At 40.2% G+C, this 144,179-nt stretch overlaps 1 protein-coding gene and 1 pseudogene across 4 annotated transcripts; both read right to left on the minus strand.

The window, feature by feature from the left end:
* Positions 1 to 2,668: 2,668 nt before the first annotated feature.
* Positions 2,669 to 59,848, minus strand: MTDH (metadherin). Of its 3 annotated transcripts, XM_027561479.1 has the most exons (13): positions 59,096 to 59,848; positions 43,796 to 43,897; positions 30,197 to 30,281; positions 29,315 to 29,491; positions 27,835 to 27,900; positions 26,075 to 26,311; positions 23,513 to 23,602; positions 21,457 to 21,555; positions 15,185 to 15,309; positions 12,072 to 12,179; positions 9,754 to 9,894; positions 7,747 to 7,903; positions 2,669 to 7,051 (listed from the first exon to the last, which is right to left on the minus strand). In XM_027561479.1, exons 1-13 carry the CDS (start codon positions 59,477 to 59,479, stop codon positions 6,981 to 6,983), a joined length of 1,842 nt encoding a protein of 613 aa, XP_027417280.1. In that variant the 5' UTR covers positions 59,480 to 59,848; the 3' UTR covers positions 2,669 to 6,980. The 3 variants fall into 3 exon arrangements, with proteins under 3 accessions (XP_027417280.1, XP_027417281.1, XP_027417282.1); XM_027561480.1 differs by lacking the exon at positions 23,513 to 23,602; XM_027561481.1 differs by lacking the exons at positions 21,457 to 21,555; positions 23,513 to 23,602.
* A 1,889-nt stretch (positions 59,849 to 61,737) lies between these two features.
* On the minus strand, positions 61,738 to 64,220 carry LOC113904395 (annotated as a pseudogene). The gene has a single exon (XR_003514502.1). The product of XR_003514502.1 is annotated as a 40S ribosomal protein S14 pseudogene (transcript).
* Between the last annotated feature and the right edge of the window lie 79,959 nt (positions 64,221 to 144,179).

Here is a 144,179-nt window from a genome sequence, read left to right on the forward strand (position 1 = left end):
AGCATTTTGAAAGTTTAAAAAAAATTGTATGCAGTTGAATATGTGTATCTTCTATTTCATAGCTTTTAGGTTTCCAATTCTTTGTTAAGAACATCTTTGCATATAAAGTGATACATGTTAATTCTCCTAATGAAACTGGAAAAAAATTTCCTTTATAAGAAAAAGAAAAAAGAGTATCACCTCCACTCCTGAGTTGTACATGTAGTTTCCTATACTGTGGTTTAAGATTAAAAAAATTTTTTTTTCGGTCTTAAATCCAACTGGGGTTTATTTTCATATATAAGGCACGATGTGATCCGGCTTTCTTTTCTTTGTTGTGCTGTGGCACCTATTAAAGAAATCAACCTTTTACCACTGAAACTAAACACCACCTAAACTGTAAACAAAATTACCATGAATGTATTTCCGGATTCCCCATGCTGTTCTTCCAACCTATCCTCTTACTGACAACTTATTAAATTGCATTGGTGTAGTGCTCAATAAATGTTGAACATTCGTATGTTTGGAGTTCCTCACATTGCCAAAGTTCATTCTGCAGTATCCCTTGCTGCTTGGCACACACAGATGGGAGTGTGCCTTTGCCCAAGGCTGTAAGAGGAGGGAGGGAGAGAGGGCCTGGGCAGAGCCAGTTGTGGACACCCGTGGCGTGGCCTCCAGCGGTGCAGACGCAGCCCCTGTGGAGTCAGGAGTCAGTCCTGAGCATCCGCAGAGGAGCTGGTGGGTGGGCAGTTTTTGCTGAGCAGCCCTTGAAAGAGGCCAGGCGCTATTCCTGGTGGCAAGGGAATCTACATCTCTCGTGCTTCCAGATTCTTTTTCAGCATGAACTAGCCAGAGGAGACTGGGTTTTACGGCTGAGAACCCTGATAGATGCAAGGCATTTTAAAGTTTATTCTCATAACTGGTACTCATGAGCAGGTTCCCCTGGCCCTCTCCTGTAGCCACCCACTACTTTTTCTCACTTCATTTTTTTCACATTATTTGTTTTTATAGTCTTTGCAGTTGCAGTCTAACTGGAATTGAATTTAACATATATTTGGGAAATACTGATATTTTTGCTTTCCAAATAAAGGACAGTTTTTCATCTGTTAGATTGTTATTCTGACCTTCAAAAAGACTAGTTTTCATTTGGCCTTGTATCTTTTTTGAAACATTTAGTTCTAGGTATGGTAGTTATGGAAACTCCCTGGCAGTCCAGTGGTTAGGACTTGGTCCTTTCACTGCCAGAGCCTGAGTATGTCCAGAGAACTAATGTCCTGCAAGCGCAGGGTGAAGCCAAAAAATAAATAAAAGGGCAGTCTAGTTAAGACTCCTGGCTTCAAATGGTTCGACCCCTGGTCAGGAAGCTAAGTTCCCATGTGCCTTATGGCCAAAAACAAAACATAAAACAGAAGCAACATCTCTAACAAATTCAATAAAAACTTAAAACTTAAAAAAGTGGACAAAAAATTGTCCACATTTAAATATTTGGTTAACTTTAGTGGTGATGTAGTTTGTTTGTTTTCCATTTCCTTTTGTAGGTACTTACTCTAGTATATTCTGTTTTTGTGTTATCAGCCACTTTAGTGTATCCTCTTTCTGGTGCTCATAAGCTTTTTATTACAACCTCTTGGGTTTTCTAGGTATGCAATCAGGAAAAAATGGTTTCTTTCTTCTTTGATGTTGTACCAATTTAAAATTTTTCTTAACTGCTAACACGTAAGACAATGTTGACTAGCAAGTAACCCTGCCTTGGTTTGACTTTAATGAATCTGACATTTCTCCTACTTTAAGTTTTTAAAATCTAATTTTGGAATAGTTGTTGGATTGAATACTTCAGCTTAGTGTCATGATCATGAACTTTTTCTGCTTTGTGATTAAATGGTTAGATTTCCTGCTATTGGATCTGTTTAATTCCTTTGAAAATGTTCTGGATTTTGACTGCTGATAACAAGATGCCTCCGTTTCTGGCACTGGATGCCCCTTTCCTAGTTTCAGTGCTAAGGCAGGTTTCCACCATTGTTCCTTATCGTGGTCACTTCAGTTTTGATGAGAAGTGGGAATAGCTCCAACTATTCCCAGCAATATATTTTAAAATCATGGAAGACGGTTTAGAAAAGAAATTATTCATAATTCTAGTGTCTTAAGGAGCTCAGAGCTCCGGTTGATCTGCCACGAAGCCCTGTGGTGTCTCAGAAAGTCTGTAGCCCCGGCACACTTCACAAGATGCCCTTGCCCTAAGCAGGACGCACACGGCTCTTCTGAGCCTGGGGGAGCAGCTTCTAGCAAAGAGCCTCGCTATCCTTCCTTGTGGAAAGGCTGCCACGCGAAGTGTGCATCGCACAGCTCCGAGGGCACTCTTCGCGCACGGTGACTCACTGTGTACCTGTGCGCATTCATCCCAACAATTTCCCACCAGATGTCGGTGGGACGACTTTAGGAAGCAGCACCAGTGAGGCTGTCCAGACAGCCTTCCGAGACCTGGTGACGGGTGTTACCTGGGACCCCTAGTCAGTTCTGGCACCGATAAGGACCTTGCCAACCCTGGCTATCTGAGAGCAGCTGTTTCATCCACACCTCCGAAGCCCCCTCCAACACCCCCCACGCCCGCCGCTTGATCCTGTTACCAAAGATCGCGCTCACCCCCAACACCCCCTACTGGTAACGTTCTATTTCTTAAGCAGAATGGTGGTTTCAGAGGTGTTCATTTTATTATGCTTTATAATTTATGTACATGTTACATATATTCATTTTGAAGGCTTTGATACAATAAATAAAAAAGGAAAGCACACATACAAATAAGAATGCCATTATCATGGGGATGACCTTGAATCTGCTTAAATTTTTCTTCAGATGAGCCTGTTCATGAACCTCAGTATTGTTAATTATTAGGTAGGTAGCAAACATTTTACAAGCACCTCATATACCTGTCTTGATGCTAGGATTAGAAATCTTTTATTATTTTGAATAGTAATAATGTCTTTTAACTTTTAAAAGATTATACACCAGGGTAACTTCCCTGCAAATTGTTATAATCTATACTTGCAGTGAATGTGTGATAGCAGGCTATTAAGTTTCTTTAAGCCTCTAGGTCTTTAGAATTTAAAGCATCGAGTGGCAGAAATTTCTTTCAGAATCTATTACATATGTTAGCATCCAAGAGATTTTAAATTTCTGCTCAATGGGAAAAGCTAACCTGCCCTTGAAAGTGATGCTTGGCTGCATAATATACATGATATATGCCAACCCTGTGCCAGAAGACGGCGAGCTGTTCCTGATAGCGTGCTCTCCTGCTTCCTCAGTCACGAAACCTGAATGTTAATTTGGCCCGTGACAGCCCAGGATAGAGACTTAGTATTTCCCATGCCCCTTTGAAGCTAGTAGGATCAAGTGATTGCGTGGATAAGCCTGTGTGGTGTGAATAACCTGCTAAGAGCTCTTCAAGGAAGGGGGCAGAAATGCTGAGAGGGGGTTTCTAACTGGTGCGGCTGTCTGCAGGCGTGACACGGATGCTGCAGGCTGAGAACGTGGAAGAGCAACACAGGAGGATGGACCCGGGCGCCTGGTCCCGCCGAGGGTCAGAGCAGCTCTGGACTGCTTTCTCAGACGGACATGAAAGAGAAATAAACTTCTAAAACAATGATGCCAATTTGGGTCTCAAAGGGTTGACGCGAGTGATACACTGCCCCTGGTGAGTTACGTCTACTGCTAAGACGATGGGGGCTGTTTCCCACAGACAACGCTGTGTCACAAACGGGGAGAGCGCAAGAGATGCTTCACTCTCAACACTTCTGCCTTTTCCAGTGCTTAAAACCTCCAAGTGCACCTATGGCTTCAGAGCATCAAGAACATTTGAAACACATAGAACCTAGAGTTTAGAAACATTAACAACATCAAAAAGTCACTGCCTCTTAGACTAGCTTAGGATGCGCAGTCAGTCCCCTCCCATAAGAGAATTGTAACGAGCAATTTAAACAAAACAAAAATGGCTTGTTTTATTTACAGTACTCAATGCATTTTACAAATAACATATTTGCATTCCCTAAGTCTGTTGGAAGGTAATTCCAGTTTGTGCAATGAGTTTATAGGAAAGTCTTAAGACATCTATTAGACATCTCAAGCCTAAATTCTAAAATTTGAAAGACATTTCACACTATATTAAGAGGATTGTTTTTAAGAAAAACTAAACTCTGTAGTTAAATATTGCCCTTCAGTATCTTTAACCCAAGTACAAACTGGATTAGTCTCTGAAATAATACCAACAGATTCAGATGACTTATTCCCACTCCCCATCCAATAAAATGCATGCGCAAAGGAAACACGGTCAATTACACTAGTGACATTTTATTTCAATACTTGTCTTTTGGACTCTCTCAACTGTTGTTTTGCTCAATGTAGGGTACAGAGAGGTAGGATTCCAGTCTGGGGAAGTCCTAACCCATTATTCCCTGCTCCAGGACAGGAAGGATTTTCACTAAGTATGGGGAGACAGGTCAGGATGAAGGCGTTTTATTTAAATAGTTTCTCTAGGAGGCTTTGTTTATTAATCAGAACAAGGATCCCCTTCAGGCCTGATAAAAGTTTTAAAGGGGTCACTTATGTCCCTACTAGTGGCTGGGGGAACGTCTAATCCAAGCCTCCAAAGGACGACAATTCTCCTCTTCCCCTCCTCCCTGGATTTTAATGTCTTTTGAGTTGATGCTGGAAAACAATCCCTCTGGTTCAGATGCCAGAAACTGCTTTCATGTCATAAACATTTATGGAACAAGTGGAGAGTGATGAACAATGAATGATGTTTTAACTGTGCAACAGCCTGCACCTCATGCATGTGTAAGAGAATGAACTGATAGTCATTTTAACACTCATAGCTGCCATCTCTTGAAATATAAAAGCCATGCCCTAGTTCTTGAGCCAGAGAGAAGGGATGGGTATTTATTTCCATCTCGGATCCACCCCAATTTAGAAGGGCACTTCTCTGTCTCTGCACCCATCTCCCCTCAAAAGAAGGTGTTTGTAACACCTGGCGTTGGTGGTTCAATGAGAGATACTAAGATGGAGAAATAAGAAGTCCGACATTCGACACAGCCAACACAATTCTAAGATAAAGAAATGGTGAGGTAGAGTTGAGAGAGTTCAATTTTTTGAGCATACATCTTTTGGCACATTCTAAAATTACACAGACTTCCTATTGAATTCTCCTTTGCTGATGCCTTTACAAAGTGCTGCAACGCAGGAATCCTTGGATCTCTTTAGGAAGCAGCTATATAAAGCTAATACAGTCATTTCAAGAAATTCACTCCTGGCACTTTAGCTTATTTATCCCGATACTGAAGCAAATAAAACCAGTGCTATCCATTTGTTGAATTTATTTAAACAAATCAATTTAGAAATATCAGAGAATTAAACAAAACTTCTGACATGTAAACATACTGCCGTGTTCCTGAAACAGATGTTAACACCTGATAAAAGTTAATAATCGCTTGTTAGGAAAGCTGTCCATTAATAAGGCCAGTCTTCAGCAAAACTGAAACCATTCTGTTTCTTTAGCTTTCCGGTGTGACAATGCAATACTATCAAACCACAATCAAATAGAAGAGACAGAACTGGATGGATAGATCAGTACCATTGGTTACAGCTGTTAAACAGTTTCATTCTGGCGCCACAGAAAAACAATTAAGCCAATCACATCAAGTAAGTCATGGCTTTTTTTCTTTATCACAATTCACTAAGTGATGTTAATTATGGTCCTTGTCAAACACGTTTGGTAAAGGCTATTTACAGTGTACATGGCTGAGCATGCACTATTTATAGTTACAAAGATACCTGCCAGTTTATTACAATAGAATTACACAGTGCCTGAAAACGGTGAAACGTCTCACACATCATTTCAATCAATACAGTTTCAAGCAGGAAACGTTCCTTATTTGATCACGATTGCAATAATTACATGAAAATTCTTATAAAAACACGAATCCCCTTCAAGAAATTGATGCATATTCTACGCACTACAGGTTAAGGCAGTAAAAAAATGTATTCCTGATAACTGGAGGTCTTGACAATGTCAATTAAAGCTGTCTGACTCTAGTTTTTCATTCTCCATCATGTACTCAAAGTTCTGTCTGTATAACTAGTTTGTGAAAGATTTCACTTGTAAAGTCAAAAAAGTATTAGTAACGAAGAAGAATTGATGCTGGAAAAAGTAATTGCTAGGGAAAGGAAAAAAATGTAAGTTGGATTTTGCCTGAAAGTTTTCAAATCATACACAAGAGCATTATTTGTGAGCTGGAACCTTAAAAGTATAAAACAAATACATAGAGTTTACCTTTCTTAACTTAAAATATACTGTACTTTGAACAATTCAAGTAAAGTAAGACTATCAAAAAATAACTTCATAAGCCATACAAGTGTCAACTGCGTTTTGAATGTTTTAAGAACATTTTAAGAATTGTAAACTAAACCATGACAGTTTAGTTAAATAATAAATGACTTTTTATTTGCACTTGTGATTTCTTTAATACAAATTGCTACCAACAAATATGTAAAGATATGGCAGATTATGCATTTGATCAAAGCACTTTGATTTAAGCATAAAACAGATTCAAATGGTTTCAGTTCCGTGCATAAGATCCAAGAAGCTGCCTCCTAGTTTGCAGGCAGCCTTCTCTCTAATCAGAATCCTTTATTCCTTAGCTGCAGATGAGACAGGGCACGGCTGTTGTAAACAGGGCACTGCTGTACAGCCAGGATGATAACCCTAAGATCGCTCTCATCAGAGTGACCTTCCCAGCGTCTTCCAGCACTGCAGCGTGTTCTGCTGACCTCTTAATTTCATAAATTAACTTTCCTTTGATTCCATTTTTACGGTGGTTGTGTTCACAGTTTTGTTTTAAAAACTGGTTTAAATTTATATAAAACTCTGTACATGTTCACAAATTATTGCATAAACAGCATAATCTTCAAGACAGTGTTTGCAAACACATGTCCAATTCAGGAAGAAAAAAAATTCACGTTTCCCGTCTGGCTTTCTTCTTCTTTTTTATTTGTTTGGGAGATTCCCAACTAGTTTCAGACTTGGCTAAAAGGAAAAAAAAAAAAAAAGAAAGGGAGAGCGAAAGAGACGTCAGGAGGATGGTAAATACTGTTCTGTTTCAAAAATACAAAAGCAATGTCGATAAAAACATGCTTTGAAATCCACTGCTAATGCCTCAAATTTTACGTTCTCATTTTCAAGTTCTAGTTACAGGTTTTTAGGTTATTCTCCGGCTGCCCTCCTCTCTTTTCCTCAATTTCAATGTATTATGTGGTTTAACCACACGGATGATAGTTCATCATTTTGACCTAAAAACCCACCACTTATAAGACTCAATCTAAGTAGCAAGAGTGAAAGCGGGCAAAGTGGACACTAAAGGCAGCTGAAGGGAGAAGAAGGGCGGGGAGGGGGCACGGCTTCAAGAACTTGTGCACAGAAAAAGGGAGGCACCCGGAGAGTAGGGGCAGGTACCAAGGGCTCCCTTGTGTATGTCCTTAGCCACCTACTCTGGCCTGAGTGACTTTAGCTCCCTGGTCCTCACAACTGAGCTCTGCAAGGTGCCCAGGAATCTAGGCTTTGCAGAGGAGGAAAGGGCTGCTCCAGTAGTCCTTTCATGGGGTCGCAAAGAGTGACAGGACTGAGTGACTGAACTGAACTCAGTAATCCTTTAGACTTCCAAGACAGTGACACCTATAAACAGTACAGAGAACACCAAAAGAACCAACATGAGGATTACTTACTCTGTGAAGGAGGCACGCTATTTTGCTTAGTATTTGACTTGGATTTATCTGTTTCTTGTAGCATCGGTGGCACTTGGGAAGAGCTTTTGTCAGAATCATTTTTTGATAAAATAACAGATGGCTCGGTAGAAATAGCAGGTGGAAGAGTCTTGATAGGCTATTTTGAAATAAAATTATCTTAGGTTTTCATTAAAAAAATCAAATGTCATAGTAATAACAAGAGGCTGCTCAGCTGAAATACAAAGAATGAATCATTTACAGCAGAACCACTACAACTCATGCCTGCCCTCTAGTGACATATAAGCAAATAAATCTTTAACTACAATATCCACAAATACAGGTTGAGATAAAAATGATTAAATGTGTAAAATTACAAGATGTCTACTGAATCTCAAAGAGGAGTGAATAATTCAGTTTTCATTAACTTTTACATTTGTCTTTTTCATTACAAATAACAGGATTTTTTCATGTGCTGGTATTCAATGGTTCTGTCCATTTTCCCACAAACTCTCACCTCCTCAAAAGCTTTTCTTGTAAAGTCAAAAATAGCAACTTTCTGAACTACCAGTAGTGACATCTCCTTTTCTCCTTCTCATGAGGTAGGGATATCTCAAGTAGCAGCAGCAGCAACAGCTTCAGTTTTCTCCCCAAGGAAAAAGATGGCCTCAGATAAAGCAGACTAGCTACTAGTCCTAATCTATTAAAGCAACTAGTAAAACTCAGGTTCAAATCTTCAGAGTTAGTGAGAGTCTGGTAGTGAAATTATAAATGCTCAGGGCCAAACTTGAGTCTCGCCTCTCCTCTCCAACCTGGGAGCAGAGCGGTCAACTAACTGATGTGCCAGAATGAGGCCGAACTGTTAATGAATGTTTAGGGCAGGTAAAGGACAGAAACTGTGGTATGTGGAGTGAGGCTGGAACAGATGAGTCAGAGATCATCTCATCCTTAAGCCGTATCTGTGACGATGATTCTGAGTACAGAAACAAGGGTAAGTCACACTTCTCTTGCCCCTTGTTCTTCTAGGCTCCATGAATTCAAAAAAGCAAAACAAGGAAGGAAACAGAAAGATGTGCGTGCCTAGGTAACTACCAGGACTCCTTTCTATTTCAGGTATCTGAAGCTGCATTTATGTCGCTTGGTTCAGTTTTATTAATGTTCCCTGTATTTATTACAAAGTTTTAGTACTCATTTTAAATCTCTTCCTACTCTCCATCCTCTCACTTCTCTATATTAAATCACAGAAGGACTCAAATACCCTTTACAAGGTGACTTCTGAAAATGACTTATCAAAATGTCACATGACCCTCTGCGGTCTTAATATTAAAGCTGTTTCATTAAATATGTAAGTGCCACCATAAAGGCAGGGATATTTTTTTCTGCTTTGTTCTCTGCTGTATCTCCAGAACTTTAAATACTGTGGGAGATTCTCAATACACATTTTGAATGAGAACCATGCACAATTTCATAGTTATTAATATTTCATGTATTTCTAAATGATACAACTTGCCAAATTAGAAATCAGACTTTAAAGCGCTATGGGCTTTGTGTCACTGGTCTAGGCCTTTTATAAAATGGTCCCTTCTGACATATCAAAATTTTCCACAGATGGCACACATTTTAAGATACTGCCACTACATTTAAAAAGATGCTACATTCTAGAGACTGGACCACAGTCATAATACATTATGTGCAAGCTTTTGGGAAAGTGCAACTACTCACATTTTCTGTAAGCCATCTATCTGTCCCTTGGATGCCTATATATTTAATAAGAAAAAGAAACCGTCTAGTGGCTTTCTCTAGTTTTGCTTCTGACAGCGGTAGGACTTGGGCCAACTTATTCAACTTCTCTACCCTCATTCATATGATGGGTTGTACCTCTTCTTTTCAGGTTGCTATGAGGGCAATTTGGTGTATTAAAAATGTTTAGCACGGTGTTTTAATAAAATATTAGTATTAATACAATTCTCCAGTCATCAGAATTTTATTTCTTGGATATCAAAAAGTTACCTGGCTATTTTTGATTAGTGCATCAGCTGGATCACTAGTGCTTATGGTCTTCAAAGAAAAAGCTTTTTCCTGTTTTGGACGGACTTTAGAGGTATTCACTGGAAGCTCTTCTCTAATCTCTTTTTCTAATTCTTCCGTGTCCTACAGAGAAAAGCAGTGCATTTATAAATCATTTCATGAATTAAAATATACTTGGTTTATAGTACCAATGTCCAGAAGATACTTCTCAGGAAGATAATTTTATTTCAGAAACTGCCCAATAGCTTAAAAGAGCATAAAAAAGTCATTATTATTAAAAGATTTTAAAAATCTCTGGTATGTTCATCATTCTTGTTTTCTTCAGGGATTTAAATCTTCTGTAAACTAAAAAGCAACACACTCACAACCTCGAATGGGAATCATTTAATTTACTAAATCAAACAAAAAACTAGTACTTTTTCCTTTTAGAAAAATTACATGGTGAATTAGTTGATATTTTAAGACTTTAGAAATAGCATTTCACTTAATGATTTCTTCAAGGCATGAAGAAGTCATTAAGTGAAATGCTATTGGAAAATCCCATGGATGGAGGAGCCTGGTGGGCTGCAGACCATGGGTTCACTAAGAGCCGGATATGACTGAGTGACTTCACTTTCATGCATTGGAGAAGGAAATGGCAACCCACTCCAGTGTTCTTGCCTGGAGAATCCCAGGGACGGGGGAGCCTGGTGGGCTGCCATCTATGGGGTAGCACAGAGTTGGACATGACAAGTGACTTAGCAGCAGCGGTAGCATAAGGCACGAAATATATATATATAAATGCATTTTCTAGATAAATTAAGCTTTCACAGTAGAAAGCTTAGGCATGTCATAAAATATCAAGGACAAATTTTTGATTTCCTCAAACTGTAGTTTTCTCAACTTTAAAATAAAATTTGTGTAGATAAATTCTAAAGTTCTTTCCAAGTTTAAACATTTTCATTCTTAGCCCTTTATAGACTTCTAAAAATACATTACATGCTTAGGTATGTGAAAGAAGTTATGAATAAGACTATATTAAATATGACATCATTGTAAATGGTAAGAAAGAAAAAAAATCCAAAATGTAATCACTTATGCATAGGCTAGAACTTCACAGATCTCATTTAATTCTCAAAAGCAACCTATGCAGTTAAGTAACTTGTGCAAAATACACCTAACAAAAAACTAGTAAATGGCAGAACAGAGAGATGAATACAAATTGACTTACTCTCTTATTCACTGTATATAAGTGAATTAAATACACTTAAATATATTTAAGTGATTATATACTTATTCACTGTATTTAAAAACACAGGACTTCCCTGGTGGTACAGTGGATAAGAATCCATCTGCCAATAAAGGGGACACGGGTTCAAATCCCTGGTCCGGGAGGTTTCCACATGCCAGGGAGCAACTAAGCCCATGTGCCAAACAACTACTGAGCCTGTGCGCCCAGAGCACGTGCTCTACAAGAAGCCACCAGTGAGAAGCTGGCACCACGACGAAGAGCAGCCCCCAGCTGCCCCAATCAGTTTGTGCGAAGCAACCAAGACCCAGTGCAATAATAAGAAAAAAAGAACACCAGCAAAGGAATTTTCACAATTTAATTAAGTAGGAAAATTACTATGTAGCCTGTTCTCTAAATATTTTGGCTACCTCTTACATTTAAAGGAATGAATACAATTAGCCACAAAGTTACAGATGAGAAACAAGATTTCCATAAGCTGCAATGTAATAGTGATAATGCTTTCAAAAACAAAGCCATGCATTTTTCTAGTAATCTAGTACACCTGAAATTAACCTGTTTTCATCTATATTAAAATCTAGAAATACTTTCCCAGATAGGAAAAGACCAAAGTTTCTGTTAAAAGCCAAAAATATCAGGAAAGGATACCAAGTGCAACAGCCAGCAAACTCAGAGTCAAGTGCAAGATACCCCTCGTTATGCACATGGCTTTCATAACTGTATTAAAGTTCTAACCTGCTAAATTCCACTGCTTAAAGAATTTCTGTTAAGTGTGAAATACCATAATATCTGTTTCATTTCACCATATAAACCCAAGTGCACTAATTTAGAATTTTAGTCAATTGCTTTTGGTTTATATCTTTGCTATGATTTTCTTTAGAGCAACAATCTTTTTATTACAGTATGATATATAAAATCTTTAAAACATTCTATGACTTTTCAAACACTAAGTAAATCTGATGTCTCACATCCTGTCTTTATATCTCCGCATTTTCCTAGCATCTACAAATGATCCTTTCATAAGTCAGTAGTAGGTGCTTAAGGAACGATATCTGTTGTTTTGATACTTTACCTGTGCAAGAGCGTTATCTTCACCTTGCTTCTTCTTTTTCTTTTTTTTCTTTTTAGATTTTCCGGTTGGAAGAGCTCCCTCTCCCTTTTCTTTATCATCATCTGAAACCTGATGTTAAAAGCAAAAGTACTGAAATGAATCAATGAAGTTTTCTTTATTCAGAATTTAGGAAATAATTTATTAGGTTTAGTCTTTTTCTCCCAAATTCTACATATTAGTAATAATAAAACTGAACTTAAATCACACACAAAGTAACAAAACTCTTCACTCTTCTATTTGTTTATGATAAACCCCTTTTTCTTACATCTTTCAATACTCACTACATGATAATTAGAGCTGTGCAAACCTTGGTTTTTAAAAGTTCATTTCATAGGTCATTCATTTTATTTAAACACAGAGCTATCTGCATTAAAATTGAATTTGACCCTGTTAAGACAACCACAAGGTACAGAGGAAGAGAAAGTATCTGTAAATTATATATCCAACAAAGGACCTGTATCCAGATTATATAAAGAACACTCAAAATTCAGTAATAAACAATCCAGTTGGAAAACGTGCAAAAGATATAAACAGGTATTTCATAAAGAGACTAGGAATGTTCTGCATCTTTAAAAATTTTTTATTGATATTTATTTTGGGGGCCATGCTGGGTCTTCACTGCTGTGTGGGCTTTTCTCTAGTTGCGGCGGGTGGGGGCTTCTCTCAAGTTACGGTATGTGGGTTTCAGTAGTTGTAGTTCTCGGGCTCTCTTGTTTTGTAGAATATGGGATCCTCCCAGACCAGGGATGCAACCCCTGTCTCCTGCATTGGCAGGTGGATTCCTCACCACTGAGCCACCAGGGAAGCCCTAGAAATGTTCTGAATCTTGACTGTATTAGTGTCAAGGTCCTGGTTGTGATATTGTCTTATTAGAGTTCTACAAGATGTTATCATTGGGGGCCCTTGGGTAAAGGGTACAGGTGTTTTTTCTCTGTATTATTTCTTGTAGGTACATGTGACTCTAAAATTACCTCAAAAGGCTTAATTAAAAAAACAAAACACAATGCGAGAAGGAATGTCATTAAAAATAATACTGTGCATGACAAAAATAGCACATTAGAATCTTGGTTAAGAGACATTCAGTCCAAGTGGTTACTAGCTGTGGAGAAACTTCCACAGAAGTTTTTACCACAGGCTCATAATGATGAAAATATCATATGAAAAGATGCATCCTTTGAAGGATATTCAGGTCATAAGGACTCTGGTCAGTCTGCTTTTCAGCCAATTTATAATCCAGCCATAAGAGAAATGTGTTTCCGTATGGTATGACACTATTTTTGTTCATGGGAAAAAGGCTGAAATTAACATCTTTTAACTCATGAAAAAATGGACATTCTGGGCTTCCCTGGTGGTCCACTGGTTAAGAATCCACTTTATAATGCAGGGGACGTGGGTTTGATCCTTGGTCTGGGAAGATCCCACATGGCGCTGAACAGCTAAGCCCGTGTGCCACTTTTCTAAGGCAAATCTACAAAACACGCCGCATCTAACACATCCCAAACTGAACCAACCACCTTTCCCCTCAGTTAACTAGCTTCTGTTTTCTCTGTTGGGAACACCACTTTCACCATCCCAGGTACCTAAGTGTTCTTCAAGTCATTTTTGATGATTCTCCAATCAATTCTAACCCCCATGTTCTGTTGATTTTGCTTCAATTAATTGTTTTCAAACCTCTCCCTTACTCTGTATACCATTGTACAGGTCTACTAAAACAATGTTTAGACTGGTGTTCTCATATGCCTCCATTCCTTTATCTACAGGCATTACCAAAGCAGCAAAAAAACCCCCCAAACCAAAACAACACCACCTTACAAAAACAAACAAAAAAATCCCCCAAAACAAAACAAACCACTTTAAGATTCTCCCATTATTTATAGGACAAAATCCAAGGTTTTTTGCATAGTATTCAAGGGTTTGTGGAATCTTCCCTCTGCTTTTCTCTCCAGTCTCATTTCTGACCCCTCTTTGCTATACATTATGCTCTTACCTCTGGGATGCCTTTGCTAAAACTCCAAAGTGCTTTCAGAATACCTAATATATTATAACATTACCATTATCTTCTAGAGTGCTGGTCTCCTTCCTCTCCTCCCTGCCTGGAGTGTAGGCTCCTTGAAGGCAGTAATTATATTTTGTTTCTCTACTAGCACAATATCTGACCCATGGCAGATGCAATTAATCTTTGTTGAATAATAATGGCCCTATTATCTTCTCTTTGACTTTTTTTTTTAATAGAAAAACTAACTAGCAGAAAAGTTCAAACAGTAGCTTAGTGTCTCTTGTAAATACCACTTCCATTCTTTTTCAGAGTTATCAACTTAGTTTATTATCTCCTGCCCTGATTTATGTAATCAAAATAGTACAAAATAGGCTCCAAAATCATTCTTCTCAATTTTCTGCAATATCCAGCCTAGTTTTTCTAACCTCAGCGATGAACAGGTTATCCCCGGTTTGAAAGCTGTCCTAGGTTCTCATCCTAGGTTCTCATTACTTAACGAATTCCATAAAACTGTGGCAATGTACATCATTCGTTTCATCTATTTACTAAATACCAAACATGTTGCTAGAGCTACAAAAACAGGAACTTCACAGTCCCTTTCCTTAAGGAATGAAGCCTAGAAGGGGAAGGCTGACATATAAACCACTGATCCTACCACCAGTCGATTCCACACGTGTATTGTTCCTCCCCATCAAACATGTTACTTTCCTTGGTCCCTTTCTCATAATGTTCTCAGTCTTATCTTGCTATGAAGCTTTCCTTAATTTTTTACTGAGAACCAATCTGCTTTTATCTAAACACACCAAGAGTTGGTAGGCTGATATAATAATTCTGGTAAGAGGACAGGAATTGTGCGTTTGTTTTCTTATCAGTATATAATAGTGCTTTCCACACAGAATCCTCAATAATCTGTGGAAAGAAGAAACAGTAATAGAGAGAAGGCATGCGACCCTAAGATGATTGAAGCTAGTACGATTAGAATGCCTCTCTGAAGCAATTCGACCCCTGGATACATTAATAATTCCAATACAGCCGGATGCACAGAGAAATAAACATATCCACCGATCCTTTTACTCACTTTTTGATCATCAGGAATTGGTTCCTGGGACTTCAGAAGTGAGGCTCTTTCTTCATCTACCCAGTTCCCCCACTCTTCTGCTGGCGCATTCCAATCAGAACTGGGATCAGCAGAAGACAGACCATCTAAAATTTAACAGTGTGAATCAGGTTATCTGTCATTTCTGCCAAAAACCAAATGCAAAACCCCAACTTCTTTATGTTGAACTAAGCTGTAATTTTAAACTATTACTCTTCTTCCTCCCAATCACATTTTAAGAGTTAGGAAAAACCCCAGTAACACTAGATGCAATGACTAAGAAACTCCAGAAAACGTGTTAATTAACCATTTATTCCATTCTTCCTACTTCCTTTTTTATCAAAGGAACTTTGTCTCCTGAATTTGCTTTCTTTTCATTGTGTATGTCTAACTATAAGAAGGACTTGGTCATTTTTTTTGTTTTCTGATTCTTCCCCCCAGGGTACAAAATGAGTCTTTAACAGAAGTGCCAAAATCACACTCTTCCCCTCCTTATGAACTATTTCAAGATTAGGTTCTTCTTCAAGTTCACCAAATCATGCAGAATATTTAACCTCTTCCTTTTCTCCTCTTTTTAAAAATACTTAACTTGTACCTTACAGTTTTTTCAGATTATTCAATGCTACTTACATCTTTCCAAATATGTGAGTCATTTTTAGGGCTTCTATCACCCTATTCTCAAGAACAATTTTTTTTTTTTTTTTTAAAGAAAAAAAATTTAACCTAGACTTTCATACACATCCATGTATACACCCATGACTACTTAAACTGTCAAGGTAACAGAAGTTAGGCTTTATTTGTAAATGGTTAGCAAGTCATCCTAACATTGTTCTTTACTAGGGAAAAAAACCAAAACAAAACCCTGACTTTTGCCCAATTAATGCCAAATGCTACTTTCCCCAAATATTAAATTCGTATATACTTCAGTCTGTTTCTGGAATTTCTGTTCCATTCATCTATTCCTGGGATAGTGGCATACACAATGTAATTCTGTATGCATTTTAACATCTAGAAAAAAAAATCTGCCTGTATTTCTCTTATTTTCTTCACTATTCTTATTTTTCCACATGAATTCTATTATTTTTGTTTAGAGGGGAAGTACTATGATACATCTTCATGAAGACTTTTGAAAAGTCTGTGTTTCACAAAAATATGTAATGATCTGGGAAAATGCTCATAGAAAAAAAAAAGGCAGACAAAACTGTCTGTGCTTCATGATCCCAAATTTATATGAGGAAGAGATTAAGGAATACATTAATAATAGGTACATCTTAACAATGGAGTTACAGGAATTTCATCTTATTAAGTATAAGAACTTGAGATAGACAGGTAACAGAGATACAAAAATGAGTATGACAAGAGGCCTTCCCACACGGAGCTCACAGTCAGTCTACTCAGGGATGAAGTACAACAGACAGGTTAAGTAGAGTGACAGATTCTGTTATGAGAAGCGCAGAAAGGGAGAAGAGGGACTAACCAGTGGAGGATGGGGAGAGACTGAAAACGTAAGAATTTACGGTCCAGTACAGGAAAAGCATGGACAAGTGATTACTAGTGTGAAATGTATTACAAAAAAGGAAGTTCCTTTCTATGTTTCTATATTTACTACTACAAGCAGGTATCCAGAGCCAGTATCACATAGTAACAGCATAGAGGCTAAGACTTTAAGGTGTCTTAAGAGTCAAACAGACCTATATTTGAATATTGCTCTACTACTTAATAACTATGTAATTTGAGTCACATTTCTTAATCTTAACGGGCTATGTACCAACTTCATAGAATTGTTGAAAGGATTATATAAGATACGTGTAAAGCAATTCATGGAGAAGGCAATGGCACCCCACTCCAGAACTCTTGCCTGGAAAATCCCATGGACAGGAGAGCCTGGTAGGCTGCAGTCCATGGGGTCGAGAACAGTCGGACACGACTATGCGACTTCACTTTCACTTTTCACTTTCATGCATTGGAGAAGGAAATGGGCAACCCACTCCAGTGTTCTTGCCTGGAGAATCCCAGGGACGGGGGAGCCTGGTGGGCTGCCGTCTATGGGGTCGCACAGAGTCGGACACGACTGAAGCGACTTAGCAGTAGCAAAGCAGTTCAGGACAATGCAGTAAGTGCTTAATAAATGGTATCCACTTCTTTTATACATTATTGATGACTTTAACAATAGAAAGCCAGTTTAAAAGTTATCAGGCATATACAATTAATTTATTTCTCACAATCCTATAAATCTCCCAGTAAGATACACTTGGTTATGTCTTAATGTAGAAGTCATTTTTATAAGTAAAAATGGATCTAGTAGATGTCTGGAACCAACTGCTCACCTTACACCAAGCATTTATTAACAATATTTTTAGGAGATTTCAATGTCAAAGTTGTCAATGATTTTGCTTAACCCTCACAAATAAGAAACCTACATTTGGAAAACTGGTATTCATAAACCAAGTCTCTTAAGGCCTCTTATCAGGAAAAAACCCTTTGTCAAGAAAAGGAAAAAAAAAAAAGTTTAAGCAAATGGGGCTTCCTTGGTGGCTCAGTGATAAAGAATCCACCTGCCAACACAGGAGATGGGTTCAATCTTTGGGTCAGGAAGACCCCCTGGAGAAGGAAATGGCAATCCACTCCAGTATTCTTGCTTGGGAAATCCCACGGACAGAGGGGCCTGGAGGGTCCATGGGGTTCCAAGAGTCAGACGCAACTTAGCAACTAAACAAGAAAAACATAAACTCTTAATAAATACGGTAGTGGTGCAGGGGTGGTGAGGGATAAAAATCTAATTAATAAAGTACTTGGTAAAATTATTATTTTTTAAAGGTTTAGACAACCATAAAGCTTGAGGAATAACTGTAGCCCATGCTTCAACTTCTATCAGAACATTAACAGAAACATAAATTTCTACTTGCTTTATTAAAGCTTGATGGTGATTTTTCCATGTTTATTGATTTCAGGTTGGTATACTTATCTATTTTTTGCGGCTACGTTGTGAGTCGAGGCGTGTGGGATCTTAGTTCCCCAACCAAGTACTGAACCTGTGCCCCCTGCAGTGGAAACTACTGGACCACCTTTTAAATTAACTGGAGATCAGATGAAACTGCTTCCTACCCCTGCCCCATTTGTAGGATTTTAGTTCCCAGATCAGGGACCGAACCTGGGCTCTAGGCAGTAAAAGCACAGAATCCTAACCCAAACAAAACTACTTTAAAACAACAGGTCAATCACTTAAGCCTAAAAATTGTCACCAGGTGACTTCTCAATGCATAATTCTTAACAGTTCATGGGCCTAATGTAATAAACTTCTTAGACAGTTTCCTTGAAATTGTGTAGTATAGTTTCATTCACAGCATAGTTCTCTCCAATTATAATTTCTCACTTCTTAAAATTCTTCCATTAGTTTGCTAAAGTGTTTCCAAAGAACTGTATTAGCTGTCTTTTCAAAATGGTAGGAAATATTTCTCCATTTAATCTGCTTGTGAAACAATGTTTTAGGTTTAAGCATATCACAGCTGTTCTCCTTTCTATTTCAGTAATAACGTGGCTGTCAGTTGTTTCTGGTCAAAACGTAATTCAGCATTAACTCTAATAAAACAAAACAATTATGTCAGAAAGACATTCTCCAGTGTTTGTATTAGATAATACAAATTAACCTCACTGAGTCGACTATGCTCCTAAAAGACAATCAATAGTACCACAACACTTACTGAATATTTACCATGTATCAGGCAGTGTTCTAAGAGCTTTAAGTCTGTGAGGGAAGAAATATTATTTACAGATGATGAAACTGAAACACAGAAAAACAAGGTAGCTAAGATTCAAACTCAGGTAGTCTGTTCTCAAAGCTCACGCTCTTAACCTCTTCACCATGGGGCCATTAATTCTTTCTCATGTGTCAACAAACGCAAAATTCTATTCAAAATCTGACTTTTTATAGGGGTTATGATATTGTTCCTTTATGATCAAGATAATTGACAGATTAACAGCTGCCTTTAAAAGACATTATCTTCCGTACTTTAGCATCTTAATTTTATTTTTTAAATTATTTCGGCTGCAAGGCAGGAACTTAGTTTCCTGACCAGGGATCGAACCTGTGCCCCATGCAGTGGGACTGTGGAGTCTTAACCACTGGATCACCATGGAAGTCCCAGCATCTTAACTTTATATTCAAGTGCTTCAATAAATTCAGTGCCTTTCTGCCAGATAATGATATCTATGCCTCAAACCAGAGGGTCAATATATTACTCAAATCACACTGTTAAATAATATATATACTTTGTGGGATCCGTAATCTCAAATACTTCATGAATTCTATAAATTTAGAAGGAATGACTAAATTCACTGAGTACCAAAATTAGTGACATTAAAGAAGGTAGCACAAAAAATAATTCAGAGAAAATGCAGTTAAAGAGGAACTGAGGACTTAAAAGACTGCCAATACAGCATAACGAACAAAGAAAGTGTTCTTAACACTTATTACTTTAAGAATAGAGTCCCATGGATATGTTTATTTTTAAGGATAAAATAGTAGAGCTATTGTGTCCAAGCAGTGAAGCCTAGAGCCCTGCTTGCTCAGTTTTTCTCAGCTTTAACCACAGCTTTAATCTAACAGCTGCCCACGACACCTCAGTGCTATTTTCTTACAATCACTACCCATCAGTCCTATAATCATTCCTCAAGTCTATTTTGCACATAGCTGTTCATTCTTCCCAAAGCACAGGTAAGGCTTTTTTCCCCTCTAAAAATTGCTTTCACATCCTTATAATACTTTGTATTTATCTGATACTTTATAATTTTCAAAGAACTTTCACGTTCATGCAATATCTCATTAAAACCTCGTAACACTCTATGGAAATAGATATGAGAGACTATTTGCTCTATTTTACAGGTCAGTTAATTTAGATTCCAAGATAAGTGACAAAATTCAACACATATGAGTTACTACTTTTTAAAGTCAGGATTAGAACTAGGATCTACCTTCTAAACTAGTATTCTGACCCTTACCTCCCTTACCGTCAGCAGGCGGTAAACAATCTGCCTACAAATGCAGGAGACCTGCGTTTGATCCCTGGGTGGGGAAGATTTCCTGGAGGAGGAAACAGGAGCCCACTCCAGTATTCTTGCCTGGAGAGTTCTAAGGACAGAAGAGCTGGCAGGCGACAGTCCATGGGGGTCACAAAGAGTCAGGTTAGACACGACTGAGCGACTAACACTCAAGGCTTTTCACAGTATGGTCCTTCGTAATTTACCTTTCCAACCTCATCTCCCTCAACCTCTAAGAATTATGCTTCAACTAATCTAACAGGGACCAGTCTAAGACTAATTTTCAGACTATGTTTCAAACCTACCTTCGTGATTACTATCATCACCAAGGCTGTACATGTAGTGGTTACGAGCATAAACTCTGAAGCCAGACTACCAGTTTGATACCTGCTCCTCCAACTTAACTGTGTGGCTGGGGAAAATCAGATAACTTTTCTTTGTTTCAGTTTCTTTATCTGGAAAGTGTGGGGGGGAAATAATACCTACAATAGAACTGTACTAAACAAACTAATAATAGACATAAGACTCAAACTGCTTAGATCAGTGTCCGGCACAGGCAGGTGTTTGCCGTTATTGTCAGCATTGCTGCTGAACCTCTGTGTAACGCACTGCCCTAAGCACTGAAAGAAAGAAAGGCAAGCAGAGTTCCTGTCTTCAGAGGGTTTTCAATTCTAAGACGTGAGGTTGTGGGGGAAAAAATGTTTTTTTAAAATGAAGATGGTATGAGCTTTCTGAACATAAAAATCATATTCTTTTCCCCTTTCTCTTTTTTGTGACTCTTGCCTTTAACTTTCTTATGCTTCTATTGGAAATGAGACGAAGAAAATGGTTTTCTACCAACATAAAAACCTGCATACCTCACAAATTCAAAGCCATTCTTACATATTCTATTCACTCTAGTATATTAAAACTAGGGAAACAAATAGAACATTTATTTAAAACAAACAATTTTAAAAACTATAAAAACTACAGTGCAACTGTAAGAAAACTTCATGTTTAAATATTGCCTCAATCATGAAAACTGAATTTAGTTTTCTTTTTTTTAAATTCTACAGGTATTTAATAATCGGTTTGTAGTATACATTTGGTATTAAGTTATACTGCTATGACCTAAAAGGTGAAAAATTAGATTTAAAATTAAAACATAAACATGAATTCAGGGTGCTAGAAAGAAAATTCTGAAAACAAAACAAAAGTAAACTAATAAAAGGACATACTTAACCCAGACCATTCATCATCGATATAGGGTTGATTACGGCTAACATCCCACTGATAATCAGAAGTGGTAGACTGAGAAACTGGCTCAGCGGTAGACCCTTAAATGAAAACGAATGCAATAAAATTAAAAATGGAAATTTCTAATGATGTTTCATAACAATAGTTCTATACTTTGCACACGAAGATTTAATTATTTTTCATTTCTCCTAAAAGGAAAAATTCAGACATTAGAAAAAGAGTTAAGATAAAGTAGAATTGAGGGTAATTTTAGATTAAGCATGATAATCACTAGATTGAATTCACTGACCAGAAATCTATTTTTTCCCTAGTACCGATCCATTAGATTTTATCTTTTATAATATATACTTCAAATTGGCTATCTCCAAATTTCAAGTCAAAAAAATTTTATTTTTCTTAATGAAAAGTAATAAAGCATTAAAAAAAAATCCTAGATGTTTCAGAATATCCCTATATCCTTAGAACTGTGAAGGAGAGAACTAGAAAATGTCTGAGTTCGCTAGAACTTTCTAAGGAAAAAGACAAAAGAAATAGATGATATTTAGACAAGTGAGGCAGAAAGAAGCCAAAGAGAATTTAGAGAGTTGTGCCGGCGGTTTGGAGACCAAGTTAAGTTCAAGCGCACTTACAGAGAAGAGAAAATTATCTCCTAAATTTTTTGTCTTCATTTCTCTGGGAGGTGGGGAACAGGTGTGGTGAGTGGGAGTCACACTGCCCGTAAGCAGTGTGATGAAAGCTGTGGTCAGACTACTGTCCAGGACTTCCACAAAATTCTGCTTACAGTTTTCAGGGCATACACATTCGAAGATGTTTGGCTCTACTGACATAAGCTCATTTTAGCATGGAAATGTAAAGCAGTGCTTCTCCATCAGGGATTCATATACCCTGGACCTTCTGCATCAGAATTTGCATGTGTTTTGGAGTCCTTCTTAGGTGACTCTGATACTCACTTTGGATTCAGAGCCACTGATATAAAGAAAGGGTTAAGAATATGTTTGTATAAGACACTTAGCCATAATCACTTCCTTTCATAAAAGTCTTCACAGATTTTCAGTTGGTTGTAGATTAGCTTACCACTAACATGCTTGACATAAACTCAAAATGGTTACACATTTTAAAAATAAACAACAACCAGAACAACCCTATAAAATTCATATATAATTAGCACATTAGTTGCTTAGAAAGACTATAGTAACACTGTTGCTATTTCTTTAGCAGCTTTCTCTGAATATATGGAGAGAACAGCATCCCTGTTGTACAAAGTCACCAAATGAAGGAAGAAATTAACTTGTACCTCTGGAACTACAGTGGTACCTCTGGAACTACAATGTAGCCTGTAAGACTGGGGGTTGGTAAATCACAACTCATAAGCCAAATCTAGCCACCCCCCTTTTGGTAGGTGCCCAGGAGCCAAGAACAGTTTTTATATTTTTAAATGGTTGAAAGAAAGAGAACAAAATTTCACCCAGATACACTCATCTGGTTTATGCATTGCCTCTGGCTGCTTCCCTGCTACAAAGGCAGAACGGCCCACATAGCCTAAAATATTTATTATTGGGCCCTTTACAGAAAAAGTTTGCTGACCTCTCTTCTAGACTAGTGATTCCAGACGCTGTGGAACTACATGATCAGCACACTGGGACCATGAATTATTATTGATAAATGGCATATCTATGTAAGTAATGCTGGATTGATGGTAGTTTGGTTAGTAATAATGGAATAAACTAGTAACAGAAGTGTCATGACTTTGAAGGAAGGCCTTCTATTAATATTTGCACTCGTCTGCATGAGTGCCAACATGCTTTCAGTTATGTTAGGCCACAGAATCTTCCTATCTACACAATAAAAGGAACTAAGCCACCAGCAGTAAGAGTTTAGGTCTTCTGCTCTCCGTTTCAAGGCCTTTGCTACTTTATGTTGTTTATCTATAATTTATTTGGCTAGTAGTACTTGACTCTGATTATTTTTTCAAAGAACAAGTGCTAAAATTAAACAGAAAATTTTTTGTTAACTAAATGAAAGACTGTTTTCACATACCAGAAACAGCAGAGTTAAGTGTGAGAGATGCAAAAGAAGCAGAATTCTGTTCAGAGGTATTCATTCCCCTATCCACACTAGACCAAGCAGCTGTTAAAATAAAGAACGTCACTTGGAACCTTCAATTTGCAATGAAACTTGAAAGACACGTAAAGATTTAAAACTATGATAATAATATTTAAAGATACCCTGAGAGATCAGAACCACCTAGTACAGTAATAGTGGCTGTTCATTGAATGTCTGTTATGTACTGGGCTCTTGACACCAAATACCTCTAATCCTTAGGGCAACGCTGCTAGGCAAAGTTTCAGAGCAGTTAAGTGACTTGCTGACAGAAAACACCTGAGCCAGCCTGGAACCAGAGCCAACTTTCCAAGTCCATGTTTTCTCTACTATGGCAACACAGCTGATTGTGCGCCACAATGAAGCTACTACTAGCCTGGATCAGGCACTGAAACTTGGTACTTGACTCTCATTCTAGCCAATCCTTTAAACTACTTAAATATGAGGTTCACAAAGGTTCAATAACTAGTCTAATCTCCATAAAAGCTAGTATGTGGAAAAATAGGGATTCGTACCAAATTACTAGGAACATGCTCATTCCACTATACAATGATATCTTCTCAACATTTTTAAAGCAATTTCCTACTTACATATGAGTATTTTTAGGAACATATACATCTATGAGGGCAGTCACATCTGCCTCTTCTCAGAAACTAACTGCAACCCTCATTTAATACAGTTCCTTTCAATTTCAATAAAGGTCCTAAATCCATCTAGGCAGGAACTCTAATCTGATGCTTAATTTTTATCTACAGCAACATTATGCAAGTACTACCATCTAATTTATGTCCTAATTATGATAACACTATATAGCTTTTACAAGTAAATTACAAATATCTCAAAAGGTCATAGTTCTAAAGATTACTTGATTAAACATGACCATTTCTTTTATTAAGTGTGAAAGGATGCTTTATACCATAGAAAGTTATTCTTTTATCACTGCTGGAATGAGGCTAGGAATTTAGGGACTGTCTTTTACAAAACAAATTTTGATATTTCTACACAATTTTTGGACACTGCAGGGGGAGAGAGAACAAACTTAAGAACAATATTAGCAAATGATCTGAGGTTTGTTTCTTGGGGATGTTGCTCAACTTGAGTTTTTCTAAGCTTGGAAGTGATGGGAAAAGCAAATAACATAGGAAGAAATAGTTTTTTCTACTTAAACACTAAAAATTCTGTAATTATCAATCCCCCAAACTAAAATAAACCTGCAATGAGCATAACAGAAAAGATATGTTTAATGCACAAGGAATTACAAATTAAAGCACAAAAAACAAGAGGCTATTACACAAATGGGCAAAGAACATGAATAAACAATTTATGAAAGAAATAGAAATGATCAAGAAAGTTGCGAAAAATATTCATCCCCATTAGTGGTTTAAAAAAGTTAATCAAAATAATTTATGTATTTTTTTCTTATTAAATTAGAAAAGATTAAAAAAAAAGAATAGTCAACCTTGGTAATATACATATGATAAATGACACTCATACTGATGCTGACAGTATAAATTAGAACTTTCCTAGAAAATACTTTGACAACATGTCGTAGAGCATTGCAAACATTCATATTTCCTTTAATCCAATCACTTTCAAGAATCTCTCCTAAAGAAGTAACCCCCAACAAATATATTCACTACAACATCATTTATATTTCTTTTAAAAAAAGGAAAGTTATTTCTCTGATAATGTAGGAACAGTGATTGTCTATGCTATGCTTACACAATATATTATAGGATCATTAAATGAAATACAGAAAGTAAAGAAAATGTTTGAGGTACAATATTAAGTGAGGGAGGAGGAAAACAAAAATGCACACATGATTTGGATTATGGGGGAAAAAAAGAAAATACTGAACTTGTACACAGGAAAAAAAAAGAAGACCATAAGGAAAGGCCGTCACTGGGTGATATGATTTAAGAGTAGGTTTTTCCTTCTCTTTTTTGCAGTTTTTCATATTAAATATGCATCCGTTTTCTATCACACACACAACCTGAAATTAAGTTGCTTTTAACTTGAAGGCTCTAAACAGAAATAAGGCTCTAATAGTCTTTATCTTTAGAATCTAGGGGAAAAATTAATTAGCAACAGCCATTTTGTAGACTGTAAAACAGTATATAAAATTGATGCTAGAAACTGTACCTCCATTTATTACTTTTATTTAAACTCAATAGTAGTACTGTTGAAATTAATCTAGAAGTCTGCTCACACATTACACTTATTATAAGACTAAAAATACACAATTATACTAGTTAGCTACACTGATAATCAAACGTGATAAAAGCACATGAAAGCATTAAGAGTAAATAATGAATGCTATTATTCACTTATTTAATTCCCAGTTTGCTCCATGTGAAGGATCTGAGATGAGTTAATCATTTTCTTTCTGTACAGCTTGACTAATTTTTCTACCAATGGATCTGTTTTTCATTCTTGGAAAATTTTAAATGTACCAGATAAGCATTTTAAACTAGCTTAAAATTTTCTAACAGCTCTTACCAATGCCAGAAAATATTGATCGGTCATTCCAACTCCTTCCCCAGTCTTTTCCATTTGCATTAGCATCTCCAGTGTCTTGACCCCAAGCAGATGGCTCGGTTTTCCTCTTGCCTGCAGGAGCAGGTGAAACAGAGTTCCACTTCTCCTCACCTGCACTGATCTGTGAGGAGAGTTTCATAGACTTTTCATTCCAGCCTCCTCCATTTATAGTGAGGTTTTCATTCAATCCTGGAGAAACTTAAAGAAGAGAAAACAAAGATTAAAAATGGATACATGACTCCTTGTTAAAACTGGAGTATTTTCAAATTTCCATAATCGCTTGGCTTACATCTATCACTCATTTTCCCCCTACTGTCCTCTAAACAGATCAAGCTTTAAAGATAAAATGGAAGGATGTGAAAAGTAACATGACCACCATCGATGACTTTTAAAAAATACAAGTAGGTTTGAACTTATATATATATATATATATATATTCACACAGTAATAATGTTTTCAAAAGCAGACTGACCTGCTCAAAAGTACAAGAGAGCAAACAGGAAAACAAATATTCTGGTATACTCAGAATACTCACCCACTAAAAACACAAAGGCTTCCCCTTAGTTACATGCTCTTTCCTTAAATGTTTATCCATATATATTATGTCTAAGGCAGTGATTCTAAAACCTGGCTACACATAAAATCAAATGAAAAATTTCTTAGATGTAGACACTGGAGTTTGAATTTCAGTAAGCTCTGGGAGTTGGTGATGGACAGGGAAGCCTGGCATGCTGCAGTCCATGGGGTCACAAAGAGTCGGATACTACTCAGTGACTGAACTGAAGACATTAGAACCTCAGCCCAAATCAATCAAAATCAAAATTACGAGGGGTAGAGCCCAGGCATCAGTATGTTTGTGTGTACACATTTACATGCAGGTATCCATACATATGTGTAAAGCATGTATCTGTGTATACACACACACACACATAAATATACATAGGTGTGTGTATATAAGTACATGTTTCTTTTTATATACATGTGTGGCTTTCTAAGGTTCCTAGATGGCTGTAACGTGTAGCCAGGATTGAGTATGAAGGAAGCTGAAAGTGTTAAGAACAAGTCTGAAATAAGAAGTTGCTTCTTCATTTCTGAATTTTTGTTTTACTACAAACACTTCAGTTTTTAGGTAACAGATACCACTCTCTACTTAATTCAATCTTTATCATAAATCAATAAATAAAATATATTTTCCTTTTGTGAAGTACTGTATAATTTTAGAGCACAGTCCATTTATTATGAAAGATTTGATACTGTTCAGGAAGCAGTTTAGAAGATTAAAGGTATTAAGGTTTCTTATTTAATACACAGAATAAAAGTCTTTTATCCCATATATGCCTATATAAAACCCAAGTCCATGGGAAAAAAGAAATCTTTTTCTCTATTGGATTAAACAATGTAATTGTTTAATTCTCTATTGGATTAAACAAGTAAGAATCAAAATTGCATATAAACTATTACTAAAAAAATGTTTTTTCATACAAGGGAGAGGGATGAACAATGAGAATAAAGCAATGTACCGTTAGAAGTGGAAGTGACTTTTCTGTTTATCTATTTTCCAAAATCTCTGAACTATGATTATGTTACTTTAGTAATTAAAATCATTTCTAAGACTTTTTTTTTCCTTTCAGTGTCATTCATGTGAGGAAAGAGACAGATATATATGTTTCTATTAATACTCTGATGGGCCTTCAATTTAAGTTACATGTAATTTCTCTCACCCTGAAGTGTAGAATCTCCTTTTCCAGACTTAAAGTTGCTAACTTGAACATTTAGATGAGAATCACCTGGTTGAAATAAAAATAAAATTTGTTTAATACTAAATAGGTTATTATGCACATTAAAATTAGGAGTAACATACAAATTAATTTTTTACTAATTATTTATAATAAATTGTTCCTTGAAGTACTAAAGTCTTATACTGGAAAAGAGTTTTACTCACAACATATTTCACATGTTCTTAGGAATTGAGTTCTCTAGTTACCATATTCTTAGTCAACTAAAATGCCAATAAAGGACCTGGAAAATTGCCCAAGTAGATATAGAGTCTCCTGTTCTACAATGGTTATCAAGATTCTTTAAAGGAGGAATTGGAGAACTGGGCTCTGTAATTGGATTCAACTTTGCCACCTCTCAACAATACCAGCTAGCTGCCTTTTCAACAATCCTGGAAGCAAACACATCAACTTAAGAACAATTTTGCCAATATCTGGACCAGGATTTAGGAAATATGGCAAGAGGTGAGACCACACGTTATAACAAAGACACTACTGATATTTCTCTGACACTAAAAAGCATAATGATCATAATGTATCAAGAAATCAGCATGACACAGGACTGCGCTAGCAAGGAAGGCATGCAGCAAACAGTGAAAAAGGGCGAGCAACACAAATACCACAGCAGGGCCATCAGGCGACAGTGGAACGGGCAAGCAGAGATCAGTGCTGTGCCGCAGCCATAAATTCCACCAATCCATGCAGCAAAAAAACAAAAGCTATCAAGGCCAAGACACAGGTCTGAATACAAGGGGGAAGTGCTGGCGATTAATGAAAAGGTAAAGGCAGGAAAGCCACTGCTTTGAAGCAAGATGAACAGCATCACTGCAGACTGATGTCCCCAGGGTAAAAATGACAGCAATGGAAGAATTACCAAGAGGCCATCAGTATCGGATAGTTTGAACATTTGAAAACTTGGGAAAAGCATTAGCTCAAAAATGTTTGCAGTTCCAGTCTAGCTTTATCAAACATCTACAGCATTCTCAAAGAGTCGGAGTGATAAGAAGTTCAGATAGAACCCACACTATCCAGAACATGCTTGTTTCATCTTGGAATGGAAGCACCAACATGCAGAATGGTGACAAGTCATTTCATTAAATGAATGTCCACTATAAAAAATGGAGATGTTAAGAGAGCTAGGTCAAGGCAATTACCTTGAGAAAAAAGCAGCAATCATTTTCTCATGTGACTCAAGGCAGAAAGGCAACTTTAATTTAATAGGTCATTCATTAGGCAGTATGTAACAAGTGACACTGCTGGTACCAGGTAAACCAATATGTGGTCCACAATGCTCTCACGAAGAAGGGTATATCAGCACAATGAGGTAAGCGGTTCAAAATAGCCAGATTTTGATATAATGATATTTTGTACATCTGATTAAAAGAAATTGGATTTGATGTATCACTCTTACGTTCCACTAATATACCTTTATTCTTCTTGGAACCAACAGGAAATGATGCAGTTGTAACTTGCTCGGTGGTAACTGTGATGGTATTTTCTATCCCAGGGATAGTTGAATCCAATGAACCAGAATCAGACTGCACCTTATCACGTTTACGCTGCTGTCGTTTCTCTCTGTGACTAATTTTAGTTTCCCAGGCTCCTGACATAGCCCCAGAAAAAAAAGTGTTATTCAGTAGGGGGAAGACAAAAAGGTTGCGATTTTGGGGGGGAAATAGGGTGGGGCACCTGAAATATGATAAATTTAGATATTAAACTAAAAACCAAGAGTGCTGATTATATTCATTTATCCTATGAATTTATTCTAATTGTGCTGTTTCAGGCAGCTAATTGCCATTATTTATTCTGGTAATTTTGATCTGTCATCTATGGTTTAGAAAAAAATTGATGTAAGTTATCTTGTATCTTTTTTTATCTTGCTGGGTAGAACTAGTAGGGGAGTGTTATATATACTATGGGTTTATTAGGTGAGGACAATAAATGGCTTACTTAAAAATTTTGTACAGAGTCTTCTAGGGATGGTATATTTAAGAACAATGGGAAAAAACCAAGCCACACTTCTAGGAAACAAAGACAAAATGAATGGTTTTTAAATTGCTCAAGATATTGAGCTAGACCTTAAATTTCAAGGCAGTTCCCTTTAAGGATAGAACTATTAGATCCTTAAATAATTTAGGGGAAAAAGTGTCTCCTAATAATGTCACTGATGTGTACATTAAAATCTCAAGTTATTAAACAGAAGAGCTAAATACTAGATTAAGCAAAACAAATGCGGCTTTTATATAATGCACCTTGGTTAAAAAATAAAAACTTTTTTTTTCTACAGTCCTTTCACTTGCTCAAGTACCTTCATCAACTTCCTTTCCATCATGGCGTGAACTGTTTTGCACTGCTTTAGCATCTGACTTTGATTTCTTCTTATTTTTCTTTGACTGAAAATAAAATAGAATGTTACTTAATATTTCATTATGTTTTCGAAAAGGTAGAAGTCAGTAAAATACATAATGAAATGTATGATGCTGACAACTAAAAAAACTTAATGTTTGATTAAAAAACTTAACATATTACATGGCAATAATAGTATGAGGTTATCATTTATTTAGTCGTTACTATATGCTAAGTACTTTACACTTAATTCTTTATTCCTTAAAAAAAAAAAAAATCACTGAAGACAGTATTATTCCCATTTTAGAGATGAGAAAACAAAGATTTAGAGATGTTCAATATTAAATAGGCTGCTCTGGGTCACATGAAGTTAACGGATTAGGAAATAGGTCTATCCGGCTCCAAAGTCTGTGGTCTTAGACATCATGTTATCCTACCCTAAATCATAAATAAGGCACTATGCCATGGTGTTCTCAGCACAATAAAACAAAAGGCTACTGCGAGTGGTCAGAAAGAAAATGATGTCCTGATTATTGGTTTTTTGATTTCGAAAAACAGATTACTGGCATATTCTATGTATAACAAATTAATGAGTCAATTGCACAAAGCAGCTAATATTTTGTCAGTTCCAAAGCAGTGTTAAAATATCTAAGATTTGAATATGGTACATGTACAGTAATTCATTCAAGAAAAAACACCTACACGCATGCAAGATACGGACATTTTTAGAATGGCCTTCCAATTCCCTTCTGCTAATATTTTCTCCTTTCAAAAGCTTGCTAAAAATTTCACAAAGTCATGATAAGTGTTTTCAGAAGAGAACTACTATTCATAAAACACAGATTTTATTTATAGTTGTTAATTTATACTTGTTTATTTACTGAGATTGGCTATGTATGTGCTATTGTACACTATCAAGTTTACAATGAAAAAGAACAGGGTAAGGAGTAAATGACAGTTTGAGTAAGCAATAAATGACAGCTAATCGCTTTTCTTATTAAGAAACTACTGACAAATAATTTCAAGTGACATCAGAATATATAAAAAACGATTACAATTTTTTCTTATATTCTCCACAGTTGATGTGCATGTTTCTTTACATGTTCCCATTATCATGAACATGTTTTAATGTACTGCTTTATTACATCTATCAAACCAGGCTCATATCCACTTAAAAGAAAAAAATTTGAGACACCATCTTTTCAAGTGCACAACTCAGTGGTTTCTGGTATCTTCGAAGTTGCACAACTATCACTGCTATCTAACTCCAGAACCTTTTCACTGTCCCCCAAAAGAAACCTGGCATCCATTAACACTCACTCCCCACTATCTTTCCCCCTCTGGTCCACTGACCCACCACTGATGTACTTTCTGTCTCTCACATTCACTCTTAAGCAACGATTAAGCACATGAAGCATCTATCAATTACAATCTAGAGCAAAGGTCAGCAACAGTTTTCTTTTTGCTCTGGCTGCGTGGCCTGTGGGATCTTAGTTCTCCAGCCAGGAACTGAACCTGTGCCCTCAGCAGTAAAAGTGCAGAGTCTTAATCACTGGACTGACAGGGAATTTCCAGCAAACATTTTCTATAAAGGATCACACCCTAAATATTTCAGGCCTTGCAGCCCGAATAGATATGTATGTAGCAACGAAATAATCCTGCTGCTGTAGCATGAAAAGCAGTCACATACCACACAGAATGAAATGGGTGTGGCCATGTTCTAGTAAGTTCTATTTATAAAAATTAGGCATATCTGGCTGAATTTGTTGGCAGGGGGGTTGGGGGGTGGGGGTGGGGTGTGTGGTCCAGAGTTTGCTACCTCTTGGTCTAGCAGAATACTGTCCAACAGAAGTATAATACAAACCACAAACATGATTTAAAAATTTCAGCATATATTAAAAAATATATAACATTAATTTTTGTATTTCACCCAACACACTATCCAAAACACTATCATTTCAAAATGTAATCAATATTAAAAACTATTAAGATGGGCTTCCCTGGTGGTTTAGCAGAATAGAATCCACCTGCCAATGTAACAGATACAGGTTAGATCCCCAGGTTGGGAAGATCCCCTGGAGAAGGAATGGCAACCCATTCTTGCCTGGGGAATCTCACCATGGGATTACAAAAGAGTCAGACATGACTTAGCAACTGACAACAAAATTAGTAAGATAGTATGAAAATAAAGAATGTTGAATAGCCATATGTGGCAAATGACTACCATATTGGACAGTGTATATCTACAAAAACTAGGGTAAGTACCCCAACCTATGGATAAAGAAACTGAGGCCATAAAGAGATTACATAAATTGCCTAAGATATAGGGTTATTAAGTTTTGAGACTAAAATCCAGTTCTGACTCCAGAGTCTGCCCTCACAAATCTTTCCTTTCTGCCTCTCTACATTTAATGCCAAATATAAATTCAATCAAGTATTAGTTATGTGATTTGAGGCTGAATCACTCTAAACCCCTTTCCTCAATGGTCATATGGGACAAAATCTACTAACTTCACGTAAGGTTCTTTTAAGGATTAAATAGGATGTGAAAGCAGACTGTTAACTACAAAGCACTATACATAAACTTTGATCTTCCCAACCCAGGGGTCGAACCCAGGTCTCCCGCACTGTAGGTGTTCTTTACCAGCTGAGCCACGAGGGAAGCCCTAACAGAGGGAAGTTATACAAAAAGAAAAGAAATTGTATTCACATTGAAATATATTATGATTTGTTATTAAAACAAGGTCTGCAGAAAAGCAAGGAAAATTATCTTGACTTAGGCTTTCATCTTGTTCGACTTCACTATTACCTTTAAAACTAACCTCATTTTAAAAGTAACCTCTCACTCAGATGAGACTTCAGTTCAATTCAGTTCAGCCGCTCAGTCGTGTCCGACTCTTTGCGACCCCATGAACTGCAGTACGCCAGGCCTCCCTGTCCATCACCAACTCCCGGAGTTCACCCAAACCCATGTCCATCGAGTTGGTGATGCCATCCAGCCATCTCATCCTCTGTCGTCCCCTTCTCCTCCTCCCCCCAATCCCTCCCAGCATCAGAGTCTTTTCCAATGAGTCACAGCATCAGAGTCTTTTCCTGATGAGTCAACTCTTTGCATGAGGTGGCCAAAGTACTGGAGTTTCAGCTTTAGCATCAGTCCTTCCAAAGAACACCCAGGACTGATCTTTAGAATGGACTGGTTGGACCTCCTTGCAGACCAAGGGACTCTCAAGAGTCTTCTCCAACACCACAGTTCAAAAGCACCAATTCTTCGGCGCTCAGCTTTCTTCACAGTCCAACTCTCACATCCATACACGACCACTGGAAAAACACAGCCTTGACTAGATGGACCTTTGTTAGCACTTAGTAACATATAAAATGCTTTAGAGTCACAGGTTCACACACTAATTGACTCAGCCATCCTAGTGAGGTGAATCTTTTACTTCTGATCAGCTCCACTACAGCTAACAGTTGAAGGAAAACTGAGAACTTAAGTTCTGCCTGTTACCCATAGTTCCCCCTCCCCCAACACTGTTGTAAGCTTCACCATCAAGCTGGGTGAATTATTAAAGTAGCTTCTCTTGAATGGTATTCACGCAAATCAAGATTTATTAAATACCTACCATGTGTCAGACATTGTTTCAGGAGCTCAATATATATAGCTAAATAAAACTTTCTACTAGTGGAAACTGTACTATAATAAACTAATATGAAAAAGAGACATGTAAATGAGACATTAGGAGAAATTCTTCAAGGGCTTCCCTGCCATTGCTCACTTCCCAACATTATTTATACCAGTCCAATTAATTTATATTCCCATTACAAAATTCATACTGTTTTCTACCATCTATAAAGTCTACCTTCCTTATATGACATATAAGGCCTTCCACAAATTAATCTCTACTTTATACTCTTTTATTCACATACATGTAATGATTTGGTTCCAACAGGACTGTCATCTCTAATACTCCTCTCTTTGCCCAAACTCTACTGACCATGAATTTTCTCTCAAAATAAAGTACAGTAGCCTGGGTGCTTTAGGATGACTTTCTTTGTACCCTTTACCATGTATCCTCCCCCACTGATGGCCAAATCCTAAAATGATGTTCACTATTTTTTCTTAACTCGGCTCAAGTTCCACCTCATCTGCTTTATCCCTGACACTTTCCTGTCCCCTAATTAATTAGTAACTTTTAACATCCCGAATAAAGGTGCGAATGACTAGCCATATATAAAAGATGTAGTAAAGCTTAATTAAAAAAAAAAAAAAAAAAGCAGTCTAAATAGAAAGCCTAATATTTTCTTCCTTCATCCCAGTGGATACTTTTGGAGAGCACAGTCTTTAAAAGCACATGCTAAAGCAGTTCTTAGACGATGCATAATCTGCTCTCAAATTCACAGAACTTAAATATGAGCTGGGAATCAAATAAAACACACAGACATACTTCCATTACTAAGCTCATCTTTCAATCTTAACATAGACATTCCTAATATTAGACAATACCCAAATAAATGCTACTGTTTATCAGAGGGGCAAAAGGTACACCCTGACAGTAAAAGCAAATCTACTTAAATGGCTAACTGCTCTCTTAACAGATATTGCTATTTTAAAGAACTGAAAAGTATAAACAAAGGCAGAACAGTGCCCAGTTAATGCTAAAAAGATTAACTTAGGGAGTATAATCTAATATTTGTATTGCATCAAAACTATCATAAGAATACTGAACAAATTTTAGGTGAAATGATATTTTATTTTGCAATTAGCTATTAACACACAAGGTTAAGTAGCCAGGTTCTGAATGTAACCCTTAATTCAGTTTATTCTCTAACTTGGAAACTGGTTCTTAACATTTGGGGAAACTGACTTAATATTTACAACTCTATAATTATCTAAAGTCTCTGCTGGCAACGTTAGGAGTGATAAAGTAAATACAGCACACACAAAAAAGGAACTCTGAGTATTTTCTAAAGGCTAGAAATGGATACTAGAGTGTTTTCGTCTGCTGACTAATGGCTGGTACATGAGGTTTTTCATTAACTCATGGCAATAACTTTTCTCTGAGATTTTTGTTCTGCTTCCATTGTATCAAAATTTCTTTTTTGCAATGGTGACAGTGGTTTTAAAACTGTACTTGGTACAATACCATTTACAGGTGGAATCTAGAAAGATGGCAGAGATGAACTTATTGGCAGAACAGAAACAGTCACAGACGTAGGGAAGAAACATGGTTACCAAGGTGGGGGAGTGGGACTGACATACATGCACTACTATCAACCAATGAGAACCTGCTGTGCAGTGCAGAGAACCCTACTCCACTATTCGTGGTGACCTAAGGGGAAGGAAATTAAGAGTGGATGCATGTATACATATAACTGATTCACTCTGCTATACAGCAGAAACTAACACAACATTGTAAAGCAACTATACTTCAATAAAAATTAATTTTAAAAAATCAGGAAGAAAAAAAGTACTTGATGGGATTTCCCTGGTGGTCCAGTGGTTAAGGTTAAGACTCCGTGCTTCCACTGCAGGGGGTGCACATTTAATCCTTGGTCAGGGAACTAAGATCCTGCACGCCACGAGGTGAAGCCAAAAATAAAGTTAAAAAAAAAAAAAAAAAAAAAGAAATGTACTTGACAAAATTAAAAGTTGTTAGTGAAATTTATTTTGAAAGTTTTAGCAAATGCCACTTGAAAAGTATGAAAACGACTGCTTCAGGATCAATTTCATCTACTTTCTACCTAAACAAATATGGCAAGTCCTTAATTTTATATTGCTCAACATTTTGGCACTATTTTCCTCACTTGTCTCAAACATACAGGCGAGCTGCGCCTGGTTAAACAGCAAAAGATGAAATGAAAGGCCCAAAAGGCATATGAATTCCATTCCTCTACTCTATCTAAACTAGCAGTTCTTAATTTAACTTAGCAACTTGATGACACAAAATCAAGATGAGATTATGAAAAATGTCACAAATCTTTTTAAAAGTAGAGGCTTGCAACTGACTTCCCCCATTTTGGGGAGTGGGTGTGATTTAAACTAGACTCAGGATCACCCTACTCACTACTATCCTGATACATTTTTTTGAATGGAAGAGTAGAGTTGCAGGTGTTGGGAATTGCACACAACGTGTACTTTAACTCTTCTCATCCTGGTTATTTTCTTCCACAGCATTTATACCTGCTCGTTTCTAGTTGTTTTCCCCACCAAACTTCATGAGAACAGTGATTCTTTTATCAACACTTTCATCCTGTTTTACCAACCATTATATTGCTAGAGCCTACAATGCTGTATTTTGTACACAGAAGTGTTCCATTTATGTTCGGTTTATTAATGAAAGGGCCTAAAACTAGACTGAATTACATATAGCCCTATTTACCCAACTTTCACTGCCCCCTCAAATAAAATCTGAGCTATTTGTATACTTGATTCACCAACCAAGCCATTAAATTATTTAAATATATTTGGTGTTAGCTCATAAGTTATGGTACATTGCATGAGCCGCATGGTTATCAACTTATAATCTTAAAAATTTATAAGAAACCTTTCTTAAGAGCTTCTTTTATGGAGCCCTTAGCTCTTTCCCAAATATGGTTCTCACATTTCCAATTCTTTCTTGTTGTTCAATCTTTCAGTTGTCCAACTCTTTGTAAAGCCATGGACTGCAGCACACCAGACTTCCCTGTCCTTCACTATATCTTGGAGTTTGCTTAAACTCATGTCCATTGAATAAGTGATGCTATCCACCCATCTAGTCCTCTGTCGCCCCTTTCTCCTCCTGACACTTCCATCTTCCCCAGCATCAGAATCTTTTCCAATGACTTGACTCTTTGCATCAGGTGGCCAAAGTTTTGGAGCTTCAGCATCAGTCCTTCCAGTGAATATTCAGGACTGATTTCCTTTAGGATTGACTGGTTTGATCTTCCTGCAGTCCAAGAGACTCTCAGGAGTGTTCTCCAGCACCACAGTCTGAAAGCATCAATTCTTCAGCAACCAGCCTTTTTATTGTGCAGCTCTCACATCCGTACATGACTACTGGAAAAACCACAGCTTTGATTATACAGACCTTTGTTGGCAAAGTAATGTTTCTGTTTTTTAATATGTTGTCTTGGTTTGTTGTTGCTTTTCTTCGAAGGAGCAAGCGGCTTTTAATTTCATGGCTGCAGTAACTGTCTGCAGTGATCTTGGAGCCCAAGAAAATAAAATCTGTCAGTTTCCATTGTTTCCCCATCTATTTGCCATGAAGTGATGGGACCAGATGCCATCTTAGTTTTCTGAATGTTGAGTTTTAAGCCAGCTTTTTCACTCTCCGGTTTCACCTTTATTAAGAGGCTCTTTAGGGTGGTGTCATCTGCATATCTGACGTTACTGCTATTTCTCCTGGCAATCTTGATTCCAGCTTGTGATTCATCCTGCACAATAGCCTAAACTAATTCCACTTGGGTGATCCATTCTTGCTTCAATCTAAGCACTTTAAAAAATAAGTTCACTGTTTCACCTTTGAACCACCTACCACTTCCTGCCAGATAGCACTACAGCATCATGGAAAAACAATGTGCTAAGGCAGTACTCCTGGTTCTAGTCTCAGTTCCACTATTTGTTAGGCATTCAGACTGAAAAGTGTAAAGACAGAAATGAGGGTTCTTTTGGTTAACCTTAAAAAAGGCCTTGAAAATTAATTCCTTGGGTGGAACCCAAATCACAAAGCTATAGACTGTGGTACAAGGGAGCCTGGAAGGTCAAACAGTCCAAGACCTAGAGAATCAGATGATATTAAAGCACTCCAGATAACGAGACATTTTAATGAACCCAAAAGACTATATTAAGAGTTTAAAACAGGGGTTCAGGGAAAAAAAAAAAAGAGATCAGACAGGCTTTGTAAACTATAAGACCTCTTTTGCACTCACTCAACTTTGCAAAAGCAGCAACAGACAATATATAAGTAAGTAAGTCTGTCTGTGTTCCCATAAAACTTTCAACAATAGACAGAGAACCTGATATAACCAGTTGGTCTTGGTTTGACAATCCCTGGTTTGAAACTACAGTTTCTAAGATGCATTATGGAAGATAAAACAAATATATGTAAGTTCCCTGGGCATGCAGGTTTTTCTCTATTTTGCTAAGAGCTGTTACAGTTTATGCTTGTATAAAATCTATGCTGCCTCAGAATAATTTTGTCTTTGGTCTTCTAAACACTACTCTTCACACGTCTTGGTCATAGGATAATCTTTTATACTCTTAAAATGTGTTGAGAATATTGAAGAGCCTTTGTGTGGGTTGTATCCATTGATATCTACCATTATAAAGTTAAGAATTAGTTTAGATATGAATTAACTTATTTCAAAGTATAATAAACTATATATTGTATAAATGTACCTATATAAACAAATTATTTTCCAAAACAAACATTTTAGTGAGAAGACTGTCATGTTTTACATTGTGCAAATATCTTTTGCATCTGGCTCCATTTAAAAAAAAACACCTGGATTTGCATATTATGTTTTGGCGTTAATTTACTTTCATACGTTGTTTGATTGAAGCATATAAAAATATAGCTACGTACATGCAGATATGTTAACTGGAAGTAGTTTTTTAGTAGTTTTCCAGATAATAGTGTTACTTTTTTTTTGCATTAAAAAAATATATTTGTAAAGCAATTTGTAAAGCCTGGTTAAATAGCAAAGTACTGGTTAAATGAAGTGTAACTGCTTTACAATGTTGTGTAATTGTGATATTCTTGATAGTACATTGAAGATTAGTAGTTGCAAGGGGAGGACAGGGAAAACAGGGAGCAACTGCTGAACAGGCACACGTTTTCTTCTTGGGAAGAGGAAAATGTTTAAAGATTAGATTGTGGTCACAGCTGTACAACTATGTAAATACACTAAAACTGTACACATGAAAGAGCTAAGTTATATCACAGAATAAAGCTGTTTAACAAAAAAGAATGAAAACCAATGTGTCTGGAGCTTAGAGAAGATAAGTAGGAAAAGACTTGAGCTACAGTGCCTTTGATTATGTTCAAGATTGTACAACAAGAACAATGAGAAGTCACGAAGGAGTTTAGATAGAAGAAGGAAAAAATATTACACCAAAACTTGTCAAATGTAGTTTCTTAAAAACTGTTGCAATGTTGAAGTTGAAACTTCGTCAATGAGCTTTCTATACTACATTAAAACCCACTGATCTTGTACCTTAAATGAATCTTTTATACTTGTCTAATTTTAGAACATGCAGTCATTGAGCATTTGGAAAATACTGATTTGCTGAGTTATACTAAGCAGAGCATATACATCTCTCAAAAGGTTAAAAAGCATTCCATTATACACAATATCTTAAAAAAAAATGTTAACATCACCACTGACCTCATCATAAATTCATTAAGTACTGGGATGTTGTCAAGCTCATGGCAGTAGACATTTTCCAAATTTCTAATTTTTACTTGGAAACAAAGCACTTTTCAACAATACTATCAGTTGTTTTCCTTGAAGTGTCCTGACCATTTTTGAGAAAATTCTACAAATACCGAAGTCTAAACAACCATGGCCTGTTTACTTCTTGTTCTCTCAGGTAAAAATGGAGTACCAAGGACAACCACTGTTTTTCAGCACACAGCATACTTTATGCATACTTTCCATTTCATTATACAGAATAATGAAAAGGCATGTATTCAGAGGTCAAGATTTAATAAAATTATCATTTTTATAGATTCATCAAGGATACTTTTAAAGTGGAACAAGCGTTTTTTTCACACTGTAAGTAGACTACTGTAAAGAATTCAACCACTATTAGTTTGGTGTCACTGACTTTATTTGTACTACAGAGTCAACAGTTTTGCTCACTGTTGCTTTTGGACCATTAATGCAAGAATTAGAGTAAAAAAGACAATGTCTCCATTATTAGGAAAACAGTTTTGTCTTCTGGGACCCAAAAAAGGTCCTTGGAACCTCTGCCCAGGGGTCCATGGACCACACTTTGAGAACTGCTATTTTAGAGAAATTGAGACCATTCCTTGTGATCCTGGGAAATTTATTAAACTCTTTTCAATTAGCTGTATTAAAAAAAAAAGATAATACCCTCCTCCCCAGAGTTGTACGTTAGGATTAAGAGATGTGGAAATACTTTGTACATTGTGTACATCACAAAATGTAAGAAGCTGTTAATACTTATAATGAATATTTCAGTAGGACAATCACTGACTTCGTCCTCAACAACCTGATGGTGACTAAATGTTATATACATTTTTGCGTTTGTTGTTTTTCTCACTAACCACCTTTATATTTCTATCTTAATTCAGACCTTTACAATCATGGATGCAATGCTGATTTGTTCATTATAAATATTGCTGAACATATCTAAGTTTTTATAACACCCCACCCCACCCTGACCTGTCAAACTTGACTGGCCTTTCCCTTGAGTATGTCTAAATATATTCTTTCATTTCAAATGAACAATGACTGTGTTCACTTGTTTCTCTCCTCTGCCAAAACTGGCCCCCACTTCTACTTACTGAAATACCATCCCCACCCGCAATTAAGTCAATCTTTTCTGGCTACCCAAATAGGATAATCCTTCTTCTCTGAATACCTGGCACTCAAGGCCTTACAACTGATAGCTTCTCTTCCGTTTGCCTTTCCTTAACAAGGCTGTAATCTCTCTGAGGGTAAGTACATCTTCTATTTTTCTTTACTCCCTTTCAGCATCTAGTAGCACAATACATTCAGCCCGGCTAACGGACCAATGTATATTCTATTAGAGACCAGCATCAATGAAACACTGACCTTTAAGCACTTTTGGGTCAAGCACGGACCCAAATGAAAACCTGGTGGCTTAACTTGCTTTATATACTCAAGATCTATAGCTCGTCTTACCTGCTTTTTAGACAAAGTTTTATCTATAAGGCTTACTCAATTGATGGACTTCCCTGGTGGCTCAGTGGTAAAGAATACACCTGCCAATGCAGGAGATGCAGGTGTGAACCCTGGGTCAGGAAGATCCCCCGAAGAAGAAAACGTCAACCCACTCCAGCATTCTTGGCTGGGAAGTGCCATGGACAGAGAGCCTAGCAGGCTGCAGTCCATGGGTTCACGACGTGACTCAGTGACTAAGTAACAACAACAAACAAGTGACAAGACAAGGTATTCAGTATCACTGCACAGAGTCCAACTGCTTTATGGGCAAATTGTGTTTCTCAAATTGACTAAGGTGTCAGTCTGAGACAAAAACAAATATATAATAATATATATTAAGGTACATAATAGATCTAAAATGTTTATTTATAAAAACAGACAATAAGAAACCTGAAAAAAACCCACATATTTAAAACACATAAAAGCACGCAGCACAAAAAATTAACTGAAAAGAGAGCTGGACTGAACCAAGTTAAAAAGGATAAATTTAAGATGCAAGATGGAAAAAAGAAATACCAGCCATGGGTTGTAACATTTATTATTAAGCAAAAAGTCAAATCAAACAGGCAACTAACCGAAGGCAGAAGCCTTGCACTGAGAAGGCAACAGTGGCTAAAAGGAGGTGATTCTGCCAAGTGATCACAAAGTGCATGGGCTTTGGCATCAGAATGAGCTGGGTTCAATTCCTAGTTCAGAAACTATTAATATACATGAAATTAAGAGAAGTCACAAAATCCCTCTATACTTCAGAGCCCTTATCTGTAAATGGGGCTAATACTATTTGACTGGAGGAGTTTTTGAAAAGGATTAGAAATAATACAAAGCAGTAAAAAGCACAGACTTTGGAGTCAAGATGGATCTGGGTTAGAAGTGACTATACTTGTAACAGCTTAGGTAACTTAAGCCTCAGGTTTCTTATTTTCAAGATAGGTATAATACCACCTCCTTAGTGTTCTTATAAGGATAATTAAAGTAACATGTATAAATATTCTAGAAAGTCTTAAAAGTACACTCAGCGAGCGCTCAGTAAGTTGTTCCCACTATATGAGTAAATACATTTACCTCATCTTGCACAGTGCCTGTCACATTATAGATACTTAACAAATGTCAACTATTACAATTATTTTCTAACATAAGATATTTCAGAATGATTTTAATCATCCTGTGGTTTTACATCCATATACATACAATCTATATATGATTAATCAGAGACAAATGGTAGCTGATAAATTATTCCAACTACACATTTTTCAGGATAATTCAGGGAGTAGAAGCAGGAGTTAAGTGTAAAATGCTCACTAGTAGAGAGAAAGCCCAGGAATAAGGAAACATTAGATGCAAGAAGTATAAACCTATATTAAACATATAGATTATTCACACTGTAAATTCACAATTCCTAAACTGTATGCTTATTTGTTAATACAAGTAATTTTCTATTTATTTTACTGCCAAAGGACAAGTCAGGCATATATTTAATTCTTTCCCACAACCATCCTTCATTTTAAGCTGTCCTACCTGCAGTTATCTTGGCCCTAGACCAATTTCACTGGATTACAGGGGCAGAACTGATCTCACCAGTTCTTCAGTGTTACTTTGAAATTACAAGCATTAAGAAACTGTATCGACCATTTCACACCAAGATTCTATGGGGCAGGAGCTGCAGTACCTTGGTTTCTAGACACTACTTACCTACCTGTGGCTGCTTTTTTGTTTGCTTTCCCCTGAAAAGGAGTTATGTATGCACAGGGTTAAAAAAAAAAAAAAAGGGTGTGCATGTGTGTGCAGTTTTTTTTTTTAATTTTCAAGAAGTTTGGTAGTAATAAGGGAGTGCCTAGAGGAGACAGCATCTTCTAATATGGGAGCCCTGATATTATAAGAAATGAGCAAAAGCTGGCACACAAGTTCATCTCTTTTGTTGTTGGGTCACTGGTTGTGCAAAACTGGTATGCAGTTTTTAATATACCAAAAGGAATTAAGTAAGAAGTCTCTTGCCCACAGCAGGAGGTACCACTGTTAAGTTTCTTATACATTTTGCCTACTTACAAGCTAAATTAAGTCAAATAAAAATGGGTCAGTTCTAACACTGGCAACTAGAAAATGAATAAAATCCCAGGGATGTATCATTATGGGGTATACACCGTCTTATTTGAAAATTTAACAGTGCACACCCAAATCTTTTAATAATGACCTGAGTATAGAACATTTTCCTGGTTAAACAAAGTCAAATTATATCTAGTAAACAGATGATTATGCTGCTATCACAAAAGAAATCTACTTCAACACTACAATAGGACAATCTGTCAAGCTTTTTAGGTCAGATGTGCACTATTAGCAAAGGTAACACAATTTTGTTTTCCTGTAAGAAATATGTAACATATCTGGAACCTTATTCATATAAAAGATGTTCAAGTCGTGAATAAGTTGTCTTTGGCAGAATGCTTAATAACGGCACAGCAATGTTTAGAAACACATAGTGATACATCCTTCCTTAAAAACACACAACTTACTTAAACCTTCACCATTTATCCATCCACTATGGTAAGCTCACATTTTTAGTTTTCCTTAAATGGGGGGGTGGTATATATGTAACATTTTGTATGTCACTCTCTTTATTAAGAGTCTTGCATATAATTTCATAGGCTCCCAAACTTACCTTTTCATTTTTCTTGTCTGTCTCTATTGGCTGCTTTGCTGTTACACTTCGAGGAGTTCGGACAACTTCTTCCTCAGCCACTTCAATGGTCCGTCCATTTGGCTGCAGAGCAACAAAAATGGATTCTGTTATCAAATTGCCTGGCAGATCAAACCAAAGATTTATACTCAGGAAATAGAATCAATGATCAAATTCTTCCCCCAACCCAAATTAAAAAGACTTTTGTACAGCTGTGTCATCTAAGGCTTGTCAGACTACCATTTCTAGGAACTTGTAGTGTAAAAAGGAATGAACTTATAAGCAAAATTTGTACCACAAACTTATATTCTGATTTCACCTAGGCATCAGTACCTCCAACAAAAAATAATGGAATGGAAGCAAGAACTAAATTGTACTTGCATTCTGACCACCAACTGGCTGTGTACTCAGAGTATTTCATTATCTTTGAGTATTATTTCTACATCTGTACAAATGATAGGCCTGATCTATTCAAAAGTCCATGAACGTTTCTGGTACAGGGCCAAACAGAAAATATTTTCGGCTTTATGAGCCGTGTAAGTCTCTGTTACAACACAAAACTCCGCTAGCACAAAAACAGCCAGAGATGACACATAAACAAATGAGTGTGCCTGTGTGCCGAAGAATTTTACATAGGTGGAGGGCCATATTGGTCCATGGGCCATAGTTCATTGGTCTTTGTATTAGATAATCTCTAATGTCCCCCGTAATCCTACAATCCTATTCTAGGATTTAGAAGCTTTACTAACCCAATGCCACAATTTAAAAAGGCTATCTCAGCTTTCCCAACATCTCTAAAACCAAATGATAGCACTCAGAGATTTTCATGAGTAGAATGAAGTCTGTGAACACCAATCCTAGGTTTTAATCAGAATCACTCATTTTTTTTTTTTTTAAATTAAGCATTTCTGAGCCCCATCGCCAGAAATATACTTAGATTCAGGGCTCTAAAGAAAAGGACCAGGAATCTGTATTCTCTCTTCTTTCTAGATCTTATTACTTCTTTTCACTTGCCCATTCTCATATTCAACACAGTAAGTTAATAATCAATATACTAGTTTTAATTGCTTTATTCCCAGTTCTTGCAGAACAAACTTTCATCAATTACTTATTATAGCAGAGCTATAGTCAAGAAAACAATATGAACGTGCAAAAGTCCTCTAATTTGACATTACCTACATTTGTGCTAAATTATCAGGGATATGCAGTTGGAAAAAGCAGACAAGATTTACAGCAGAAAAATCAAAACAAAAGCTGTCTTTTACTTGATTAAATTCCTAGTTAATCCAAATTTAATCTGCTGAGTTTTGAGCAACTTGTTAAAGGCAGACGGCTAATGCTGAAACCAGGTGTCCTTACTCTTGGTTTGGCTTTCTTTCTTCTGTGCCGCTCTGCTCCTTTAATGCTATCCTTCTCATTTCTGTTTATGTATACTGGGGGGCAGGGATGAGGTGGGGTGGACGAGACAGTGCACAAAGAATGGTCAGAAACCCTAGAAAGGGACTTGGACTTATAGCCATATCCACATCAGGAATACAACACTTTTATTTAATTCTATCAATACTTTCCAGTATCACCACCTTACCTGTCAATTCTCACATGCCATTTATTTCAGACCATCCTCTATCTAGCCAAACTTATTTTTTCAGGTTTTCTGGGGTCATCTTCACCTTTCTATGTAAGCTGTACTCCACCTGAACAGTCTCATAGCTTCAAGTCCACACAGTTCCCCATCTCTTTACTTGGCAGCTCACAAGCCTCATATATGTGAAACTTCATTTAACTAATCCTTTCAGGAAACTATCATAGTCACTTATAAATACTTCCATTTTACTCATGTAAACGACTAAACTGAGTCATTTTATATACTGGGCCTCCTTGGTGACGCAGTGGTAAAGAACCCACCTGCCAATGCAGGAGACAGGTTCAATCCCTGGGTTGGGAAGATCCCCTGAAGAAGGAAATAGCAATCCACTCCAGTATTCTTGCCTGGGAAATCCCATGGACAGAGGAGCCTGGCAGGCAACAAGTCCCTGGGGTTGCAAAAAGAGCTGGACACAACTTAGGGACTAAGCAATAACAATTTATATACTAACTGTAAAAAGGTGAAATTAAGTGGTTAAAAACTATTAAAAAACCACCAAAAAGTTGAAGGAAATTCCTTTGAGACAACTGCAAACATGTTGACAGAGCCGCCCAAATCAAAGATGAAACCATCTCTCCTTTTGAACAGTCAGAAGTCCTCAATCAGTCATCAGGAACACTCAGTTTCCATTTCATAGGCTTCCAACGATCAGCAAGCCAAAGGTGGTCCCACGCTCCAATCCCTGCTGATTTTCCTTCCTTCTCTGCAACATCGACTTGTGTAGCGGCTAGAACTGCAGCTGTTCCCTTGGTCTATGCGGATTTCCCAATTTTCCACTATCTCTTGGGCTTTATATAGGTCTCATAATTATTGGGACTCCATAAGTCATCAACAACTTCCTGCAAATGCCTGATATCATGAAACACTGATAAAAAGCTTCCGACGCTAAAGAAAAAGTCAACAGGAGGAAGAAAGGATACACTATTGTGGTTGTGCCTCTCCTACCCACCACCAATAGCACTAATCTGGTCTTGTATTCTGCTACCACTGGTCAAGAAGGCCTTGTCCTGGAAAAGCACTGTTGTCGTTCAGCTGCCCAGTTGTGTTTGTGACCCCATGGACTGCAGCACGCCAGGCCTCTCTGTCCCTCACCATCTCCCAAAGTTTGCCCAAGTTTATGTCCAATGTTATCAGTGATGCCATCCAGCCATCTCATTCTCTGACGCCTTCTTCTGCCATGAATCTTGGCTAGCATCAGGGACTTTTCCAATGAATTAGCTATTCACATCAGATGACCAAAATACTGGAATTTCAAATTCAGCATCAGTCCTTCCAATGAGTATTCAGGGTTGATTTCCCATAAGATTGACTGGTTTGATCTTCCTGCTGTCCAAAGGACTCTCAGGAGTCTCTGCCAGCACCACAGGACATCAATTCTTTGGCGCTCTGTCTTCTTTATGGTCCAGCTGTCACAACTGTACGTGACCACTGGGAAGACTATAGCCTTGACTATATTGACCTTTGTCAGCAGAGTAATGTCTCTGCTTTTCAACACACTGTCTAGGTTTGCCATAGCTTTCCTGCCAAGAAGCAAACATCTTCTGATTTCATGGCTGCAGTCACCATCCGCAGTGATTTTAGAGCCCAAGGAAAGGAAATCTGTCACTACTTCCACCTTTCCCCCTTCTATTTGCCATGAAGTAATGCGGTCAAATGCCATGACCTTAGTTTTAATAAACAGTTTTAAGCCGGTTCTTTCACTCACCTCATTCACCCTCATCAAGAGGCTCTTTAGTTCCTCTTTGCTTTCTGCCATTAGAGTGGTATCATCTGCATATATGAGGTTGTTGATGTGTCTCCCGCCTGTCTTGATTCCAGCGTGTAACTCATTCAGCCTGGCATTTCTCATGATGTGCTCAGCGTATAGGTTAAACTAACAGGGTGACAGCAGACAGCTGGGTGGTACTCCTTTCTCAATCTTGACCAATCAGTTGTTCCATACAGGGTTCTAACCATTGCTTCTTGACCCACATACAGGTTTCTCAGGAGACAAGTAAGATGGTCTGGTATTCCCGTCTCTTTAAGAGCTTTTCACAGTTTATTATGATCCACACAGTCAAAGGCTTTGGTGTAGTCAATGTTTTTCTGAAAGAGGTAGATGTTTTTCTGGAATTCCCTTGTTTTCTCTATGATCCAGCAAATGTTGGCAACCAGATCTCTGGTTTGTCTTCCTTTTCTAAACCGAGCTTGGACATCTGGAGGTTCTTGGATGGCATAATGCTGAGCCTAGTATGCAAGCTTTTAAGCATGACCTGACTAGTTTGGGAGATGAGTGTAATTGTCTGATAGCTAGCACATTCTTTAGCACTACTCTTCTTTGAAATTGGGATGAGGATTGACCTTTTCTTGTCCTGCAGCCACTACTGGGTCTTCCAGATTTGTTGACATATTGAAGGCAACACCTTGATGGCATCATCCTCTAGGGTTCTACTGGAATTCTGTCACATCCACTAGCTTTATTAACAGCAGTGCTTAACGCCCACTTGACTTAGCTCTCCAGAATGTCTGGCTCTGGGTGGCTGACCACACCATCACAGTAATCCAGAAAAGCATTAACCACATTTAAATTAGTAAATCCCTAAATGGAAGCATGAAGGCTTCCCTAGTGGCTCAGTGATAAAGAATCCACCTGCCAATGCAGAAGACAGGTTTGATCCTGGGTCAGGAAGATTCCCTGGAGAAGGAAATGGCAATCCACTCCAGTCTTCTTGCCTGGGAAATTCCATGGACAGAGGATCCTGGTGGGCTACAGTCCATGGGGTCACAAAAGAGATGGACACGACTTAGCGACTCAACAACAACAACAAATAAAAATGTATTATGTAGATTTGCTCACATGAAAAGAACTAATCACAAACTAACACTTCAAATCCAATATTACTTCCACACTCAGTTTTACATGAAAGTATTTTCTCTGGTCATGGAGCCTTAATATATGCAATGTCACTTCTATAGATTAGAATTACATGAGCTTCTCTCTATGCCCCAGTTTAAAATTCTCTGGAAAATTCTGAGGTGTTTCCCTCTAGGGCCAGTCAAAGTTAATTTTATATATAACATGCAACCTATACTTTAAATTAGACCACTCCAAAATATCCTTCAAATTTGGTGAAAATCAACCAGTAACAGAAAAATAAAATTTCTTATGTGGATAAACTTGTAGACAATGCCATGTCAACCTTAATATTAATACATTTCCTCAACTCCCAGCCCAGATCTTTCTTAAAAATACATTCGCAAAACAACGTGTGTGTGTGTGTGTGTGTGTGTGTCTGTGTCTTGGGAGGGTGATAATGCAGAAAGAAAACACCCAGCTGACAATCATGAAAATAAAAGGGAGGAGGGGGCCACACAGCAGGGGAGAAGGGTCTTATTTAATAACTATGATTTCAAGGAAATAAAGTTCTTTATGTTAGTTTCCAATTTATTAATTTCATACAATTCTTTACACACTAAGTACTTTTTAGTACAAGGCACTGGGCTAGGGGCCTCAGGGACACGGACATATGAAAGAAATCTGCCCTCTGGGAGTCTTAAAGTTCAGAATAAGAAGGTGTGCTTAATAACAGACTTCTACTCCATTTGAGTGACCTTTATGTATTTGTTAAATTTCAAATTCTAAATTTCTAAAATTCTAATTCTAAATTTCAAAAGAACCTATAGCTGGGACTTCCCTGGTGGTTCAATGGTTAAGAATCTGTCTTGTAATGCAGGGGACTTGGTTTCAATCCCTGGTCAGGAAACTAAGCTCCAATGTGCCACTAAACAACTGAGTCCTTGTGCTGTAACTAGAGAGCATGTGTGCCACAACTACAGTCCATGCTCAGCAACAAAAGATTCCACATGACCCAACAAAGATCTGATGCAGCTATATACATAAATATTTTTTAAAAAGAATCTAAAGCGACAGTAAGCATATATAAGGTTTAACATTTTACACTCCTATTTTTACTTAATTATGTAAATTTTTATTTTTAGTCACAAAATGTAAAACCCATGACTTCAAATTTCTTGGAAACTTCTTAGTCTACTAACTACCAAAAAAAGTGAAATATGAAAAGTCTATGGGGTTTGGAGTGGACAACCTGGGATTAAGGTCCAACTTCTATATATAATCACCGTGATTTTAAACATTTTCCTTAACTTACTCCTCAACTTCATCATCTGTAAATATGAAGAAAATATGTAATTTGTCTTGTATAGGCTTCTTGTTAAAGTAAATGAGAGAACATGTGAAAACATACTTTACATGTTCAAGAAACAGTTTCTTTCCTTCAATATCCTTTCCTCTCCAAAGCTATGAAGGCCCATATCCTCACCCTATGTTCCAGCATTCAAGTCTTTTTTCGTATTAACAAGCTCAAAATGAATGTTAAGTCCTGGTGGTCAAGAGCCTTAAAAAACTGTACATGTATCCAATGGGCCCAATGCTGCAGACACAAATTCTTTTGGGAAGTTAACAGAATACAAATGATGAATAAATATAGCCTCTCATAGGCTAGAAATAGTCCAGGCTTGCTCGAGAGACATGTCGTACTATCTTTTTTCTTAAAAAGCTGCTTACAGTCTGTATTCTAAAAAAGATTACACAATATTTACTCGTGTTCATTCACTCAGTATCCGTTAAATGACCCCAGTAGAGTAATAAGCAGGGCTCTTAAAGCCTTGAAACAAGACAAGTGTGGCACAATCCCTGTCCTCACAAAGCTTAGACCCCAGCAAAGGAAGACAGGTATAGCTCAGAAAAAACTGCCCTGGCTCCCCACCTCCCCATCCCTGGCCTCTAAAAGGAGAACAGTATGTGTTTTGAAAGCAAGCTGAGATCACGGTTGAATCCCCAAGGTCTATCACCCTGGACAAGTTACTACTTCGCTGCAGTCTCAATTTGCTTAGCAAGAAATTATACTTTGCATACTGGGAAGCACAAGTCTACACAGTATGTCCATGATTAAAAAAAAAGCAAGACATCATGGAAATTCCACAGATAACATCTTTAGCTGACAGATCTAGAAACTTCCAAGTATTTGCCATGTCCCATCACTTCATGGCAAATAGATGGGGAAACAATGGAAACAGTGACAGACATTATTTTGGGGGGCTCCAAAATCACTGCAGATGGTGACTGCAGCCATGAAATTTAAAGACGTTTGCTCCTTGGAAGAAAAGCTATGACAAACCTAGACAGCATATTAAAAAGCAGAGACATTACTTTGCCGACAAAGTCTGTATAGTCAAAGCTATGGTTTTTCTAGTAGTCATGTATGGATGTGAGAGTTGGACCATAAAGAAGGCCGAGGGTAGAAGAATCAATACTTTTGAACTGTGGTGTTGGAGAAGACTCTCGAGAGTCCCCTGGGCTGCAAGGAGATCAAACCAATCAATTCTAAAGGAAATAAATCCTGAATATTCATTGGAAGGACTGAGGCTGAAGCTAAAGCTCCAATTCTTTGGCCACCTGATGTGAAGAACTGACTCCTTGGAAAAGACCCTGATGCTGGCAAAGATTGAAGGCGGGAGAAGGGACGACAGAGGATGAGATGGCTGGATGGCATCACCGACTCAATGGACATGGGTTTGAGCAAATTCCGGGAGATGGTGATAGACAGGGAAGCCTGGCCTGCTGCAGTCCATGGGGTTGCAAAGAGTTGGACACGACTGAGCGACTGAACAACATTTGCCATGTGCCAATCACATGCATTATCTCATTCAGTGGACAAGACTTAGTCTTGGTCAGTTTCTTAGTTTTAGTTAGGAAGAGTGCTGATACATATTTAAGGTAGAACAATTTCTTGTCATTTATTTAAAAACACAAACTGTGTGCTTCTTTCTGTCAAATGCTGTGCACTATCAATTACATAAGCTAAACATTACAGTACACAGCTTCACTCACAGTAATTTATCAACTTGCTTTTAAATTCAACCTCAATTTTTAACTCTTAAAAGCTAGGAGAATAATCTTATAAATATGACCTAAAAATCAAATTTGCAAAAATCTTGCTATATATCCTGAGGTATTTCCTTTAGGATAAAGATACTTGCACAGGCTTCCCAGGTGTTGCAGACGTTAAGAATGTGCCTACCAATGCAGGAAACGCAAGAGATGTGGTTCTGTCCCTGGGTCAGGAAGATCCCCTGGAAGAGAACTGCAACCACTTCACTATTCTTGCTTGGAGAATCCCATGGACAGAGGAGCCTGGCAGGCTACAGTCCATGGGGCTGCAGAGTTGAATACAGGAGCACACAAAGATCCTTGTGCCTTCTGAACAGCTAGACAAAACTAAACCCTCTTCAGGGATTCTAAAACATCTCTTTGTTAACTCTGAAAGAGCAAGGATGTTCAGGACTACTGTTATAGATGATACTCAATACCAATCAAACGGCCAAGTTATGCTAAAGATAATTTTTGAAACACTAAATACAGCATTGGTTTTTAAGGTTTTATATCAGATGGATACTGATATAAGGATTACAGGTGATACAGTCAGTGGACACATATCCACGTAGTTCTTTCTCAAATGGATCTGAGAAAGTAGTTTTGAGATGATTTGAGAGTAGTTTCTCTCCAAACTACTAGTATAGTTGGAGAGAAAACAGAGCAAAAAACTAGTCAGGAAATCTCTGGCAAGCCAGGGGTTAGGACTCCATGTTTTCACTGCCAAGGGCCCAGGTTCAATCCCTGGTTGGGCAACTAAGATCCCACAAGCTGCATGGTGTGACCAAAAAAACTAAACCAAACAAATACAAATTAACTACCAACCCCGCTCCACCCAAACAACAAAAAAACTGGTCAAGCAACACCAACTCCTCACATAGATCTCTTGATTTTATTTGAATACTACTCCTAATAATTTTAAAATGCTTTCAAGACTTTCACAACCTTGAAAAGTAGTACATTACCCAATAATGCTGAAGTGCAACAAAAACAAGAGCTCAGAGAGTTTACTGCTGCTCTTGGTATCTGAGATGAACACAACTGTTAAAGGTCTTTCCTGTCAGAACTATTAAAGGTCTTCTCTGCGGTGCCTCTGGCAGAAGAAAATGACAGGATGAAAAAGTCCTGTCATATGACCAAACAAATGAAGCCAAAACTCTGGAGCTGCTGTAAAGGTCATTATAATTTTCAGCAAAAACTTCTGGTTTTTAAAAGTAAAATTTAAAAGCAATAAAGTTATAACTCACCGAGAAAATTAGATTTGTTCTCTGAATGCAGTGTAATATCCTGGAACATGCTATCAAAACCAGAGTGGTATAATGGAAATAACAGTGAGTTCTAAAGCTAGAAATCAGGATATTGTTTTGCCTTTGAAATGCCTTTGCTCTATGACCTTGAGTAAGTCGATCTCTCTGAATCTCAAGATTCTTTTTTTTTTTTTGGTAAAATCAGGGATTTTTTTACTATCACTCAAGATAGTAAAACTCAAGTTTTACTATCACTCAAGATTTTTAAATTAAATGAGTATTCAAGGCTTAAAACATTAGCAACTTAAAGGGAAAAAGAAAATCCTCTAGATGACATGTCACTTTAGTAATACCTGAGATAATATGGGAAAACCACTACCTATGAATAAAAGACATAATCCTACTGAGAGTATCTTAAAAGACAAATTTATTTATCTCAATAACAGATTAGACCATCCAGCTAAACAGTAAGATATCATTTTAGATCATTCAGGATTTAATTTAACAAATAGCTACCAAAGGCTCTAATACGCCAGTCACTGTTTGCCATCAGATAGCATCGCTTATAATCTAGACGAGAGAAAAGAAAACCCGGAGCAAAAGTAAATGGAGAAGTTAATAAACAATTTACAAACTATAATAAAGGAAACACATACAAAAGACTGAGACAGAACACCGAAGGGGGTGACTATTTCAAACAGGGTGGTTAGGAAAGTATTTTCTAGGAGGGTGAGTTTCAAAGTTAGATCTAAAGGCTGATTAGAACAGTGGGTCAAGTTTGCAGCATTGGGTTGTGAAAGAGCCTGAGGAAGTGCAAAGGATTACTGTAAGTGAAGGTAGCAAATGAGAGGAAGCTGAGTCAAGTTTGTTTAGAAAGAAAAGCAGCTGCTGAGCCGTACAGGAAAAAAGTTTAGATTTTAAATGCAAAAATTACTAAAATATTGGTTTTAGACAAGATGGCGATTTGCTTTTAAAAAGCCTCGTTACTAGGGTGTTGAGAAATGACTGGAGGCAGCCGACAGAAGCTACTGCTGTGCGAGTGAGTTACGGTGGAAACAGAATGAGAGTAGCTGGACTAAATATATATTTTGGAGATAAAAATGATGGCACTTGCTGAAGGATCAGATATGAGGTGAACAAGATGAAGATATAAGGAAAAGGGAAGAATCAAGAATGATTCTTAGATTTTTGGCCTGAATAACTGAAGGAAAGGCAGAGTCATTTACCATTTACAGAAATGGGGACAACTGGGAGAAGGCAGGGTATTATGAGTGCTGTGCTGGAGATGTTAGAAGTTTTTGAGATAAACATCAGGTTTCCTACTGAAGAAATCAAGTATGCATCTAGACATGAGGTTCTGGAGGTAGGAGGAACAGTCCAGTCATTGCTGTTGTTTTAGTCCGTCAGTCACATCCAACTCTTTTGTGACTCCATGGTTTGTAGCCCACCAGGCTCCTCTGTCCATGGGGTTTTCCAGGCAAGAACACTGGAGCAGGTTGCCAACTTCTTCTCCAGGGGATCTTCTCGACCCAGGGATTGAACATTCATCTCCTGCATGGGTAGTCAGATTCTTCACCAGTGAGTCACACCAGGGAAACCCATTAGTTCAGTTATAGATACAAACAAACAACTGATTGCCATTATTTGGAGATTTCATATCCACAAATTCGCCTACTAGCTAAAAGTTATTTCTAACTCCCAAATCAATACTTGTCATTCTTAGACATGCATAGAGTTATGAAAAAATTTGAGTCATCCCACAAGCACATTCCCAGGCAATGCTCTGTTTTAGCTCTCAATATAAGTATATGAAAGAGAAACTAACTCCATCTGGGGAGCTAGAGACAAGCTTTATAGCAGAGGTAGCAATGTAGCTGGGCCATTTAAGGATAGGTAGAAATTGGCAGAGATACAGAAAAAGGGGGCCTTTTAGAAGAAATCATATGAACAGAAGAAGGTAATATGAATAGAGAGACACTGATATCTAGCTAATGGTAATGTCTTATGGGTAATGTGCTGATGAGCTCAGTTGTGGCTGACTCTTATGACCCCATGGACTGTAGCCCGCCAGGTTCCTTTGTCCATGGAATTTTTCAGGCAAGAATACTGGAGTGGGTTGCCATTTCCTTCTCCACGTATGAGAGATAAAATCTAAGATGGGATTAGATTATGAAAAGGTTTGAGAGCCATGCCACTGAATTTCATTCAACAAGTGTTGGGGAATTACTGAAAGGATGTGAACTCGAAAGTCACATGATTAGAGTTGGGTTTCCTAGGTGGTGCTAGTGGTGAAGAATTCACCTGCCAGTGCAAGAGACATAAGTGATGCAGGTTTGACCCCTGGGTGGGAAAGAATCCCTGGAGAAGGGAATGGCTGCGCACTCCAGTCTTCATGCTTGTGGAATTCCATGGACTGAGGAGTCTGGTAGGCTACAGTCCACAAGATCGCCAAGAGTCAGACATGACTGAGTGACTAACACTTGAAAAGATTTAACTGGCATGAGTGGGTAGAAAGAATTGGCAACAAAGGGACTGGAAGCAGGAAAACCAGTTAGGATGCTGTTAGGATCGCCTAAGCAAAAGGTAATAAAGTCCGAAAGTAGGGCAGTGGCAGTGAAACTGGAAAAGAAGTAACTACTACAAAAGACACAGCTTACTATTAGAATGATTTGCTGGCTGTAGACAGATGGACCTTACAAAATTTATACCAGATGAGGCAAACACAGCCATTTTTCACTGTAAAAATAAAAAGGTGGCTCACATGGATGTCTTCTAGGCATAAAAAATAGAAGCAAGCTGCATACATACATTGGCGGGACATTTTACTGTATTAACATTCAATAACTACTTATCAAGTGCCAACCACTACGCGAGGTTATACAGTAGCAAACAAAACCCTATTTATTGAGCTTATAGATATTAACAATGGTACTATGGAAAATCTTTATGAAAAATGAATTTTCTTTGATGATGATCTTGGTTACCTGCTTCCAGCTGAAACACAAAGCAGTAACTGCTAAAGACCAGCTATTTGAGATGTTGTTCAGTTGCCAAGTCGTGTCCAAAAACCTTTGGGACCCCATGGACTGTAGCCCACCAGGCTCCTCTGTCCATGGTATTTCCCAGGCAAGAATACTGGAGTGGGTTGCTGTTTACATCCATCTAAATCACTATACAGGTTAAGTCAAGAAAAAAATATTTACTGAGTGTCTACTTAATACTCATGATGAACGAGGTGTCAAGAAAAACATATGTAAGAAAACAGTGATAAGTCCAGTGAAAAGTGTCACCCCCTTCACTTTTAACAGGGGAATGAACACAAACACCTATGGCAAGGTATTAGGGGATAAAAAGCAAACCAATACAAGAATTAAAAAAAAAAAAGCTTATGAAGAGATTTTAAAAAGCTAAATGACATCTACTCTATTCATAAAAACAGGCAACTAGAAACAAACTGAAAATTTGAGTTGTGAAATCTGGAATGAAATAAGAGAAAACTTAAAAAGGACAAAAATAAATTCAGAATGTCCTTTCAAAAAAACTGTAGTTGACATTCCTGAATCCACTTGAATCAGAATTAAGTATATCCAAAATGTTCATCAGAATGATGTAGTAATAAAAGATCGATTATAAGATTAACATGACTGCACCTAGAAATCTCTTATACTTTGAATCTTATGGCACTACTGCAGTCAACGATTTTCAAGTAGGCAAGGGAGCTTATTAAAAAAGCAGATTCCCTGGACCTAGCTCCACAGACTGAATTTACATCTGTAGTTGGGCTCAGGAATCTACACAATTTCACAAGCATTCCAAGTAACTACTGCAAGTAGTCAGGGTGGACAGTCTGAGGAGTGCTGCAGTGTTTTACCCCAAGTAAGACCTTCCATTTATAAACAAGATAAGCTAATGGAAGCAAGGCTAAATGCCTCACTCAAGTTCAGAGTTCCAGTTCCTGCCAGGCCAACCGAGTTAAGTCTTCTACCCTCAAGCCTTTGCTATTTCTTCAGCCTTTCCCAATGTCCATTTCCTCCCCATTTCAAAGTCAAATTCCATGAAAGGTTTTTCCTGGCTACCTGGGCACTCACTAAGGTTGCATTGTTAAGTTTCTGATATCTTTTTTCCACAACTGGAAAAGAAGTTCCTTGGGGAACACTGAGCTTTTGCTTTTGTATCCCTTTCACTGTAAGACACAAGAATATGGTGTTCCTTTTTTACTGCCTTCAATTTGCAAGCAGTATCCTGCTTTTCCCCAAACAGAAACTTAGCAAAGTGCTGAAGCATATGAATACTAACCAACTAATAACTAACTAAATGGAAGCTTGGATTTCTTAACTCTATAAAGCAGTGTTTTTCTGTGGGTCACCCCGCAAATCAAATGTGAAACTAATTTAATAAGTCACAAATATCATTAAAGAAAAATAGACTAGGGGGGGGGTATTGTAAAATGTTTTCTCTAGGTTGTGGTCAAAACTTTTGAAAGCAGTTTTGTAAATGTTGATAAACTTCTCCAACACATCTTTACTGTTAGGTAGGCAAACATATTTGCTTTTGCAATTACCACTCAACCACCCTGTCAGCCTTCCCATTCTCTGTTCTCCAAAGTTAATACTGATTTATTTATTCATTCCCCCTAGCACAGATACTGTTTGAGGAGTATTTTCCACCACACAAGTTCCACAGGAGCCTGTCCGTGCTCCTTCTTCAGACGGGTCATCTAAGTGTTGTGATGCGCTTCGAATGGGCACCTGTCTGTTGACCTAAGTCTGTCTGAAATTTGAGAGGCGCAAACAGGGCTTGGAAATTTTCACAACCTGTTTCATCCACACTGGTCCTAGGCTTATGAATGAATGTGAGTTTTTTCAAGATCACCTTCTTTTTTACCTTGGAGCCAGGTTTCCACCATAGCATTACTTTCTGGTAAACCTTGATACTCTTCACAAATTTAAATATAATTACATAGCTTCCAAATCAATTCTATTTTCCCTTCTCCTAACCTAAGGCAGTAGTCATACTAACAAAGTTGTATCCGTTTCTAGTTCTTGTACATATCTTGCATCCTGTTAACCAGCAGGTCTAATCTAGACCTAATAATGCAGTAATTGTGACTTGTCACAACTCTAATACAGAGTCATCTTTTGTACTGTTACCAACCATACTCTCATAACTTTAGCTTGAATTCAAATCTGACTTCCTCCATAACTTTGCTAAATTCCTCCAAATCCCTTCAACTCTCTAAACCTCATTTACACTGTTCACACCTCTACAGCACATGTCAGTCCACAAGATATTAAAATTACTTTTGAATCTGTCTCCTATATTAGTTTCCACGACTAACTTTCACGTACATACAGCTCACTGTCCAGCGAAAACCAGAGGGCATTTCTCATAGAACCTTATTGTGCTGAAAAGGTGAGGCGCTAAAACCAGTGGCTACAAAAATAGGTTAGGAGTTGTTTCCAATTTTGCACACCCTCCATACTCCGGTCAACTATACGCTATTTTTAAAGAAGTAAAATAAAACCCTGAAAGTTCTAATGGGAGAACCATGGGGGACATGGCAGTCAAGGCTGCAGAAATAAAAGGCGAAGGCACGATAAGACGGTCGTGATGCTCTGCCTTTCCACACGTGGTCCGGTAAATGGGCGCCTGATCCCTCTTCTCAGCCCGGCACCATTCTGCTCTGTCATCCTTTCTACCCTATTTCAAAACCTCCCACACCGTTCCGCTGAAGTTGCCTTGGCGCCCTCTCAGAGGGCCGTGTACCCCAAAGTACATTAGAAGACAGACTCCGTCTTGCCGGGCTCCTGTTCCGGCCTCCAGGGGCCACATGCACCAGAAGCAGAGTGGGCAACCATTTCCCTTCTAGAGCCCTAACTAAAATGGAAGCGCGTCCAGACCTGGGAACCTTTAATGCTCGAGTAAGCCCCAGAGTTTTTAGGTCACCGTTATCGCCTCCCCTGCCTCCCACCTCGGCGGGACCTGAGCACGCAGGCTCTGGGCTTCCAGGAGCAGTCTCGCCACAACTTCCCAACGCCACCCTAAGGTCCCGTCGGCCTCCGCACACACAGGCAGCCTAACCCAAGTAGGCCTCGGGGTGGGGGGTGGTGTGTGTGCAGCGGCTTGGCATGTCATTCCGGCGGTCAAGGGTCCCCAAATTGTCTCGACCTCCGGGCGGCTTTTACTTAAACGTACCCCTCAAACAGTCTAACTTCCTTCCTCCAAACCGATCTGCCCCACCAGGTCCTATACTTCCTGAGTTTCCACCATTCCCCAAGAAACGTGTCCACCGATCGCCGCCTCCGCCTGGGAGGCTGCATCCCGGCTCTGGACTATGCTCCCTCGGTCCCCTATGCCGAATTCCCGGCGGGGGCGGCTGGGGTTTGGCCTCCCGATCGCTCGACTGGGGTAAGGGGCTCCCCACCCACCGACCACCCCGCCGCTCCTCCCCTACTCACTTTGGGCTTCTCCGGCAATTTCTTCCGGTTCTTCTTCTTTTGCTCCTCGCTCCTGAGATTCTTCAGCACGCCTTGGTCGTCAGCGGCCGGGGCCGGCGCGGCCGCCGCCGCCTCCTCCCGCTTGCGGGGCGGGTTCCTCCGCTTCTTGCGGGCGCCGGCGCAAGCCGCGGCCCAGCCGTAGCCGAGCAGGAAGAGCAGCAGCAGCCCGAGCGCGCCCGTGCCCACTAGGATCACCCAGCCCGGGTACCGCTTCGGCTCCAGCCCCAGGTCGAGGCCCAGCTCGGTGCGCAAAAAGCCCAGGCCGACCGAGAGCATTTCCTGCAGCCGGGCCGAGCCGTCCTCGGCCTCCTGGGCCAGTTCGTCCAGCCAGCTCCGTGTAGCCATCTTCCCTCCCCGTCAGGGGGAGCCGGGGGACTCACAGGATGACGCCGGGCCGCTGAGACGCCGTGGAACAGTCGAGGGAAGCGAGGACGCGCCGGGGCCCGACCGTCTCAGGCCGAGCGCATTGCGGCCGCCTCTCGCGCCGGAGCCGGGGACCGGCCGCTGCCGCTGCCAAGAGGACGAGGGGGTGCTCCCCCGGCTCCCCCCTCGTCAGAGCCTCACTCCGCCGCCGCCAGAAGGAGGGGGACGGCGGGAGGGAGTGTCTCCAGTGGCGGCCGCTAAGCGGCGTCTCCGCGCCAGTGCCGGGCCCCCGCCGTCCTCCCTCGGCGGAACAATGGCGGCTCCGGCCGCGATCCACGCAGCGGGAGGCGACGGGGGGGGGCGGAGCGGGGCCGCGGGTCACGTGGGCGCCGGTGGGCGGGGCGTGAGTGTCACGTGGGCGCAGCGAGGCCGGGCGGGGCGGAAGCCGTTGGAGGGAGTACGCGGCTGAGGCGGTCGGCTGGGACGTTTTTCGGCGTTTGCCGGAGGCAAGCCGAGCACTGGGGACCGGTGATCTGGGCGGGAGGTTGGGAGGGGTTCACTGGAGGAAGCCTCTGCGGAATGGCTGTTGGCCAGGAGCTAGGAGACGTGGCGCTTTGAATGGGTTCAGGGGAGGGGCTCTTGAGGAAGCCTGGGGGCTGCCGCGGGCCGGGGAGGTGGGGGAGCGTGGCTTGCAAGAGGGTGAAGAGCTAGGATGTTGGACTCTGAAGAAAGCTGAGCGCCGAAGAATTGATGCTTTTGAACTGTGGTGTTGGAGAAGACTCTTGATTCAGAGTCCCTTGGACTGCAAGGAGAGCCAACCAGTCCATCCTAAAGGAGATCAGTCCTGAATATTCATTGGAAGGACTGATGCTGAAGCTGAAACTCCAATACTTCAGCCACCTGATGCGAAGAGTTGACTCATATGAAAAGACCCTGATGCTGGGAAAGATTGAAGGCGGGAGGAGAAGGGGACGACGGAGGATGAGATGGTTGGATGGCATCACCGACTCAATAGACATGAGTTTGAGTAAACTCCGGGAGTTGGTGATGGACAGGGAGGCTTGGCGTGCTGCAGTCCATGGGGTTACAAAAAGTCTGATAAGACTGAGTGACTGAACTGACTGAGGAACCAGGTCACGGGGTGTAGGTCCAAGTCGCCCTAGTAGCTGTCTGCTTTTCTCCGTTCTTTTTCTGGGAGTAGTGTTGGGGTGGAAGCGGCTTCTACTCACTGGATCACGGATCCAGCTAGACGCTTCCAGAGTTGGGCTCAGTTGAGTCCGAAGCCGGGCACTCTTCTTTCGGGGCCTAGGTTTCGTTCATAAGTTAGGTTTGTCTCAACTTCCAAGTTGTGTGTCTACAGTTTGCCTGCCTGACCAAGGGCGCTTTCTCGTGGTTTTCGCTCTTGGCTTTCGTTCCTGTCATTCGCCAGAACTCAAAAAAGTTGGAAGGCACGTGGGCAGTATTATTTTCCTATTGCAGTTTAACAAGAAGTAATGTGAGGCATATTGGATTGTGTTTTACATGTAGATGAAGTAGTTCCTTCGTTGCGTTCTATTTTAAGCTTTTGTGAAAGATCACAGAGAATTTCCAAAAATTCTTTTTTGTATGCTGCGTTGACCATATCTGGGTAACATTAGGAAGAAGTGAATTTTCAGATCTTAAAAATACAAAGATGATATTCACGGCTGCCTTAGGGTTTTGACGTTGTATTTCCCTATGAGAAAACTTGATGTGTTATCGTTAAATGATAATTAGCATTTTTAGCAAGTGTCTTAAGTGAACTAAATGCAGGCTTTCTCAAAGATTAGAAAGGGGAGTAATAAGTACCGAATGCCAGAAATGTATTTAGGAGTATTTTGACCTACTTTGCAACTGTGTTGTAACGCATATTGTGATTAATGAGTGAAAGGGAGTTTGGTAAATAATAAACTGTTACTCTAGCCAAGCTTTATACAGACTTATTATTAAAGACTGTAGTTAAAGACAGTGTAAATTACAAGGCCAAAAACTTGGAAGATGTATTTGGAACTACTTTATCTCTAAAAGGTTCCAAATTGCATTTATATTTATGAAAGTAGGTTTACAATTTTACATTTATGCTTTGGTTCCAGAGACATGAGGGTATCTTTCCTAAGAACCCCATTCTAGGTGAACACGTGAGGGCTTATGAATTAAGCTATTATACAATAATAGTAGCTGGATATCCCTGTTCTTTGGCAGTCTGGCAAATACTGATTATGTAAAATCCCATCACCTTTTTTTTTTTTTTTTCCGTGTGATTCTCCTTTGACCTTAAAAAGAAAATGTTTACTGTATATGGTAATACAGATATAATCATTTTTCACATATAGCTTTGTGTCATCTTTTAAAGTATTTTAATTTAAGAACAAAAATGGATTCATACACTAATTACTGTTTTGCATTTAATGACAAACGCAAGGTGACATTTTAGTGACATATTTAATGACATCAGCATTCATGTCACTTGATAGAACCCAGCTGATAAAACTCACCAGGAACATACTAGTAGCCCTACAATGTTAGGTTTATTAACTTGCTGCAGAATGAAATTTAGGTAAAATTTAAATGAAGCAATGCTTTGAAAGAGTCAAAGCAAAGCAAGCGGTGTCTAAAAGAGATAATATCAAGCCTGGCCTGGAATATCCTAATTCCTTGAAAATGGTAAAGTTAAAAGAAATGTTAGATGTCATTGCTGAAACCTCTCTTCTTGAAACAACTGGGTTGGGAATGAAGACTCCTAATTCGGAGTCAAAATGACCCATACAATGGAATACCACTCAGAAATAAATACATGAAGCAGCATAGGTGAATCTCAACATAAATATACGGAGTGAAAGAAGCCAGGCAAAAAACAGTATGTAATGTATGATTTCATTTATATAAAACTAGAAAATGCAAACTGATCTATAGTGACAGCAAATCAGTGGTGATTTGGGGAGGCGAGTGAGCAAGGAGTGGTGGCTGGGAGTGATTACAAAGGGGCACTAGGAAACGTTGGGGAGTGATGGATATGTTATCTTTATTATTCTCGTTTTATGGGCATATGGGTTTTATGGGTTTATATATGTCAAAACTTACCAAATGTGTACTTTAGATATTGTAGTTTATGTTAAATATACCTCAATAAAACAGTTAACAGTTTTTTGAAAAGTGACCCACGTGGAAGGAACAGCTGCATACAGGAGTGGCGTGCTCCATGTTCACTGATAGTATTTTTAACAAAGTTTTTACCAATCTATAATTTTAAGGTTTCTCAGCGGTATATACTTGATGTTAATTTTTTTTAACAGGTTTGCACAATAAATACTTATTCTATGATCTGGCTCTACTATATAGTTTATTTAACATAGTTTATTATTGGATAGGTTATTTACAAGTTTTTTTGTTGCTGTTCTTGTTTTTTGCCATTAAATGCAATTCTGTCATGAATACGCTTGTAACTAAATAGCTTTGTGAATACCCATAAGAACTTCATGAGGATAGAATCCTGGCACGGTCATTGCCTGAGCCATAGCCCACAGCATGTAACACTTATAGTTTGAGAGGCTTTGTTTTTGTTTTTACATCAAGGCAATTTATTAACAAAACAACAATTTGAGGAGTCCTGTTCACAGATGGTTGCCATGGAGACCCCTCTTCCTGCGGGTGCTGTCAGAGGGGATGGGGGTAACATTCTCAATCAGCCCAATCTTCATCCCTTAGCGGGCTAGGGCTCTGAGCGCTGACTGGGCTCCTGGTCCAGGAGTCTTGGTCCTATTTCCTCCTGTGACCCAGAGTTTGATGTGGAGGGCAGTGATGCCCAGCTCCTTGCATCTCTGGGCTACATCCTAGGCAGCCAACATGGCAGCGTATGGAGAGGACTCATCTCAGCCTTCACCTTACATGGCAGATGGTTTCCTTGCCTGAAAGATCGGTGACACGGACAAAAGTGTCGATGAACGATGCAAAGGTGTGGCACACACCAAATACATTTTCTTCTTCAGCCACCCGAGGGCCAAGGCTGATGGCCTGTTCTTCCTTTTCTTTCCCCCTGCAAGGTGCCATTTCTGCACATCTCCAGACTCATCACTGGAAAGAGCTTAGTTTGGAAATTTTAAGAGACCTGAAGAAGTTCTACCTAAAACCTCTCATTTCATATAAGAGAAGGATGCTTCAGAGGGCTAAGGGTTGTACCACAGAATCAGAGTGGCTGAGTTTGTAGTAGAACCCAGTCTTAACTGTTCTTGACCCCTTGGTTTCTCCTCTTTTTTCCATATACCCAGTGATTAATTCTTGGGATTAGTTTGTTTGTGTTTGTTTGCTCAGACTACCAAAACAAAATTCCATAAACTAGGTAGCTTAGACAAGATTTCTCACAGTTCTGGAGACTGGAAGTCCAAGATTAGGGGACTGGTTTTCTTCCTGGCTTCCAGATGGCCACTTCCTTGCTGTGTCCTCACATGGTGGAGAGATAGCCAGTGAACTCTCTGATGTCTTATAAAGATACTAATCCTGTCAGATTAGGGCCCCACCCTTATGACTTCATTTAACCTTAATTGCTTCCCTAAAGACCTTATCTCCAAGTAACAGTCATGTTGGGGTTAGGGCTCCAACATGTGAATTTGGAGTGGGGACAAACTTTCACATTTCAGTAAAGCTTCCCAGGTCCCACAGTTGGTAAAGAATCCACTTGCCAATGCAGGAGATGCCAGAGACTCAGGTTTGATTCCTGGGTCCAGAAGATCCCCTGGAGGAGGAAATGGCAACCCACTCTAGTATTCTTGCCTGGAAAATTCCATAGACAAGCCTGGCGGGCTACAGCCCATGGGATCACAAGGAGTTGGACACATACACACATTATGTGTAGGTTACAAACGAATATATAGTGTTTTTATCTCTTAAATTAGGTTATGGGTACAAGAGTGCTCCTTATCTCAACTTTTTGTATACCTGAGATACTTTGTAATTTAACTGACAAAAATGACAAAAGCTATAGTTTGCACGGGAGCTAGGCAAAATAATGGAGGCTCCTGTGGCTATACTGTTGTGGGGGTATGTATCTTACGGTGGGGAATGGTACACTGGCCCATGTCTATGGGTATCCCTTTAGGCCTTTTAACCCCTTTTGCTCTGATTTCATGCTCAGCATGCCACAGCCATTTTGTAATGAGGCATCTTTATTGTAAGATGAGCTGACTTAAGTAATCTGATCCTCTTTGAAGTTATATTTACTAGTGTAAATCATACATTCTCAGTGGAGCAATATTGTTCCCACAGGGGATTTCTCAGTGTTGGCTTTGGGGGCTTAAAAAATGTTTTTTAGTGTACAAAGTACAGATCAATACACTACATGCACAGATATACACTATATATGTGGTATTAAAACTAAATAGGAACGTATCTAAAAAGGCCCTTACAGGAGTGATAATGAAAAAATGATTGAAAAATACTGGTGCAAAGGAAGAAATTGGCACTCTGTCTCATCAGTTAGATGTCTGTGGTTTTAGTTAATCAGTTTCCCTGGATCATTAATTCAGTTTTTTTTTTTTTTTTAAATATTTATTTGGCTGTGCTGGGTCTTAATTGCTGCTCAGGCTTTTCCCTAGTTTTGGGGAGGGAGGGCTACTCTCCAGCTGCAGCGCGCAGGCTTCTCTTTGTGGTGGCTTCACTTGTTGGGGCACAGGCTCTGGGCTTGCAGGCCTCAGTAGTTGCTGCTCCCAGGCTCTAGAGCACAGCCTCGATAGTTGGGGCCCACGGGCTCAGTTATTCCATGGCGTGTGGGATCTTCCCATACTAGGGATTGAACCCCGTGTCTCCTCCATTGGCAGGGGGACTCTTCACCACTGAGCTCCCAGGGAAGTCCCTGTTCAATCATTTCTTCACTGGACGTTTACTGAATTCCAGCTCTTTGGTTTGAATGCATGCTATCTGTCCTCAAAAATCTCAGAGCCTAGTGAGGCCAATGGACCCTTTCTTAAATGGCTTTAATGCAGGAGAGTATCACTACAGCAAACTGATTTGAGCATGAAGATTGTACTGGATGCTGTGATGTACCTCCCAGGTCCTGCTTCGTTAATGAAAGAATTTTCCCCCAACTCTGGGAATGTTGCCAGTGAATTTGAGGTTCTTCATTGAGAATTCGAAGATGAAGACGAAAGGTTAAGAAAGTAAAGTGAAAGTTTATTTAAGTAAGGTTTCTTGCCAGCTGGCCCCTGCCCTCATTTCTCTGCTCATACCTAGCCACCTGCCTACTCTAACAGGAGTATTACCAAGGGCCATCTCTTAGGTGTCAGATTTTGGGGAAATGACTGAGGAAAACTTCCTCAGCAAAGGTCATGTCCCCATTCAGGGGCAACCTACATCCAGTGACTCATCAGCCTGGGGCTGCACAGTCCTGGCCTTGTCCCACCCTGGGTCAGTTTTGAAAGACCATCCCAGCCCCACAGTACTCCTTGAGCTTGGCTGAGGATTGTTGGTACTGTATCTCAGCCCACTTCTCGACCTCCTCAGTCCTGTTTCCTTCTCCTTCCCCTGGTATTGGTTCCAAGAGCGCTTCCTTATATGCTCATCTAAAAGTCTACTTCACGGGGAACTCAGTCTGTAACAGTCTGATGAGGATTTACAAAGTGATATCACCAAAAAGGGAAAGGTTATTTCTGCATTTGAAGCAGTGGAACATTTTCAAATACTATATATTTAGGTTCAGTCTAGGAGGATGAATGGGATGTTGCTACGAAGAGAAGAGAGTGGAGAGGAGTTTCCAAGCATGAGGACCAGCAAAAGGGAAGGCTTTGGGACATGAGAGAGCATGGGAAGCTTGGCTTATGGTAAGCACTATTCTGTAACTAGTGATAGAGTCCTTAAGATTTTGTGGAGGGATTTGAAGAAGGAATTCTTAACGACTCTTAGGTGTCTCACTTCCAATTGGATAGATGGTGGTGCCATTCATTGAAATGGGGAATATTGGAAAAGAGCTACGTTTGGCAACTCGAGATTAGTAGCTTTGTTTTATACACATTGATTTTGAGAGTACAAATTATCCAGATAAGTTATCAAATAGGTAGGTACACATGGATGTGGACTCCAGGGGAGAGATGAGAGCAGGGGATACCCCTTAGTTTCCTTGCTCTGTTCACACTCATTTCTTAATCACTGATGCTTTCTACTCTTACAAACCCTTTGCACTGTGCATGAAATTCATTGGTTGCTTTTCCTAGTTAATTTCCACTTATTCTTCCTATCTCAAGTGAAACATCATTTTCTCCTAGACGCTGTGCCCAGCACTTGACCAGGTCACTCCTCATGTTGTGTATATTTATGGCACCATGAAATTTCATAGTACCCGTTGAAATTATTTCACACTTATTCATGTGACATTTGCAGAAGACTCAAAAAGTTTTGAGAACATCAGATCAGATCAGTCGCTCAGTCGTGTCCGACTCTTTGTGACCCCATGAATCGCAGCACGCCAGGCCTCCCTGTCCATCACCAATTCCCGGAGTTCACTGAGACTCACGTCCATCGAGTCAGCGATGCCATCCAGCCATCTCATCCTCTGTCGTCCCCTTCTCCTCCTGCCCCCAATCCCTCCCAGCATCAGAGTCTTTTCCAATGAGTCAACTCTTCGCATGAGGTGGCCAAAGTACTGGTTTCAGCTTTAGCATCATTCCTTCCAAAGAAATCCCACAAACAGTACCATTTTGGACTGCAAGGGACAAAGAGAGTAGTGAAGAAGGTATGGAACTTCCAAAACTTTACCGGCAAGAGGCAGGCTGAGAAAATTACTCAGTTGCAAACTGCACTACTTTTCTTGAGAAAAGGAGACTCGGAGCATAAAATTAAGAGTCCAGAGGGTGGAGTTAAGACTTACGGAGAATTATTCTAGACTTTGAAAACTAATCCAGGAACTTTCAACTTTCCTGAGCTGTATTTCAGGATTGCTATGGACAACTGATGCCTTTGTATCTCTAATTTCCCCCCAGTTTGAATGGGAATGTCTGTACCTATTTTCCTTTGCTGTAGCACCATTGTATGGTGGATGTCTAAGGAGAAGAAAACTTGTGTTTAGTTTCACAGTTCCCTCAAATTGAAAGAGATTGTGCTGCAGGAGATATCATGAACAAAACTACACCTAAGGAGCTTCATCTGTACCTGGACCTGATTTAGATGATGAAATCCTGGATCTGAGCAGATGCTCTAATGGGATAAATATACTGAGGGCCTTACAAGAGGGTGAATGTGTTTTGCATGTAGAAGTGATGTGAGTCACTGGGGACCAGAGGGTGGACTCTGGTTGGCATTTTCCAAGATGTCCCCAGTGATTTCTGCCTTCTGGTATTTATGACTTTGTGTAATCTCATCCCCTTAAGTAATTTCCTTCTGAAAACCAATAAGCTACCTTAACATTGAGAGAATGTCATTTCTGTGATTCAGTTACAAAAGATTCTGATTTCCATCTGGCAAGCCGACCTTCTCCCTTCATGACTCTGATGAAGCAGGTTGCCGTGTTGAAGAGGCACAAGTGGCAAGGAACTGAGGGCAACAGCCCATTGCAAACTGTGGCCCTCAGTCCAACAACCAAAAAGGACCTGAGTCCTGCCAACAACCATGTAAGTGAGCTCGTAAGCAAGTCTTTCCTCAAGTGATCCTTCTGAGGAGACCCCAGCCCTGGCTTATGCCTTGGTTGCAGCCTTGAAAAGACTTTAGAGGATCTGGAAACTTGAGCTAGTGCATGGGTTTTAAGTTGCCAAGTTTGTGGTAATTTGTTACACAACAGTAGAACTAATATATCTACGATAGTGTCAAAGTTGGAAAAGATGGGCAAAAGTCAGTGTTTGCAGAGCTATGGGGGAACAGACATTCTCGTACAGTGTTGATGAGAGTAAATAGGCACACAGCTTTCCGAAGGCAGTTTGGCAACATAGACATTTTAAAAATCCAAAGCTCAAAAGGCAAATGATTTTTTGATTCAGCAGAATCCATTGCTAAGAAATTGTCCACAAGAAATAATCAGACCAATATACAAAAGTGGAATCACATAGTCATTACATTGTAGTTTACAATCTCAAAAAATTGGAAGCAACCAAAGGAAGCGATTGTTTGAATGTGTTGTGACATATATAAGGATAGGAATATTATGCAGCCATTAAAGAATATGACCTATATCTATGTATATCAATTATTCACTGACATGGGAAGCCTACCTCTTAAGTGAAAACATCAGGTTACAGAAAAACATGGGTATCACATCATTACAATTTTAGAGTATGTGTATGTGTATACATGGATTGAGAGGCATCTGGAAAGACAATCCCTCTATCTGTACAGCAGTGTACAGCAGTAGGATTTTTTTGGAGGTTTTTTGTAAAAAAAACTTTTTTCTTTATACTCTTCTAAATTGTTTGAATATTTTCTGTGAATATATGTGCTTAGTCACTCAGTTATGTCTGACTCTTTGTAACCCCATGGACTGTCACCTGCCAGGCTCCTCTGTCCATGGGATTCTCCAGGCAAGAATACTGGAGTGGGTTGCCATTTCCTCCTCCAGGGTATCTTCCTGACCCAGGGATCAAACCTGTGTCTCCTGCTTTGGCAGGTGGATTCTTTACCTGTGCACGACCTGAGAAGCCCAAATCTGAAGCAGTGGGAACTATTTTGTATGGTACACATTTGGGCTTCACCCATGGCAAGGTTATAGTAGGAATCTGCCCAGAGAGCCCAACTTCTGTCTTCTGAAATATTCTTTCCTTCCTTCTTCCTAAAAGGTTTTATTCATCTTTCAAAAATTGGAAAAAACTTATTATTGACCAATAGAAAAATTTCTCACAAGAGGATAATCATTTTCATGTATATATATATAAAATTTAGTATAAATTTAAAATGCCTCCCTGGGAAATGCTTCCTAAGAGTTATAATATTTACTTAAGTATTCTGTTTCATTTAGGCCTATTTTGCTGCATAATGCCACCACTAAACTTTAAGATATGCTGATTCATGTCATAACCAGTGGCTTCGAAGGTTTCTGTTAAGTTTTCAAAGGTATTTTTGAACTTGTGAAAACTTTATTACTAAAAGGAAAAACTTCTTTAAAATGTGGTGAGTCACCTCTGCTGGATGAGAGAAAAAAAAAATTCCTCAAACCTCATTTGAGACCTAATGTTTGTAAAAATGAGTAGCTATTTTGGTGGCTGAGCAGAAAGGAAAGACACAGGTGTCTGTTCTGGCAAAGACCAAAATCTTTATGTAAATTAGTAACCTCGGATACTCAAAAACTGACCAAAGAATTGATACTATAGTAGTTCTTGCCTGGAGCATCTCAGGGACGGGGGAGCCTGGTGGGCTGCCATCTATGGGGTCGCACAGAGTTGGACACGACTGAAGTGACTTAGCAGCAACCTCAGATACTCAAAAACTGACCAAAGCATTGATACTGTAACTGGAAAGGTAAACTTGGCAGTTAGTAAGCTATATCTAATAAATCCTAAGTTTGACGAATCACTTGGACTCAATGAGTTTTTGTTTGTTTGTTGTTTTGTTTTTGCTCAGGGTATGGTGCAAGTTTTGTCTGTGCTATGACTCTTATTCCTGATGAGTTATTTTGTGAGCGCATGTAGAGAATTTTACTTCCCTGAAGCTGAAGCCTGGTAGTTAGAGAATAGGGCCTGTTTGGTGAGAATGAGAGTAACAGCTTAGTCAGCTTGGGCTGCCTTGTAACAGAGGACCAGCGGCTGGATGGCCTAAACAACAGAAATTAATTTTCTCATATATCTTGTGATTGAAAGTGTAAGATTAATGTGCCCTCAAGGCTGTTTCTGTGGAGGCCTCTCTCCTTGGCTGCAGACAGCTGCCTTCTTGCTGTGTCTTCACATGGTCTTTTGTCTGCGTGTGTGTGGGGAGAGAGAAATCTCTGGTGTCTCTTCCTCTTCTTTGTCCTGTTTGTTTTTTGGCTGTACTGCACAGCTTGCAGGATCTTAGTTCCCCAACCAGAGATCAAACCCAGGGCTCCCAGCAGTGAGAACATTGAGGCCTAAACACTGTTCCGCCAGGGAATTCCTTCTTCTTCTCAGAAGGACCTTAGTTCTGTCTGATCAGGACTCCACCCTTATAGCTTCACTTAACCCCAGTTATCTCCTTAAAGGCAGTGTCTCCAAATGCAGTCACACTGGGGGTTAGGGTTCCACTGTAGGAATTTTAGAGGGGACACAGTTCAGTCCATGACACAGGATAAGATCTGGGATTGTTCTTTGGAGTCTTTAAAGGCAAAAATACCATAAAATTGATTCGCTGGTATCTCTTACTAGAACATAAGCACCATGGGGCTGACTTGTGTACTGTGGCACCCCTGGCACTTACTGCACTAGGCACTATTAATACAAACGTTTGTTTAACTAATGAATTAACAAACGTGGTGACTCAACAGGAAGATGGGGTGGAGGCTGTTGGCAGTGATCTGGGATGTGAGGTACCCAGTGCCTAAATCCAGTGGTGGTAGAAATGAGATGAAGTGTGACATGTGACAGAATGTGAGATAAAGGGGAGAGAAGAATCATGGATGATTGACTTTCTGTTTTTGAGTGACATGGTGATCATGATTCCATTAGTGGCAAAAGAGAAGTTGAGAGAGATTAATTTATTACCATGAATCCTCACTTATTACCATGAATCTGCCACTCCTTGGACGTGGGGTAGCTCCTCTTGGCCGCTTTCCCTGGCCTCGGGCGTGGGGTAGCTCCTCTCGGCGGCTCCTGCGCGGCGCAGCCTGGCGCTCTTGGTCGCCGCCCCTGACCTCGGGCGAGGGGTAGCTCCTCTCCGCCACGCTTCTGCGCGGTCTGTCGCATCCGCAGCACTACAAACTTAAAAGATTGTTAGATATAGATTTAGAGTAATTTGTTTATATCTGCTAAGAGGATTTAGCAACAGGAAATCATTTATCTTGAATGACTGGAATGCTTTTTTCTAGTTTGTGCCCTAACTGTTCCAAAAAGAATCAAGTTCAGTATTCAGGTACACTTTCTCTTAACAGACAATGTTACTATTCTATACAAGTAGACAGCACTGTGTGTAACCTTGAGAATAGGGTTTGTTTTACCCAAACTTGAATTTTTATAATTAGCTGATAAAATGATCATTCTGAGCTATTGCCTGATTTTAACACCCACCCATTATAGCAAAGTTGCCGTGTCTCTCTGTACAGAAATGTGTGTATTTCTTTGAGTATTTTATTGTTCCTTGATGGAAGTGCTCTGCAACAGCTAGAGAAAATGAAATAGCAATTAGCAAGTAAAAGCATAATGTTAAACAAGTAAAATTGTAAAGTGTTTCAGTTAGGGTACAGAATAAGCTGCTGTTAACAAAGACAGGTGTTTAAACAATATAGAATCATATAGAATTTAATAGTCTAATTAATTTCTCATATAATATTGTTACGTAGGCTCCTTCTATCCTGCAATTCAACCTGTGGCCCTAAAATATTAGCCTCATCTGTGTGGTCCTACGGAGAAGGCAATGGCACCCCACTCCAGTACTCTTGCCTGGAAAGTCCCATGGGCGGAGGAGCCTGGTAGGCTGCAGTCCATGGGGTCGCTAAGAGTCGGACACGACTGAGCGACTTCACTTTCACTTTTCACTTTCATGCATTGGAGAAGGAAATGGCAACCCACTCCAGTGTTCTTGCCTGGAGAATCCCAGGGACCAGGGAGCCTGCTGGGCTGCTGCCTCTGGGGTCTCACAGAGTCGGACACGACTGAAGTGACTTAGCAGTAGCAGTAGCATGGTCCTAGATGGCATGTTGCCACGTCTAACTTCTAGGCACTAAGAAGGGAGAAGAAGGAGTAGGATGAAAAGACACATGTTCTGGGTCTTCCCTGATAGCCCAGTGGCTAAAACTCCATAGTTCCAGTGCAGTTGGGGTTCAACCTCTGGCCAAGGAACTGGATTCCACATGCCGTGAGTGACCTGTATTGGCTATCTCCTGAAGCGCCAGAGTCACAATGGCTTGAGATGTTTGATATCAGACCAGGACTAAGTAGCTGTATGCTTGGGCTTCCGTGAGGAATCCTCCAAGTCTTACAGGACACATTTCATTTAGTAGTCTAGGACAGCCCGTAGGGACCTCTGACAGCTGTGAGATGCCATAACTTCCTTCTGGCTTCTGTGGCATGAGTTTTTTTTTTTTTTTTTTTTCCACTGAAGGCATTCCTTTAGGTTAAGCCATAGCAGTGAAGATATTGTCTGTGAATATGTTTTCTGGGAGGGGAAGGGAGTGGGATATTGTATCACTGATTTAATCCTTTAGCTCATAACCAGTTATAACTGACCTGTTTATTCCATTACCTGGTTGGCACTCAGAGGGTAAGAGAAGCTTGAATAAGTATTTTGGCAACAATACAGTCTGAATGACCATTGGTTGTTATGAGGGTGATAAGCTAAATTATGCAGAGTATATCATGCAAATGCTGGGCTGGATGAATCACAAGCTGAAATAAAGATTGCTGGGAGGAATACCAACAACAGCCTCAGATATGCTGATGATACCACTCTAATGGTAGAAAGCAAAGAGGAACTAAAGAGCCTTTTGATGAGGGTGAAAAAGGAAAGTGAAAAAACAGGCTTAAAACTTCAGCATTCTAAAAACTAAGATCATGGCATCTGATGGTCCTGTCACTTCGTGGCAAATGGAAAGGGAAAAAGTGGAAGCAGTGACAGATTTTATTTTATTGGGCTCCAAAATCACTGTAGGCGGTGACTTGTTCAGTCGCTCAGTTGTGTCCAACTCTCTGACACCCCATGAACTGCAGCATTCCAGGCCTCCCTGTCCATCACCAACTCCCAGAGCTCGCTCAAACTCATGTCTATTGAGTCGGTGATGCCATCCACCATCTCACCCTCTGTCGTCCCCTTCTCCTCCTGCCTTCAATCTTTCCCAGCATCTAGGTCTTTTCAGATGAGTCAGTTCTTCGTATCAGGTGGCCAAAGTATTGGAGCTTCAGCTTCAGTATCAGTCCTTCCAGTGAATATTCAAGACTTATTTCCTTTAGGATGAACTGATTGACTCTCCTTGCAGTCCAAGGGACTCTCAAGAGTCTTGGGCTTCAAGGAGATCAAACCAGTCAGTCCTAAAAGAAATCAACCCTGAATATTCATTGAAAGGACTGATGCTGAAGCTGAAGCTCCAGTATTTTGGCCGCCTGATGTGAAGAGCCGACTCATTGGAAAAGACCCTGATGCTGGGAAAGATGGAAGGCAAAGGAGAAGAGGGTGGCAGAGGATGAGATTGTTGGATAGTATCACTGACTCAGTGGACATAAATTTGAGCAAACTCCAGGAGATAGTGGCAGACAGACGAGCCTGGCGTGCTGCAGTCCATGGGGTCGCATAGAGCTGGACACGACTTAGTAACTGAACAATAGCAACAAAGCTAAGGAGGGCAGGGTCTGGGAACTGCGTTGTATAAAGACGACTACTGGTGACTGTGCCTCAGAAAAGTAGGCATGACACACAAGTTTTATCCAGTGGGACATTCTCCAGGGCTTATCCCGCTCTGACCTCTTTTAGGCTTAGAAGGTCTGGGCTGGAAACACCATACATTATGATGCTAGAGGTTTACTATATTAAATATTTTTCCTCCAAGGATTCATTCAGCTAGCTTCTTTTAGCTACTTATGTCACTGCATTTTTGACACCATAATCTTTAAAAAGATATATTTCAATAATTATGAATTTGGGTAAAACTTTTATAGTGGGTATGGCCAAGATCAAGCTTTGGATGAGCTTAGTATGTCTCTATGACAGACCTATATCTTGTGAATAGTATAGAACTTTAATGATATGTCTCTTTACCCAAACTAAATAAGTAAAAAACTACATTTATTTATGTGCAAATATTTTTATAAACCTTCATGGATTAAAGGTAGTTCCTTTAATAATGTAAGATAAGCTGTCAATCAATAGAAAGTTCACTGGACTTAAATCCAGAATTCCTCCATTGTTGTCACGGGTCTTGCCAAAATGATTTTGTTGTGTTTTTAGTGGGCGAGATACCTAGTTAATAGTTTATAATGAGAAATGCACCTTCAGAACATTCATATCTATTGACAAAGAGGTGAATCAGAGTATTTGCTGCCAAGTCACTTCAGTCGTGTCCGACTCTGTGCGACCCCATGGACTGCAGCCTACCAGGCTTCTCCATCCTTGGGATTCTCCAGGCAAGAACACTGGAGTGGGTTGCCATTTCCTTCTCCAATGCATGAAAGTGGAAAGTGAAAGTGAAGTCACTCAGTCGTGTCTGACTCTTAGCGACCCCATGGACTGCAGCCTACCAGGCTCCTCCATCCATAGGATTTTCCAGGCAACAGTACTGGAGAGGGGTGCCATTGCCTTCTCCCTCAGGGTATTTGGGAATAGGTATAATATTATTTCTGATGTAATTTCTCATGATCTTAATTCATTTTTTATAACAGAGGTTTAGATAAGATAACCTTTAAGGTTCCTTTCAATTAAAAAAATTCCTATTGTATAGGCTACATCATATATCTACATCTCCTTTCTTCTCTGGAAAGGAGAAGCCTCACATAGAACTTACAAAGTAGATGGTTCAGTGCCAGGCACTGTGATAAGCACTTAATGTGAATTATTTAATCCTTGCAATTGATGAAGTAGGTATTCTTATTATCATCCCCTTTTTATCACCAGATTAAGATGATAAACAGGCTTTTCATAACTTTCTTACTATCCCACAGCCAGTGAGTGGCTGAGTCGAGATTTTGAACACAGGCCTGTGGGACTCCAGGGCTTGGAAACTGACGTCTGTGCCTCTTTGCTATCATACAGTTGCAGTCTTAGAATGTTTAAAGCATATAAATAATCTGACCAAGAACGATAAGTAGACTGACCAAAAGTTTTTATTTTTTAACAATTAAGTATCAGCAATATTTCTCGGGATATTTTCTGTTCACACATTATCATAAGCTTATAAGGTCTGAAAACAGGGTAAACTGACATCTGAAGCAATGGCAAGACAAATCCAGGTTAAACGACCTTCCTCCAAATCTGATGAACAGAAATAGTGAGAAAAAAGGCAACAATTTACGAATGAAAGGCATCCAAATGAAGGAGAACAATTTTACATAATAAGCTTCGAAAAAAGATGGCTAAGGAGAATGTGAGAGGTTTTGGGGTAGGCCTTTTTTTCACACCCACGGGAATAGTATTGAGAAGGCTGAAAATTTTTATTAATGCCTTCTGACTGGACAAAAGCAGTCTTAGAGAGTTTGTAGGTAGCCCCAAGAAAAGGAGAGGAAAATGCCTCAAGTGTAGCCAACCCTACTTACTCTTAAGAAAGGCCTCCATGTCATCTGAATTTTCAGGTTTCTGTGGGGAGGTGGATGAATGAGAGAAATATACCCACAGCTGCGTGGGGTGGACACTGGTGCAAGATATTTAACTGGACTTCACAGGAGAAGGCTTCTCCTGACCCGGATGCTCACTCATCTCCCACTGTGCCCTCAGGCTAGAGAAACTTGGATCGAAAGCAGCTCCACACATTAAATTAGCTCTAAACGGGGCAGTCTGATTGGTCCTAAATAAGGTGCAAGCTTTAGAACAGACTTTAGGACTTTAGGACAAAGCTGTCCCATGAAAAATGAAAAGGAATGCAATGACCAGTAAGGAAACTCATTAGGCAAAAAGAATGAAGAAAAGATGAAGAGAAGAAAAAGAACAGAACCTGGTATAAAAAGACAGAAGTTTTAAGGGGGAGAATGGGTTTTTTAAATAAAAATATACCCTCTCTAAACAAACAAAAGGATTTACTGGGAGTGCTTTAAGGTGTAGAGGAACTTTATAATACTATTATTTTATGAAACTAAGGCCCTCAAATGAGGTAATAAAAGAACTGAATAAAATGAACACAGAAATTTCTGCACTACAGAAACTGAGACCACACAGAGCACCATAATACAGTTAACAAATAATTTAGGAAGAGCAAGGAATAGGATGGACAGTGAGTGAAAATAAAATTAGTGACGTGGATGAAATGCTTGCAATAATCTGTGAATGCAGAGAAAAAAGGATAAAGATTAAAATATGTAAAAGACAAGCAATATGGAGGTCAGAGACCATCTAACACAGACACCAGATGGAATAGTAAAAGGAGCTACATACTTGAGAAATAAACTTTCTCTGAAATTAACAAACTGAATTCTTAGATATGAGGGCACACTGTATGCTAGAAAAAATTGATACAGCATCATGAACATCAAGACATATATTAAGCTATTTATTGACTTTCAAGGATGAAAGTGAAAGTCACTTCAGTTCAGTTCAGTTCACTTCAGTTCAGTTCAGTCACTCAGTCGTGTCTGACTCTTTGCGACCCCATGAATCGCAGCACGCCAGGCCTCCCTGTCCATCACCAACTCCCAGAGTTCACTCAGACTCACGTTGAGTCCAGCTCTTTGGGACCTCTTGGAATGTCCATGGAATTCTCCAGGCCAGAACACTGGAGAAGGTGGCCTATCCCTTCTCCAGGGGATCTTCCTGACCCAGGAATTGAACCCAGCTCTCCTGCATTGTAGGCGGATTCTTTACCAACTGAGCTATCAGGGAAGCCCGACATTCAAGGATAAGAAAATAAATGTTTAGCTGTTTAGGAAGAAAAAATAAGTCACCTATAATGAAAACTAGGCTTGCATTAGACTTCTCAGCAATATCCAAGGACATGTTGCAACGCCACAATATATATAAACTTTTGAGGGAAAGAGAGTGTGACCTGGTTGAACAACTGGGTTTAAAGTTACCAAGTAGGTTTTCTCAAGCATGAAAAACATGGGGAAAATAGTGTTTAGAATCTAGTGTGTAAGAAATATAAAACCTGGGAGTCCTCGAACAAAGAGACAAAGGAAAAGCCACTTGATGTTGAAATTCAGCCTAGAAAGCGAATGAAGCTCAAGAATTAAAAATTGGTTAAAAAAAAAAAAAAAAAAAAAGCCAGAAATGGGCACAGGATCTGTTTTTAAAAAGAACAAAGGCTGAATAACTAGAAGGACCACTATTATAGAACACAATGTAATGGTTAATAACCTGGCAAAGTGAAATGTATTATAAGCACTGAAAAATGGAGTGAGGGAGAGTGTAGGCAGTAGAAACAGCAGGAGAGTATCACCTCATCTTTCACATCAGGGAGTCATGCTGTCTAAAATTTAACCTCGTATTTAAAAGGGTGTTTCCAAACCTTTGATGACTTTTTATAATCTCTTTACTTGAGAGCCAGGGAGACAAGCCTGTGTATGTGTGCCAGAATTGCTTACAGCTGTATTTTGGTTTTGTCAAGGACCCTTCAGTGTTTTTAAAGATTTTAAAGTTTGAATATCTTTAGGTGGGGCCAAAACTTGCCAGTCAACTCTTATTTTCCACCTTATTTCACACATTTAGGAGCTGCCTAGCCCTGCTGTTGAAGGACTCTTTAGGAGCTATTAATAAAGTTTCCTGTGGTGAAGAATCACTTATCTGAAGTTCAACAATTCCTAGAGTAAGATGAAATCATAATTGACCAATAGATACATGCCTCCCATTTGTTTGGTGAAACGTCTTTTTCTCTGCATACTAAATGGTATTTTCCTTAGTTTCCAAAGACAGAGATCTGTCTCCTGTCAAATGGAAGTGCTACTAGCCCACCTTTTTCTTAACTGGACTGCCTGCCACCCAGCCTTTGGCTCCAGTGCAGTCATGAGTGGTATACGGGGAGCAACTTTCATGAAAGGTCCCTTTTACTGTGAAGGAATACTCCAGGGAGACTTCTTATGCTGTGTCTCACTCTATTTAAAGCCTCGTGGGCTTAGCTGTTGTCACCTCCTAGCTATTTCTTTGGCTTGGTTTTAACTTTCAGCCCTTTAAATAGAGCACAGCTTGAGACTGAAACAGAGCCAGAAGGAACAGCTGATTGGCTGTGAAGGCCCCCTTGGGAGTTTCTGGTGCTGGCCTTAGAGGCTGAGCTGGTGATTCTAAGAAAAACTGTGTGGGCAGTCCCAGGGTCTACTCTGAAGGCCTCAGGAGGGGCATCTGATGGACATTGGAAGGACTGGTACTCAAGCAGGAGACCGGAGATTAGGCACTGAAAAACAGTTGCAGAATTCTTAAGTTAGAATTTCCACACGCGTATTCTGCAGTAGTTTTGTTAGGGGCAACATTGACTGAAACCGCCCTCCCTGGCCAGGCACCATAGTAACCATTTGTATGAGTTATTTTACAACAGGAGGTCTGGTAAAGAACACAGAACTAATAAGCCACCACCAACCAAAAGAGTTCTGGAAAGGTCAAAAGGAGACACCACGTGTCCTACCACTTCCCAGAATCCTTCTCGCTGGCGTCCATCTTGGCTGAGCAAAGTGTGCGCCACCAGGAGGGACCCTGAGTCAGAATGATTGGCCAGAGACAACTTGGAAATTCATTCCATCTCCATAAAACCCGAGACTGTGAGCCACGTGGCAGAGCAGTTCTCCTGGGTTCCCTTACCCTCTTGTTCTCCGCCAGGCACCCCTTCCTGATAAAGTCTCTTGCTTTGTCAGCTTGTGTGTCTCCTCAGAGAATTCATTTCTGAGTGTTAGACAAGAGCCCTGGAAAGGGTCCCCCTTCCTGCAACAGTTCTTCAGCCATCTGTTGAAGACAAAAGATACTACATTCAAAAAGGCAAAACTAACTTGTTTAAAAAAAATAATTTTATTTTTTGGCTTCTCTGGATCTTCATTGCTATGTGCAGGCTTTCTCTAGTTGCAGCAAGTGTGGGCTACTCTCTGGTTGTGGCGTATGGGCTTCTCATTGTGGTGGCTTCTCTTGTTGCAGAGTGTGGACTCTAGGTGCATGCTGCTGCTGCTAAGTCGCTTCAGTCGTGTCTGACTCTGTGCAGCCCCACAGACGGCAGCCCACCAGGCTCCCCCATCCCTGGGATTCTCCAGGCAAGAACAGTGGAGTGGGTTGCCATTTCCTTCAATGCATGAAAGTGAAAAGTGAAAGTGAAGTCACTCAGTCGTGTCCAACTCCTCGTGACCCCATGGACTGCAGCCTACCAGGCTCCTCCGTCCATGGGATTTTCCAGGCAAGAGTACTGGAGTGGGGTGCCATTGCCTTCTAGGTGCATAGGTTCAGTAATTGTGACTTGTGGGCTCTAGAGCTTGGCCTCAGTAGTTGTGGCACATAGGCTTAGTTGCCCCTTGGCGTGTGGAATCTTCCCGGACCAGAGATCAAATCTGTGTCCTCTGCATTGGCAGGCAGATTCTCAACCACTGGCCCACCAAGGAAGTCCTAAACTAGCTTTCTATTTAAATTAAATCCTGCAGTAATCAAGAGAGAGAGTCCTACCTTTCATATTTAGATTTTAAAGTTCTAAATGTTTCCATATTTAGAACACATTTCATGGGAAAGAAGAATGGCTGGACTGTATAATTGTGGCAGGGAGAATTGGCATGGGAGGGGGTGGGGGTGGGGAGTGAGGTGGGAGGGGTTAGGTATGAGCCCCACCCCATTCTCAACGCCCTCTTCATACAGTCCTAACATGTGAAAAGAAGATCCAAAGTTTCATACCATGTGAAAGGCTCCAGTCTACATAGAAGGAAGAACCAAAGTTTGGGTCTGGATTAGATAAGGGAACAGAGAAGGACTCAAGCTTGATCACTTGAATGGTGGATAACATTCACCCTGGGCAAGTTGAGGGGTTTAAACACAATGTTCTCTCACTTGCACACTTATTGATTTTTCAGGTAATACCGTTAGAGTCAGAGTGTTTCCTCTAATAAGATGAACTTCCTCTGTCTCAGCAATGCTTACAATGGCAAGTCTTTTAGGATAAAAATACTGTCTCTGAAAGCACCATGATAGATTGTCCAGTGCAGATGGGCTTCTTCTGCTGAACATTTTTGTTGTGGAAAACAGTTCATGAATTTGTGTAAAGCTGATCACAATTAACCTATAGATTAACTTCAAAGTTCAGCACTGAGAAAGGTGTTGATAAATTGCTTACAATGGTTTAGGCATATATATGGAATAATATATTTTAAACTGGATACTGAGAAGAAATCTCAACGGGAAATTTCCCCACCTTCTGTGTTCCACTCTGTGACATCCTTTCAGTTTATACCCGAGGCTGCTATCATGCAGGAAAGTACTATCCACATTTGCTTGTATTTAAATAATGTAAATTGGGAAATTTTGATTTTCTTAAGCTTCTGAAACCATTTGTTATTAATAAGTCTTGTGAATTTTTGTAAAAAGTCAAGAAAAATTGCTTTCTCTTGCTTTTTAAGTCAATGTTCCATTAATTTACAAATTCAACAGATTAAATTCTCCTAAATAAAACTAGTTTATTGAGTTTCCTGAGACATTTCAAAGTACTATTACAAGTTTAATTCCATAGCATCAAATCTAAGATGCCATCGATTGTGAGATGGGCCATTATTTCACGTAGTTTCATGAAAGGAAAAATACTGCCAATACTATCTTTATCACATTGCTTAGAAGTCACACTCAGGTTGCAGATTTGTTAAAATGAGAAAAAAAGAAGTGTGGTCTTGGTATCGATTATTGCATATCTGAATATCTCAAATAGTACAAAAGCAGGGCAATTTAGTTGTTAGGTTTCAAACAAAAACCTTTCTAAGCATTTAAGCAACTCTTGTAAATCTATATACATTAAATTAATATGCATGCTACGGCTTGAATATTTGTTACCCCTCTCCCCCCACAAAATAATTCATATGTTGAAATCCTAATCCCCGAGGTGAAGGTATTAGGAGGTGGGCTTTTAGAGGGTGATTAGGTTATGAAGGCAGAACCCTCATAAATGAGATTAGTGCCCTTGTAAACAGGGCCCAAGAGTCCCCTTACCCCTTCCATCTATAAGGACTCAGCAAAAGGTTGGCTATTTACAAACCAGCAGACCACCTAATTTGCTGGCACCTTGATCTTGAACTTCCTGACCTACAGATCTTTGAGAAATAAGTGTCTGTTGTTTATAAGCTGCCCAGTCTATGCTATTTTTGTCATAGTAGCTTGAAACGAGTAAGTACAGACTTCTAAATGTAGTATATCTCAAGTGTTTAAATACTGTTTATAAATGTAAACAAATTGTTACACTTTCTAAAATAAGTAAAAAAAGACAGATGGAAAATTTCAGTAACTCACACTGCTAATATGTCAGTTTCTGTAATATGTCAGATTCTCTTAAACATTTCAAAGACCTTAAATGCAAATACACCAAGATTTTCTTGATGTTTATAAAACTCATTCCTAAACTTAACACAAAAGAATTAACAATGGGTTTGTTTACTTCACATTTTTTTTCCCCAATTCATTCATTTCAAGGCATTCAAATTCAATGCCTTCTTAGTATTTTCAAATCACTTACCCACTGAACATATTTACTCCCTCCTTTGGGCTGCAGTTACTGGTTCTCAAATACCCCCACTGTATTATAAATTATTTCAGTGGTTCTCAAAATTTTTTGGTTATTTTTTTTTTGGTTCTCAAATTTTTGGTGTCAGGACCTTTTTATACTCTTAAAATTTATTGAGAACCTCAGAGGGATTTTGTTTATGTGGTTATTGCTATATAAAATACATTAAATATGAGAAATTTTTAAAAGTTATAGATTCACTTAAAACCAACAATAAACCCATTACATATTAATGGATATAACGCAGTTTTTATGGGAAAAAGTATTTTTTTCAAAGCATAAAACAAATTTTAAAAAATACGAATTTTCGGCCATGCTGGGTCTTTGTTGGTGCACACAGGCTTTCTCCAGTTGTGGCGAGCAGGGACGATGCTCTAGCTGTGGTGCACGGGCTTCCCATTGTGGTGGCTTCTCTTGCTGCAGATCGTGGGCTCTAGGGTGTACGAGCCTCATTACTTGTGGCATGGGCTTCGTTGCCCTGCAGCATGTGGAATCTTCTCAGACCAGGGATCCAACCTGTGTCCCCTACATTGGCAGGCGAATTCTTAACTACTGGACCACCAGATAAGTCCAAAAAATTCCTTAAAAATTTTGAAGGACTTCTTTGGAGGTCCAGTGGTTAAGACTCCACACTTGGAATTCAAGGGACATGTATTCAGTTCCTGTTTGGGGAACTAAGATCCCACATGCTACATGGGGATATGCCAAAGAAATATAGTGAGAAGAGTGAGAAGAAAAATATAGTGAGAAGACATTGCTTTACATTTTTGTAAATCTTTTAAGTGTCTGCCTTAATTAAGGAAAATTGGATTCTCACATCTGTTTCTGCAGTGATATCACAGGTATGTAGCTTCTGGAAAACTTCACTGTATACTAATAAGGACTTCCCTGTAGCTCAAACAGTAAAGAATCTGCCTGTGATGCAGGAGACCAGGGTTCAATCCCTGGGTTGGGAAGATCCTCTGGAGAAGGGAATGGCAATCCACTCCAGTTCTTGCCTGGAGAATCCCATGGACAGAGAAGTCTGATGGGCTACAGTTTGTGGGGTCACAAAGAGTCAGACACAACTGAGGGACTAACACAAGAATACAAACCCATAAATGCTAATAAGAGAATGAGAGGAAAGGCAATAACTTATTAGTGTTATTATAAAGATAGTTTTGACCTTAAATCCTCCTGAAAGTGTCTCAGACAGCCCTGGACCACACTTTGAGAACCACTGAGTTAGGTATAATAATGACTTAAATAATCAGGCCACAACCTGGGTGCTACATAAGCAGGATAATTCTACCCAAGCCACAGGGTGACACGCTGAACTTCCTCTCGCAGTAGATTTGTCTGCTGTGTCAGTGGGGGCCAGTCCATGCCTTTCATCATGTGTCCCTTAGGCATCTTCTCGTTTTTAGCCTTTTTGAATTTGTTTCAACTTTTCATCAGCTGATTTAGGAAGATGGAAATCTTTTTACTGCATGATTGGAACTCACTGACCCCTGCACTTTCTCATCTTGACTCTAATACTCCCCTTTGCTGTCTAGTTGGACTGTTGACCATAATTCTGTAATCAGTTTATTGCTAGGGCCGAAAGTCCTATTCTCGCTCATATAATAATCAAGCATCCAGACACCACTACGCTGTGTCTACTACATTGTGAGGCTGGATGACCCTATACTAGAGAAGCTATAGAAGTAACTCCTTCATTAGGCAACAAGTTGGACTAGACTGATGATCTCAAAGATTCTATATGCTGCTGTTCTTTCTCCTTTCAACCCTGAAAACCTGAAGGTTGCTCTGGGGATCACTGGAGATGAAGCTGTCTGTTCTCTTTCCTGATATCCATTCTCTTCTTTGCCCTTTGTAACAGAAACCCAGCTGTGTTAGATCCTTACAGTGTCCAGTTAAAAAGACAAAATTCCCTGGATCCTTTGCAACTAGGGGTGGCCTCGTGATCTAATTCTGGCCAATGAAATGTAAACAGAAGGCCACAGGTGAGGGTTCTGGGAAAGTATTTTCCTTATAAAAAAAGGAACACACTTGGAAAAGTTGTGTCTTCTTGCTTCTTTCTTTCTGGGAGGTAGGTGTACTACCTGGAGATGGGGTAGCCCTCATATGACCATGAAGAAGAAAGCCACATGCTTTTTGAAAACTGAGCTGAAAGCTAAAGGAGGCTGAGGTCTTGATGATCTCCTTGAATAAATGCATAAAGTCCATCCTTTAGGGCTTCTCATTTCATGAGAGAAAGAGCCTTTCTTTAAGACACTGTAATTGAGTTTCTGTTACATGCAGGCTAAATGTACTCTTACATGTCTAATCCATTTGTACTTGTTAGCTGTGGCAGCTGATGCATTCTCATAGGACTTTAGCCTGTCATCTCACCACTTGAGTGTCCTGGAAGAGGTTAATACCATGGTGCTGGGCAAAGAGTGGCTTCAGCATCTGCCAGAAGAACCCTGGCTCTGTACTACTGGCTGTGTGACCTCGGGCAAGTTACTTAATCCCTTTGAGTCCAAGTCTTCTCATCCATTGAAAGATTTAATATCGCCTGGGTTTTGTGAGGATTAAACAAGGGAACAAACAAAATCCCTAGCACAGTGCTTTGTGAGCCAAAGTAGGTACTTGAAAAATGCAGGCTCCATCTCTTTCTTCCTGTTATGGAAGTAAATCAGTTCCATTCTTGATATTTCAGACCTACCTCCTACCAGTTTGAAAAGAAAAATCTTGGTATACTAAAATAGAGCTTGATTTTAGTATACTAATGCTTAGGCAAATATTTGTACAGTAGGTCAGATAGGGTGGGGTTGCCTGTGACAACTGGCAGGCTGTGCAGCTGACAAAGGTGGTGTCCTGATGATCCGTGGAAACACTGAATGGTGACCCTTCAAGGGTCGGAGATTAATAAAAATAATGATAGTAGCTGATATCTCTTAAGCACCTACGAAGTGCTACTCACTGTGATTAAGTGTTTTACCACATGTTTTATCTCATTTTTAACACTCAAGAACTATAAAGCAGCTGCTTTTATTTCCAGTTTATGGATAAAGACATGGAAGCTTAGAGAGGTTAAATAAGGTATCCAAAGTCACCCAGTGGTAGCATTGGGTCTAGACTCCAGCTCTGTCCAACTCCAAGGTCATACTGGTAAGTACAACTGATTGATGAGATGTAAATCAGTGGGGAGCTGAAGCTGGTTGTGAGATCATATTACTGTATGTACAGTTCAGTTCAGTCACTCAGTCCTGTCTGACTTTTTGCAACCCCACAGACTGCAGCACGCCAGGTCTCCCTGTCTATCACCAACTCCTGGTGCTTGTTCAAACTCATGTCCATTGAGTCGGTGGTGCCATCCAACCATCTTATCCTCTGTCATCCCCTTCTCCTCCCACCCTCAATCTTTCCCAGCATCAGGGTCTTTTCAGATGAGTCAGTTCTTTGCATCAGGTGGCCAAAGTATTGGAGTTTCAGCTTCAGCATCAGTCCTTCCAATGAATATTCAGGACCGATTTCCTTTAGGATGAACTGATTGGCTCTCCTTGCAGTCCAAGGGACTCTCAAGAGTCTTCTCCAACACAATAGTTCAAAAGTACCAATTCTTCGGCACTCAGTTTACTTTATAGTCCAACACACATCCATATGTGACTATATGTGCGTCTCTTCTCAAATCTGTGTTCAGTGAAGTCACACTGGTAGCTAGAAATCAGTCATGGTGAATGTATTTACATCAGTTTACACCAGAAATTGGTAAATGCTACAAATTGGGTCTCTCTCTGACTTCCCAGCCCTGAGAGCTGATTGTTATACACTTACCAGCACATGGCTGAATAGGATACAGCTGCTGTTTTAAAGAAAACAATGATTGGGAAACAGCGAGTCTAGAGAAGGGCAGGTGTTAAAGCATGGAGGAAGTGAGGGCAGAGAGGCCTCTTGAACATTTGTCCTGAGTTGTTTACCAGTGAGATAGATTCCTGCGAACAGAAGAATAGGAGAATGAATGATCCTTGGGGCTACAGAGAGAAGGGAGTGAAGCTGGAGTGAGGGTCTGAAGATCTCAAACAAAAAGCGTGCGATATACTTTTCCCCACTTACTCCTTGATCCTCTTTTTTAGTCCCTTTTCTGTGCTGATCCTTTTTCTCCTTTTAATATTCATTTATGTATTAATTTAGGCTGTCCTGGGTTTTTGTTGCGGTGTGCGGGCTTTCTCTAGTTGGGGTGAGCAAGGGCTGCCCTTCGCTGCGGTGCATGGGCTTCTCGCTGCAGTGGCCTCTCTTGTAGAGCACAGGCTCTAGGCAAGTGGACTCAGTGGTTGTGCCTCACTGGCTTAGTTACTGCACGGCATGTGGAATCTTCCCAGACCAGGGATCGAACCTGTATCCCCTAACAGGTGGATTCTTAATCACTGGACCACCAGGGAAGCCCTGTGCTGATATCTACATGTCACATATAGAAACATAAATAAAATAGAATCCATTTTCCTGTGAAGCAAAAATATACACAGATAATTGCAATGTAATGTGAGAAAAAAATAATAAAAAGCTCTGCACCTCAATTCTTAGTGGGATGGGAATTTGTCAAAATTTCTGCAAGTAAGTTTTTTTAGTGTTTTGTGGATCTTCTGAAATTCCTTTATTATGATGGATTATGTTAAAAACAATAAAGGCCCAAGTCATACAGATGTTGTGTCCTCAAGTCATGGTGTTAAGGTGCACCGCTCTAGAGACCAAGGTACCCCGTTAACATCTGTTTGTCCAGGTAAGTTGGTGAAGATTTCCAACTTTAGCTCTTTGTGGGTGACTTTCTTCTCCCTTTCAGAAGCCTTCATGTTCTCTTCAGGTTGTGAATTAAGAAAGGATCTTGTATATTATTCTTACTGTTTGTTGACAAACTGCATGCCTATCCCTACTATGTACCACTTCCATCACTGTGTTTTTTAAAGATACTTTTAGTTATTTAACTTCAACTTTTGAATAAAAGGATTTTTCTGCTGCTAAAGGGACTTCAGCAAACTGTAATAACCCATAATGGAAAAGAATATGAAAAATAATGTATATTTCAAGAATTTTGTGAGAAGTTGTTAAACACAGTAAATTATTAAAAACTTATGTATAACTAAATTATATTAAAACAAAGATAATAAATATGCAAAGTTCCTTGCTTCCTACTTATTATACTACAGTATACCATTATTTATACTCTAGAGCTTACTTATTTAGGTCCCTATGGTGAAGAATTAGATAACAGTGAGCTATTAGTGCATCTTTTTTCAACTCAACTCTGTTCTCCATGTACCTGGATGTCACATTCGTAGCTTGAAATTGGGGATGGCTCTTTCTTGGAAATTTAGACCACGAAATCTGAAAATACTACAAATCAGGGCTTAATTTATTATTTTGTTGATTTTTTAAAAGCATAATTTCTATCAGGATATGGCCAAGGAAGAATAGTTTTATTGTAGTAATGAACGAACCTCAAAATCTCCATGGCTTTGCACAATGACTTTATCAAAGGAAGTTTGGTGAAACTGGTGATTTTCAGGGTACCTTGTTCTCTGTCGTGATTTGCAACTCCAGGCTGCTCATATATTGTGAAACTTCATCTCAACATATGACCTCCACGACCTTCATGGCTAGGGAGGAAAGAGCTGGAAGGTGACACTGTCTCATATACTTCCTCCTGGAAGTGACATATTTCTCCTCCCAGGCCACTGGTCAGAACGAATCTCATGACTCTGTCTAATTGCAGGCTTGCAAGGTAGGTTGGAAAATTTGGGAGGCAACAAAGATATCTTGGTGAGTTTTCTGATAAAATAAATGTTCACATTTAGGTTTCACTTTTACACTCTCTCAAAGTACACTATACTTTCCTTTCTGGGAGTCATCAGAATTGTAATTACATTAGTTCCATATGTCTGCTGCTGCTGCTGCTGCTAAGTCACTTCAGTCGTGTCTGACTCTGTGCAACCCCAGAGGCGGCAGCCCGCCAGACTCCCCCGTCCCTGGGATTCTCCAGGCAAGAACACTGGAGTGGGTTGCCATTTCCTTTCCAATGCCTGAAAGTGAAAAGTGAAAGTGAAGTCGCTCAGTCGGGTCTGACTCTTAGCGACCCCATGGACTGCAGCCTCCCAGGCTCCTCTGTCCATGGGATTTTCCAGGCAGGAGTACTGGAGTGGGGTGCCATTGCCTTCTCCGAGTTCCTAATGTCTATTACTGTCTAATTGTCTATTGAGTAGTTTCTCTCTCCTAGAGCTTCAGGTAGACAGGGACCACCTTATTCATAGGTGTATTCCCTGGGTCTAGCACAGTGCTTGGCATATAATATGGTGGCTTGTCAAGTTTATTGCTGTATTTTTGAAATGAATGAATAACTGCATTGCTGTATGAAATGTACATAATCCACATTTCCTATGGTATGAAAGAGAGTTATGTGAATGATAAATAAGTGCTTTTAAAAATTAAAAATAAAGAAGACAGCACCTACATTATCAGTAATCCCATAGAGTAATGGTGAATCCAAGCCAGGCTTCAGCAATACGTGATCTGTGAACTTTCAGATGTTCAAGCTGGTTTTAGAAAAGGCAGAGGAACCAGAGATCAAATTGCCAACATCCGCTGGATCATAGAAAAAGCAAGAGAGTTCCAGAAAAACATCTGTTTCTGCTTTATTGACTATGCCAAAGCCTTTGACTGTGTGGATCACAACAAACTGTGGAAAATTCTGAAACAGATGAGCATACCAGACCACCTGACCTGCCTCTTGAGAAACATGTATGCAGGTCAGGAAGCAACAGTTAGAACTGGACATGGAACAACAGACTGGTTCCAAATAGGAAAAGGAGTACGTCAAGGCTGTATATCGTCACCCTGCTTATTTAAATTATATGCAGAGTACATCATGAGAAATGCTGGGCTGGAGGAAGCACAAGCTGGAATCAAGATTGCTGGGAGAAATATCGATAACCTCATATATGCAGATGACACCACCCTTATGGCAGAAAGTGAAGAGGAACTCAAAAGCCTCTTGATGAAAGTGAAAGAGGAGAGTGAAAAAGTTGACTTAAAGCTCAACATTCAGAAAACAAAGATCATGGCATCTGGTCCCATCATCTCATGGGAAATAGATGGGGAAACGGTGGAAACAATGTCAGACTATTTTTCTGGGCTCCAAAATCACTGTAGATGGTGATTGCAGCCATGAAATTAAAAGACGCTTACTCCTTGGAAGGAAAGTTATGACCAGCCTAGACAGCATATTCAGAGAAGGCAATGGCACCCCACTCTGGTACTCTTGTCTGGAAAATCCCATGGATGGAGGAGCCTGGTGGGCTGCCGTCCATGGGGTCGCTAAGAGTTGGACACGACTGAGCGACTTCACTTTCATGCACTGGAGAAGAAAATGGCAACCCACTCCAGTGTTCTTGCCTGGAGAATCCCAGGGACGGGGGAGCCTGGTGGGCTGCCATCTCTGGGGTTGGACATGACTGAAGATTTGGACATGACTGAAGCGACTTAGCAGTAGCAGCAAACAGCATATTAAAAAGCAAAGACATTACTTTACCAACAAAGGTCCGTCTAGTCAAAGCTATGGTTTTTCCAGTGGTCGTGTATGGGTGTGAGAGTTGGACTATAAAAATAGCTGAGCACTGAAGAATTGATGCTTTTGAACTGTGGTGTTGGAGAAGACTCTTGAGAGTCCCCTGGACTGCAAAGATCTCCAACCAGTCCATCCTAAAGGAGATCAGTCCTGGGTGTTCATTCGAAGGACTTATGTTGAAGCTGAAAATCCAATACTTTGGCCACCTGATGCGAAGAGCTGACTCATTTGAAAAGACCCTGATGCTGGGAAAGATTGAGGGCAGGAGGAGAAGGGGATGACAGAGGATGAGATGGTTAGATGGCACCACCATCTAACCATCTAACCATCGATGGACATGGGTTTGGGTGGACTTTGGGAGTTGATGATGGACAGGGAGGCCTGGCATGCTGCGGTTCATGGGGTCGCAAAGAGTCGGACATGACTGAGCCACTGAACTGAACTGATGGTGAACTTGATTTGCTGTTATAGTTCTTTTTTTTAACAATAACAATTCAATGTCTATTATTCCTCCAGTTGCATATAAAATATTGACATTCGCTCTTTGGTGGAAAACACTGATAAAGTAGAAAATATGGTATGATAATTTTAGTTGTCCTAATTTACCTACATGTTGGACACGACTGAAGTGACTTAGCAGCAGCAGCAGCATGCTACTGTACGGAGAAGGTGATGGCACCCCACTCCAGTACTCTTACCTGGAAAATCCCATGGACAGAGGAGCCTGGTAGGCTGCAGTCCATGGGGTCGCTAAGAGTCGGACACGACTGAGCAACTTCACTTTCACTTTTCACTTTCATGCATTGGAAAGGAAATGGCAACCCACTCCAGTGTTCTTGCCTGGAGAATCCCAGGGACGGGGGAGCCTGGTGGGCTGCCGTCTATGGGGTCGCACAGAGTCGGACATGAAGGACGCGACTTAGCAGCAGCAGCAGCATGCTACTGTATATTTTCTCAGTTTTTACTGTTCTTTCTTTTTTAACCCCTTTGGGCACTATTAGATAATCTATGTGGGTTTTAAAATTTATTTTATTATTTAAAAAATTATTATTATTATTATTGTTTCTGGCCAGGCCACACGGCTTATGGGATCTTAGTTCCCTAACCAGGGATTGAATGCACACCCTAGGCAGTGAAGGCGCCGAGTCCTCACCACTGGAGCAGCAGGGAATTCATTAAGGTTTTTACAAAGACTATTTGAATTAGACACTGATTGATTCTGAATTTACTCTCTTAATTTTCTACCTTTTATTACTATGTGACAGACTTGGGATTCAGTAAAACTGTGATAAAGCAACCCTGGTTGTATATCTTTTGCAATGGAGAAAGGACAATTGGAAATCTATACCGCACACGCTCTTTCCATGAATCAAACAGGATTTACAAATCACCTTTTTATGATCAAGTATTTTATCTCTGGTGTCTGAGAAATCCTTGTGAAAATTGTATCTTTGTTTCTTAGAATAAAGAATTAGGCTGATTTCTTGCAGTGTAAAAAGTTATTTTCTCCCATTACAGAATGTTGAGGACAGATAACAGTTTTCAACCTCAAAGCTATATATTCAAATCAGGGGCATAATGTCTGGGTGGTTAGATAGGAACAGAATCATAAAGATAACTTTCTTGAGTTACATTCAGGGAAGAAGGTAATTTTGGCTCTAAATTAGACCAGGGATAAACTCCAGGCTAATTTTTTTAAACTTGGTAATAAATCATTCTAAGCTTGATTCCTTCTGTTTCTGAAAAGCCTCCCTTAATATCTCGACAAGACTCTTTAATTATTTTGAAGTGGTGATGCTTTGAAGTTGATGTCACTTCTCTTTAAACTTACTAGTAGTCCCACAGGTAATGTAAAAATGGACAAGCAACCCAGTGCTCTCGTCAGCCTGACCAGTGTGTGGCCGACACTCTTCTTTCTTCCAGATGGTCTCGCAAGCGGGCCAGCTGGGCCTCTGCCAGCATCTTCTGATTGCTATTGGAAGTGAACCAAACTTCATACATCAGGGGATCTAAGAAGCAGACCGTTCTCCATTGTTTAAATTTTTCTATTCAAATTCATATTCCCTTAAGGACCATATGTCCTTTTGCCTGTCTGCGAGTATTATGCCTGCTTTTTCATTCCCTGAAAGGCTCAGTAATACTTTTGGGAGGGATAATGTGTTGGTTCAAATAGGCTTTTTATTGTAAATAACAGTAGTGATACATTCTCTTTGGCGTGGGTTGGACACGCTATTGTTTACCCGATTATTTTTGTTATGTATTTTGGAGATTTAAAATTTTTTTAAATGACTGAAACCCAGATGCCTACTTTCCCCAAGGACTACTTCTGTTCTCATTTCATGCAGAACTAGACACACGACTTAGCAGCATTATAGTCTTTAGAAAATCCACTATAGGAGGGTGGTTAATAGGGTGAACTGAATCTTTGTTCTGGCTGTGGGACCTTCAAAATGTTAATGACCCTCGATAAGCCTCAGTTTCCTTATCGCTAAAATAAAGATGATGGTAATAGTACCTAACTCACAAAGCTGTTGTCAACATCAAGTGAAAAAATTCATGTGAAGTGTTCAATAGATGGTAGCTGTTTATTAGTGGGTAGTATAAAGTTTACAAATGTTATATTAAAATTTGAAATGTATAAAAGTAGAGAGAAAAGTATGACGTACCCCCATGTACTCATTTCCAAGTTTTAATGATGATTATTTTGTGGCCAATATGATTTCTTCTTATTTCCCATTTCTTTCCTCAGCATTCATTTGAAGCAGATTTCAGATAGCATGTATTTTTTACTTCTAAATATTTTAATATATGTTTCTCAAGGATAAAGAGAAGCCTCATGTTTTTAAATGTCATCAGTAATCTCATAAAGTGATGATGGGCTTGATTTGCAGCTACAGTTTTTTCTTTTAGGAATTTAACATTTATTATTCTGATAGCATATAAAATATTGACATATCTGTTCAGTGGAAAAATTGATAAAATAGAAAATCTATTTTCTGTGTAAAATAAAGTAATAATATTATTATTAATATTGATTAAATTAATATAACTATAAATTTTAATCAGTTCAGTCACTCAGTCGTGTCCGACTCCTTGCGACCCCACGGACTGCAGCACACCAGGCCTCCCTGTCCATCACAAACTCCTGGAGCTTGCTCAAACTCATGTCCATTGAGTTGGTGTTGCCATCCAACCACCTCATCCTCTGTCGTCCCCTTCTCCTCCCGCCTTCAATCTTTCCCAGCATCAGGGTCTTTTCCAATGAGTCAGTTATTCACATCAGGTGGCCAAAGTATTGGAGCTTCAGCTTCAGCATCAGTCCTTTCAATGAATATTCAGGACTGATTTCCTTTAGGTTTGACTCCACTGAATTAATAAGATTAATAAGAATTTTAATGTCATCAACTATCAATCCGCTGTTCAAATTTCTAATCTGAAATCATAATTAAAAAAAAATCAGTTTACTTGTTTGAATCTGGATCCAGTTAAGGTCTACACGTTGTTGGTGATATGTCTTCTAAGTCTTTTTAATCCACAGATTTCTTTATCCTCTCTTTGCTTTTCTCCTTGCAGTTTAATTGTTGAAGAAACTGGTCATCTGAACTTTGCTAATTGCTCACCCATAGTGTGTAGCCTGTTCCTTTTTCTCCTATGGTTCTTGTTAACTGGTTGTTAGACCATTTTTTTTTCTTTTTTTTCTGAATTGAAATAGAGTTTATATACCTTATTATGTTACTTTCAGGTGTAGTGATTTGACACTGGCATACATTATGAAATGATCACCATGATATGTCTGGTAGCAATCTGTCCCCATACAAACAAGGTTATTACAATATTATTGGCCATATTCCTTATGCTATATATTATATCCCCATGGCTTATTTATTTTATAACTGAGAGCTTGTATCTTGTAATCTCCTTTACCTATTGCTCCCCATTCCCACCTCCTCCCCTGTGGAAACCACCTGTTTGTTCTCTGTATTTATTGTCTGTTTTTAATTAAAATTTCTTGTATTTTTTGTATAATAATAGTTTTTTAATTAAAAAAATTTTAATTGAAGGGCTTCCCGGGTGGCTTAGTGGTAAAGAATCCACCAGCCAATGAAGGAGATGCAGGTTCAATTACTGGGTTGGGAATATCCCTTGGAGAAGGAAATGGCAACCCACTCCAGTATTCTTGCCTGGGACATCCCATGACCAGAGGAGGCTGGTGGGCTACAGTCCATGGGGTGACAAGAGTTGGACACAACTTAGCAACTAAACAATAAAAACACATAGTTGATTTACAATTTGCATTAGTTTCTGTATGACAATTATATATATATATACATATGATATATGATGTATTCATATTCTTTTCCATTATGGTTTTTGCAGGTTATTGGATACAGTTCCCTGTGCTATACATTGGGATCTTGTTGTTTATCTAGTTTTAATATAGTAATCTGTATCTGCTAATCCGAAACTCCTAATTTATCTCTCCTCCTCTTTCCATTTTGGTAACCATAAATTTGTTTCTAAGTCTATTAGTTTGTTTCCGGTTTGCAAACAAGGTCATTTGTATTATATTTTGATTTCATATATAAGTGATATCATATATTTGTCTTCCTCTTTTTGACTTACTTTGCTAGTATGATAATCTCTAGGTTCATCCATGTTGCTGCAAATTTTTGTTTTTTAGATTTCACATATAAGTGAGATCATATGGTATTTGTTATTCTCTGTCTGACTTATTTCACTTTTAGCATAATATCCTCTAATCTTTTCATGTTGTCACAAATGGCAAGATTTCATTTTTAAATTACTGAATAATAATATTGCATATTATTATTATATACAAATATATAAAGTAATTATCTTTATTGAAAATACCTTTATATAAAGTAATAATAATCATCTTTATCTGTTTATTAACAAATACTTAGGTTGCTTCCATATCACGGCTATTATAAACAATGTTACAATAAATGTTGGATTGCACAAATATTTTTGAATATGTTTTGGTTTGCTTTGAGTAAATGTCCAGAATTTAATTTGCTGGATCATGTGGCAGTTTCATTTTTAATTTTTGAGGAAACTCCATACTGGTTTACATAATGACTGCGCTAATTTACTGTCCCATTAACAGAGTCGGACACGACTGCAGCGACTTAGCAGCAGCAGCAGTAACAGTGTGCAAAGACACCCTTTTCTCTATATCTTTGACAACACTTGTTATTAGTTGTCTTTTTGATAATAGCCATTCTGACAGGTGGTACTAGTGGTAAAGAACCCATCTGCCAATGCAGGAGACATAAGAGACATGGGTTCAGTCCCTGGGTGGGGAAGATCCCCTTGTAGAGGGCATGGCAACCCACTCCAGTAATTTGCCTGGAGAATCCTTTGGACAGAGGAACCTGGTGGGTTACAGTTCATAGGGTGGCACAGAGTCAGACTGAGGCGACTGACTGAAGCGACTTGGCACATACACATACACATTCTGAGAGGTGTGGGGTGATATTTCATTGTGGTTTTTCATTTTTGCATTTCTCTCATGATGAGTGATGTTAAACGTCTTTTTGTGTGCCTGTTGGCAATCTGCTTGTCCTCTTTGGAAAAATGTCTAGTCTTCTACCCATTTTTAAATCAGGTTGTTTGTTTTTTTGATGTTGAGTTGTATGAGTTCGTTGTATATTTTTGATAATAACCCCTTATTGGATATGTAATATGCAATATCTTCTCCAGCTGTGTTTTTGTTTTGTTGATAGTTTTCTTCACAGTGAAAAAGTTTGATGTAGTGTGGTTTGATTATTTTTTGTTTTTTCCTCTGCCTGAGAAGACATATCACAAAAAGCATTGCTAAGACATTAAAAGATGATCTACCTATGTTTCCTTCTAGTGGTTTTATAGTTTTTGCATCTGTTCAGATGATCATATGAATTTTATTCTTCATTTTGTTAATGTGGTGTATACTGTTGATTGGTTTATGTGTATTCAATCAACCTTGCATTTCTGGGATAAATCCCACTTGATCATGGTGTATGATCCTTTTAATGTATTGCTGAATTTGATTTGCTAATATTTAGCTGAGGATTTTTGCATCTATGTTTATCTGCAGTATTGACCTATAATTTCTATGGTATATGCGTATGGTATCTTGTGTATGGTATCTTGGTCTGGTTTTGGTATTAGAGTAATGCTGGCCTTGGCTAATGAGTTCAGAAGGGTTCCTTCTTTAATTTTTTTGGAGTATCTTCAGAAGGGTAAATGTTAACTCTTCTTAAATGTTTTGTATAATTCAGCTGTGAAACTATCTGGTCCTGGGCTTTTTGTTAGATTTTTTAAAAATTACTGATTCAGTTCAATTGTTGGTAATTGGCCTATTCATATTTTCTATTTATTCCTGATTCATTCTTGGAAGATTGTATATTTCTAGGAATTTACCCATTTCTTTTGGGTTGTCCATTTTTATTGGTGTATAATTGTTCATAGTAATCTCTTACGATTCTTTGTGTTTCTGTGGTGTCGGTTGTAACTTGTTTCATTTCTTTTTTTTTAAGTATTTATTTATTTATTTTTGGCTGTGCTGGGTCTTTGCTGCTGTGCAGGCTTTCCTCTCGCTGCATTGAATGGGGCTAGTCTCCAGTTGAGGTGCGTGGGCTTCTCAGTGAGGTGGCTTCTCCTATTGTGGAGCACAGTCTCTAGGGCACACAGGCTTCAGTGGTTGTGGCACATGGGCTCAACGGTTGCAGCTTCTGGGCTCTAGAGCACAGGCTCTATAGTTGTGGTGCAACTAAGCACATTGCTTAGCTGCTTCACGGCAGGGATCTTAGCTGCTTCACGGCAGGGATCTTAGCTGCTTCACGGCATGTGGGATCTTAGCTGCTTCATGGCAGGGATCTTAGCTGCTTCATGGCAGGGATCTTAGCTGCTTCATGGCATGTGGGATCTTAGCTGCTTCATGGCATGTGGGATCTTAGCTGCTTCACGGCATGTGGGATCTTAGCTGCTTCACGGCAGGGATCTTAGCTGCTTCACGGCAGGGATCTTAGCTGCTTCACGGCAGGGATCTTAGCTGCTTCACGGCAGGGATCTTAGCTGCTTCATGGCAGGGATCTTAGCTGCTTCATGGTACGTGGGATCTTAGCTGCTTCGCGGCAGGGATCTTAGCTGCTTCACGGCAGGGATCTTAGCTGCTTCACGGCAGGGATCTTAGCTGCTTCACGGCATGTGGGATCTTAGCTGCTTCACGGCAGGGATCTTAGCTGCTTCACGGCAGGGATCTTAGCTGCTTCACGGCAGGGATCTTAGCTGCTTCACGGCATGTGGGATCTTAGCTGCTTCACGGCAGGGATCTTAGCTGCTTCACGGCAGGGATCTTAGCTGCTTCACGGCAGGGATCTTAGCTGCTTCATGGCATGTGGGATCTTAGCTGCTTCATGGCAGGGATCTTAGCTGCTTCATGGCAGGGATCTTAGCTGCTTCATGGCATGTGGGATCTTAGCTGCTTCATGGCATGTGGGATCTTAGCTGCTTCACGGCATGTGGGATCTTAGCTGCTTCACGGCATGTGGGATCTTAGCTGCTTCATGGCAGGGATCTTAGCTGCTTCATGGCATGTGGGATCTTAGCTGCTTCATGGCATGTGGGATCTTAGCTGCTTCATGGCATGTGGGATCTTAGCTGCTTCACGGCATGTGGGATCTTAGCTGCTTCATGGCAGGGATCTTAGCTGCTTCATGGCATGTGGGATCTTAGCTGCTTCATGGCATGTGGGATCTTAGCTGCTTCATGGCAGGGATCTTAGCTGCTTCATGGCAGGGATCTTAGCTGCTTCATGGCAGGGATCTTAGCTGCTTCATGGCATGTGGGATCTTAGCTGCTTCATGGCATGTGGGATCTTAGCTGCTTCATGGCAGGGATCTTAGCTGCTTCACGGCAGGGATCTTAGCTGCTTCATGGCATGTGGGATCTTAGCTGCTTCATGGCATGTGGGATCTTAGCTGCTTCATGGCATGTGGGATCTTAGCTGCTTCATGGCATGTGGGATCTTAGTTGGTTCATGGTATGTGGGGTCTTCCCAGATCAGGAACTGAACTCATCTCCTGAATTGGCTGCTGCTGCTGCTAAGTCGCTTCAGTCGTGTCCGACTCTGCGCGACTCCATAGACGGCAGCCCACCAGGCTTCCCTGTCCCTGGGATTCTCAAGGCAAGAACACTGGAGTGGGTTGCCATTTCCTGAATTGGCAGGCAGATTATTTAACACTGAGCCACCATGAAAGCCCTCTCTTTTATTTCTGATCTTAGTTATATGGGTCCTCTATCTTTTCTTCTTGATTAGAATGGCTAAAGATTTATCAATTTTATCTTTTCAAACAACCAGCTCTTAGTTTCATTCATCTTTTCTGTGTTTATTTTAGTACTTATTTAATCAATTTCTACTCTTATTTTAATGATTTCTTTCCTTGTAACTGAGTTTTCTTTGTTCTTCTTTTTCTAGCTCCTTTAGGTATAAGGTTAAACTATTTATTTGAGACTTTTCTTATTTCCTGAGGTAGACTTGTATTGCTATAAACTTCCTTCTTAGAACTGCTTTTGCTGCATCTCATAGATTATTGATCATTGTGTTTCCATGTTCTTTTGTCTCCAGGTACTTTTTGATTTCTTCAGTGACCCATGGGTTGTTTATAACATATTATTTAGATTCATGTATTTGTTAATTTGCAGTTTTTTCCCCCTTATAGTTGACTTCTAGTTTCATACCAGAAGTTGGAAAAGATGCTTGGTATGATTTTACTCTTACTAAATTTATTGAGACTTTTTTGTGGCCTAGCATGTAATCTATCCTGGAGAATGTTTCATGTATACTTGAAGAGTTCAGGCTGCTATTTTGGCATGGGATGTTCTTTATATATCTATTAAGTCCATCTGATCTAATGTGTTGTTTAATGTTAGTACTTTTCTATTGATTTTCTGTCTGGATGTGTTTATAAGTTTTTGGTTGGTGATTACCATGAGGTAAACACATCGTTATTTTAAGTTGATAATTAAGTTTGAATACATTCTAACCACCATACCTTTTTACTCCCACCAACACATATTTACCCTTTGTGACATCATATTTTATATCCTTTTGTGTATCCCTTGACTACTTACTGTGGATGAGTTTACTGCTTTGTCTTTAAGCTTCCTTCTAGCTTTTAGGTGGTTGATCCTCTACCTTTACTGCACGTTTGTCTTTACCGGTGACTTTTAGAAAATTATTTATTTATGTATTTATTTAATTGACTGTGCTGGGTCTCAGTTGCAGCATGCAGACTCTCAGTTAGGGCATGTGGGATCTAGTTCCCTGACCAGGAATTGTACCTGGGCCCCCTGCATTGGGAGTGTGGAGTTTTAACCACTGGGCCACCAGGGAAGTCCCACCAGGGATGTCCCACTAGTGACTTTTTATGACTTTCCTATTTCTAGTTCTGGGCTTTTCTGTGTAGAGAAGTCTCTTTAACATTTCTTATAAACCTGACTTAGTGGTGGTGAACTCTTTTAGCTTTTGCTTTTCTGTAAAACTCTGCATCTCCTCCTCAAATCTGAATGATAAGTTTTCCAGATGGAGTATTCTTGGTTGTAGGTTTTATTCCTTTCATCTACTCTGTTTTGGCCTGCAAATTTTCTACTGAAAAGTCAGTTAACAGTCTTATGGGCATTCCCTTGTACAGAACTATTTGCTTTTCTGTTGCTACTTTTAAAATTCTCTTTTTATCTTTAAGTTTTGACATTTTAATTACAGCATGTCTTGATGTGGATCTTGTTGGGTTCATCTTGTTTGTGACTGTGCTTCCTGGATTTAAAAGTCTATTTTCTTTCCCAGGTCAGGGAATTTTCAGCTATTATTTCTTGACATACGTCTCTGTCTCTTTCTTGCTTCCTTCTGGGCCTACTATAATATGAATGTTAGTACATTTGATATTATCTTACAGGTCTCAAGCTATCTTTGTTATTTAAAAATTGTTTTTCCTTTCTTTTTTTTCTGTTCAGCTTGGGTGATTTCCACTACTCTGTCTTCCAGATTGCTGCTCCTTTCCTCTGTATTATATAATCTACTATTGATTCCTTGTAGGGTATTTTTAATTTCAGTTATTGTATTCTTTAGCTCTGTTTGTTTCTTCTTTTTATTTTCTCTTTGTTGAAAGTCTTATTGTGCTCCTAGCTTGCTGGGAAGTTCCTGGGTTCCTTCATGGCTTTCTGCAGGGCTGGGTTCCTGCATGGCTTTCTGCAGGGCTGGGTTCCTGCATGGCTTTCTGTAGGGCTGGGTTCCTGCATGGCTTTCTGCAGGGCTCAGGGAGCTTTGGGCTGGTGCCAGTCTGCTAGAGGGAGAGGCCGGTTCATTGCATTGCTGCCTGTGCATGGCACCCCACTCCAGTACTCTTGCCTGGAAAATCCCATGGATGGAGGAGCCTGGTGGGCTGCAGTCCATGGGGTCGCGAAGAGTCGGACACGACTGAGCGGCTTCACTTTCACTTTTCACTTTCATGCATTGGAGAAGGCAATGGCAACCCACTCCAGTGCTCTTGCCTGGAGAATCCCAGGGATGGCGGAGCCTGGTGGGATGCCGTCTATAGGATCGCATAGAGTCGGACACGACTGAAGCGACTTAGCAGCAGCAGCAGCAGCCTGGGAGGCTCAGTGGTAATCAGATTTTTGAAGCTTTGTTAGATTCAGATTGGAGTTTTCTGCAGGATCCCTTCATAGATCACATGGTCCCTCTATCTGGAGGTACCTGACATCTGGTTTAAATATATTCTATCCACCAATGTTATCTTTTTGGGATGACATTGATCGTTAATGCCTAGATCCATTAATTCACTTGGAGTTTCAGACTGGTGGTATTTTAATTCTGTCATTCATTCTTCCTTTCTTAGTTGGAATACTATTTGGCTACAAAGTAGTACAGTTTACATAGGAAAGTCAGGATAAACATTTGATTCTCTTTATCAGTGTTCAGAATAATAAGCCAGTTCACTAGTATCCTTCAGCAGTGACCAATACATTTTATTTTGCATTACTATCTTTACAAACTCATGAAATCAACGTATTTGATATATTTAAATTCTTTTCCATTATTATTCATATTGATGCTCAGTGGTTCCATCTTTGGTCAAATTGATGCCTGAGCCCGATTGACATGACTCTGTAGTCACTGACAACTTCTCCCTTGTCTGACGAGATGTTCCAAGCTCCCCTTTTATTTCTCTGTCCCTAGAATTAGTGCTTTTTGCATACTTGCATGCATGCTAAGTGGCTTCAGTTGTGTCCGACTCTTTGAGACCTCATGGACTGTAGCCTGCCAGGCCCCTCTGTTTCTGGGATTCTCCAGGCAAGAATACTGGAGCAGGTTGCCATGCCTTCTCCAGGGGATGTTTCCGGCACAAGGATCGAAACTGCATCTCCTGTGAATGCTGCATTGCAACTGGATTCTTTACCACTGAGCCACCTGGGAAGACCCAGTCCTTTCTAAAGAGCCCTTATTTCTTTTAGTGGGCATAGTAGTTTAAGTTCTACAACTGGAACTTCTACAACTGAACTAGGGTGCTTATTTCTACTTTTTTGGGTCCTTGTTTCTAGAACTTTCATCAGACAGAGCTAGGAAATATAGTGTTTGTTTTAAAGAAAAAATGAGTCGTTTGTTCATACTGATACTTTATATTCAAATTCATGACTATAGAATTTTTATTTAATCTCTTCTAATTCATTTATTTTCCTTTTTCTGTCTATGCCAAGAATCCCAGTTCTCAATAATGCTGGATATGAGAGAATTTGAGCATCACATAATTACTCATTTGCTTATTCCCAAGTTATAGACACAATAGCTCAGACACTGACAGTTCACACTTCAAAACCTTTAAGATTTTATTAGTTTTTGCTTTTCACAGTCCCTTATATCCATAGGGTGTATCCCACAGGGGATGCCAGTCAAATTACATGTTTTTAAGTCATTTAGAATAGTTCCTCTCTGGTGGTTATGCCCTCATCTGAATATACAGTTATGTTCTTTTGTTTCCTTTCATCTTTTGTTAAGTACTGCTTTTTCTTTAAGTATAAATTATTTAAATATTTACATGATCTCAGTTAAATCTACTAAACAAGGCACATCTAAAGAAGTCTAGTTTGTGTTTTTTTCTTTTCTACCTCATTTCCTACTTCTCTCATAGTAGGTATTATTATTTTTATTTTATAATTATCTTTTTGTTGTTTTAAAATATAATCATTTATATTTTAAAAATATAAGCACATATATTTTTATACTGTATTCTTCTATATGTCTAGCATACTATTCTTCACTTAACAATAGATCCCAGAGCTTATCATAGCCATCTAGAAATAGGGCTGCTAGATACAGGAAATGCAGATTTGAAGGCAGAAGAAAGAAAGAGGGTTTGTTTCATTATTCCCTTCAGTATCCTCTTCTCCTTGATACTTTCTCTACCCCAGTAGGAGCACTCCACAGGATTCAGGCTCCCCGCTCTTTTTACTCTGCAGAGCTCACCCCCTCCTCCCTCTAACACTCCTGACCCCTCCCCCCAACGAGCAAAGACTCAGCTATCAGGACCCTGTCATTAGAACCACTGGGAAAATAAATGAGTAAGTAAGAAAACAAACAAATATATATTTCAACTGGATATACTGTACATTTCAAACATATTTTTTGGTCTTTAAGATGTGTAACAAAAAAACTCAAATTGCAATGCCCACGTAAATAACCAGTGGCGATAAACACCTATACTTTAAATCTTCTGCATCTAAGCCATTGAAATCTGTGGCTTTGGCTTATAGATAAAAATTATTTTTTAAAAGAGTCTAATTGATTGGAAAGTAGGACTATTGTCCTTTAAACAAACTCCATAGAAAGAAATCAAGTTAAGTGTGATCACTTACATCAGCTAAAAAAACTAAGATCATGGTATCCAGTCCCATCACTTCATGGAAAATAGACTGGGAAACAATGGAAACAGTGACAGACTTTATTTTCTTGGGCTCAAAAATAGCTGCAGATGGTGACTGCAGCAATGGAATTAAAAGACACTTGCTCCTTGGAAGAAAAGCAATGATAAACCTAGACAGCATATTAAAAAGCAGAGACAATACTTTGCCAATAAAAGTCCATTTAGTCAAAGTTATGGTTTTTCCATAGTTATGTATGGATGTGAGAGTTGGACCATAAAGAAAGCTGAGTGCCAAAGAATTGACACTTTTGAACTGTGGTGATGGAGAAGACTCTTCAGAGTCCCTTGGACTACAAGGAGATCAAACCAGTCCATCCTAAAGGAAATCAGTCCTGAACATTCATTGGAAGGACTGATGCTGAAGCTGAAGCTCCGACACTTTGGCCACCTCATGTGAAGAACTGATTCCTTGAAAAAGACCCTGATGCTGGGAAAGATTGAAGGCAGGAGGAGAAGGGGACGACAGAGGATGAGATGGTTGGATGGCATCACTGACTCAATGGACATGAGTTTGAGCGAGCTCTGGGAGTTGGTGATGGACAGGGAGGCCTGGCGTGCTGCAGTTCATGGGGTTTCGAAGAGTCGGACACGACTGAGCGACTGAACTGAATTGAACTGAACTTACATCAGCAGTTTTCAGTGCTCTTGTCCTCCTGAAAATCTTCCTCCCACTAAGCTAATCTGGTTGCCATCCTAACCAGGAATTACTTGCTCATCTCGATTTCAGTGCCATGGACACTTGCTTTCCACACTTGGAATGTCTTCTGTTTCCATCCACTGCTTTCATCAGCAGTTGGCTTAAAACTCACATTCTCCCGGAAGCTTGTCTGGCTTCCTCCACTCTGTTAGGATCCTTTCTGTTCCCCACATAACCTCAAATGTAGAGTTGTCAGATTTAGAAAATAATAAAACAGGGTGCCCAGTTAACGTGAATTTCAGATAAATAATGAATACTTTTTCCCCCTTCCTTTTAACATGGAACATGTTTACACTAAGAATTCTTTGTTATTTATAAAATTAAAATTTTAACTGGGGGTCTTGCACTTTATCTGGCACCTCAAAGTCTTAAAAAACAAGTAAGCTCCAAATATTGTTACACTTGATTATTTTGTTGTTCTCAAAAATTTCCCATGAGTTACTTTATGTGTGTGTTTTGCCAAGTAGATGACAAACTCCTTGCAAGTGGAAACTGTCTCCAGTGTTTGTAGTCCACCTCTCCCTGACTTTGCTCTGCACACTATGCTAGTCATGAGTTCCAAGTTAATGTTTGATAAATGAATAAATCCTCAGAGTGATCTTTGTTTTGATTAAAAAGAAATTTTTGAGTTAAACATAAAATACTATAAAAACTAATTTTAATTATTTTAAAATCTAAATTTCTAAGGTTGATTTAGAATAAAATCAGAAGCTATTATTAGTAATGATTTACATTCTGGGATTTTTATCAATGAAATTATATGAACAACTCATTAAACATTATAAAAGTTGTGTCAAGTTGTGAGTTCTTTGAGTAGAAGTTATTTTCATTTACTTTATTTTATCCTTACAAAATTGTACCATTATCTTGCCTGTAATATACACTTATATGAATTAAATTTGGTGGCTTCACTTAAAAAAAATTGTACTAACAGTTACTTCCATCATTTTAATCACTAAGGCAATGCAAAAGATTGCCTTATGCCAGAACCAGTATCTGTGTCATACTCTCAACATCAGCAGAGGGAGCCAACTTCAGTTTTGCTGAGAATTCACTGACTTCTACTTCCAAAGGTGCAAATGTAGAGCTTACTATTTGAAGGCCATTCATTTGTTCTTAGTATTGAGAATGAGGTCATGCGTAGAAAAGCTAATTGAGATAACACCATAACCAGTAGCAAGTTTATGTTGGCATTTGAGTGGGGTGCAGTTAAAGCTAATGCCATGAAAAACAGTTTAATTAGCTGTTAATTCTCTAAACAAAACATTCCCTATGCGTGTCAGGATTTTGACACGTTAATCTTTGTTTCTGGAGGAGCTGGCAAGGTTGTAAAGAGAAAACCCAAGGGGAGGGAGCTGAGGAATGTTTCTTCACTGGGACAAAGAATACAGAGGAACAGACAAAAAGGAAGAAGGGGTTTTGAGGGAAGGGTGGCCAGTGGAAGAGGAGAGCCCTTCCTCTTTTTATCTTGTTGTTCAATCGCTCAGTCGTGTCCGACTCTTTGCTACCCCATAAACTGCAGCACGCCAGGCTTCCCTGTCCTTTACTATCTCCCTGAGTTTGCACAAACTCATGTCCATTGAGTCAGTGATGCCATCCAACCATCTCATCCTCTATCGGTCAAAGGAACTAATTGGGAAATGGTGTTTAAAACAAACAAAAAACAGAAAAAAAAAAAAAAGCCCCATAGAAACAGTGTGACTGGAGGGAACCTAAGAGCAGAATGCAGTTTTCTCTAACAAGAAATGGTTTGGGGCCAGTGGGAGGAAGAGGAAGTAGGACTAGAACGGAAGGAACCCTTTTTAGCGCACCTGGAGGACTGGCTGGCTGTAGCGGGGGTGGGGAAGCCAGCTGAGCCAGGAGGGAGCGGAAAGCAGAGCTGACCCCAGCTTTGGACTAAACAGGGCTGGGGAAGAGCCTGACAACAAGTTGGAATTAAGGGTGGATATAAAGAAACGTTCAGAACAAGCTCTGACGTGGTGAGAGGTGGAATCAAATTTTAAAAGAAAGTAAAAGGGAAAATTATTAGATATGTTGTAGACTTTGTTTTAAAACTGTGATTTTTGTTGTTGTTGTTATTAAATAAGAAATTGAAAAAAAATGTTTTCCTGGAAACCAGAGTGGAAGATATAGTTCCAGATCGCCACGTATTTTTTTGTTATTAAATAAGAAATTGAAAAAAAATATTTTCCTGAAAACCAGAGTGGAAGATATAGTTCCAGATCTCCATGTATTTTAGCAAATAGAGCCATCATCGGGATTTTTCCTTCAAATTACTAGGAGCTTTAATTAAAATATCACCTGTAATTTCACCACCCCGATATTGTCAATATAATCAATGTAACATTTTGATATGTATCCTCCTCGAAAAGGCATGTGTCCATATATAGATATTTTGGATATTAAAAAAAAAAAAACGATGGGACTTTGCTGGTGGTCCAGTGGTTAAGAGTCCACCTTCCGATGCAGGGGAAGTAGATTAGATACCTGGTCAGGGAATTCAGATAACACATACCGTGGAGCAACTAAGCCCGAGTGCTGCAACAAGAGAAGCCTGTGTGTCGCAACGAAGATCCAGCACAGCCAGAAACAAAATAATAATTAAAAAAAAAAAAAGAACAATAGTGTCACACTGATAGCTGCTATCACAGTGCTAGTTAAGAGCAGCTGAGAGCTGCTGCTGCTGAGTCACTTCAGTCGTGTCCGACTCTGTGTGACCCCATAGATGGCAGCCCACCAGGATGCCCCGTCCCTGGGATTCTCCAGGCAAGAACGCTGGAGTGGGTTGCCATTTCCTTCTCCTAAGCTGAGAAGCTTAGGACGTGCTAAATGCTTAGTACATGCTAAATGCTCTTGTTGGGTTTTCCTTGTAATACTGCACTTAATCCTCACAACAACCCTGTGAGGTAGTAATATCATTCCTATTTTGTAAGTGATGGTCAGACAGGTTAAGAAACGTGCTCAGATTCACACAGCTAATAGTTGGTATTTGATCCCTGACCATCTGACGCTAGAGGCTTTTGAATCCTTATAGCAAATTATCTTCCTTATCAGCGTTGGACAATCTGCTTTCTTTTCAATTAAAAACTACACTTAATGGGCCTCCTTCTCTGTCAATACAGAACTTCATTATTAATAAAGTATCACAATGTATGTACTCAATCCTCCGTGAGTGGACAATTTAAGTGGTTTCATACATCTGTATTCATTTATTCCATTATTTTAATAATGTATTCCTACAAGTGGGATTTCTAGGTTAATTGCTTTTTGGGAGCAACATTGTAATTTCATTTTAAGAAAGAATTTCAATGAGGGTTCCATCAGCATTGGGTTCTGAAGGCTTTGCAAGCTAGCCTTGAAGCTGGACTCACACGTCAAAGACTCACTGTTGCCACCTAGTGGCACCATCTCTAAATTGTATAGCAACATTCGGAGGTCGTTCAAGAACTCTCCAGGGAAGATGTTGAGCAAAACGTCCTCAATTTTTCATTATGATAAATACTATTGTGATGATTATGTTTATTCGTATTTAAAATAACTTCATTTGGGAACAGAGTCATAGAAATTCTGCTGCTGCTGCTGCTAAGTCGCTTCAGTCGTGTCCGACTCTGTGCGACCCCATAGACGGCAGCCCACCAGGCTCCCCCGTCCCTGGGATTCTCCAGGCAAGAACACTGGAGTGGGTTGCCATTTCCTTCTCCAATGCATGAAAGTGAAAAGTGAAAGTGAAGTGGCTCAGTAGTGTCTGACTCCTAGCGACCCCATGGACTGCAGCTTACCAGGCTCCTCCACCCATGGGATTTTCCAGGCAAGCACTGTCAAAGGTAAAAACCTTAGTTTTTTTGTCTTATAAATGTAATATGTATTATAATAAAGCATGAAAACTACATTGAATTTTAAGAAAAATAAAATGAGTAACTTCATCAGCCAACAAAACCACTTCTAAGGGACCATTTAAGTAAATTTTAATATTAAAAAAAACAAGATTAGTGTAATAGATGTACACAGCTTAATAACCTGCTTTTTTTTCAAGTTCATTTTTTGAGCAGGGGTTATAGCTTACTGATCTGACTGCCTCCTGGGGCTCTTGAGATCAGGACTTTGCCTCCTTTACTCTTGTGTTATTAACACCTGCAGTAATGCTTGGCAAATACTGGTTGACCAAGCAAGTTTTGTAAGAGCTGAAATCAGCGTGTTTTTTTTTTTTCTCTCTCTCTTTCTTTTTCCTCCCCCATTTTTACGAGGTTATGTCTCCTAGGCTACGCAATGCTTGATCCCACCTTACGGGGAAGTAGCTTCAGTATTTTGATTTGCTGATTATTTGGGGCTGTTCTGAGCTTTGTTCTCCCTCTTCTTTTCTCTTTACTGCTTTCAGTAGTCAGGGGCATGAGAGACAAAAGGAACCCACACAAGAGTGGGGGGTGAGAGAAGTGGGCAGCCAGGTGAGTGAGTGGGGAGAGCTGGGGGCCGTGGTCCACCCGGCATGTCCTTGTGGGCCCCTTAGCCACCCCCTTGGTCTCCGGGGCTGTAAGTGAAGGAGCTGGCCTCTGGGGTCTTTTGCAGCCTGAGGGGTGTGGGAGTCTGTGGTCCTAACATCTGCGTGGGGTGGGGCTGGGGGGTCACCGTGGAGAGGAAGCTGGGTGAGGAATGAGGCCCCAGCAGAGAGGTGGGGACAGGGCTGGCTGTGTGGGTGTGTGACCCTCCTTGTGGCACAGGCCCCCAGCGCACACGGAAGGTTCACTTTAAGTTTTGCTTTCTAAACTCTGGCCATCCTAAACTTTCTTTTTAATGATTTTTGAACAAGGGACCTCACATTTTCGTTTTATACTGGGCCCTGCAACTTGTGTAGGTGATCCTGGGAAGGGAATAGAGTAGAGGAGGGGGACAGAAGACAAGATGTGGCGTCGAGGGGGAAAGAGCAGAGTGTGAAGAGAAAGGGGCATGGGACCCCCTGCCTGGTGGCTGCCACACAGATGTCCAGTCCCCGAGTTCCCACCAAAGGCTCCACCCACTGCCTGAAGCCTGGGGTCCCTTTCCGCCTCCTCGTGTTTCCCATAGCCCCCACCCAGCCATGCTTTCCAGGATCTACTGTTTTTCCCCTTCACAGAAAATTATCATCAGAGAGCCTTCATTTAGAGTAGTTGTGTTTTTTTTTTTTTCCCTGTGAATTCAGCAGAATTTTTAGCTTAATAACACTAAATATTTACACCAAATATTTTGAAGGATAGACTTATGTTTAATTTGCCTGACACTTATGCTCACTTTGCCCGACACTTATGCTCAGACCTGAAGAATCAGGAAGTTAGAAGACGTCCATCAAGCATGTGCTCCTTGGCTGGGGGCAGAGAGGCCACGCCTACCTGCTCAGGTCACCTACCTGCACAGGTGTTCTTTGTCTCACCAGCCTCAGGAAGGCCTGGAGAGACTCCAAAGGCGGGCTTTCAAGAGTTTGCAGCAGCTCGCTCTGCAGAGGAGTGAGGGCTGTGGAGGCTCGCGACAGCAGTCTGGATGTTAAAGTAGATCTGGAAAGACAGAAACCATGATCTCTAAATATAATCAGTCATTTTTTACAGAATCCCAAGACATTTAACTCTCACACTGCATTGACAGATTACCTGTGGACATTAAAAAAGAACTGAGGGTTAAGGAACCATGAGATATTTTAATAAGCATTATTTATTTATCTTAAACAACTTGCCAAGGGCTGTGACCAAGGTTTAAATATATTATTTCACATAATCCTAACAACCCAGTGTGGTAAGTAGTTACTGGTCTCATTTTACAGAATTTAATCTCAAGTGCAGAGATTAAAAACATGTATGGTGTGTGTGTGAGAGTCACTGAGTCATGTCTGACCCTTTTGTGACCCCTGGCAGACTGTAGCCCTCCAGGTTCCTCTGTCCATGGGATTCTCCAGGCAAGAATACTAGAGTGGGTAATCATTCTCTTCTCCAGGGGATCTTCTTGACTCAGGGATAGAACCCTGGTCTCCGGCATTGCAGGCATATTCTTTCCTATCTGAGCCAGCAGGGAAACCCCTAAAAATATGTACTAGGTCTCAATAGTAGAATTAATATGCAGAGCGTTTGTTGAGGGAAGCTAGTCCTTAAAGAAGATGGAGACAGCTGAATTCCCATTTACTCGACTCATTCCTAGACAAGTAAGATGACATATTCGAGTACTTGGGATCCTTCTCTGGCTCTGAGTTTCCTCTGACCTTGTGTGCTCTGTGTGGGAGTCAGGGGCCTGGGGGTGAGACTTTCTCAGACCTCTCATCTTAGACTTCTCAGATATCCGGCTATCTGAGACCTCCCATCTCCAAAAGGAGCAGGCAGAGCGAGATGTTCTGTAATGGGAGATCATGATTACCTTTCTTAACTGGCTACTAATTGAAATTCAGTATTTCCTTAAATTACAAATACAGGCCACAAACCACAGTTTTCTTAGCAGTAGTTGAGACTTTTTATCAATAGAAACCACAGATTTTTTTTTCTAAAATTTTTTATTGAAATATAGTTGATTTACAATATTGTATAAGTTTCAGGTGTACCACAGGGTGATTCAGTTATATAAAATTCCTTTTCAGATGCTTTTCACTTATAGGTTCCTATGTAATACTGAGTATAGAAATCAGATATTTTCCTTTCATTCTGGTGGTAGCTGTGTGGGCAAAGTCGCTCAGTCATGTCTGACTCTTTGTGACCCTAGGGACTGTCACCCACGAGGCTCCTCTGTCCACGGGGATTCTCCAGGCATGAATACTGGAGTGGGTTGCCATATCCTTCTCCAGGGACCGAACCCGCGTCTCTTCTGTCTCTTGCATTGGCAGGCAGGTTCTTTATCACTAGCACCACCAGCGAGGTGTCTCCAAATGTCTACTCTCTTCTGCTTTAGACTGACAGTAGTTATGAGACTTGTGGCTAGGTCTTGGTTTTTAATATACATTATTCTATTACAAACTGTAAATATTCTGTTATCATTGTAAAAATATATAATCTGCCACTTTAACCATTTTATTTATTTTTATTTTTATTTTTTTTAATTAAACAGCAGCAGCCACATGGTGCTGCTAGGAGTCTTACTAACTACTCTTCTGGTCCTACACTTCCTTTCCCCTAACCATTTTAAAAAAGTATAATTCAGTGGCATTAATTACATCCACACAGTTGTACAACTATCACCAGGTTTTAAAAATATTTTGGTAGCTATATTTTAATGTAATAGGTTCCCTTGTAATTCTGTTTTTAAAAAAATATACACTTGAAAGCATTTGCCTCAGAAGGGGTTAATATGGTTCACCAGACATAGAGCTCTGGAACCCCAAAATGGTAAAACCCCCCAATCTATAAGCTCTTCCCACTTTTTAACATCCTATGACTATATGATTCTAAACCAGTCAAGCTTTCTCTCCATAAATGAGGATTATAACATTTCTCTGCTCCATCTGTGTTAGGGAAATTAAAATGGAGGAAGTCTTGCTCAGGCTTCAGAAGCAGGAGTGCAGGACTCTGACCTGTTTCTGATCTGCCTGGACACTGCCTGGATTCCGTGCCTGCCCACAAGCACAGCAACTCAGGCCACGCAGATGAGAAAGGCAGTGGGTCTTGGAATTTTTGAGCCCTGAGGGTCTGGCCACCTCCCTGGGGTCTAATGAAGTCCTATGACTGATAAGACTAAACAAACAGCATTGTAAAAAGGTGTAAGTAAAACCAGAGCTGCATTTTTGCACACAAACTGATGATGCTATCAATTTGCAACCTGGGATTTTAAGCCAGGGAAACCCCCCCAAACTATAATTTGAAGTCTCACGGGTGGGGTGGGCACACCACCTGGGACCCTTTCCCAACTGGGACTCCAGATTGCTGTCCACGAGGGACTTCCCAGCACCGTTCAAGTCTGGATGTAGGTCGACCCAATTTGGTGATACATATGCTGCTACTTTTCTCTGTTGTTTCTTTTCTCTTAATGACTATGTTGAAATTAAGTCAAATAATCTTCTGTAAAAAAATTGAAATTGTTTATGTGTGTAACGAGTGGTTTCTTTTGTTAACAAATCCCTCGAATGTAAAATGAAAGTAAAATTTTTGGCAAAACAATCTACTCTGGGGGATTGCCACTCAATGAGCTTTTTGTCCGTGTAGTGGGATACTCAGCAGGTGGGCCGGCAGGCCCTGGGCCTTGCCCTCAGCAAACCGCTGGTGTTCCTGTACAGTCTTCCGCATGTGAACACTCTTGGAGGTGCAGGACTTGGGATCACTTGTGAACAGGCTGGAGCCCTCCTTCTGAAAGCCTCCGGTGAATGTGGCTCTCAGGAAGGGTCCCCCGCTTCACTTCTGTGCCAGAACCAGACCAGTAGGCATCAGCTTCTCCTGGGCCATTCTCAGGATGGATCCTGTTCGTTGGTGAGTGTGAATGCCCCTCAAGTGCTATAGTTGGGAAGATACCCATTTATTCAATTCATGCTTTGTTCAATCATTTGTTCAGTCATTTAATAGAATTTACTGAGTTCTAATGTATGTGCCAGGAGACTTCAGTGAAAAAAAAAGGTCAAAGGTTTTGCTCTCTTTTTTTTTAAGTTAATTTTTATCTGAGTACAGTTACTTTATAATGTTCTATTAGTTCCTGCTGTACAGAGTGAACAGAGTGAATCAGCTATACGTATACACATATCCCTTCTTTTTAGGATTTCCTTCCCATTTAGCTCACCACAGAGCATTTATTAAGAGTTCCCTGAGCTATACCAGAGAAGGCAATGGCACCCTACTCCAGTACTCTTGCCTGGAAAATCCCATGGACGGAGGAGCCCGGTAGGTTGCAGTCCACGGGGTCGATAAGAGTCAGACACGACTGAGCGACTTCACTTTCACTTTTCACTTTCATGCATTGGAGAAGGAAATGGCAACCCACTCCAGTGTTCTTGCTTGGAGAATCCCAGGGATGGGGGAGCCTCGTGGGCTGCCATCTATGGGGTCACACAGAGTTGGACACGACTGAAGTGACTTAGGAGCAGCAGCAGCCTGAGCTGTATAGGAGGTTCTCATTAGTTATCTGTTTTATAGGTAGTATCAATAGTGTATATATGCCAGTTCTAATCTTCCAGTTCATCGCCCCCTCCCCGCCCTTGGTATCTTGGCTCTTTATGTCTATGTTTCTGTTTCTGTTTTTCAATCAAGATCATCTATACCATTTTTCTAGATTCCACATATATGTGTTAATATACAATATTCATTTTTCTCTTTCTGACTTTACTTCATTTTCTATGACAGTCTTTAGATCCATCCACATCTCTGCAAATAACCCAGTTTTATTCCTTTTTATGGCTGAGTAATATTCCATTGTATATGTGTACCACAGCTTATGGAGTTTACATTCTAGTAGGGAATAAGGTGGAGAAGGCAATGGCAACCCACTCCAGAACTCTTGCCTGGCAAATCCCATGGACAGAAGAGCCTGGTAGGCTGCAGTCCATGGGGTCGCTAGGAGTCAGACACGACTGAGCCACTTCACTTTCACTTTTCACTTTCATGCATTGGAGAAGGAAATGGCAACCCACTCCAGTGTTCTTGCCTGGAGAATCCCAGGGATGGGGGAGCCTGGTGGGCTGCCGTCTCTGGGGTCGCACAGAGTCGGACACGACTGAAGTGACTTAGCAGCAGGAGTAGCAGCAGGGAATAAGGAAGGGGTAGATAGTAACCAAAATTTAAAAAGTGCATTGGTGATGGTGATGATGAATATTGGTAAGAAACAGAAGTAGGGAAGGGAGGCAGGAAGTGCTGTTGGGGGTGGGTTGTAACAATTCCTAGCAATGGAAGTGGGTTGACTGAGGAGTGAGTTTGAGGAGGACGCAAGCACCGTGAGCAGCAGAGACGGCCCTTCTGCCACCTTCCTTTTTGGGACCTGCCTGCCTGCAGGAACATGTGTTCCCCAGCTGCCTCTGGGGGTCTAGCATCTTCTGTGACTTGACTCTCCAGGGGCACCGAGGCGCCGTCATCTAAAGCTGGGTTCTTGGTTTAGCCTTGTCAGTTTTAAGTGTGATGTTTTTATCTCCACGTGTGGATCCTTTAACTTCTTGGTTGGTTCAGAAGGTGGGCAGGAAAGGGGATGCTATTTGTTGGTGTTCCATTCAACTCCCCCAATGGTTTTGTAGTTGAGCTTTTGATGCTTAACCTCCCTTCTGAATGTGAGTCCTCCAGGGCAGGAAGGGTAATGGCCCTTTCCTCTGCCTGAGATAACCCTACTGACCGGGAGAGTGCTTGGCACGAAGAATATACTCCCTAATCTTTATTTACTAGATAAGTTTCATGTTAAAGTACAAAGTCACTGACTTTTGGTTGTGGGTCATCAGAGACTTACCGTGCTATAGGTCAAATGAACTGAAAGGGCAAAGGCGATTTTTTTTTGTCTGAAACTGCCCCTATTAACCTGTAACTTGTGTAAAGGGGTAATAATCCTTTTCATGGAACAGATATTTAAAACATGCTTTTAGACATTATGAAATCTTCTGAAAAGCAGGGTATTAAGTGACTTTTTTTTCCCGCACAACCCATGTCAACTTGACAGCTCTCATAATCAGCATTGTAATTTATTTGTGAAGCCCAAGATGAGTCAGTATTTAAGATTTCTACCATTATAGCATTGAGCATAGCCTGGAATGTGAAGTACTACACATGGTATTTCAAGATCTTTAGACATTTGACAACCAGTTATGTAGCAGCATGACACCGTTGCACCCACAGACAGCACATTGCGCTGCACGTGGACTTGGTACAAAGAGATAAGTGAGACACACCCTCAGCCCGTGAGCCACTGGGAAACAGGGTTGGGAAATACTGTGTGTGTGCACGCTTAGTTGCTCAGTTGCGTTCGACTCTTCCTGACCCTACGGACTGCAGCTGCTCAGCTCTTCTGTTCATGGAATCCACCAGGCAAGAATAATGAAGTGGGTAACCATTCCCTTCTCCAGGGGATTGTCCCAACCCAGGGATTGAACCCAGGTCTCCCACGTTGCAGCCAGATTCTTTATTATCTGAGCTACCAGGAAAGCCCCTAGGTTACATCAAAAACCAATGGGGTTTTATATGCACTTAGCTGTATTTTAAAGGCATTAAAAAAAACACATTTATTACAACAACCTGGCAGTGTAGCTACTGTTACATTCCCCACATTTTACTGAACATGTAACACACAGCCTTGGGAGACATACCATCTTCTTTTGGAGCAAAGAGCAATTTCCCTAAATTCAAGGTTCCTCCTCTGTAAGCACATGGCAGGTGCAGATTTTTGCATCTCCTGCCAGAACTGGGGCTCAAGGAACCAGTATAAAACATGCTGATGCTCTGGCTACTGCAGTTGTTGTCGGTAATAAACTGTCATTTGTTTCTGACCCAGGAGTTTCATATGTTCTACCAGCATCTATGAGAGTATGGCAGGCTAACTCGCTAGTTTGCAAGTAGGGTACCAGCTCAGATTCTTCATAGTTCTCGATGCTCACGCAGGAGGAAATTGAAAGACAAATGGTTCAATAACTTACCCGAAGTCCCTCTGCCAGCAAATGGTGGAGGTGGATCTAAACTCTTGTAGTCTAGGCTACTTGGCGAGATTGCTTTCAGGCTTATGAGGTTTGAGGTGCCTTGGGCCGTCTAAATGGTGGTATATCCAGCAGGTCCTTGATCACATAAGGAGGAACCCAGGACATAGATTCACATTTGGGAACCACATTTGGGAGCTCATGTTGTCACTGAGACAATGAAGTCGGGACTGAATGTGTAGATTCCTCTAAAAGCTTGGCTATAGAGAGACAGAGATAGGTTGAATGCTAGAGAAGGATGTAGAGGCAAAATCCACTTTTTTTGTGAATTTTTGATTTGAGATAGACCTGAAGATGCAAAAATATTGTTGGAAAAGAACCATTAGCAGGATGAGATTGAAAGTAGAAAAGAGAGAGAAAAGTTGGTGGAGTCCGACCACTAAGGAAATAGAAACTAATGGAAGCCAGATCATACCTTTCCCACTGCGGTGGGAAGCAGGGAGGGAAAGATAGATAAGGTACTGATATGCATGTAGGTGTCAAGATGGGATAGGAAGTTAAGGGAGCCCTTCTCTGAAATCAGCTAGGTCACTTCCAAGAGGAATGAGGAAGGTGTTGGGGCTGGGGTTTCCAGGAGAACAGTGTAGGTTAGAAATAGCTGAGGAAGGAACTGTCCCTCAGAAGATGGAACTGTCCTATGCTTGGCTCAATGCCTTGCACACAGTAAGTGAAATTAAATGACTTGAGTTAATGAGTAGACACATGTAGAGGAATTCTTGGGCAATATACTGAGATGTCGGTTGAGGTTGGAGACCACCTTTCTGCAGGGGCTAGTTTCTGAGATGCTGAGTTAGATGGAATTAGAGGCGGGGAACAGCTTCCTCTTTAGTAACTGCTTGTATTAAAAAATAGAAACATTGCTTTGCCAACAAAGGTCGGTCTAGTCAAAGCTATGGTTTTTCCAGTAGTCATGTATAGATGTAAGGGTTGGACCATAAAGAAGGCTGAGTGCTGAAGAACTGATGCTTTTGAGCTGTGTTGCTGGAGAAGGCTCTTGAGAGTCCCTTGGACAGCAAGGAGATCAAACCAGTCCATCCTAAAGGAGATCAGTCCTGAATATTCATTGGAAGGGCTGATGCTGAAGCTGAAACTCCAATACTTTGGCCACCTTATATGAAGACAGGACTCATTGGAAAAGACCCTGATATTGGGAAAGATTGAAGGAGGGTGGAGAAAGGGGTGACAGAGGATGAGATGGTTGACTGACATCAGTGACTCAGGGGACGTGAGTTTGAGCAAAATCTGGGTAATAATGAAGGACAGGGAAGCCTGGTGTGCTGTGCAAAGAATTGGACACAACTTAGCAGCCAAACAACAACTGCTTGTTGCTGCTAAGTGGGTGGTACCCAGCCCACCAGCTGAGAGATGGCAAGACAGTCAGTCCTGGAGGATAGGCAGGGCCAGCATGGGGGCTTATGGTAAGCTGGGTTTGGGAGCGAATAGTACAACGTGAGGGCTCCCCTTTGACCAGTACAGATGTCAAGAAGTTGAAGCCTGGTCACACTTGCATTCTAAGCATATTATAGAGCAAACCAGAATTGTTTGTCATGATGTGATCTGAGAATAAATTCAATGATATGACCTCGTTCCAAATGGGATCAGTTTTTATTTTTAATGTATTTATAGAACTGAGGTTCAGGCTTCCAAGGGAATGAGATAAAGGAATAGAGGTCAATATAAGGGGGTGAGAAAAAAAGCTCAAAATGAGCCAAGCGGCATTCCATTTAAAAGAAATGTGTCTGTGGCCAGCCGGAAAATGATCATAATGGTTGTAAAGAGAAAACAGTCAGAAGAGAAAGATTTAAGTAACTTTCCATTACTTGGCAATGTTTTTAATTTGGCTGCATCTGACACCAGGAGGCGAGGGAGAAAGCTGGTCGGAAATTCTAAAACTAAATTAAAACTGCTCCTGAGGCCACTGAAGATTTTGATCTTGAAGAGTAATTGGTTTTTGTTTCGGTTCACACAAGTCAGCAGGCAGGGTGAAAAAAGCACTGACCTGCAGCAAAACATTAACCTTCACGCAGTGGCTCTTGTTTCCGTAAGTGCAATGTAGGAAAAGCTCTGCAAACCTTCTGCATCTAAGCTCAATGGGCACTGGACAATTTAAACAGGCAGGAACCTTCACCCACATGCATTCAGCAGGCATCCAAGGATACCAGCGGCTCATGGGCTTGACTTGCAGCGAAGGACAGCATGATAGCACATCCCAAGAGAGCCATTCACAGGGCCCGAGTGCGTGTCGTTTTCTTTAACTATCATCTACTCTTGATGTTTGGGGACTCTGCCATTTACTTCCACATTACAGTAGAGCTTTTAAAAACTAGACCATTCTGCCTGCCCATCCAGTGGTTTCTTTTTACTCACCTGCCACTGCTTGGAAAAGTCATCTGGGGAAATGTAATGAGATCACTGGGGCAACCCCTTTTCCAAGCTAATTATTCCAGCACACTCTGTATTGCACTGTTATTTTTAACTTACTAACATAAGCTTTTTTTTTTCTTCCAAAGGAGACTTGAGTCCACTCAATTTCCCTGTCAAAGACACAAATTGCAATTTTATTTATTTATTTCTCATTTCCTTGGAAATGAGAGCCTGTTTTCTTTTATTTATTTTTTTAATTTTCTTACCGAGCAGGGATTAAACATGTGCACTACCAGATGACATGATGAGAGCAGGCTGGACACATTTGCAGGGGAAGGCTGTTGGGAAGAGTGGCTTCCATCCTGTGGGGCAACGGCTCTCGACTCCTCTTCCTGCCCTGGCCCTGACCCCTCTCCAGTCTGCTCTTACTCCAGCTGCCAGGGTGATCCTGGTAAGACACCAGTTGCTCATGCGAGTCCTCCCCCCACCCCACCTGTCCTCCCACCCCCTCCTTTTTCTGCTCTGTCCCCTCCCTCTCTCCACTTTCCCTGTGGAATTTTTTTTTTCCCCCAAATCAAAAGAGTTCTTATTCATTGTCTCCTGTGAAATTTCTGTCTCTCAAACCAACGAGGCACGCTCCTATCTCAGGACCTTGCTCTTGCTTTTCCCTCTAGCTGGAATGCCCTTTCCTCAAATACCTATATTTTATCTTTTGCAAGGAATGTGAAGTTTTCTTTTTGAAAATGTATTTTTTACTGTATATTGGAGCATTGAGTTTGAAAAAGAATAGATGCATGTATGTGTGTAACTGAATCCTGTTGTTTGCGTTCTCACATCTCTTTAAAAGTCTTTGCTCACTGAGGCTATCCTTGACCATTCTATTTTTTTCTTTATTTAGTTAATTTATTTTAATTCAAGGATAATTACTTTGCAGTAGTGTCATGGTTTTTGCCACACACTGACGTGAATCTGCCGCAGGTACACATGTGTCCCCCAGCCTGAACCTCACTCCCGTACCCTTCCCCGCCCCATCCCTCTGGGTTGTCCCGGGCACGGGCTTTGGGCGCCCTGCTTCCTGCATATAACCTGCACTGGTCATCTGTTGTACATATGGTGATATGCACGTTTCGATGCTGTTCTCTGCAATCATCCCACCCTCACCTTCTCCCACAGAGTCCAAATGTCTGTTCTTTACATCTGTGTCTCTTTTGCTGCCTTGCATGTAGGATTGTCGTTATTGTCTTTCTAAATTCTGTAGATATGCCTTAATATACAGTATTTGTGTTTCTCTTTCTAACTTGCTTCACTCTGTATAATGGGTTCCAGTTTCATCCACCTGGTTAGAACTGACTCAAATGAATTCCATTGTATAGCTGAGTAATATTCCATTGTGTATATGTACCACAACTTCCTTATCCATTTGTCTGCCGATGGACATCTGGGTTTCTTCCATGTCCTAGCTATTGTAAATAGTGCTGCGATGAACACCGGATGCATGCGTCTCTTTCAATTCTGGTTTCCTCAGTGGGACTGCTGGGTGGTATGGCAGTTCTATTCCCAGTTTTTTAAGGAATCTCCACACTGTTCCAGTTTGCATTTCTACCAACAGTGTAAGAGGGTACCCTTTTCTCCACATCCTTTCCAGCATTCATTGTCTGTAGACTTTTTGATGACGGCCATTCTGACTGGCGTGAGATGATAGCTCATTGTGGTTTTGATGTGCATTTCGCTAATAATCAGTGATGTTGAGTGTCTTTTCATGTGTTTATTAGCCATCTGTATGACTTCTTTGGAGAAATGTCTGTTTAGTTCTTTGGCCCACTCTTTGATTGGGTTGTTTTTTTTTTCTGGTATTGAGCTGCATGAGCTGCTGATATATTTTGGAGATTAATTCTTTGTCTGTTGTTTTGTTTGCTGTTATTTCCTCCATTCCGAAGGCTGTCTTTCACCTTGCTTACAGTTTCCATTCTATTCGTAAGTAGCAAGCCCCCAACCCTCTCTTGGAAATCCTTCTGTGCTGTCCCCCTGTTCCTTTTCTCCACAGCACTTGTCACCATCTATCATCATGGGCATTTCTTTTTTTATTTTTTTCATGTCTGTTTCTCCCTACCAGCATATAAACTCCAAGATGACAAGGCAATTTGTGTATTTTGTTTATTGTTATATTCCTTTGGCTTAAGAGCGCCTTGAATGAATCAATAAGTATGTTGCCTAACTAGAAACACGTTTCAGGAAGCCTGCTAACATTTTACAAGGTCATCCCTTAATTCTGGCTGGAGTTTCCCTTCTGTGTGTTGTGCCGCTGGTATCCTTCTATTTATAAACAGAAACCACAAATGTCTGCAACCATCCCAGAAATGAGAAGAAACAGAAACACAATGGATTTTTAACGTATGCCTGTGTTTCTGAACACTTGGTAAATAGGTCATTCATAGTCTTTCCCGTATCATTAAGAACTCCATTAGCACCATTAGCAAGTTATTAGCAGTGAGTTGGAATTAAGTAGGTGTGTCATAATCTTTCCTCAAATAAAGGAAACAACTTTAATAGCTCTGAAAGATATCTTTGACTGAATTGGTTCAACTTGGCTCTATTTTCTGCAGAAGTGACTTTTCTGCTTTGTGGTCAATTTTTGAACTCATTTAATATTTATTAAGCAGCTTCTATATTCCAAGCAACAATATCATGCTTACAATATCATTGTTATTTCATCTGTTAACTTCTATTAGCCATCTTGAATTAGGGTGTTTGGTTTTTGCTGAACCAGGTCGTTGGTAAAGGTGTTAATTATTTTCCCTTTTAAGAATCCCCAGGAGGTTATACCTGTTAAAAACAAGCCAAAGGGCCCCACATGGAGTTGCTTATGCTAAGCCCCACATTATCAAACTGAAATTTGACTTAATTACAGTTTTGGCTTTCCCAGAAATGGAATTTTAAACTAGTCAATCAGGAATGGCCTGATCAGCATTAGTTAGGTAATCCTCCTGATGCTCCCTCCTACCATCCCCTAAAGGAAAGTGACCTCCCAATAATCCACCTACTTTTTTGCCTAGCATAACTTTCTTATTCCTGCTCCCTTCTGGTTATAAAAGTCCTTCATTTTGTACAGCTCCTTGGAGCTCCTCTCTATCTGCTAGATGAGATGCTGTCTGATTCATTAATTGTTGAATAAAGCCAATAAGATCTTTAAAATGTACTCAGTTGAATTTTGTTTTCTAATACACCCTTTGAGAGACACACAGTTCATTTTCCAGGGGGAAAGTTCTGTCTTGCTTCCACCAAATTCCCAAATAAACCAACAGGATTTCCCTGAAGCAGTTTCTGTGGTTCTGTGTTTATACTCAGTCTTTTGTGGGGATATATGAGATATTTTGTGGGATATATATTTTAAATATGTAATGTATTCTAATAGATTATATGTAATTCTCTTTTTCACCACTTTACTCATTGCCCTTTCAGGGACTGATGGGTTCCAATTGTGGTTTGCACTCCTTTCTTTTAAAATTTACTTTATTGAAATAGAGTTGTAGTGTTGTGTTAACTTCTACTATTCAGCAAAGTGATTTAGTTATACATAAACATACATTCTTTTTCATAGTCTTTTCTGTTATGGTTTATCACAGAATATTGAATATTCTGTGCTATACAGTAGACCCTTGTTTATCCATGCTGTATATAATAGTTTGCATCTGTGAATCCCAAACTCCAAATGCATCTCTCCCCAACTCCCTTGTATTCCCTTCTTAAACAAAACCAACACATATTTACTTTCAGTCACTCATTCAATCATTAATTCATTCTAGTATAGTCGTTAAGCATGTGGGCTTTGGTGTGTCAAGTAAAAAGTTAAAAATATAATTCTCATACAAATACAGAATGAATGTGCCACACATTTAATTAACGCATTAATGACGGAACTAGCAAGATGGTGGACCTGGTTCAGAGGGTTGTAGTTGAAACAGAAGTATTTATAGTCTCTGAAAGAAAGAATGCTGGACTGAGACTGCTAAATTAGATACAAAACAGGCTAGTCTCTTAGAGAAGAATACAACTATAACTGCTGGAGTTATCTTTTCCACTAGAGAAAAACTCACCTGCACTGGTATAGGTCAAGAACCATTTGAATCACCCCAAGTTAACATTTACTTTTATGAAGTTGTAGAATATCTTAATCAAGAGTAGAGCATCAGTCATTAGGGTAAACCTACACCCTAGACACTAGAATAATTCTGGAGTGGCTCTGTAATGTTCTAGCATGACTCTGAAAAGATGGGCAGCCATCTTTTCCAAGTTTTGGATATTTTTGTCTTAACATTAGTTAGGTTGTCTCGATTCAAATCCAGGTTCCTATTCTCATGAGCTGTGGCCTTGGCCAAGTTATAAGCTTCTCTAAGTCTCAGTCTCCTCATCTATAAAGTTGAGATAACAACAGTTTCCGCCACATTGGATTATTGTGAGGTGTCAATGACCAATGGTCACAGTGCATGTAGCTGCTGTAACCAATTGTTATAGTACAGTACGCCTCTATCACATGAGATGTGTCTGCAGAAGGAAGGTGTTTTGCTCCTTCAGGACTGTTCCAGCAGCTCAGGACCACAGACTGGTGGCAGCGGAGGTGACGAACACATTAAGAGAACTCTAGCAATTGAGGGGGTATTATGGGTTCAGTTGTGTACCCCTAAGATATATGTTGAAGTTCTAACCCCAGAATCTCAGAGTGACCTTACTTGGAATAGGTTCTTTACAGATGTGGGGCTTCCCTGGTGGCTCAGATGGTAAAGAACCCTCCTGTAATGCAGAAGACCCATGTTGGGAAGATCCCCTGGAGGAGGGCATGGCAACCCACTCCAATATTCTTGCCTGGAGAATTCTCATGGACACAGGAGCCTGGCAGGCTAGGATCCATGGGGTTGCAAAGAGTCAGACACCACTGAGTGCCTAAGCACAGCACAGCGCTTTATAGATGTAATTGGTTAAATTAAGATGAAGTCATACTGCAGTGGGGTGGGTCCCTAATCTAATGTGACTGGTGTCTTTATAAGGAGAGAAAAATTTGGACCCAGACATGCATAGAGGGAAGATGATATGAAGACACCCAGGAAGATGACCTGTGATGATGGAGGCAGAGACTGGAGTTTTACAGCCACACGCCAAGGAATGCCTGGGGCTACCAGAAGCTGGAAGAAGCCAGGAAGGATCCATCTTTAGAGGTTTTGGAGGGAACAAGGCCTTGGTATCTGACTTCTAGCCCCCAGAACTGTGAGGGAATACATTTCTGTTTGAAGCCACCCAGATTGTGGTACCCTGTTACACCAGCCCTAGGAAACTAAGCACCTTCTTTTTGGGAGGTAGTGTTATTTACAAGTGTCTCGAAGTCTGCATTAAAAACTCATAGAATAGGTCCACACTGATATAAGATTTATACAGCACACTGACACACTCATTTCTTGAATGGGTTGGTCAGAGAGGAAGATCGATGAGACCAAAATGATGAAGAACACAAGGGAACGTTCACTGTAGTTTTGTGATGGCCCACATTCTTCTTTTTTTTCAAAGTAATGGTAAGTTAGACTTTATTCAAGGGGAGCTATTATAGTGGGGTTTTGTAGTAGGTGAGAAAGACTGACTCATTCCAAATATAACAAAGAAAAGTGGTAATTTATAGCCAAAGAGCAGAGTGGATGGAAAAATACTGAGAAGAAATACCAGGGTAAGGGAGGATTTTAGGTAAACCAACCTTACAGGTTTCTTGCTAAAGGCAGACCAAGGTGATCAGCCATCACCTAGGGCATGGTAGAGGATGAGAAACCTGATCAGATATTCAGGATGGGAGATTCTAGTTTAAGTGACTTATCAGGATTCTTACTTAAAATTGAATAACAAAGAGACAAATCTGAAAGCCCCTGAAGTCAGCCATTTGAGAAGAGAGTTCTGAAAGTCCTGAGGAGTTTTGTCAAAGAGAGATTCTTTGTCAGTGGTGATGTTCTAAAACCTTGATACAGAATATAAAGAAGGATGTAGAACAGAGAATTTCAGACTGGGATGTGCGGTTTTGGGTCTCGTGGACATCAAAATAGAGAATGTCCAGTAGGCAGTTGGAGTTTGGAAATAATATATATATACAGATGGATATTTTTAGCTTGCATGTAATTAATAGCCAGGAGGTTCCCCAGGTGTGAGAATGAGAGAGAGCTCTCCCAAGTGAGCAAATGAGAATACTGCCAAGGTGAGACCATTAGGAGAACTTTCACATTCTAAGTACAAGCAGGAAAGAGAAATCTATAAGAAAGATGTAGAAGGAACTCCCAAGACTTAAGGAGGAAACTAGGAGTTCCCATGGTCTTGGAAGCCAAGGAAGAAGGTTTCAGTAGGGAAACCTGCACACTCAGAATAAGTATTTTGTATAGATTAATTAATTTACCCTTTTAACAACTCCTATGAACTAAGTGTTATTATTGTCTCCTAGTTACAGATGAGGAAACTGAGGTACGGAGAGGCTAAGAATGCTGCCCAAGGTCACAGTTAGTCTATGACAGGACTGGGATTTAAAGCCGAGCAGTCTGGTTTCAGAACTTGTGCTCTTGACTGTAACAGTACTAGAGTCCTTCACATGGACTTCAGGGATGAGGAAGGGACAGAAAGTGGCCAGCAACTTTCCACTGTCCACCACCCCCATACTCAACGGTTGTTCCTTCCTCAGCCCTCAAACCCTCTCCCTGCAAATGTTCCCTGATACTGTCTCTTACGATTTTTCTTCAACTGACTTAAAAAAAAAAAAAACTGAGATGAAATTCACAAAACATAAAATTAACCATTTTCAGGTGAATTAAGTGGTATTTAATAAATAAATTTATAATATTGTGCAACCACTACCTCTGAAAGTCTGTAGGAGACTTGACTCCTTTGGGACCCAACCCAGGGACTCACATAATGAGTGTGGGACTCATTATGGGACTTCCACCTCTGAAATATTTTATCCTCCCAAACCGGGTACCCATGAGGCAGCCACTCCCCACTGTCCCCTCCCCCAGCCCCCTGGCATTCCCCAACCTGCTTTCTGTCTCTATGGAGTCACCTATTCTGGATATTTCATATACATGAAATCTTACAATACGTGGCCTTTTGTGTCTCATTTACCTTTCTACCGGCATGTTTTTGAGATTCACCCAGCATGTATCTGCAGTGTATCTTTTTGATGGCTGAATAACATCCCATGGTATGTATCTATGTACCACAATCTATTTATCCATTCATCTGTTGATGGACATTTAGGTTGTTTTTAACCTTCAGCTATTGTGAAGATTGGTGCTGTGAACATGAATGTACAAGGTCTGTTTGAGTATCTGTTTTCAATTGTTTTGTGTCTATATCTAGGAGTACAGTTGTTGGGTATATAGCCTTTTTTTGGCTTTTTAAAAAAATCTATTTTTTAATTGAAGGGCGATTGCTTTACAGAATTTTGTTGTTTTCTGTTAAACATCAACAACATGTATTACTTCTTGTTTAACTTTTTGACGGAGTGTCTCTTCTTGTTTCTCACTTTTCCATGCTGGTTCCTCATCACAAAACCCTCTGTTGTTGTTCAGCTGCTCAGTCGTGTCCAGCTCTTGGTGACACCATGGACTGCAGTGCGCCAGGCTTCCCTTTCCTTCACCATCACAAAACGCTACTCAGCCGTAAATCCCACAACAAGCCAAAGAGTAGGGTCAGGATGAAGGAAAGGCTGGGAACATGCCCGCATTAATCATCTTTTATTTCATTTGTCACACTCATTATGTGGGACTATTTTCAAGTTTTGGGAAAATAGACTAAATGTTTGCTCTTTAACTTTGAATCATAGAACTTTCAGGCTGGAAGAGACCATAGAGATTTTCCAGTTTGGTGAATTTTCAAACTTTCCTTGGCTGACTTCTCTTAGGTCTCATGGGGAGGGCCCTGGGGCCCTCCCATCTCCCACCCACCCCTCAATCACGTGGTTTAGTTTTTATCTCTCTTACATTTTGGCTTTCTGGATGAGATTTCACATGAAGAACAGAGGGATAATATTTTAAAATCTAAGTTGTTTTTTTGTTTCTGGTATTTCTTTATACCCCTGGCTCCTTGACCCATTTGGTGAGCATACTTTCTGTGTTCATTGCCTTAGGAGAAGATGATTCAGAGAAAACAGAGGGACAAAGAAAAGAAAGCATTCTTTGGTTGTAAATTTCAAAGGCCTGGGCTTCCAAAAGGACAGATTCCTGTGCATAGACTAGAGATTTGGGAAATGAGGAAAGGCAAAGACTCCTGCCTGAGGAAGGACTCAGCGCTGGGAGGGGAGTAAGCAGGGTCGTGAATAGTGGGGAGGTCTCTGGGGCCTGAGTGAGGTACTAGACTCTGACCGATGCAGAGTCAGTCAGCTTCTAGTGACTACCAGGCTTCCCTGGCTTATGAGCCATTGATGAATGGCTCCCTGTGTTGGGTCCCAAAGGAGTCACGTCTCCATTGGAGTGAGCTCTACATCCCCAACAAGGAGTTTTGATAATGGATTTCTTGGTGTCTGGTGAGGACTTCCTTTTAATTAAAAAGGGCTGTGCTGCATAGCCCAAGAGACCCCAGCTCCCCAACCAGGGATTGAACCCAGGCCCTTGGCAGTGAAAACATGGAGTCCCAACCACTGGACCACCAGGGAATTCCCAAGAACTCCCTTTTAGACAGACATGTGCATGTTATCTAATATCTAGCATGAGGACCTCCATCTGCCTCCCAATACTTTCTCATCTCTGTGGCATATGCAGCTATCAGCCGTTTCAATTTCCATTGACCTCTTTTCCCTTGCTGCTCTATCTCCAGTTTGGTTCAGGAGGGCAATGCACCCATCAAAAAATTCCCAGGCTTCCTTCAAGGTCATGCAGAGAGTTCTGGCCAATGAGATGTGAATGAAAGTCTTCCATCTTCAACTGGATAAAGCTTCCAGGAATGCTATTGCTTTCCTAATAAAAGTGGACAGACTCAGCTGGCATGGACTCTCTGCCCTCACCTTTACCTTCTTTTCCTGCCTGACATGGAGACATGATACTCAAAGATGCTCCAGATATGTTGTGACACTTTGCTGAGGATGGCAGAGCAGAGAGAGGTAGAGGGGGCAACTACTTTAGAATTGGGTACTTGCTACTCAGTTTCCTTTCTGCAGGAGAGAAATAAATCCTTCCCTTAAGCCACTATTTAGTTTCAGAAACATCTAACTGAGCACCCTTGGGCCCATGACTTTGACTCCGTGTGGACAACTCCAATTGGAACACCTGTCCCACATACGTGATGGGGGGTGTGCTTCTGGAGGCCTGGAGAGGTGGTGCAGTGTGGAAGCGAGAACCCTCCGTACTTTGGTGAATCCAGATGGAACCCATTTTCCTTCTCCCTAGAGTCAGGACATTGATAGAATACTCCCCTTCCATTACAGAAGAATGTGTTCACTTAAAAATTAAAGTCCTCTGCTCTAATTCAGCCTTCTCTCGTTTTATGAGGGAAGAGAATGAGGTTTAGAGGTGGGAAGTGATTTGCCCAGGATCCCACAGGTGGCTTATTGGGATTGGAAGGTAGGTCTCTCCCATCCCGCATCCTTTCTCAACCACCAGAGTGGTTCCAGTGCTAAGTTCCTTATATTTTGTTTTGTTTTCAACTAAAGGCGATTAGCTGAAAATCTAGTGTGTGAAATTAGTGAAATCGGAGGGCTTTTAAATGGAAGTGAACAAGGATTAAACAAATCAAATAATTCGCAAGAAATCCAGATGGTAATTAAAAGGATTAATCCTGGTGTTTCTAAATGATAAACAGTTCCTTTAATCTTAAATATTAATTGCTAAATTAAATGTAACAGCTTCATATGTTCTCATATTGTTCTGATTTATTCATCATCAATGTACTTAAGAGGACTGGAAAACATAAATTAACCATATGTAAATTTCTATATTCATGAGCAGATGCAACAATAAGGCAGATGTCACTAGAGCAAGAGGGTTATAGCTGGCACAGAACTCCAGTTTGGGGCAAAGTTGATCCCACGTGACTCTCTGCCGCTAAGAAATGGTGTCCTGATCTGGAAATCGAGACCCGAAGATACAGTGCTTTTCTGTGGAGTACAGTTTACCAACAATTGGTTGGGAAAAAACCATGAAAGCTTTGAGCCTAGCCCTTGGTAGGTCTTTCATATCTGAACTTTTCATAGGGAGTTCGCTGAGGGAGTGCCTTTGGATTTTGGTAGAGCACCCTCTGGTGGTCAAATATTTTCCTGCAGATTTTCCCATAGGAAAACGATGTGATGAGAGTAGTTCTGGAACCACCATTTTTATGGTGATTCTGTACCTCTTTTAGGAAAGCATTCCACTGCTTCACGTATTTTATGTTCTAAAATTTTTTACTAAGTCTCAACCTGGATTGGTTTTGAGGCTGTTTAAATTCGCTACTTGATTTTTCTTCAGTTGAAGAAGGTAGTGATGCTTCTTCTAGCACTTGGAAATGGACACCTTCAAATTCTGCATGTAAAGACCAATTTAGTACACCAATTGGAAGGAAGGAAACAACTTCTCCTAATGACAGTCAGTGTAAAAGGAAAACCTGTTACCATTCCTGTCATCAAGTTGTAGTTTTTGGATTCATTTAAATTTAAAATGACTTCCCAGGTGGCGCTAGTGGTAAAGAACCTGCTTGCCAGTGCAGGAGACTCAAGAGATGTTGATCCTTGGGTTAGGAAGGTTCCCTGGAGGAGGGCATGGCAACCCACTCCAGTACTCTTGCCTGGAGAATCCTATGGACAGAGGAGCCTGGCGGGCTACAGTCCATGGGATCGCAAAGAGTTGGACATGAATGAAGCAACATAGCATGGAAACTTAAAATGATTTTTAATGTATGTTAGAGTACTTGGATCATAATAAACTGTGGAAAATTCTGAAAGAGATGGGAATACCAGACCACCTGACCTGCCTCTTGAGAAACCTGTATGCAGGTCAGGAAGCAACAGTTAGAACTGGACATGGAACAACAGACTGGTTCCAAATAGGAAAAGGAGTACGTCAAGGTCGTATATTGTTCACCCTGCAGAGTACATCATGAGAAACGCTGGGCTGGATGAAGCACAAGCTGGAATCAAGATTGCTGGGAGAAATATCAATAACCTCAGATATGCAGATGACACCACCCTTAATGGCAGAAAGTGAACTAAAAAGCCTCTCGATGAAAGTGAAAGAGGAGAGTGAAAAAGTTGGCTTAACATTCAGAAAACTAAGATCATGGCATCTGGTCCTATCACTTCATGGCAAATAGATGTGGAAACAGTGTCAGGTTTTATTTTGGGGGGCTCCAAAATCACTGCAGATGGTGATTGCAGCCATGAAATTAAAAGACGGTTACTCCTTGGAAGAAAGTTATGACCAACCTAGATAGTATATTGTAAAGCAGAGATATTACTTTGCCAACAAAGGTCCGTCTAGTCAAGGCTATGGTTTTTCCCATGGTCATTTATGGATGTGAGAGTTGGACTATAAAGAAAGCTTAGAGACACGTGTACCCCAATGTTCATCGCAGCACTGTTTATAATAGCCAGGACATGGAAGCAACCTAGATGTCCATCAGCAGACGAATGGATAAGAAAGCTATGGTACATATACACAATGGAGTATTACTCAGCCATTAAAAAGAAAACATTTGAATCAGTTCTAATGAGGTGGATGAAACTGGAGCCTATTATACAGAGTGAAGTAAGCCAGAAGGAAAAACACCAATACAGTATAATAACGCATATATATGGAATTTAGAAAGATGGTAACAATAACCCTGTGTACGAGACAGCAAAAGAGACACTGATGTATGGAACAGTCTTATGGACTCTGTGGGAGAGGGAGAGGGTGGGAAGATTTGGGAGAATGGCATTGACACATGTAAAATATCATGTATGAAACGAGATGCCAGTCCAGGTTCGATGCACGATACTGGATGTTTGGGGCTAGTGCACTGGGACGACCCAGAGGGATGGTGTGGGGAGGGAGGAGGGAGGAGGGTTCAGGATGGGGAACACATGTATACCTGTGGCGGATTCATTTTGATATTTGGCAAAACTAATACAATTAAGTAAAGTTTAAAAATAAAATAAAATTAAAAAAAAAAAAAAGAAAGCTGAGTACCAAAGAATTGATGCTTTTGAACTGTGGTGTTGGAAAAGACTCTTAAGAGTCCTTTGAACTGCAAGGAGATCCAACCAGTCTATCCTAAAGGAGATCAGTCCTGGCTGTTCATTGGAAGGACTGATGCTGAAGCTGAAACTCCAATACTCTGGCCACCTCATGCGAAGAGTTGACTCATTGGAAAAGACTGATGCTGGGAGGGATTGGGGGCAGGAGGAGAAGGGGACGACAGAGGATGAGATGGCTGGATGGCATCATCGACTCGATGGACATGAGTTTGAGTGAACTCCAGGAGTTGGTGATGGACAGGGAGGCCTGGCGTGCTGTGATTCATCGGGTTGCAAAGAGTCGGACACGGCTGAGCGACTGAACTGAACTGAGAGTACTTGGAAAATTGTAAAGTTCTGCAGATATGTAAGTCTTATAGGCATCTCTGTTGTCTGTCTCAGGAGAATAGGAAATAGTCACCAAGTTCAATTATAAAGGCAGAAGATCCTCAGCCCGAAGGCTGGAAGATCATTCTTTCATTCCCTCATCAAACCTTAGTTAAGCACCTGCAGTTAGCAAACACAAAGACATTCTTAAATAGTAGATAGTCTAGTGGGGAGAAAGAAACATCAGAAAAATAGTTAGAGTGAACAAGCGCTTTTATAAGACAAATTCCCTTTACAATAACCATAACACAAAACCACTTTAACCCATAGAATTTAGACATACTGTCTAAAGACATGTACCACTTGGTAACAATTACACATAAAGGAAAAAGAGCTCACATGTGTTAATCATGGAATAATATATTGGTTCAGATGATCCTGAAAATTTCCTTCTATCCTTCCACTTTCTGAAATAACAAAAAAGAATACTGACATATTCAAAAAACAAACAAAAGAAAAAGAGACCATTTCAGGGGCAAGCACAGTGTCTGGTACACAGTAGAGTCTCAACAAATATCTGAGAGATGAAAAAATATTAATATAGTAAGATGGGCAAGGAGATGTATCTATTTCTTACATGAGCATCCTAGTGTACCTGTTAACATCTAATACCCCCTTCTAGGATTCAGTGGGAAAAAATATGAAGGATTCATGAACACAGTGCTGTGGGAGACCACATGTCCCTTTTTTCTTATAGCTTGATGTGGCCAGTGAGTTGGAAATGAAATGTAGAGTGGGAAATCCAGGTCATTTTCTTAAAGGGAGTTGACTTAGGTAGAAGGTAGGTAGATTCTTTTGCCCTATCCTTTCTTTGTTGGGAACACAGATATAATTACTGGAGCTCTAAGGGCCATGTTGGGCCATGAGACAACCTGGAGGAAGAAAACCTCTTGCTAAAGATGATGGAAACAGAAAGACAACAGAAAAGTAGGTCCCTGATGATCACAGAGCTGCCAAACTAACCGTGGACTGTCAACCTCTTGCTTGCTTTTATGTAAGAGCAATGCCACCTTTATTTTGTTAGAGTCTAAGATTGGGTTTTCCATTATATGCAGCTGAGCCAAGTGCTAACTTACACACTGCCATTTTGCTATTCTTCTCAGGGGTTTGATTCAGCAATTTCCTGCCTTTTATCTCCCTTCACAGCTTTCCCTACCATAACCCCTCCAGCTATCCTTACACCCAGGGATTGGGGAGCTTTCTTTACAGGCATTTTAGGAGATATTTTAGGCTTCGAGAGTCATACAGCTTGTGTTGCATACTTAGAGCAGACCAAACTCTGCTTGTGCAGTACAAAAGCTGCTCAGACATCACACAAATGATGTTGGTGGGACAGAGTAGAGTGACAAAATAGGTGATTAAATAGTTAATCCCATTAGGGGATTGAAGTAAAGAAAGAAGTGTAAGAGACCCCCGAAAGTTAATGATTCCTCAAGAAAGCAGGTTTGCAAAACTGAAAAAGACATTTTTCAATTGAAAAGACAAAAACGCTCATTTCAGCTCTATTTACAATAGCTAGGACATGGAAACAACCTAGATGTCCATCAACAGATGAATGGATAAAGAAGCTGTGGTACATATATACAATGGAATATTACTCAGCCATAAAAAGGAAAGCATTTGAGTCAGTCCTAATGAGGTGGATGAACCTAGAGCCTATTATACAGGGTGAAGTAAGTCAGAAAGACAAATATTGTATATTAACACACATATATGGTATCTAGAAAGATGGTACTGATGAAACTATTCGCAGAGCAGCAATGGAGACACAGACATTGAGAACAGACTTATGGACATGGGGGGGGGGGCGGTGGGGAGGAAGGAGAGGGTGGGATGCATGGAGTCACACGGAAACATACATTATCATATGTAAAGTAGATAGCCAATGGGAATTTGCTGTATGACTCAGGGAACTCAAGCTGGGACACCGTGACAACAAAGAGGGGTGGGATGAAGGGGGTGGTGGGAGGGATGTTCAAGTGGGAGGGGAAATAGGTAGACCTGTGGCTGATTCATGTTGTTTTTGGTAGAAACCAGCACAATACTATAAAGCAATTATCCTTCAATTAAAAATAAATTAAAAAAAAATCCATCCCCCAAAAGAAAGCAGATTTGCTTAACCACATAACCAAGCAGGCTTGCTTAGCAACAAAACCTAGGCAGCAGAAGCGTGGACATGCCTCCAAAGAGCAAAGCAACAGTGGCCTGAGACCCACATCCTGTCCAGTGAGCACAGTAAGTTAATGACCCCTGGAGCATGGTCTGTACACATAAAAAACAGTAACTTATGGAAAGGTGATATTTCAAAATGAAAGACCCTCATTATGCTGAGATCTGAATTTTTCCATAGCGCCAGGACAGTCCAGGCTTGACCATGTAGGGACAAAAATTCCCCCTGTCCAACCTGGAGGAGAAGCTGATGATGTCTACTCAGTAATGCAGAAGAAGGTGGTCTTCTCTGCCCTCCTCACTTTTTTTGGAATATAAAACTACACCACTAAGTTCTTGGCATGGCACCCTCTCGCCCACCTGCTTGTAAACCTCACAAGGATCCTATTCTAATAAATCACTTTTTATCTATCAATCACTTTTCCTCTTGCTGAATTCTTTTTGTGCTGAGACATAAAAGACTGGAGCTCCTTGGAGCCCCCGCCCCAATGCCACCTAGAGGTTTCAAATGTTGTGGATGTGTTGGTTCCAGTAAACCTTTATTTATAAAGGTGTGCAGCTGGCTTGTGGGTGCTCATTAGCTGACCCTTCTTTAGCCCACAAAGCCCAGGGACACACCAACATGTAGTCTGGGGAAGGGCCCCCAGGTGGAACGCTAGGCTTGGGCTTGCTGCAGGAGCCAGACTCAGAAGCCTCTGAGAGGTGTCCATTTGGGGAGGAGTACTAGGGTTACTGAAGATAAGAGGGTGTCCCAGGAACGCCAGGTAATTTTCTTCTGACCCATCAATACTTAACATTAATGAAGAGTTGCAGAACAGAGTCAGTCTTTCCGAGATGAATTCTTCCAATATCATTATTCAAAGCCTCTCCAGTCTACTGGGCTGGTGATGCCCAGAAAGATCCCACTACCTGGAGGTGGGAGCTAGGGTGGCAGACTTCTGGGAAGGTTCATAGAAGATGATTTACACAATGAAGTCACCACTAAACTGCAGCTGAAGTCCAGTCCCTGACCTTTTTTTCGGCTGGACAGTCCAGAAACATCTCTTTAAAAACCAGAGAGTCCATCATGGTGAGCACCTTGTGGAAAATGTCACTTCATCCTCATGGTGCTTTGAAGCCGCCATGTTAAATCTGGGAATCCGCCATGTTAAATCTGGGAATCCGCCACACTCCTGCTTCTATATACTTTTCTACCAAAGAAACGTATTTGTTAGAAACAGGCGTGTAGGTGAGCTCATTGCCTTCCATGTCTTCTAATCCTGGTAGTACTTGTCCATGAAATGCCTGTGTAACCTCTGGAAATCATCATCCATGATAATGTCGGCCGAATATCCAACCGCAGCATCAAATTCTGCGTCAGAGGCGGAGGAGGATGGCGTGGAGCGCTCTTCCTTTGGGGCGTCCTCTTGCTGCCGCAGTCGCCTCAGCGCGGCCCTGGCGCGGCCTCCGCTCAGCCCCCCAGGGCGCCAGCTGGCATCAGGGAGGCCTCTCTGCGCAGGCCGGCCGGCTCACGGCCCAGCCGGGCAGCGCCTGCACGCGAGGCCCCGGCCTCAGGCTCCCGGGCTGTGCGCCGGGCTTCCACGCCGGGCTTCCACGCCGGGCTTCCACGCCGGGCTTCCACGCCGGGCTTCCACGCCGGGCTTCCACGCCGGGCTTCCACGCCGGGCTTCCACGCCGGGCTTCCACGCCGGGCCAGGCCTCACTGAGCTCGTGGCTTGCGCCGCCCACCCTTGCTTTCTTACCCGCCTGCAAACAGAAGCATCCGCCTTGCTGCTAACAGAACAAACGCATCTCACTCCCAGCCCCTTGGACAGGCTGTGCTACTGGCCCAAGAAGGAAAGAGGGAACCAACAGACTTTTCTCTCCTCTGCTTAAAGTAATTCAGAACCCCGACAGAGGACTCAAAACGAACGGCTTTCCAATCAGAAAGTGAAAGTCGCTCAGTCATGACCGACTCTTTGGGACCCCATGGAATTCTTCAGGCCAGAATACCGGAGTGGGTAGTCTTTCTCGTCTCCAGGGGATCTTCCCAACCCAGGGATCGAACCCAGGTTTACCTACATTGAAGGCAGATTCTTTACCAGCCGAGCCATCAGGGAAACCCCTTAGGGAAGCTCCTTTCAATCAGAAGGGAGGCTTTATATTTCTTGTCTCTTCATCACTTTGGGAAATTGGGAAGAAAAACCCTCGGCCTTGGTGACTAACTTCTGAATCACCAGCAGAGGGCAGGCACTGCTCACCTAAAGGAAAACCCGTGTTTCCACCACCTCCTTGGTCAGGTAACAGGATGAAAGGCCGGTATCTGCAGCGACCGGCTGATCCATCACCTCCCATCTTCTGGTGGTTTTCTTTCTCCCTGTCACAAGTGACACGATTAAAGTCACCCAGTAATAATTCTGTATCAGGAAAGATTTAATTTGTTCTTCCTTTTGGAGACGATTGTGTGAGGCAATTTGAAAATCTTTCATGAAAAAAAAAATAGCATTGTTTTGCTAATTAAAAATAATGCAGGAGGGATAGGACTTCCTTGGTGGGCTAGTGGCTAAGATGCCACTCTCCCAGTGCAGGGGGCCTGGGTTCAGATCCCTCATCAGGGAATTAGATCCCACATGCCACAACTAAAGATCATGCATGCTCCAGCAAAGACCCAGTCCAATCAAATAAATTAAAAAATATACACACATGATATTTAAAAAAATTCAGGGAATTCCATGAGGGTCCAGTGGTTGGGATTCCATACTTCCATTGCAGGGGGCACAGGTTTGAATGGATCCTTGGTCAGGGAACTAGGATCCTGGCATGCCACAAAGTGTGGCAAAAAAAAAAAAAAGAGAAAAAGGCATAAAGCATTGAAGAAAATTAGAAAAAATATAAAACCACAAAAGACATTTTCACCTTCTGGAGATGATTCTTGTTAGTTTGCTTTTTGGTGCTTTTCCTTTTAATCTCTTTGAACATTTATGAAATGCGTTTGTAGCAATGACACGGGAGGGGTTCTTGACACTGAGAAACATATCAACTTGCTATGCTTTCTTGCCTCTGTACTCACCTCTGTACTCCTGCCTCACCCACCTCAACTGGAGATTCTTTTACTAATCTCTGAAAATCCAAATGTAAGACAGTCTTCAAGGTCAAGCTCAAATGTCTTGCTTGATTCTCCCCAGCAGGAATTGATTTCTTTTCTCTGTATTTTTGTGTCACTGTGTTTATGACTCTCATGGCAATTACCACCTTCTGCCTTGTTTTGTGATTTGTATGTACTCTGAATCTTCCTACTAGGAAGGTCTAAATCTTTTGAATGTAGGACTCTCACTTGATCTTTCGAAAGGAAGGGAAGAGGGAAGGCCAATGATGGGATTTTCTCAGAATAGAAGACCCAAAGTTTGGGCATTTTGGTAGGCTGAATCATGTCCTTTGAAATGATGTGTTGAGGTCCTAATGCCTTGAATGTGAATGTGATCTTATTTGGAAATAGTGTCTGTGCAGATGTAATCCAGTTAAGATGAGACCACACTGGATTAGAATGGGCCCCTAGACAAAAAGACCTGTAAGAAAAAGGAAATTTGGTCACAGAGACCCACAGAGAGGGGGAAGACCCTGTGATGACCAGGCGGAACTTGGAGTGATGCATCGACAAGCCAGGGATGCCGGCTACCACCAGTAGCTGGGAGAGGCAAGAAAGAATTTTCCCTTGGAGTCTTCAAAGAGAGCATTGCCCTGTTGACACCCTCATCCCAGACTTCTGGCCTTTAGAACTGTTGAGAGAATAAATTTCCATTTGTTTAAGCCACCTGGTTTGTGGTAATGGTAATTTGTGACAGCAGCCCAAGGAAATAAACGCATCATGTTTGGAGTGCTTAGTGACAACAAATCCCCCTGGGAGTGAAGGGAAGTCCTATGGATATTTGAAAGGAAGTCAGAATAGAATCTGAAGGAAATATACAGCGTTCTTGGTGAGGATCAGACAGAAGCAGATGTGTTTGATGGGTTCAAAGTTAGCTTTCAGTTGTTTCTTTGCCAAAATTTAGCACAGCAATCCATCTTTCATTTTTTTCTGAAGGCATTAGGCCTGGCTGAAGGTCTTTGAAAAATGTTGCAGAAGTGAAACATTTGATTTCTCTTGTGTCATCACGGACTATTTCTAAATGCCAACAGTGGCTGGCATCTTCTTATTTCTTACAGTTTCTATTGTATCATGATATATTTGAAAATATGATGTGAAAAGCTAAGATTATGGTACCCACTCACCTCAAACTCTCAGAAGGAAAATAAGAATTTCAGGTACTGCAGCCATTCATTTATCTATTATCATCCTAATGAAGGTTATTATTGATTCTGAGGATTAAATTAAAACTGGGAAAGTATTGCCAAAGCAGGGTCAGTTTTCATTCCAATTCCAACAAAGGGCAATGCCAAAGAATGTTCAATGTATCTCACACCTGCACTCACTTCACATGCTAGCAAGGTCATGCTCAAAATTCTCCAAGTTAGGCTTCAACAGTATTTGAACTGAGAACTTCCAGATGTACAAGCTGGATTTAGAAAAGGCAGAGGAATCAGAGATCAAATTGTCAACAATCACTGAATCATAGAAAAAACAAGAAAATTCCAGAAAAATATCTACTTCTACTTTATTGACTACACTAAAGCCTTTGACTGTGTGGATCACAAAAAACTGTGGAAAATTCTTAAAGAAATGGGAGTACTAGACCACCTTCCCTGCCTCCTGGGAAACCTGTGTGCAGGTCAAGAAACCACGGTTAGAACCAGACATGGAACAGTGCACTGGTTCCAAATCGGGAAAGGAGTATGTCAAGGCTGTATATTGTCACCCTGCTTATTTAACTTATATGAAGGGTACATCATGTGAAATGCCAGGCTGGATGAAGCACAAGCTGGAATCAAGATTGCTGGGAGAAAGAGAAATAACTTCAGATATGCAGATGATACCACCCTTATGGCAGAAAGGGAAGAGGAACTAAAGAGCCTCTTGATGAAGGTAAAAGAGGAGAGAATGAAAAAGCTGACTTAAAACCCAACATTCAAAAAATTAATATCATGGCATCTGGTCCCATCACTTCATGGGAAATAGATGGGGAAACAGTGGAAACACTGAAAGACTATTTTCTTGGGCTCCAAAATTGCTGCAGATGGTAACTGCAGCCATGAAATTAAAAGATGCTTGCTCCTTGGAAGAAAAGCTATGACAAACCTAGACAGTGTATTAAAAAGCAGAGACATTATTTTGCCTACAAAGGTCCGTCTAGTCAAAGCTATGGTTTTTCCAGTAGTCATGTATGGATGTGAGAGTTGGACCACAAAGAAAGTTCCAGAAGATGGTGAAGGACAGGGAAGCCAGGCATGCTGCAGTCCATGGGATTGCAACGAGGTGGACACGACTGAATGACTAAACAGCAGTAACTACAAGGGGAAAGGAGTTTCCCTTCTGAAATTAGCCCAATTGTTTCCCTTCACCTCTATAACTCAGGTAACTTAGGTTTTACGATCCAAGAAAGAAAGATCAATTCTCAAAATAAAATGACTTTCTGGGAGGTATAGGTGAGACTGCTTGATATATGTCATCATTTCTCCCCATCGTAGGAACCAAAAGTCAGCAGACATCTAGATAACTTTCTTGGGTTCCAGTGGTGACCTTCACATGCCTCCAGCATGGCAGAAATAATGATGAATATGATGGTGACAGGGATAAAATAAGCATGATCACTGGAACAAAAACAGTAGCAAACATGATTTATTTCAGAAAAGACTTTAACTTAGCAGTGTCTGGCACATAGTATCCACTCAAAGAAAGTGCTGGGTGAATGAAAAAGATGAATAAATGAATGAGAGGATTTGAATCCCTTATAGCAGTGCCCTTTATTGCTTTGTGACTGAGTTTATTTCTGTAATTTCCCACCAGGATGTCTAGGAGTGAGGGAGGCTCAGTAAATACTGACAATAGAGGCCAAAAGCTATTAATTTCAAGCTGTTAATGAGTTTTGGTTTCTCTATATCACCTCCTGTCTTTTCAGGGTCACTGGCTCCTGAGCATATTAGTGGGCTGGGATTTGATCCTAGACAAAGATTTCAGGGCTGCTGTGATGCATTGTCTTCAAAACCAAAGGCAACTGTGTCGAATGTTGCAACGCCCATGACATTTCTGCCTCCAGTTTCTGCTAAGTCCCTCCCTGGATTAAATTTCTATTGGCTAAAAATAATATTGCTGTTTGAGTATTTCTTGATCTTAGGATTCAAAACTAATTTATTTACTCAACAAATATTTTGGGGGTAACTATTATGAAGCTCCAATATTTTGGCCACCTGACACAAACAGCCAACTCATTGGAAAAGACTCTGATGTTGGGAAAGATTGAAGGCAGGAGGAGAAGGGGGGGATTAGCGAATGAGATGATTGGATGGCATCATCGACTCAATGGACATGAGTTTGCAAACTCAGGGAGATAGTGAAGGACAGGGAAGCCTGGTTCGTGGAGTTGCAAAGAGTCGGACGCGACTTAGCAACTGAACAAGAACTATGGGCCAGATGTGTTTAAGGTATTGAGGACTTTTTAGTAAACAAAATGCCTCCACAGAGCTTAAATTCCACCAGGAAAAGAGCAATAATAAATAAAAGTGTAAAACAGTGTCAGGTGTTGGTCATGCTATGAAGCAGAACAGCAGAATAAAAGGATGGAGAATGCTGGGGAGGCAGGAATCTCTCTTTTATTTTATTTTTGATTGAAGTATAGCTGATTTACAGTGTTATGTTAATTTCTGGTTAGTTTCTAACTTCAGTTATATATATATACTTTCATGTTCTTTTCCATTATGGTTTGCTATAGGATGTTGAATATAGTGTTCCCTGTGCTATACAGTAGGACCTTGTTATTTATCTCTTTTGTGTATAGTAGTTTATATCTGTTAATTCCAAACTCCTGATTTATTCCCCCCAACCCCCTTTCTCCTCTGATAGCCTTAAGTTTGCTTTCTGTGTCTTTGCAGGGTTCTTTATTTCATACAGATAAACTGGCCAGGGAAAGCTTCTCTGAGGAGGTAATATTTTAGCAGAGACTTAAATGAAGTGAGGGAGTGAATTGTGGGAAAATCTCTGGGAAGGACATTCAGGCAGAGGGAAGGGCACTTGTGAAGACTCTAAGCTAGGAATGAATTCAAGGTGTTTGAAGAGCAGCCAAAAGGCCAGTGTGGCTAGAGTGAAATGCATGAGTCTGAGAGTTCTAGGAAATGAGGTTGCAGCCTATGTGGGGGGCTACAGAGCATGGGAAAGAGTTTGGATTCTGTTCTGAGTGAGATGGGAAGCCATTGGAGGGTTTTGAGAAGAGGCATGACTTGACATGGCTTACAGTTTGAAAAATAAAAATTTCTCAGGCTGCTGCGACCGTGACAGAGAAGATTCAAAGCATAGAGCATGGCCAGGTGGCCACCGCAGCAGCTCAGGAAAGAAATCAAGGTGCTCAGGCCAGGGTGGTGGGAGGTGGTCTTTTTCTGGGAATTTTCTGAAGGTAGAGCCAGTGGGACTTGCTAACAAATGAGGTGTGGGATGTGAGGGTGTGAGAGAGACATCAAGGGAGATTTCCAGGGTGTGGGTGGGTGTACGTTGTACAGTTATTGGGGAGACAGGGAGAGACACATTTGGAGGAACAAAGTCAAACTTTGTTTTAGCCGTGTTAAATTGGAGATGCCTATGAGATTTCTGAACATCGTTTTCTCCTGATGTCAGAGTTGTAGATATGTGTGTGAGTGCATGCACATGAATGTGAAGAAATGGGATTGAGTTAAAAGAGCACTGGACAGAATGTCCAGATGCCTGGTCCGAGCTGTAGGAAAAAGGAAAAAAATAAAACAAAAACCTATGTGGCCGTGAGCAGGTAACTTAATCTTCTTAGGTCTTATTTTATCTTTAAAATGAAAAATTCATTAAGATGATCTCTTGTATCATTTTCATCCTGTGACTCTAATTTGTGGTATTTCTAGCCTTTAACTCTAGACAGCTTCCTGGTTGCCCTAAGAAGATTATCAATGTTCTAAGCTTTTCCTGAAGGCATGGTTATCTGGGCAAAGGAGACAGTGCTTTGACCCATTCATTCATTCTCCATCACCTGTGGATGGAGCATGATGCATCCGTGATAAAGAGTTTTCATTAATGCACCTTCTAGTTGCTATATAATGGTGATTGTGGTTGTTCTGTACTCACGATATTACACTGTGGACCTGTTATGAGGGAAGCCACCTCCATTGCACAAGAGGAAATGTCTAATCTCAAGGGTGAAAAAATGCTTTTAGGCAAGCCCCCAAATGCACCTCTACTGAGACCGTTTACTACATGGCCAGTCTACTTAACTGTGAAGTTCAGTGGGCTTGCTCATGTTACTGACTGCTTTATTCATGTCACTTGGCATTGCTGCGGAAACTTTTGTTGAACTGCCTCCTTTATTGTCTTTCATGTCCAGACAGCCCTCATTCTCTGCCTCCTTCTTTGATTCTTTCCTGTGTCATCGTTATTTGCTGGCTTTTCCTCTTCCCCTCTCTTCCTTGAATGAAGGTCTCTCTCCATATGGTTCTTTTCCTGGTTTTATATTTTCTCCCTTTTCTTTATGCACATCCTTCCTGGACCATATTATTTTTTGCCTTGGCTTCTTCCACCACTTAGATAACATTGGTTCCTAAATCCTCAACTCTGACCTCTCTTAGGAACTTCCTATTTTCAAAAGATGATTAGGCATCTCTGTATGTCTTCCACATGGCAGATCTAAAAATGAACTATTTATCTCCTCCCTTCTCTCAAAAACTGATTTTTTCTCTTGTGTTCTGTATCATGCTTACTTCCATTGTTGAATCATTCAAGCCAGAATCCTCAGAGTCAGCTTTTTTTGTTAACTTCCATCTTGTTCATTGTAGTAGTCAGGCTCCAAGATGGCCTCCCATTATCCTCACCTTCTGCTATTTGAATCTTTTTATGGTCCCCTTCAACAACGTATCATGGTTGGTTTGTCTGACCAAAGAATACTTTAGAAGTGATGGTGTGTGCCTTCCCAGGTTATGTTATCAGAGAAAGTGCCACCTCATTTCATTGTCTTTTAGGCCATTTGCCCTGGAGGAAGCCAGCAGCCATGCCATAAAGATACTCAAGCAGCCCTATGGGGAGGTCCTGATAGGAAAGAACTGGAGCCTCCTGTACAGTGAACATCAAGTTGTCAGTCATATGAGTGAACCACCTTGGTCATGGATCCTCTAACCCCAATCAGACCTTCAGATGATGCAGCCCTGGACAACATCTTGAGTGCAACCTGAGAGATCCTGAGCCAGAACCATCAGCTAAGCTCTTCTCGAACCTCCTGACCCACATAAAACTGTGAGATGATATATTTGTCATTATTTTAAGCTGATACACTTTGGAGGAACTTGTTATAAAGAAACAGATGACTAAAATATTTATAAACCACATTTTATTAATCACTGAATTCTTGTTGATTTTGTTCTTTAAATATTTCCTAAGTATAGCTCATCTTCTTTATCGCCACTATTATTGTTCTAATTTTAGGCCATTATCATTTCTATACTAGATTATTGCAGTATTTCCCTGTTGGTTTCCTTGCCTTTAATTAACCTCCTCTCCTACCTCTAATTCATTCTCCATGTTGCCATCAATTGCCTTTTAAAAATATCAATCTGATCATGTTATTCCATTGCTGTATCAGTCAGGATAGCCTGAAGTTTTGCTGCAGTAATAAACAACCTCTAAATCGAAATGGTTAAGACAACAAAGGTTTATTTCTTGCTCTTGCTACAAGTCCACTGTTGTTCATTGTAATCACTCAGGAACTGAGTCTGACAGGAAAGCCAGTATCTTAAGATTGCTGGTCACTGGCTGGAGGTAAAAGAGAAGGCAGTAAAGCATGCACAGGCTCTTAAACATCTATGCAGAAGTGACACCCAGCATTTCTATTCGCGTTTCACTGGCCAAAACAAGTCGTATGATCACTTCTTAACTTCAGGTGGGCAGGGAAATTCTATCCATCATGTGCCAGCTTAAAACTTTGACTGGTTCCACATTGCTTTTATTTATTTTTTGAATGTTATTGAAGTATAGTTGATTTACAATGTTGTGTTAATTTCTGCTATAAAGTGATGACTCAGTTATATATGTTCTTTTTCATATTCTTTTCCATTAGGTTTAATCACAGAATAGTAAATACAGTTCCCTGTTCTATCCCATCATTGTTGTTTAGTCTCTTAAGACGTGTCTGGCTCTTTGCGACCTCATGAACTGCACACGCCAGGCTCTGCTGTCCTTCACTATCTCCTGGAGTTTGCTCAAATTCATGTCCATTGAGTCAGTGATGCTATCTAACCATCTCATCCTCTGTCACCCACTTCTCCTTTTGCTTTCAATCTTTCTCAGCATTTGGGTCTTTTCCAGTGAGTTGGCTCTTCACATCAGATGGCCAAACTGCTGGGGCTTTGGCTTCAGCAACAGTCCTTTCAGTGAGTACTCAGGGTTGATTTCTTTTAGGATTGACTGGTTGATCTCCTTGCAGTCCAAGGAACTCTCAAGAGTCTTCTCCAGCACCACAATTCAAAAGCATCAGTTCTCCAGTGCTCAGTCTTCTTAATGGTCCAACTTTCACATCTGTACATGACTACTGGAAAAACCATAGCTTTGATTATACAGACCTTTATCAGCAAAGTGATGTCTTTGCTTTTTAATATGTTGTCTAGTTTTGTCATAGCTTTCCTTCCAAGGAGCAAGTGCTATACAGTAGGACCTTGTTTATTCCCTATGTATACTAGTTTATATCCCCTAGTCCTAAACTCTCAGTGCTTCCCTCCTCCCACTGCCCTTGGCAGCTACGTGTTTGTTATCTGTGTCTGTGAGTCCACACTGCTTTTAGACTAAAGTCCAAATCCCTTTGCAGAGTATGTAAGATCCCTTGTGATTTGGGCTCAGTCTGCATTTTCAACAGCAACTTAATACTTCCCTCTACTTAATACGCAATGCTCTGCTCCAATTACACTGAATTACTCTCAGTTGTAGAACGTTGCGTGTACTTTCTTGCCTCTGTGCCTTCATACATGTTAAATTTGCCCAGTTGCAACTACTCATCCTTCTAGGTCTATTTTCTCTTCCTTTATAAAGCCATCCCAGAACTCCCTAAATACTCACTCCTTCCTCTTTGACTCCATTCCATTTTTGTACATATTTCCTTTCTAGCATACCTTTCATCACATCACAGGGTAGGAAGGTAGGAACATCAGATTTATTTCCATATCTGTCTCTTCTCTAGTGTAGAACTCCCTTAGGGCAAGGCTAATGTCTTATTCACATTTATGTGGCCATGCCTAGCACAGAGACTGGCTTAAAAAATATTTGTTGAATGAATACGTAAATATCCATTTCCACAATCCCTGAATGTTAAACATATGCCCTCTGCTTTCTGATTCATGGACTTTTAAGCGATTTCTGCCATCTTATTTCTTTCCTACTATGTCATTTTTGCATTCCTTCTTTCTAATAAAAGACTGACTCTTTCACTTAAATCCCAAGAAATCTGTTAGTCATACTCCATGAATTCCCTAAGTAGCTCTGATTGAACTCTCACTTACTATTCTCAACTAATATCAATCACATTTAATGCCAATATTTATTGCCCTCTTTGTATGCCAGCACCATGCTTGGTGCTGGGGATATGAAGCCAAATGACAGTGTCTGTGCTCTGTTTTACCCACATCTTCGGGTGTACCCTGGGACCTGATTAGGTGCCTTCATAGAGTGGGCTAGCTAAAACTCCTATTCCCATTTCTTTTCCCAGTATAGGGAAAAACCCTTTGTGGGAAGAGAGAGTCTTCTGTCCCACCATCTATTAACACTCAGGCTGTCACTTGGCACTGTTGGCCACTTTAATTAATACCCCACAGCACCAGATTAGATAAAAATTTTAGGGCAGGGATCTGGGATTTGGGGTGAATACATAGCATAAGTCAGAGTGAATTAGGAACGTTATCGACTGGAGTGATATAACGGAGGGGAGTGGGTGGGGCTGCTGCAGTGGAGGCAGGGCTTCTGAAATGGAAAAAGCATGGAGAGAAGCTGATAGAGTCTGGAGCTATACTTTCAATATGGAGGCCTCTAGCCACACGTGTCTAGTGAACACCTGAAATGTGTCTAGTCTGAATTGAGATGTTCAATAAGTGTAAAATACACCCTAGGTCTTAAACACAATACAAAAAGTTGAGAATCTCATGATCATTTTTTTATAT

The sequence above is a fragment of the Bos indicus x Bos taurus genome, chromosome 14 (assembly GCF_003369695.1).
Source record: "Bos indicus x Bos taurus breed Angus x Brahman F1 hybrid chromosome 14, Bos_hybrid_MaternalHap_v2.0, whole genome shotgun sequence".
NCBI lineage: Eukaryota > Metazoa > Chordata > Mammalia > Artiodactyla > Bovidae > Bos > Bos indicus x Bos taurus.

Bases quoted from the DNA above. Each gene is read 5' to 3' on its own strand.
- MTDH (XM_027561479.1), bottom strand. From the start codon at position 59,479: ATGGCTACACGGAGCTGGCTGGACGAACTGGCCCAGGAGGCCGAGGAC. The intron at 43,898-59,095 runs GTGAGTAGGGGA...GTTGCTCTGCAG, and splicing joins AATTGCCGGAGAAGCCCAAA to CCAAATGGACGGACCATTGA. The intron at 12,180-15,184 runs GTGAGTAAAAGG...TTTTAACATCAG, and splicing joins CAATTCCTGATGATCAAAAA to GTTTCAGATGATGATAAAGA.